Here is a 144,179-nt window from a genome sequence, read left to right as displayed (position 1 = left end):
ACGACAAGGGGACTGGAGAATGGGGTAGTGTATGGAGCTATTTTGGAAGACGATAAGGCACCACTGGAAGGGATCAAAGCAAAGTGGGAGGAAGAGTTGGGAGAGGTTATAGAGGAGGGGGTCTAGTGTGAGGTGCTCCGGAGAGTGAATGCCTCCACCTCATGTGCGAGGTTGGGGCTGATACAGCTGAAGGTCGTATACAGAGCGCACCTCACGAGGGCGAGGATGAGCTGATTCTTTGAAGGAGTAAAAGATGTGTGTGAGCGTTGCTGGGGGGCGGGGGGGGGGGGGGGGGGGGGGGGGGGGGGGGGGGCGCTAATCACGTTCATATGTTTTGGTCCTGTCCAAAGCTAGAGGATTACTGGAAGGAGGTTTTTAGCGTAATTTCCAAGGTGGTGCACGTGAAACTGGACCCGGGTCCCCGGGAGGCCATATTCGGGGTGTCGGACCAGCCAGTGTTGGAAATGGGTGCAGAGGCAGATATCATAGCCTTCGCCTCATTGATCGTCCGGAGGCGGATCCTGCTGGGATGAAGAGCAGCCTCTCCACCCTGTGCCCTGGCGTGGCGGGGGACCTGTTGGAATACTTAACCCTTGATAAGGTTAAGTTTGAACTGAGGGGAAGGACGGAGAGGTTCTACAAGTCATGGGCATTATTTCAAGAACTGGATAACATTGAACATTCGTTGAGGGGGGGGGGATGGGTGGGAGGGCTGGGGGGAGGGGTCTGTGGATAGGGTGATTATGGGTAATCCCTGATACCTTTTTTGCCATTTGTTTTTGTAAACATGCGGGCGAATGTTTGGGGTTTGGTGGGAGGGTGGGATTGTTGTTATTGATATGGGGATTGACATATCTCTTGCTGATTATTGTTTATTGTTGGTGGGCGTAAATTCGGGAGAAAATGTGAAAAAGGAGGAGAATAAAAATATTTTTTTAAATGAAAAAATTTTGTGGAAATTGGTCGTAAGTAATGATATCACAGCACGAGGAATGATAAAACATTTTCTCTCATATCATTACTTGCAATTCTATGGCATTAACAACAGCAATAAGAAATTATTGAGATTGCTATGGGCCAGGGCTTGGAAACTCCAAACTAAATTATGATGTCCACCTACAACCTTTATGTTGAATTTGGTGAGGATGAGCACATGAGCTTTCCCTTCAGGTGTTATTCAACAGAATCCCTCGAGACTTTAATCAAAACAAGCTTTATTCTAAGAACTTAGTTAACATTTATATAAACACACAGCAAGAATTTTTATCAATTACAAACATCAAAACAAGCTTTATTCTAAGAACTTAGTTAACAATTATATAAACACACAGCAAGAATTTTTATCAATTACAAACATAAAGACACCGCACAGCAACAGTAATCTATGTAGAACACTTAGTTAAGCCTGGCTTTCCCTGAGATTCTTACCCCGTCTCACCAGCAGGTTTAAACCCTTTCGGAAAGCAAACTATATCTTTTAAGTCATCAAAGCAGGTAGCTATAATCATTGTGTTTTTTTTACTGGGGCAGATATTTTAAATGAAAATAGAGAGAAACAGGCCAAATCACTTATTTTCGCTGTCTATAGTCCACATCAGCCAAAACTGAAAGCAAAAGTAAAGCAGCTCACAACCCAGCTCTACCCAGACAATGGCATCACTGAAGCCATGTGATAAGACAAAAACCTTTCTTAAAGGACACTCCCATGACAAGATTTGCAGGTAATGTTGTAGATATCTTCTCTGATTACTCCTAGAATTATGGAATAATACAGATGGACATCACCTTTAACAGAATTGCAGAAATATGATTGCGCCATACAGATGCTACTCATTCCAGTACAGCTTATAAAGCATTTATTGGACCAAAATACAATTATTAATATATTCTAAGTTGTGCCTTTACTATAACAATTACTTGTCAAAAACCTATCGGGTGAAATTTTCTGCCTTGTGCCATCGGTGACAGGGGCCAGGATTCTCCCCTACCCAGCGGGGTGGGGGGTCCCGGCATGATGGAGTGGCGTGAATCACTCCGGCGTCGGGCCGCCCCAAAGGTGCGGAAGTCACCGCACCTTTAGGGGCCAAGCCCTAACATTGAGGGGCTAGGCCCACGTCGGAGTGGTTGGCTCTCTGCCGGCTGGCGTGGAAGGCCTTTGGCGCCACGCCAGCCGGGGCCGAAGGGACTTCGCCGGCTGGCAGAAGTCCGCGCAAGCGCCAGAGGTTCAGCAGCTGCTGGAATCATCCCCGTGCATGCGCAGGGTAGGGGGTCACTTCCGCCACCGCCATGGTGAAGACTATGGCGAAGGCGAAAGGAAAAGAGTGCCCCCACGGCACAGGCTCGCCCGCCGATCGGTAGGCCCCGATCACGGGCCAAGCCACCGTGGGGGCACCCCCCGGGGTCAGATCGCCCCGCGCCCCCCCAGGACCCCGGAGCCCGCCTGCTCCCGCCGGTAAGGTAGGTAGTTTGATCCACGCTGGCGGGAGAGGCCAACCAGCGTGGAGCGATTCCCGCCCCCGGCACATTTCTGGTGCCGGAGAATTCAGGATACGGCGGGGGCGGGATTGACGCCGGCCCCCGGCGATTCTCCAATCTGGCGGGGGGTCGGAGAATCCCGCCCAGGGTTACCGATGAAGCAGAGAATCCAGCCTTGTGAAGAAAGCGGGAACACCAGCGTGTACTAATTGTTTCCGATGCTCCCCCCCCCCTCCCCCCCAAGCTGGTGGAGGGATCGAGGTTTGCACCCCACGCCAGCTCCTGGATACTTCAAACAGAGTTAAGTGATGTTAATTTCTAGCTAACCACTAATAATCACTCAACCGTGATGGAGGTGATTGGAAAGCACTAATTCTGTCTGAAGAGGTTCAGGAGCTGTCAATCAAAGCTTGATGTTTATAAACATTGTAGTTAGAGCACTTCAGAGTTACTCAACAGTGAAGGAAGTTGAATGGAACAATACTGACAGCTGGGGTGTGTGGAAGCTGTCAATCACAGCCTAGTAAAATAAGAACCAAAAAAAATGAATTAATGGCTTGCAGATCTTAGGGGGGGTTTGAACACACCTGACCAGGAATTGACAGGTGCTGCTTCCTGTGTCTGTGCCAGCAGGTGTGTTGCCCAGGTGAGTATTAAGGGAGTAAATGTTTCACTGCCTCTGTGTGGACTGCTCTCTAGCTTCTGTGGGAAACTTCTTGACATGGGGACCTTTTCCGGGCGCTTCCTGACAGAGGTCTCTTTTCTGTGGGGCTTTGTGTCATGGTTCTCTCTTCAGGAGTGGCTTCCTGATGAGGGTCTTTTTTTGGGGAGCTTCCTGACAGGGGTCTTCTGTTGGGGGGGATTCCTGACAGGGGTTTCTCTTCTGTGGGGGTTGTCTTCTTATTTAAGGGGCCTCTGGGGGGTCTCTTTATTTCATAGTCTCTATTAGTGTCACAAGTAGGCTTACATTAACACTGCAATGAAGTTGTTATGAAAAGCCCCTAGTCGCCATATTCTGGTGCCTGTTCAGGTACACGGAGGGAGAATTCAGAATGTCCAAATTACCTTATAGTACATCTTCCGGGACTTGTGAGAGGAAACCAGAGCACCCGCAGGAAACCCACGCAGACACAGGGAGAATGTGTAGACTCCGCACAGACAGTGACCTAAGTCGGGAATCGAACCTGGGACGTTGGCGCTGTGAAGCAACAGTGATAACCACTGTGCTACTGGGGGGGGGGGGGGGGTGGCTCCTTATTTAGAGAGTCTCGTGGTATATTTATTTAGGGGATCATGGGGGGAGCTGAATTCCACTATCGGGGTGCTGAATTGAAATGCGGGATCCCTGCTGTGAAAGGCATGATCCCTGCTGTGGGATCTCGCTATTGGGCTACCTGCTCAAAATGGAGGCCCGATATGGGATTCCCTTGGGAATCCATCGCAAACCTCGGCATGCGTAAATTTGCATGGTGAAGGGTTGGAAATCGCTTCCTGAGTGCATCAGCTGCAAACAGCTCCGGCGGGAGAACATACCCAAATGGAGAATTTTACGCTTTAGCTATTTGGTCATACTGCCCCTCAATACATTTTGGGTTGTGGATTGAAAGGTTCCAGTTTAGATGTAGGGTGGGATTCACCGTTGGCTGACGGCAAAATCACGAATCGCGATTAGGTGAATAGCCTCCGATGCCAAAATCGCGTTAGGTGGCGGTTTGACGCCATATCGGGGTCCTCTATTTGAATTCACTTCAGGAAGGAGCAGTGCTCTGAAAGCTAGTGATTTGAAACAGACCTGTTGGACTTTAACCTGGTGTTGTGAGACGTCTTACTAGATTATACATAGCATTACCCCAGGAGCCTCTTTACTAATGTGCCCAACTGAGGTGATAGTCTCTGGGATGGTGGAGGGTTTAGGAGACAGCTGTGATGGAAAGTCAGTGTCATCCTCTGTCCCACGCTCTGGGGTGGCCTGTGTCTTGGGCGGAGGGCTGGTGTTCGGACTGCTCTCCCCGTCAGTGCTTGGGGGGCACTGGCTCTGGCACTGGCTGGGGGTGGGAGGCTCTGGATGGACCTGACCCATCTCCGGCAGGACCTGCATGACATAAGATGACATGTAGGATTATACAGCGGACCGGGTGTAGGGGAGTGGGGGTGTTAGGGGGGGTGTGTGGGGGTGAGGGGTGCGTGGGGGTGAGGGGTGCGGGGATGAGGGGTGTGGGGGTGAGGGGGGGGAGGTTGAGGGAGGGGGTCTCAACACACGTGACATGGGGAGCCGCAACTTAGGAGGGCCTCACTTGCTCGCCCATGACCTCCCTTTCCTCTGGGCCACCGGCCACGTTCAGGGCCCTCTGCTCAGGCACGGTGAGGGGCCGCAGGGACCAACCAGTAAGGCATGAGTGTCGGCTGTCAAACAGGCCGAGGAGGAGATGTGAAGGAGGGGCTGCATCAGGGCACGTGCATGCTGTCAACGCCTGTCCTTTGAGGAGTTGCTGGACCACCTGTGCCACTGAAGACTTCAGCTAAACAATGAGACCATGCACCACTTGTGCCATATGGTGGCATACCTGGCACTCCAGGAGTTTATTTGAGGACACCTGCTCTCAAGGTGATGGTGGCCCTGAACTTTTTTGTCTCTCGATCATTCCAGGGCTCGAATAGGGACCTGTGTGGGATTTTGCAAACATCTGCACAAAGGTACATTGTGCTATGACGAGTGCCCTATGCATCTGGGCATCGGACTATATCACCTTTAACTTGGACCAGGTCTACCAGGATGCCTGGGCAGCAGGATTTGCTAGCATTCCCCAGGTGCAGGGGGTGATTGATGGAATGCATGTCCCCCTCCAAGCATCGGTTCATCGGGGGGTGCCTCTCATCAATAGGAAGGGTTTCCACTCTCTGAATGTGGAGTTGCTTTGTGATCACCAGCTGTACATCATGTATCTTTATGCCCAATACCCAGGCAGCATGTACAACACATAATTCCGTGTGCATTCATCCATTCCTGGCACCTTCAAGGGGCTCCCTGTCGTAAGGGATTGGCCCCTGGAAGACAAGGGTTATCCGCTAAAATCATGGCTGATGACAATTGCGCGGAGGCCCCTGACCGATGCAAAGACCCGTAATAATGATGTTCATCCAGCAACCAGGGGTATCATTGAGCGGTGCATCAGTGTCCTCAAGGTGTGCTTCCGATGACTGGAGCACTCTGGTGGGACTTTCCAATATAACCCCAGGAAGGTCTTGGGCATCGTGTTGGCCTGCTGAATCATACCGAACATAGTGAAGCAGAGGGGAGACTTGCTGGAGGAGGAAGAACACCAGGCCTGTTGAGGAGGATGAGGAGGGTGTCCAGGAAGAACCGAGAGTAGAGCCTGAGCTGGCAGGCCAGGCCTCCCAACGTGTGATCCAGGGCCCCTGCACATGGGAGAACCTCATCACCTCCTGATTTGTCAACTAAGAGGCCTGGCCACTAGCAGATCTGCCACCCTGCCCCACCTCTCCATTCCTCAAGACCTCAACATGAAATCCCCATCCTCATAACAGTTGACCCCTTCTCTCTCCCTCAGTCCTTCACTCTACACTCCTTCTCCCTCAGTCCTCCACTGCCCCTTCCCCCCCATGCTTTGCACTCCTTCCCACTACCAGAGCTCCCCTTCCCCCCTCTGTGGTTCCTACCAGCATCACTACAGCGTGTTGGCCCTGGGTTCACAGTATCAACGGATCTCATCAACGGGACGGAGGATGACGATGATTCGCTGTGAGATGAGCTCTGGTACTCCTCATTGTTTGACAAAGTCTGATTCCTGCCTTTTGGATCACATTCCATTGTCCACCCCAGTGATCCCTGCATGAGTGCTGGCAAATTCACCTCATGGGCCCTTGTATCCATGGGCGGTGGGGTTGGGGGGGGGGGGGGGGGGGGGGGCAGTGGGTTTGCGGGATATGGTGAACGGTTACGATTCACTCACTGGATAAGCTATCATATAACGCGTGCTCACACTTCTGGCCCCATGCCCTGCCATCTCATTGAGGGTGACCCCAGAAGGAAAGTTTTTGTGTTATGGGTGTCCTGCCCCACATCCATCTGCCAGCCAACCCCTCCCCCCGACACCGCTCCTACACCTCAGCATACTAACGCACCTTCTAGCTGTAACCTCAGACAACACGTGAAGTGGAGGCGGCCTGCTGCATGCCTCATCCTTTGACCTGTGATGTCATTGACAGCTGTCCTCTGGAGGGCCAATCAGCCCTTCTTCCCAATTTTGGGGTGCCATTTTTTCAGGGTGCCCCGATCCCAGCATTTACAGACAGGCAACCCCCTCCCTCCCACAACAGAAATTGTGACCTCCCCACTGATAAGGCTACATAACCTGATAACCCCCAACCATCTGCAAAGAGGAGGATCCTCCACACCACAACTAAAATAACTGGTCACCACCAGTGCCCCCCCCCCCCCCCCCCCCCCCCCCCCCCCCCAACCACCGAGCATGAGGGTGACCTGACCCTGTCCCTCAGGCTCCCAACACCACCCTTCCCTCCGCCCTTCAGACCCACCCCTTGGGCAGTTGCAACATGCACTGTCCTGGGACCCTGGCATTGACACCCTGGCAGTGATACCTGTCTTGCCACACTGGACACTAGTCAAGGAGATAGGTCCAGTGCACCCCTGCCACTGGAGCTGCTAGGCTGCAGAGGGAGGGGCCCCCAAGGGTCCTGGGGGGTTGGGTGGGCTCAGGCTGGGGCAAAGGGTTGACCTACTCTCGTGAAAATGACTTCTCCTGTCAGTTAAAGGGGTCTTCTCACACCTGCTGCTTCTGAGAGAGAAAGGGGAAATCCCTTCCCTAGAAAGGAGTGTTGCAATGAAACCTTCCAGGTGCCAGGGAGTATGCAGATTAAGGTGACCAGGCCTGTTCAAACTTTTCACAGCACACAGAAAAGAATGAAGATTTTGTTCAGGGAACAACGTGAAATCACCATGCCAGGAGTGATCTTCTGGCTTCTCAGGGCTAGAAGGGGCAGTCGAGCCACGAGCCTGGCATCAAGGGCCCGGCAGAGTCCTGAGGTCAACCCTTTGCCCCCAGCCCTAGTCCACCCAAACCCCAGAATCCTTGGGGGACTCTCTGTAGCCTGGCAGTGGCAGAGGGATACATGGGTACCTTCTTGGCTCGCCCTTGGGCTCCAATGTACTAGGTCCAAACTTGCCACCTGCAGCAAAGCCCGCCCAGTGTAGTTCCCACTTGAAGAGGGGAGTATTGCGGGAGGGCTTTGAATCAGGCTTCAAGCCCACTAATGACAACTAAAAAAGATTTTTGCAGAACAACCAGGTTGCTACCCACTCTGGGAGGGAGGCTTGTTATAGCTGGCTGGGCGGGACCGGAGAATCGTGACGGGTCTAACCTCTGGTGCAAATCCCGATTTTGGGCCAACGTGCTATTCTTCTCCCATTTGCAAATCCTAATTTTAGCGGGCAGATGCGGAAATCCCGGCCATTTATGTTTCCTACATTACTGCAGTGATTTCAAAAATACCTCACTGGCTAGAAAACTTTGAACATCCTGAGCCCATTATGAATTCCACTAAAAAAAAACAAGTCCTTTCTTTATCTTATTTATTCTGTCAACAAATACAATCCCACAATAGTTTCTTTTTTAAATATTTCTTTATTCTCCTTTTTCACATTTTCTCCCAAATGTACACCCACGAACAATAGACAATAACCAGTACAAAATATGTCAATCCCCATATCAATAACAACGATCCCATCCTCCCACCAAACCCCAAACATTCGCCCGCGTGTTCACATAAACAAATGACAAAAAGGAATCAGGGATTACCCATAGCCACCATTAACACACACCGCCCCCCCCCCCCCAACCTTCCCACCCATCCCCCCAAACTAATGTTCAATGTTCTCTAGTTCTTGAAAGTGCATAATGAATAATGCCCATGAATTGTAGAACCCCTACATCCTTCCCCTCAGTTGAAACGTAACCATCTCAAGAGTCATGTATTCCAACAGGTCCCCCCGCCACGCCAGGGCACAGGGTGGAGAGGCTGCTCTCCAACCCATCAGGATCCGCCTTCGGGCGATCAACGAGGTGAAGGCTACAACATCTGCCTCTACACCCATTTCCAACCCTGGCTGGTCCGACACCCCGAATATGACCTCCCGGCGGCCCAGGTCCAGTTTCACGTGCACCACTTTAGAAATTACCCTAAAAACCTCCTTCCAGTAATCCTCTAGCTTTGGACAGGACCAAAACATATGAACGCGAATAGCGCCCCCCCCCCCCCCCCCCCCCCCCCCCCCCCCGCAACGTTGACACACATCGGGCGCAATTCTCCCAACGGGTGACAAAATGCAGACGCCGGAGTGAAAACCAGAGCATTTCACTCTGGCGTCAGAGGCCGCTCCGCGCCCCCTATTCTCCCACCCCTAGGGGGCTAGGAGCGGCGCCGCATCAATGTCGCGTGCCGGGCCTTGGCGCCCCATCAAAGCGGCGCCGCGTAAATGGCATGGCCGGCGGCGCTTAAATGACGTCACCCGCGCATGCGCAGGTTGGCTGACGCGAAACCACGCATGTGCGGTTGGCGTCCTCCCTGCGGGCGCCCTGCAAGACATGTCGGAGTGATCTTGCGGGGCGGCGGAAGAAAAGAATGCGTCTTTTAGAGACACCGGGCGCGATTCTCCCAAACGGGAGAAATCGTAAAGCTGGCGTCAAACCCGGGCGGGTTTTTCGCCAGCGCGCCCCTTCCCGACCGGGAACCGATTCTGGTCCCCGGTCGGGGCTAGCAGCCCGCGCCGTAGGCTCCGGCATGACGGGCTTAACGAATATCGTTAAGCCCGCTTGCCGGAGTTAGCGCCGGCTGACGCGTCATATGACGTCAGCGCGCATGCGCGGATTGGAAGACTCCAACCCGCGCATGCGCGGATGACGTCATCGCGTATTTGCGCGAAACCCGCGCATGCGCGGGCCGGGTTGCCCCTCAGCCGCCCCGCGAATGGATACTGCGGGGCGGCGGAAGGAGAAAGAGTGCGCGGGCATCGGGCCCGCTGCCCGCGATCGGTGCCCACCGATCGCGGGCCCATGGCACCCTTGGCACGGCCGTGGTACTGCCGTGCCAATCGGTGCCATGGTTATGAAAAGCGAGTTTGTGACGCCGTTTTTACGAACGGCCAGACCAGGTGTGTTTGCCGTTCGTTAAAACGGCGTAAAGGGCTGGGACTTCGGCCCATCGAACAGCTGTGAATCGCTGCCGGCCGTAAAAAAACGGCGGCAGCGATTCGGGTCGGGAGTTGGGCGGGGGGTGGGGGAGAATAGCGGGAGGGCGGGAAAAATGTCGGGAAGGCCCTCCCGCTATTCTCCGACCCGTCGTGGGGGTCGGAGAATTTCGCCCACCATCTTTTAGGGCATTGATCGCGGGCCAGACCCCCACTGAGCACCCCGCTGGTGCTCGATCCCCCCCCCCCCCCCCCCCCCCCCCCCACAGGCTGCACACGCAGCATTCACACGTTGTTCATGCCGGCAGCGACCAAGTTTGGTTGGCGCCGGCGTGAATCGGTCGGATTGGGCAGGCCGCTCGGTCCATCCAGGCCAGAGAATCGCTGCTCGACCGTTAGAAACGGCGAGCGGCGATTCTCCGAGCAGCCTGTCGTAAAACTCGGCACGCCGTTTTGGGGGGGGGTGGGAGAATCGCGTGCGGTTGCCAGGACGGCGTGGCGGGAATTGCCCGGCACTCCCGCGATTCTCCCACCCCGGCGTGGGGGTCGGAGAATCGCGCCCATCTTCTACTCCTTCAAAGAATTGGCTCATCCTCGCCCTCGTGAGGTGCGCTCTGTATACCACCTTCAGCTATATCAGCCCCAAACTCGCGCACGAGGTGGAGGCATTCACTCTCCAGAGCACCTCACACCAGAACCCCTCCACCATATCCTCTCCCAACTCTTCCTCCAACTTTGCTATGATCCCTTCCAGTAGTGCCTTCTCATCTTCCAAAATAGCCCCATAAACCACTGACACTACCCCCTTCTCCAGTCCCCCTGTCGTCAGCACCTCCTCCAGCAATGTGGAGGCCGGCTCCACGGGGAAGCTCTATATCTCCTTTCTGGCAAAATCTCAAACCTGCATGTATCTAAACATTTCCCCCTGCTCCAGCCCATACTTCGCTTCCAGCTCCTTCATTCCTTCAAACCGACCCCGAAGAAACAAATCTTTTAGTGTCTTAATCCCCTTTTCCTCCCATTTCCGAAAATTTCCATCCCACCTCACTGGCTCAAATCTGTGGTTCCCCCGAATCGGCATTTCTCTTGACCCTGCCCCCAACCCGAAGTGTTGGCGAAACTGCCCCACAATAATTTCTAATTTCCTGTTCTGTTTTTGAATCTTTCCACTCAGAAACAAAATACGTCTCTGATTCCCTGCAACCATTACAAAGCTTAGAATAACATTGCTGTCTCCAGCTTCTTAGTCTAATTCTCTTTTTAGCAATTTAATCTCTTGGCTATAGGATGCTAATTATAATGTGCAGAGGAAATGTCAATTTTCATTGCTCCCTTTTGTTTAATAATTAGAAATCTTGAATTATGTCCTTGGATGAAGGGATTTGTTATTAATTCATTTGTAAGTCATTTCAATGTAATTGTTTTTAGTCTATGAATTAAGATATGTAATTATAATTTTCTATGGCCTATTTGAAATTGTTTTTTAAAAAAAGTGACACAGACAAAAACATTAACATCATAAACAGTACGACATGTTTGCAATTTTAATGTTAATTTAAAAATCTGTTTTATACTGTGTGAGAAAATTTAATCACGGGGGTACAGTTAATTAATAAAGAATTGAGTGACTATCTCTTTTCATGAAGTTACATAAATTACGTAAAGATTATTAAATGGGGCAATAGCTGAGATATTCCCTGTTATGCTTTGGTTCAACTTGTTTAAGACCAGAGGGGCAAAACCCATGAAAGGCTGCACTGTCTGGACTTAGTGGCTATTGGACCCTAAGAATTGAAGTTCAAAATGTAGGTCAGCTCTGAAAGTAGGTCTGGGTTTTGCTACTCTGGTCATTAACCAAGTTGAACCCAATACATAACAGTGAATACCTCTGCATCGGCCCCATTTAAGTGTGTATAGATGCCGCGGTTTAGTCAGGGATAATAAAATGAAAAGCACCATTCATTGAGCGTTCTGATGTGTGTCTGTTATTTGAGCAATGAAATGCTATAATTGAGCAAGATAAGAAAACGTGCACTAGGGAAGTGGATTCTTTGTTTCCATGGCCGTGATTGAAGTATTATTTTCAGCATAAGATTTGCAATGAACAATATTATTGCTGGCTAATTCATGCCTGACCAGAAGAGTAAAGTACAAGTGGATCACACACAGGGCAAAGTTCTTTATTACCCTCATATCAACGGGGGCACAACCTAAAAACAAGGCGGTCTGCACATTACACATATTATCAAGCACAATCCTATCCTTTACAATAGTTCTGTGCCTGCATTTCTTTTTAACAATGATGTACCAAGGGAATACATGCAGTATGTAATTAATGTTCTCTTAGGTTTCGCTAATACATTTTCACTGGTAACCCAAATTGCTCATTTAAAAGAAAAATAACTTAATTGTCATGGACACACATTGTTCTGTTGCAAAACCCCTGCAACATTTAATGGGTTAACCCTCAGAAATATGCCAAGAAAACTTGATTAAAGGATGTGTAATCTCTATAAATTGGAAATCAGGAGCACCAGGTGAAATTATTGAAAGCAATTTCCTTCAGTGCTTCTCACACATTAGGGTAACCAACAGTTCAAAGATATTCAAATTATAACAGCAAGGAGGAAGATGGATGTGAATGCATTGTAACCAATTTACATATGGAAATTACCATGCATAATTGAAGTGTTATGATAGCACAGCAGCTGCATGAATATGTATTTCTGTTTGGACCACTGCCTCCAAACAGTGATACACCAGCAGTGCTAAGCGTCGTCTTTTTGAACTGGATACTGAATCTACATATGATGAAAGCTAAAAAGCAGTCTCTAAAAAGCCTCAATTAGTCTTCCATTTCCCAGATGGAAACAATTTAACAATATAGTTTCACAAACGATATCAATCGAGGCATGTTTACTGCAGCCAGAGATTTGCCTTCATTTTCAAAGATGTAATATTCAGCAAAGAAGCAAGGCTAGTGAATGAAAACAAAATCCATCATGAGCAGTGGTCCAAACCACCACATGAAAGCAAATTTTATTGAATGCTATTGGCTGGAATTCTCCAAGCCCGCACCGGGTCGGAGAATCGACTGTGGGGGCGAGAATCCCGCCACCAATTCTCTGGCGACTGGAGAATCGGCGCCAATCGTGCCCGCGCGGCCACCGCGGTGCCGGTCGGGGGCTGTTGAAAATGGCCCCAGCAGTGATTCTCCGCGTTCGACGGGCCGAGTGTCTGCCAAGTTCCTCCTGCCTGGTTTACATATAGCGCCACCCGGCGGGACCTCGCCGTTCTCGCGCTGTTCTGGCTGCGGGGTCCGTCCTGGTTGGGGGGGGCGGATCCGACTCCAGGGGGGGGTCCTCCACGGTGGCCAGGCCTGCGATCAGGAGCTACCAATCGGTGGGCGCGCTCATTCCGGGGAGGACGGTTCCTCCGTGCTGGGCTCTTGCAGGGCTCCGCCATTTCGCCCGGGGGCCAGTGCGGAGATGGCACGCTGGCGCAGAGACGGCTGTGGCACGCATGCACGGACCCGTGCAGGGCCGGTTTTTGACACCAGAGCAGAGCACAGCACTCTGGCCATTCTAGCTCCCAAAGAGGAGGAGAATTACTGGGCCTGGAGGCCCGTTGACGCCGGGGTTGCTCGCGCCGGTTTTGACGCCGGCATCAACACTTGACGGCAATATCGGTGAATCCCAGCCATTGTTTTTAAGTTGTTACTATAAGGTCTAGTTTCAAATTGATATTTAAAAAAAAGAAGAAATTACTTTAAATTACTTGTTCTTTAGTCATGTTGATTTTTAAAATATTTGGAAAACTGTTGGTTTAATTTTTGCAATTTTTAAATAAATTTGAAAATAGAGGGGCTATTTCACATCAATATCTTCCAGTTTCCCAACCCTAACCACCTGCTCTTCGCAATTCTCTACACCTAGGGGTTGCACAGTGGTTAGCACTGCTGCCCACATGGCAGGGACCCGGGTTCAATTTCGGCCTCGGGTGACTGTCTATGTGGGGTTTGCACATTCTCTCCGTGTCTGCGGGGGTTTCCTCAGGGTGCTGTAGTTTCCTCCCACAGTCCTAAGCTATCCAGGTTAATTGGGTTGCCTGTGCTAAATTGCCCCTAAGTGTCCAAAGTTTGGTGGAGTTCCAGGGATAGGTCAGGGATTGGGCTTGTTTAGGGTGGTCTTTTGGATGGTCGGTGCAGACTTGATAGGCCAACTGGCTCCTTCTGCAATGTAGGGATTCCAAGCCAGGAGGGTCTGAGGGCTCTCAGCTTCTTTCTTGAGCAGAGGCCAGAACAAGCCCCATCCATCACCACTCTCCTCCGCCGAGGTGAAGTCGTTCTCTCACTCAACAATTTCTCCTTTAACTTGTCTTACTTCCTGCAAATAAAAGGTGTGGTTACGGGTACCCACTTGGGCCCTAGTTATGCCTGTCCTTTTGCAGGGTATGTGGAACATTGCTTGCTTAAGTCCTACTCAGGCCCTCTCCCTCCACTCTTTCTCTGTTACATTGATTATATCAGTGCCGCTTCATATTCTCACCTAGACCTGGAGAAAAAATATAAATTATATTTCCAAATTCCACCCTTCTCTTATCTTCACGTGGTCCATATGCCATACTTCCCTTCACATCTTTGACTTCTCTGTCTCCATTTCTGGCTATAGACAGTACATCGATATTCATCACAAGCCCACCGACTCCGGCAGCTACCTCGACTGCAGCTCCTCACACCCTGCTTCCTGGAAGGATTCCACAATATTCTCCTAGATTTTCTATTTCCGTTGCATCTGTTCTGATGATGTCACCTTCGTCGAAAACAGTATTTCTGACAGGTCTGCCTGTTTCCTCAATCGAGATTTCCACCCCCGGCCACTGTGGTTGAGAGGGCACTCAACCTTTTCCGACCCATCTCCCGTACATCTTCCTTCACCAGTTCTCCTACCTCCCAGAACCATGAACCCTCTTTTCATTCCACCAGCCCCTGCATTCAAATGATCATTCTGCCATTCCACCAACTCCAGCATAATGCCACCACTGAACACATCATCCCCTCATTCCCCCTATCAGCATTCTGCAGGGACCATTTGTTCTGTGACATCCTGGTCCACTCCTCCATCATCCCCAACTCTTTATCCCATTCCCACAGCACCTTCCCATGCAATCGCAAAAAGTGTAATTACCTGCCCCTTTACAGCCTCCCTCCTCACTGTCCAGGATTCCAAACACTCCTTTCAAGTGAAGCAGTGTTTTCCTTGCATCTCCTTCAATTTGGCCTATTGGCCCAATGCGGCCCCCTCTACACGGGAAATTAAACACAGACTGGGTGACTTGCAGAGCACCTTCGCTCAGTCTATAAGCATGACCAACCCTCCTGTTGTTTGCCATTTCAGCTCACCATCTTGCTGTCATGTTCGCGTGTCTATCCTTCGCCTGTTGCAATGCTCCAGTGAAGCCCAACTCGAACTGGAGGAAAAACGTTGTATCTTCCGATTAAGCATGTTATAGCCTTATGGACTCAATATTGAGTCGAACAACTTCAGGTGAGAAACATTCCGCTTCATTTTCACCCTCTTTTTTGTTTCCTTGGTTTATCCAACAACCTCTCCCCCACAGGACCATCTGTCACTTATTCTTCATTTCTACTTTTACTGAGCCAGACCCTTGTATACCAATTGACATATTCTGCTATATTACCTTTATTCCACTATCAGCATTTATTTAGTCCTTAATGCTCCCTTCCAACACTTTGGGCGCGATTCTCCCAGAGGGGGAGAAATCGTAAGGCTGGCGTCAAATCCGGGCGGGTTTGACGCCAGCCCCCACCCCTCCCCGACCGGGAACCGATTCTGGTCCCCGGTCGGGGCTAGCATGCCGCCGCCGTAAACTCCGGCATCGCGGGCTTAACGAATTTCGTTAAGCCCGCTTGCCAGAGTTTGCGCCGGCTGACGCGTCATATGACGTCAGCCGCGCATGCGCGGATTGGAAGACTCCAACGCGCGCATGAGCGGATGACGTCATCGCGCATTTGCGCGAAACCCGCGCATGCGCGGGCCGGGATGCCCCTCAGCCGCCCCGCGAAGTGATACAGCGGGGCGGCGGAGGGACAAAGAGTGCGCGGGGTAAGTACCCGCTGCCCGCGATCGGTGGGCACCGATCGCGGGCCCATGGCACCCTTGGCACGGCCGTGGTACTGCCGTGCCAATCGGTGCCATGGTTTTAAAAATCGGGACTTTACGGCCGTTTTTACGAACGGCCAGACCAGGTGTGTTTGCCGTTCGTAAAAACAGCCGTAAAGGGCTGGGAACTCGGCCCATCGGACAGCTGAGAATTGCTGCTGGCCGTAAAAAAACGGCGGCAGCAATTCGTATCGGGAGTCGGGCGTGGGGGGAGGGGGGGGGAGAATAGCGGGAGGGCGTCGGACGAGCGTGGCCGTAAAATTTTACGAGCCACGCTATTCTCCGCACCGTCGTGAGTGCGGAGAATTGCGCCCCACGTGTTGCGCCCATGACATGTCTGCCAATCTCTCCTTAACTCTGACCTATCCCTGGCCTTCTCTTCTGCCCTTCTCCAACTATATAAGCCATTACATTTCTATTCCTCCTCAATTCTGAAGAAGAGACATACGGACTTAAAACATAAACTCTGTTTCTGTCTCTGCCAGGCCTGCTATGTTCATTCAGCATTTTCTGTTTTTATTTCAGATTTCCAGAATTCACGGTACATTGCTTTTATTATTGTCATAACCCTCACGAGGACCACATGGAAACCACTGTTGAACTCCCTGTGGGACTGGTGGAGTGCGAGCTTTCCAGGTAGGGGGCAGAGGCTGGAGCAAATTAAAGACTACACAGTCCAAGGATGTGCAGGTGAGGTGGATTAGCCATGGGAACAAGGAAATGGCTGAGGAACTAAATTTGTTCTTTGCTTCTGTCTTCACAAAGGAAGACATGAATAATGTAGCGGAAGTTCTGAGAAACATAGGTTTTAGTGAGGAGCTGAAGCAAATTGGTATTAGTAAAGAAATAGTTTTGGGGAAATTGATGGGATTGATGGCAGACAAATCTCCAGGGTTTGGTAATCTTCATCCCAGAGGACTTCAGGAAGTGGCCCTAGATTTAATAAATCCATTGGTGGTCATTTCCCAAATTCTTTGAACTCTGGAATGATTCGTCCAGATTGGAGCATAGCGAATGTAACCCCACTATTCAAAAAGGGAATAGAGAGAAAACAGGGAACTATAGTCCAGTGAGCGTAACGTCGATAGTAGGGAGGTTGATTGGAGTCCATTATCAAGGATTTCATAGCACAGCATTTGGAAAGCAGTGGTGCAATCAGACAAAGTCAGCATGGATTTATAAAAGGAAAATCATGCTCGACAAATCTACTGAAATTCTTTGAAGATGTAACAGGTAGAGTTGACCAGGGAGAACCGGTGGATATGGTTTATTTAGACTTTCAGAAGGCTTTCAACAAAGTCTCACATAGTAGATTACTATGTAAAGTTAAAGTGCATGGGATTGTGGGTAGTGTCTTGAGATGGAGAGAAAGATGATTATCTGACAAGAAGTTGGAATAAATGGGTCTTTTTCTGACTGGCAGGCAGTGACTAGTGGGGTACTGCAGGGATCTATGTGAGGACCACAACTGTTCACATTATATAGTAATGATTTGGACAAGGGAACTAAATGTATTGTCTCCAAATTTGCAGATGATACAAAGTTGGATGGAAGGGTGACCTGTGAGGAGGATGCAAAGATGCTTGAGTGGGATTTGAAGAGGCTGAGTGAGTGGGAAGATCCACAGCAGATGCAGAATAATGTGGATAAATGTGAGGTTATCAGTTTCAGTAGCAAAAATAGGAAGGCAGATTATTATTTGAATGGGTGTAAATTGAGAGAACTGAATATTCAACGAGACCTTGGTGTCCTCGTGCATCAGTCGCTGAAAGTAAGCGTGCAGGTACAGCAGGCAAATGGGATGTTGGCTTCATAGTGAGGAGATTTGAGTATAGGAATAGAGATATTTTATTGCAATTGTATAGGGCACCTGGAGTATTGTGTGCCGTTTTGGTGGCCTTATCTGAGGAAGAATGTTTTGCTATGGAGGGAGTCTAGCGAAGGTTTACCAGGCTGATTCCTGGGATAGCGCGACTGTCATATGAGGAGAGACTTAGTCAGTTAGGATTATATTAATTGGAGTTTAGAAGAGTGAAAGGGAATCTCATCGTAATTTACAAAATTCTAACAGGATGAGACAAGGTAGATTCAGAAAGAATGTTCCCGATGGTGGGGGAATCCAGAACTAGGAGTCATAGTTTGAGGATAAGGGGTCAACCTTTTAGGACTGAGGTGAGGAGAACTTTCTTCACGCAGAGAGTGGTGAATCTGTGGAATTTGTTACCACAGAAAGCAGTTGAGGCCAAAATGTTGTGTAATTTCATGAAGGAATTAGAGGGGTCAAGAGATATGGGGGGAAGGCGGGATCAGGGTATTGAACTTGATAATCAGCCATGATCATAATGAATGGCAAAGCAGGCTTGAAGGGCCGGATGGCCTGCTCTTGCTTCTATTTTTCGGTTTCTATGTTAACAGGCAGACAGTGCAGGGATCCCTCGTGGCCGTTCCCCTTCAAAACAAGTATACCGTTTTGGATGCTGTTGGGGGGGATGACCTACCGGGGGAAGGCCCCAGCGGCCAGGTCTCTGGCACTGAGTCTGGCTCTGGGGATCAGAAGGGAAGGGGGGAGCATAGAAAAGCAATAGTAATAGGAGATTCAATGGTTAGGGGAATAGATAGGAGATTCTGTGGTCGGGAGCGAGACTCCCGAAAGGTATGTTGCCTCCCGGGTGCCAGGGCCAGGGATGTCTCTGATCGTGTCTTCAGGATCCTGAAGGGGGAGGGTGAGCAGCCAGAAGTCGTGGTGCACATTGGTACCAACGATGTAGGTAGGAAAAAGGGTGTGGAGGTAATAAACAAGTTTAGGGAGTTAGGCTGGAAGTTAAAGGCCAGGACAGACAGAGTTGTCATCTCTGGTTTGTTGCCGGTGCCACGTGATAGCGAGGCTAGGAATAGGGAGAGAGTGCAGTTGAACACGTGGCTGCAGGAATGGTGTAGGAGGGAGGGCTTCAGGTATTTGGATAATTGGAGCGCATTCTGGGGAAGGTGGGACCTGTACAAGCAGGACGGGTTGCATCTGAACCAGAGGGGCACCAATATCCTGGGGGGGGGGGAGGTTTTCTAGTACTCTTCGGGAGGGTTTAAACTAATTTGGCAGGGGAATGGGAACCGGATCTGTAGTCCAGCAACTAAGGTAGACAATAGTCAGGACGCCAAAGCACGTAGTGATGCAGTGGGGAAGGTAACAATGACAAAGGAGAGTACTTGCAGGCAAGGAGATGGGTTGAAGTGTGTATACTTTAATGCAAGAAGCATCAGGAATAAGGTGGGTGAACTTAAGGCATGGATCTGTACTTGGGACTACGATGTGGTGGCCATCACGGAAACTTGGATAGAAGAGGGGCAGAAATGGTTGTTAGAGGTCCCTGGTTATAGATGTTTCAACAAGATTAGGGAGGATGGTAAAAGAGGTGGGGGGGTGGCATTGTTAATTAGAGATAGTATAACAGCTGCAGAAAGGCAGTTCGAGGGGGATCTGCCTACTGAGGTAATATGGGTTGAAGTTAGAAATAGGAAAGGAGCAGTCACCTTGTTGGGAGTTTTCTATAGGCCCCCCAATAGCAGCAGAGATGTGGAGGAACAGATTGGGAAACAGATTTTGGAAAGGTGCAGTAGTCACAGGGTAGTAGTCATGGGCGACTTCAACTTCCCAAACATTGAGTGGAAACTCTTTAGATCAAATAGTTTGGATGGGGTAGTGTTTGTGCAGTGTGTCCAGGAAGCTTTTCTAACACAGTATGTTGATTGTCCGACCAGAGGGGAGGCCATATTGGATTTAGTACTTGGTAATGAACCAGGGCTGGTGATAGATTTGTTAGTGGGGGAGCATTTTGGAGGTAGTAACCACAATTCTGTGACTTTCACTTTAGTAATGGAGAGGGATAGGTGCGAGCAACCGGGCAAGGTTTATAATTGGGGGAAGGGTAAATACAATGCTGTCAGACAAGAATTGAAGTGCAGAAGTTGGGAACATAGGCTGTCAGGGAAGGACACAAGTGAAATGTGGAACTTGTTCAAGGAACAGGTACTGTGTGTCTTTGATATGTATGTCCCTGTCAGGCAGGGAAGAGATGGTCGAGTGAGGGAACCATGGTTGACAAGAGAGGTTGAATGTCTTGTTAAGAGGAAGAAGGAGACTTATGTAAGGCTGAAGAAACAAGGTTCAGACAGGGCGCTGGAGGGATACAAGATAGCCAGGAGGGAACTGAAGAAAGGGATTAGGAGAGCTAAGAGAGGGCATGAAAAATCTTTGGCGGGTAGGATCAAGGAAAACCCCAAGGCCTTTTACACATATGTGAGAAATATGAGAATGACTAGAGCGAGGGTAGGTCCGATTAAGCACAGTAGCGGGAGATTGTGTATTGAGTCTGAAGAGATAGGAGAGGTCTTGAACAAGTATTTTTCTTCAGTATTTACAAACGAGAGGGGCCATATTGTTGGAGAGGACAGCGTGAAGCAGACTGATAAGCTTGAGGAGATACTTGTCAGGAAGGAAGATGTGTTGCGCGTTTTGAAAAACTTGAGGATAGACAAGTCCCCCGGGCCTGACGGGATATATCCAAGGATTCTATGGGAAGCAAGAAATGAAATTGCAGAGCCGTTGGCAATGATCTTTTCGTCCTCGCTGTCAACAGGGGTGGTACCAGAGGATTGGAGAGTGGCGAATGTCGTGCCCCTGTTCAAAAAAGGGAATAGGGATAACCCTGGGAATTACAGGCCAGTTAGTCTTACTTCAGTGGTAGGCAAAGTAATGGAAAGGGTACTGAGGGATAGGATTTCTGAGCATCTGGAAAGGCATTGCTTGATTAGGGATAGTCAGCACGGATTTGTGAGGGGTAGGTCTTGCCTTACAAGTCTTATTGAATTCTTTGAGGAGGTGACCAAGCATGTGGATGAAGGTAAAGCAGTGGATGTAGTGTACATGGATTTTAGTAAGGCATTTGATAAGGTTCCCCATGGTAGGCTTATGCAGAAAGTAAGGAGGCATGGGATAGTGGGAAATTTGGCCAGTTGGATAACAAACTGGCTAACCGATAGAAGACAGAGAGTGGTGGTGGATGGCAAATATTCAGCCTGGAGCCCAGTTATCAGTGGCGTACCGCAGGGATCAGTTCTGGGTCCTCTGCTGTTTGTGATTTTCATTAACGACTTGGATGAGGGAGTTGAAGGGTGGGTCAGTAAATTTGCAGATGATACGAAGATTGGTGGAGTTGTGGATAGTGAGGAGGGTTGTTGTCGGCTTCAAAGAGACATAGATAGAATGCAGAGCTGGGCTGAGAAGTGGCAGATGGAGTTTAACCCTGACAAGTGTGAGGTTGTCCATTTTGGAAGGACAAATCTGAATGCGGAATACAGGGTTAATGGTAGGGTTCTTGGCAATGTGGAGGAGCAGAGAGATCTTGGGGTCTATGTTCATAGTTCTTTGAAAGTTGCCACTCAAGTGGATAGAGCTGTGAAGAAGGCCTATGTTGTGCTAGCGTTCATTAGTAGAGGGATTGAATTTAAGAGCCGTGAGGTGATGATGCAGCTGTACAAAACCTTGGTCAGGCCACATTTGGAGTACTGTGTGCAGTTCTGGTCACCTCATTTTAGGAAGGATGTGGAAGCTTTGGAAAAGGTGCAAAGGAGATTTACCAGGATGTTGCCTGGAATGGAGAGTAGGTCATACGAGGAAAGGTTGAGGGTGCTAGGCCTTTTCTCATTAGAACGGAGAAGGATGAGGGGCGACTTGATAGAGGTTTATAAGATGATCAGGGGAATAGATAGAGTAGACAGTCAGAGACTTTTTCCCCGGGTGGAACATACCATTACAAGGGGACATAAATTTGAGATAAATGGTGGAAGATATAGAGGGGATGTCAGAGGTAGGTTCTTTACCCAGAGAGTAGTGGGGGCATGGAATGCACTGCCTGTGGTAGTAGTTGAGTCGGAAAAGTTAGGGACCTTCAAGCGGCTATTGGATAGGTACTTGGATTAGGGTAGAATAATGGAGTGTAGGTTAACTTCTTAAGGGCAGCACGGTAGCATTGTGGATAGCACAATTGCTTCACAGCTCCAGGGTCCCAAGTTCGATTTCGACTTGGGTCACTGTCTGTGTGGAGTCTGCACATCCTCCCCGTGACTGCGTGGGTTCCCTCCGGGTACTGCGGTTTCCTCCCACAGTCCAAAGATGTGCAGGTTGGGTGGATTGGCCATGAAAAATTGTCCAAAATTCTATGATTAACCTAGGACAAAAGTTCGGCGCAACATCGTGGGCCGAAGGGCCTGTTCTGTGCTGTATTTCTCTATAAATATCCCCGTTGGGTGAGGTTCCAGGAATAGGGCAGGGGACTGGACCTGTGGTGTTCTTTCAAAGAGTCGGTGCAGATTTAATGGGCCAAATGGCCTCCTATGCACTGTAGGGATTCTATGATGATTCTATGAAAAGTCGGCCCAAGAAGGGCCTGGTATAGTTAGCTCTCCCAGCAAGAACTGGATTGGGAGAGAATTACTGCCGAAAGGACTTTGCCGGCCGGCATAAGTCCGCGCAGGCACCGGAGCGTCAGCAGCTGGCCCGCGATTGTTGGGCCTCGATCTTGGGCCAGGCCACCATGGGGGCACCCCCCAGGGTCAGATCACCCGCGCCCCCCCCCCCCCCCCCCCCCCAGGACCCCGGCGCCCGCCCGCGGCACCAATCCCGCCGGTCAGGTAGGTGTTTTGATTCCCGCCGACGGGAGAGGCTTGTCAGCGGCGGGACTTCGGCCCATCGCGGGCCGGAGAATCGACGCAGGGGCCCGCCGACCGGCGCGGTGCGATTCCCGCCCCCGCCAAATCTCAGGTGGCGGAGAGTTCGGGACACGGCGGGGTCGGGATTGACGTCGACCCTGGCCGATTCTCCGACCCGGCGGGGTGTTGGAGAATCCCGCCCACTATCTTACATGGTTGTTTTGAGAATGGAGCAAGAAAGATTGCTTTAGGAAATGGAGAGATTATGGCACAACTTTCTTTATGCCTTCCTCAAAGAGGTGTTTCCACAAATAGAAGTTACTATCCTGCCGCTCCCATAACATTGTGAGAGCCTTGACAAGGAGTTTCAACTGGCTGTCAAACGCGCAAAGAAAGCATATTTAGAATGATCCCAGACCTATCCTTATTCAGCTGCATATAATATACATGCTCTTTCAATAGGGGTTGTGTGTTCTTATCATATCAGTATTATGGCTACAGTATTGACTGACTTGCGCTCCACCAGTCCTTAGACGTCATGATGGACTATAACACCCTCCCGTTCGTGGATGAGATCAGATCGCTGTATGGATTGAAAGTCAAGCCTGTTATCTTTCTGACACAAAAGCTGAGAGACAGGAGATATAAGAACATAAGAACTAGGAGCAGGAGTAGGCCATCTGGCCCCTCGAGCCTGCTCCGCCGTTCAATGAGATCATGGCTGATCTTTTGTGGACACAGCTCCACCTTCCGGCCCGAACACCATAACCCTTAATCACTTTATTCTTCAAAAAACTATCTATCTTTACCTTAAAAACATTTAATGAAGGAGCCTCAACTGCTTCTCTGGGCAAGGAATTCCATAGATTCACAACCCTTTGGGTGAAGACGTTCCTCCTAAACTCAGTCCTAAATCTACTTTCCCTTATTTTGAGCCTATGCCCCCTAGTTCTGCTTTCACCCACCTGTGGAAACAACCTGCCCGCATCTATCCTATCTATTCCCTTCATAATTTTATGTTTCTATAAGATCCCCCCGCATCCTTCTAAATTCCAACGAGTACAATCCCAGTCTACTCAACCTCTCCTCGTAATCCAACCCCTTCAGCTCTGGGATTGACCTAGTGAATCTCCTCTGCACACCCTCCAGTGCCAGTATGCCCTTTCTCAAGTAAGGAGACCAAAACTGAACACAATACTCCAGGTGTGGCCTCACTAACACCTTATACAATTGCAGCATAACCTCCCTAGTCTTAAACTCCATCCCTCTAGCAATGAAGGACAAAATTCCATTTGCCTTCTTAATCACCTGTTGCACCTGTAAACCAACTTTCTGTGACTCATGCACTAGCACCCCCAGGTCTCTCTGCACAGCAGTATGCTTTAATATTTTATAATTTAAATAATAATCCCGTTTGCTGTTATTCCTACCAAAATGGATAACCTCGCATTTGTCAACATTGTATTCCATCTGCCAGACCCTAGCCCATTGACTTAACCTATCCAAATCCCTCTGCAGACTTCCAGTATCCTCTGCACTTTTCGCTTTACCACTTATCTTAGTGTCATCTGCAAACTTGGACACATTGCATTTGGTCCCCAACTCCGAATCATCTATGTATCAACTCTGAAGTAATGAGCTAGATTTCATGTAGTTTTCTTGAATCAAAATTTATGGCTGCCATTAGTGTCACTAACTTTGTGGTATGGGGTGGACAATTTGATAATTTTGGATCTTAGGTTGTTCACATCTGAATACCCTGTCAGAAAATAGGCTCCCACCTCTTGTTAACAGGAAGCATTTCAAGTTGTGTCTGCAGTCCATTATGGAGCAGTGATACACCGGCGGCACAAGACTGTGTGAGAACCTATCGGATACATTCCCTTCCCACCCCAAGGTACACAGCTGCAAAGTGTACACACAACAGTACAATACTTCAATATCTATAAAATTTATTTAAATAATGAAATACCTTAAAATCTAAGTTTATTTATCTCTATGAATACAGATGAAATGCTAAGAACCAATATTTTAAGTAGCAAAACAAAGGGGTATTTTGGGGCTGACCACATTTAGACATAATTGTTGGCTAACTTCCACGGATTGCTGGCATCCAATCAATACGACAGAGATAGTTACATACGAAAGAAGGAGGCTTATTTAAATATGAAAAAGATGTTGAGCCCAATGTGAACATGAGGACCAAGCATCAATGAATCCTGCTGAAAGACAAATAGTACAGGGGCGGCACGTGGCGCAATGTTTAGCACTGAGGCTGCGGCACTGAGGACCCAGGTTAGAATACCGGCCCTGGATCATTGTCCGTGTGGAGTTTGCACATTCTCCCCGTATTTGCGTGGGTTTCACCACCACAACCCAAAGATGTGCTGGTTAGGTGGATTGGCCATGCTAAAAATTGGCTCTTAATTGGAAAAAAAAATTGGGTACCCTAAATTTATTAAAAAAAGAAAAATGGTCCAGAGTTCAAAGCCCCAAAAATCAAAACAGGACCAAGGTGAAAAACTCCATATTCCGCATCTGGAAATGAGGTTGAACCAGCTTCTGCCATATTATTCACCCATGGGCAAACCTCATACTTGAGCTGAACACTGCCAATTACATTTTTTATTCAAGTGCATCTCAAACCTCTAAAGTAAACAGAAAATAATAAATACAGCAGAATTGCGGGAAGGACTCTCGAGGATTATTTAGGTTTGGCGGAATGTTCTGAATGAGTTATACTGAATTAAACGCATTTAGTAAAGAGCATGCTTTAGCAACATGAACTTCGGTGTAGAAATATTTAGTAAAAATGTGCAAATTAATTCATCTTAAATTTTATATTTCTTGATCTTCCATATAAAAACCTATACCATCCACAGATGGATATTAAAGTTGTCCTGCCAATCTTTTTGGGGCTGGTTTAGCACACTGGGCTAAATCGCTGGCTTTTAAGGCAGGCCAGCAGCATGGTTCAATTCCCGTACCAGGCGCCGGAATGTGGCGACTAGGGGCTTTTCACAGTAACTTCATTGAAGCCTACACGTGACAATAAGCGATTTTCTTTTCATTTTATTTTTAATGTGTCACGCAGGGAGCAAATACCGGCCAACAATAGGCAAAGAAATCACTATTTATTTTCCAGAAAAATAAACCATGCAATAACAAAACAATTTTCAGCAAAGAAGTGAAAATTTATTATGAAATCTCAAGCTTGTAATACTGAATCATCTTACAATAGACCTTATTGTGCAAAATCACACATGAAACAAACTTTCTTTGAACTATATATAAATATCCCTTCAGGAGGCGACATCAGCAAGAGGCCAGGTGAATGGTGATTTGACACACACTGCTCGGATTGATTTTTTTAAAAACATCGAAGCACACAGGAACAACAACAATAACATCAATAACTGGGCCATAAGTAGACACAGATAATTGGAACCAGAAAAGTATTCAATGAAAATTAAATAAGAAATCTGATAGCAAAAGCTCAATTAGTCAACTGGGCATCTGTGAAGCACCAAGCCTAACCTATGACGTAACGTCCAAACAGTTTGCCTGCCAAAAAGTCAGAAAGAAAAAGATAAATTTGATTTGTCAAATTTGTGGGTTCTTTCTGGTTTGCAGTTGATACATTGGAAAGAAAAAGTTATGTTTCATTGGTTAATTTTCTATTAGTTTACTGTGCTTCATCTTGCTCATTTTGAGTCATTCACATTGAGAAAGGAAGTAACATGCATCTATCTAACGGGCATGATTTTCTGGCCCTTTCTGCGGGCAGGAAACTCTGAAACCTGCCAAAGGCAACCACGTGTGGCAGATTCCCCGGTGGCAGGGTAGGCAAGCTATATAAATCACCATAGACCCCAACAGGACCAGAAGATCCCACCAGTGGCCAATGGCTACTTGACTTTGCTGCCATAAAACACAGAAGTGTCAGAGATCCCAGCTCTGGGTCACTGTCCGTGTGGAGTTTGCACATTCTCCCCGTGTTTGTGGGGGTTTCGCCCCCCCCAACCCAAAGTGCCGGTTAGCTGGATTGGCCATGCTAAATTGCCCCTTAATTGGAAAAAATAAATTGGGTACTCTAAATTTAAAAAAAATAAATCCCAGCAAATGTCTTTCATCTTCCCGGTACAGGATAGTCCAGAGCACTGTTCAGCAAATGAAGTATAATCACAATTATAATAGGGATGAACACTGCAGTCAAATTGTGTACAGCAGGGGCAGCACGGTGGCGCAGTGAGTAGCACTGCTGCCTCAAGGCACCAAGGTCCCAGGTTCGATCACAGCTCTGGGTCACTGTCCGTTTGGAGTTTGCCCATTCTTCGTGGGTTTCGCCCCCCTACAACCTAAAAATGTGCAGGGTAGGAGGATTGGCCGCGCTGAATTGCCCCTCAATTTGAAAAAATGAATTGGGTACTCTAAATTTATGTTAAAAGAAATTGGGTACAGCAAGATCTCATAAATTGCAATAAGATGTGCAACCAAATAATCAGTTTTATTTGCTATAGGGAGTGATCTACCGGCTGTATCCTGCCGGAACCGGAGCACAGCACGGCCAATAGATCCAGGGAGAGGCCTCCCCTGGGTTTGCTGACATCCGTTACATCTCGTAAGATCTAACCAAATCGCACAAGACGGCGAATCTCACACGTCTAATTGAGTTTAAGAACTCAGTTGGCCATGTTTGTGCTGGATCGAACAGCCACCCAGCATCTATCGGCCATGCTGAGGAGGCCCCAGGCCAGGCGCCGTTCAGTTTCGGTCCCCACAAACAGGGTCCATGCCGAACAGTACCAGGATGTGGAGATGCCGGCGTTGGACTGGGGTGAGCACAGTAAGAAGTCTTACAACACCAGGTTAATGTCCAACAGGTTTGATTCAAACACAAGCTTTCGGAGCGCAGCTCCTTCCTCATGTGAATGGCGAGCAGTACCAGAGGAGGGGTTTTGCCAGCTGTGGCACAGTGGGCTAGCCCTGCTGCCTCAAGGCGCCAAGGTCCCAGGTTCGATCCCAGCTCTGGGTCACTGTCCGTTTGGAGTTTGCCCATTCTTCGTGGGTTTCGCCCCCCTACAACCTAAAAATGTGCAGGATAGGAGGATTGGCCGCGCTGAATTGCCCCTCAATTTGAAAAAATGAATTGGGTACTCTAAATTTATGTTATGATCGGTGGCCCTTGGGTGGTCAGCCTCTGTGCAGGGTGGCCCTTGGCATTGCTGGTGCCACTTAGGCACCTTGTCACTGCCTGCCTGGTACTGCCACCCTGGTAGTGCTAGGGTGCCCAGGTGGCATTGCCAGAGTGCCAGGCTGGCATTTTGCCCATGTCAGGATCAAACCTGGGGGGTGCCCAGCTCATGTGAGGTGAGGTGCGGGGGGCTGAATGACCCCCTTATAGGGAAGCTGGGGAGATCCGGAGGTTGCATCGGGGGATCGGGACGCCATTTAAAAATGGTGTCCCAATCTCTTCCTGTACGGAGAAGCTCTGCTTGCCGGTGCTTCTCAGTGCAGGAAATCATGCCGAGTGCGGCACTTGTAACTCCCCGCCCAGAAAATACTATTATTTTTTAGTTAAATCGCGCCCACAGTTGATTGAAGATAAATATTGGCCAGAATACCAAGTGCTTTCCTACTGCTCTTTAAGTTTTAAAAAAATATTCCATTCTTAACATTACAAAGCCAATGGAAAGTGGACAGGGCAAGCCCTTCATCCGTCTCCTTGCTTGCTCCAAAAACCAATTCAATTGAATACAATTCAAGGTCACCACAAGAGACATACAAGATCCAAGCTGACAAGAAAAGGCATTGCACCTCATTTTGAGCTTGATCGGAGCCTTGACCTAAGCAAAATGGCCAAGAAGCGATATGTATTGTCAGGGAAATGTTTACATCCGAAGGGCTATTGAAAGATTGCATCTCCAGTGTAGCCCTCCTTCAGCATAGCACTAAAGGGTCAGTCTAGATGATGTGCTCAAATCTCTGTAGTGAATTTTAAACCTCAAATCCCCCGACTTAGGTGAGATTGTTACCACCCAGTTGGAAGTATAAATATCTACAGGTATAAAATATCTAAATATAATAAAAAAGTGTTAGGTTTAAATATTATTTTGATTTGGTAATTTAACAAATGGCAAAGAACCAAGGAATTCAACATGACTAAACAAAGAACGATCCAAAATATTTTTTCACGTGTATGTGTACAATATTTCACATTCACACCAATTGATCTTTGGCTCTTCATAAAAGGGTAACTGGGGCACATGTTTACACATTTATGAAACATTAACTACATATAAACTGATAAACTGATGTGCACCATTTTCTCTTTCTCAATCCCATCTGTTTATTTTCTAAAGATAACTGGAAAATGCTGAGTGTATGTCAACAGGGAAATAGTTTATTTTTAAATTGGAAGGATATGAAATAAACTGGGAAACATATGAGGGGTAAACCAATAGAGACCACATCACAGGTTGACTTAGAGGATCAAGCACAAGGAGCTCAGATTTGATATGCTGGTATCACTTGCGCACAAATTAGGTGATGGGCAAAAAAACGGTTTGCTAACCAAGGACTGTGTCCAGGGAGTGATTGATGAGGATCAGACAGGCTTCGTCAAGGGCAGGCAACTGAACACAAATGTGAGCAGTACCGGGTTTCACTCTATGCAGACGACCTGCTCCTGTATATTTTGGACCCGCTAGAGGGGATGGGAGATGTCATGCAGATCTTAAGGGACTTCGGGAGTTTCTCGGGGTACAAGTTGAATGTGGGGAAAAGTGAGCTTTTTGTGATTCACGCTAGTGGTCAGAAGAGATTGGGATAACTCCCGCTCAAGATGGTGGAAAGGAGCTTTCGGTACCTGGGTATACAGGTGGCTAGGAATTGGGATGCCCTACACAGGCTCAATCTATCTCGGCTTGTAGAGCAGATGGAGGGAGACTTTAAAAGGTGGGATATGCTCCCGCTTTCCCTGGCGGGAAGGGTGCAGGCTGTGAAAATGATGGTCCTCCCCAGATTCCTGTTCATTTTCCAGTGCCATCCCATCTTCATCCTCAAATCCTTCTTCAAGCGGGTGAACAGGATTATCATGGGATTTGTGTGGGCAAACAAGACCCCACAAGTTAAAAGACTGTTTTTGGAGCGCAGTCGGGGAGGGGGAGGGTTGGCGCTACCGAATGTCTGTAGCTACTTCTGGGGGGCTAATGTAGCCATGATTAGGAAATGGGTAATGGAGGAGGGGTCGGCGTGGGGGCGGTGTCATGCAAAGGCACCAGCCTAGGGGCACTGGTAACAACACCGCTGCTGTTCTCGCCGGCACGATACACCACGAGCCCGGTGGTGACAGCGGCACACAGGGTCTGGGATCAGTGGAGAAGGCACAGGAAGGAGGAGGGCGGTCTCGTTTTGGACCCTGATACGGAATAATCATAGATTTGTCCCGGGCAAGATAGACGGAGGGTTTCAAAGTTGGTGCAGGGCAGGCATCAAAAGGATGGGGGACCTGTTCATAGATGGGACATTCCCTAGCTTGAAGGCGCTGGAGGAGAAATACAGTCCACCACCTGGAAATGCTTTCATTTCAAAAAACAGGTGGGGACATTTCCATTGCTAGCCCCTCACAGGATACAGGACAGGGTGGTCTCGGGCATCTGGGTAGAGGAGGGGAAGGTGTCGGAAATCTACCAAGATCTGCAGGAGGCGGAGGAAGCCCCAGTGGACGAACTGAAGGGCAAGTGGAAGGAGGAGCTGGGCAATGAGCTTGACGAGGGCCTGTGGGCTGATGCCCTTGGCAGGGTGAATTCCTCATCGTGTGCCAGGCTCAGCTTAATTCAGTTTAAGGTGGTACATCGGGCACACATGACGACGGCGAGAATGAGCAAGCTCTTTGGGGTTGAGGACAGATGTGGGAGATGTTCAGGAAGCCCAGCAAACCATGTCCATATGTTCTGGGCATGCCCGGCGCTTAAAAAATTCTGGCAGGGCTTTGCAAAGGCTATGTCTAAGGTCTTGGAAGCTCGGATAAAGCCGAGTCCGGAGATAACAATATTTGGGATGTCGGAAGATCCGGGAGTGCAGGAAGTGAAGGAGGCTGACGTCCTGGCCTTTGCCTCCCTGGTAGCCCGGAGACAGATCTTGTTAATGTGGAGAGACGTGAAACCCCGGAGTGTGGAGACCTGGGTTAGTGACATGGCTGGGTTTCTCAGTCTTGAGAGAATAAAGTTTGCCTTGAGATGGTCCTTGCTGGGGTTTGCCCGGCGTTGGCAACCGTTCCTCGACTTTCTAAGCCAGCGTTAAAATGTCAGCAATCCGGGCGGGCGATGGGTGTGAGGTGAGGAACTGCTCATTTAATATATATTCTCTTTGCGTATAATGAAAATAGCCACCCTGTTTTGTTAATTATTCTTTTTTTCCCCCACTGGTTATGTAAGAATTCTGCTTGAGAAAAACTTTAATAAAAACAAATTTTTTAAAAACGGTTTGCTTATATTTCTGTACGTAGATGCTGAATTTGTGATTTTGAGTATAACACGTTAAATAACTTGAGCTGTCAATTGGCAGCAACAGCACCAACTTAAATTTATATAGCACTGTTAATGAAATAAAATACCAAGGTAATTGACAGTAGCATTATAAAATAACATCGAGTCACATAAGATGATATTGGACCAGACTACTAGAAGCTTGGTCAAAGAGGTAGGTTTTAAGGAGTGTCTTAAAGGAGGAAAGCAAGGACAGAAGCAGAGACATATGGGAAGGGGATTCCAGAGCTTGGTGCCTTGGCATCTGAAAAGTTTAAAATGGGGGATGTTCAAGAGGTCAAAATTGGATGAGCACAGATTTCTGTGGGTTGCAGGGCTGGTAGAGATTGCAGATACAAGAAGGGGTGAGCCCATGGAGAGATCTATAAACAAGGTGTGAATTTTAAAATAAAGGACCCATTATAGATCAGCGAGCACAGGGGTGACAGGCAAACGTGACTTGGTGCAAGTAAGTAAATAACAGAAATTTATGGAAGGTATAATGAGAGAGATCAGCTAAGAGCTTCTTGTAACAATCAAATCATAAGGCAACAAAGACATGAATGAGGGTATCGACAACTATAAACTAAAGCAGAGCAATTTCACGATGTTATGGAGTGAAGATAGGCAGCTTAATTGATGCACAGAAACTCATCTGAATTTGCAAAGTCTGGTCTCGTCCCAGGCAGTTGCAAGGTAGAATGATATAGCCGGTAGCAAGTGTTTGAAGCAGGGACAAAAGAGAATTACTAGTTTTCCTCATTTTTGGACTAAATTTCTGCTTATCGAGTATTGAATGTCAGAGAAGCAGTCTGATAATTTTGCAACAATGGAGAAGTCAGGAGCGGTCGTGGTAAGCTACTGCTGGGTGCCGTCAGTGAATGTGAAAATTGGTGCTTTGTTTTCAGATGATGCTCTAAAGGGCAGGATGTACCTGAGAAATAGATGCGGGCCATGGATAGATCCTTGGGGAATGCCAGAATTTGCAGGGGAAAAAAAGTCTTGCACAAGTAATCATTGTAATGTAAGCAAATTCAGCAGGCAAATTGCACAGCAATGATAAATGATCAGCTAAACTGTTTATAAAGTATTAATTGAGAGGTCAATGAGCAGTTAAATTTGGCAGGGGGTGTCTGATTGATCACTTATTATACAACCCTCCTCAACTTCGAATGAACAGCAATGCCACTGGTTCTAAACCCCCAAAAGTTAAAAGTTCCCCCAATATTTTTTTTGAAGTGAACAAACTAATCAACCTAATCATCCCTACAGCCAGGAATTTACTCAAGTCTCCAGCAAGCAGCATTAATTTAATGTTTTGGTTGCAGCTAAGTAACAAGCAAGGAAATTGGACATCTTTCTAAATTTATGCTGCAAGGATCCAAGACACATTCTGGGCAGCACGGTAGCACAGTGATTAGCACTGTTCCTTCACAGTGCCAGAGTCCCAGGTTCGATTCCCGGGTTGGGTCACTGTCTGTGCGGAGTCTGCATGTTCTCCCAGTGTCTGCGTGGGTTTCCTCCGGGTGCTCCGGTTTCCTCCCACAAGTCCCGTAATACATGCTGTTAGGTGAATTGGACATTCTGAATTCTCCCTATGTGTACCCGAACAGGCGCCAGAATGTGGCGACGAGGTGCTTTTCATAGTAACTCCATTGAAGTGTTAATGTACTCCGGCTTGTGACAAAAAGATTATTATTATTATTATTATTAAGTGCTTTTTCCAGATTCAAATGTCATTTACTCATAAATGAAGTTGAACTTTTATATTGCTGAGTGCAGCAGATATATACTTTGGATTAGATGACACGTCTCAGAGGAAGTCAGTCCTTTCAACTTCCTGTATAGGACGAAGAGGTTTAGATTCCAGAAGCATCGACTTACTTCTTAAGTGGTGTCACATTGAACTGCGGCAGATTCGTTTGCCATCAATTTTTACAATAATCCACTAAGTAGTGGCTGTATGGAAAATAAATGTGCTTCTTTCTCCCAACAAATCCTCCCCAAAATTGATAAATATGGAGAAAGCTAATTCTAGTCACCTGCTATTCTACCAAGAGAATCTGATATAAAAATACATTGAGAACTTATAAACAGCATCCAAATTCATACATCAAATTATTGTTTTAAGCATATTTTTTTGGCAGCAGATTACAGAGGAGCTAATTCCTCAATAAGGCTGCCACTTCGTATTTATATAAATCAGTAAAATTGCCTTTACCTATAGTGAGAGTGAAGATCTCATGAGATGACCTCATGAAGCGGTGTTGTTTAATGTTGGTCAGAACTGTGGCACTTGGGGCAGCACGGTGGTGCAGTGGTTGGCACTGCTGCCTCACGGCACTAAGGTCCAATGTTCGATCCCGGCTCTGGGTCACTGTGTGGAGTTTGCACATTCTCCCCGTGTTTGTGTGGGTTTCAACCCCACAACCCAAAGATGTGCAGGTAGGCGAATTGGCCATGCTAAATTGCCCCTTAATTGGAAAAAATGAATTGGGTACTCTAAATTTAAAAAAAAAAGACCTGTGGCACTCCACTCCCCACTTCTATCCGGTCATTTACACATAACTAATGGTCATATTTTCATCTTAAATAAAAGTCGTAGTTGGGGAGAGCGACGCAAAGGAGATTTTCTTGAATTACAATGCAGGTTCTGCACTAAATAATAGATTGGAAGGTTGTATATTTTTCCATTGTTTGAAAATGCATCTTCATATTAGGCTAGGAGGCCATCATTTAGTCCACCAAGCCTGCTCCGTCATTCAATACAATCATGGCTGATTTGACACTTCACTGTCTTTTACCTATCTGCCCATAACCCTTAATTTGATCGTTAGTCAGAAATCTCTCAATCTCTCCCTTAAACATACCCAATGTCTGGGCTTCCACAAGCCCCTGAGGTAGAAAATTCCAAAGTTTCACAACCCACTACAGAAAGAAATTCCTCTTCATCACAGTCGTAAGTGGTTTAACTTTTACTGCGAAATTATGCCCCTGGTTCGAGATTCCCCAACCAAGGGAAGCATCTTACCTGCATCTACCCTTTCTATTCCTTTTAAGCATTTTGTAGGTTTCAATGCGATCACCTCTCATTGATCAAAATTCTCGAGAATACTGACCCAGTTTGCGCAATCTCTCTTCACAAGACAGTCCCGCTATCCCGAGAATGGGTCTGGTGAACGTCCACTGAAGGCTATTTGCCTTTTATAATGTAAACGTTTTTGCTCATTTTTAAAGTTTTACCACAAATAGTTGTATGCAATTTTAAGCTTTGTTCTTGTTTATAAATATATTGCTTTCTTAATTCCCTTGGTCTCACAGAGAGCCATTCTGGATCAGGAATAGAGTGGCACTTCTAACGGGCCAACAAAACTTTGCCAAGTTAGGAGCCGAAAAGAAAAGTAGCTCTAGCCCTCCAGTGTACACCAAGTGTAGATGAAACCGTGGCTACTTTTTGACATCAGCTGGAGTAATTACTCTCACAATTTTTGTTGTCAAGAGCTCAGTAGGGAAGGATTGCACCTTTAAAATAATTTTTTAAAAACAGTTAATAAAACAAAGACCGCCAATAAATCATTTCAAAAATTTTAGGTTTTATTTCCACCTTGGGTGCTATTGCCAGTAAAGTAAGTAAAGTAAAAAGCTGGAAACATTGGCTTCCACATAAGTAATGTATTTCATAGAATTTCACATCTGAAGGGTGAAAGAAAACATAAACACCCAAATCTGATTAATCATAGGTAAAATTGTTCCACTTCATTCACATGATTTTGTTCCTCTTCTGAAACATAATCGACTTATATTTTATTATCACTCAGTGAAAATCTTGATAACTGAAAGAAAGTCAGCAGCTCTAATTACTCAAACTTGATTCCTTGAGCTAGAGGAAGCTCCTTGCTGTAGTTGATGGTGCTATAGGAAGAGACAAACAAAGTGTTACTCGCAGTCAATGAAGCAATGATTACCTGGGGCCAAGAACCCCTCAGAAAAATCACAAGGATCCTCAAAGCTAAATTCAGAAGGGGCATTATGATTTAACTATATGACCATAGCAAACAAAGGTTCCCAAGCCCACAATTGGTCACATAGTTTCAGGGGAACCGTTCTGAAAGCAAGGGGCAAGGCGAGGAAGCAGGTCTCAATAAACTATCATAGCCGGGACAGGGACTGAACCCACCGTGTTGGAGTCATCTTCACCATACTCCAGCCATCTTGTCAATGGAGCTAACCAACCCCCACATGTAACAATGGCCAGTAGGAATGTTTATTTTTTTAAATAAATTTAGAGTACCCAATTATTTCTTTTTCCAATTTAGAGTGGCCAATCCACCTACCCTGCACATCTTTGGGTTGTGGGGGTGAGACCCACGCAGACACTGGGAGAATGTGCAAACTCCACATGGGCTGATCTGGGGCCGGGATCGAACCTGGGTAGAAATGTATTGATAAGCTTGAAATTAGTGGTTGATAGCATCAGATGAAGCCTTAGTGTACAGAAGCTGAAATGTTTGCACTAAAATCATCCCTAACGCAACACTAGAAAAAAAATAGTAACTGACGTAGTAGTAATTTTGGCACAAAGCTTTGTAGATTAATGGAATAATTGAAATTTGTAGCTTCTCCTTGCAATGAGGCCCTTCTGACCATTTGATTTATTGTGACAATAAAGCTACATTAATGGAGCTAAACTAATGCATGATAGAACTGCAAGGGTATTCAGGAGAATTCATTCAAAAAAATAGGCAACATTATAATACTTAAAAACACAAAGCGTTGGGAAGGTTGCATATTAATGAGCATCTTAAGTGACTTTAAATGATTAAAATTCCTTCCAATTTAAAATTCTGTAGGCTTAAGCTGAAATATATGTAGGTTTTACAGCTTAAAAATAATTTTGAGGGCAGCACGGTGGTGAGGTCCCAGGTTCGATCCCGGCTCTGGGTCACTGTCCATGTGGAGTTTGCACATTCTCCCCGTGTTTGCGTGGGTTTCACCCCACAACCCAAAAGATGTGCAGGCTAGGTGGATTGGCCACACTAAATTGCTGCTTAATTGGAAAAAATTAATTGGCTACTCTAAATTTATATTAAAAAACTAATTATGAAATAAGAATCTTGCAAAATTCCAAAGGAAGGTTATGGCAGTCTTCTGCTTATTACTATCAGGCTTTTAACTGTCGCATATACTATCCTGAAAGCAGTTTCTTTTGAAACCTGGCTATCTTTTAAAAATGTTTCCTTTAATTCAATAACAATAAGAAGTCTTACAACACTAGGTTAAAGTCCAACAGGTTAGTTTCGAATCACTAGCTTTCGGAGCACAGCTCCTTCCTCAGGTGACAATGTACAACTCAGTACAACTTCAGTAACGATGACATCCATATGAAATGAAAATCGCTTATTGTCACAAGTAGGCTTCAAATGAAGTTACTGTGAAAAGCCCCTAGTCGCCACATTCCGGCGCCTGTTCGGGGAGGCTGTTACGGGAATTGAACCGTGCTGCTGGCCTGCTTTCAAAGCCAGCAATTTAGCCCTGTGCTAAACAGCCCCTGAGTATATCAAAATCCCCATATCAAAATCATAATCCTGGAAATTCCACTCAGTAAAGTTTCCTAATTGTTTTGCTGACACCTACAGGCCAAATTTCTATCTGCATGTCCAATGCAACAACTTGCAGCGATAGTGTCTTTAATGTAGAAAAAACTCTAGCCACTTCACTTAGGCATGAAACAAAAAGCCTTCAAGAGGAGACCTGAAATGTGATCAAAACAATAAGTTTTAAGGAGGATCTCACAGCACAAGGAACCTGGGTTTGATTCTGGCCTTGGCTGACTATGTGGAAGCCTCCTCCTGACTGTGGGTTACCGCCAGATCTCTGGTTACCTCACACAGTCCAAAGATGTGCAGGTTAGGTAGGGTTACGAGGTTAGGGTGGGGCAGTGGACCTAGGTAGAGTGCACTTTCGGAGGGTCAGTACAGCCTCGATGGGCCGAATGGCCTCCTCTGCAATGTAGCATGGCCACCAATGGTGCCCCAAAAAAAATGTTGCATGGAAGTCTAAGGTGTAGAGTGTCTTGGTGGAGTATTTAGTGAAAGGTAAGAGGAGGTTAAAGAAAGGTGCTTCACAGCACCAGGGTCCCAGGTTTGGGTCACTGTCTGTGTGGAGTCTGCAGGTTCTCCCTGTGTCTGATTGCTTTTCATCCAGGTGCTCCGGTTTCCTCCCACAAGTCCTGAAAGACATGCTGTTAGGTGAATTGGACATTCTGAATTCTCCCTCAGTGTACCCGAACAAGCGCCTGAGTGTGGTGACTAGGGGATTTTCACAGTAACTTCACTGCAGTGTTAATGTAAGTCTACTTGTGACAATAATAATGATTATTATTAAATAGGAATGTGAAAAAGTTCATTAAGTAATTCAAACAAGAGGATGAAAATTTTTAATTGGCTTATGCTCCCCAGTGTAGTTCAGCAAGGACAGAGCAGGAGTCACTGGGTTTGGGATAGGATACAGGCAGCTGAGTTTTGGATGGGTTGAATTTGAGAATAAGAAGACAGCAAGGACAGTATTGGAAATAATTAATTAGGGATGTTAAAGCATTGGAGTGGATGAGCGGAGGTGGCCATTGTTTCAATGGTGGGAGTAGGTAGTCTTTGTAATGGAAAATATATAGGGTCTAGCAGAACAACAAGGCTGAGGCGAGGCTGAGAGGTGAGAACAGTTTGGAACTGGTAGCAAGAACTACAGTCAATATTTTCTATAAAAATTAACTGGAGAAAATTGTGGCTCGGTATTACCACAATTGCAGTGATGCTCAAGGCAAGTCCCTGCTTTTAAAAGGTGTCACAATAATTTATCACTGGTGTATAACTTTGTATGTTGCTAATGTCTGTGTGACTCAGACATATATTTTTAAGACTTCTGTTCCTCTTGCTGGAAGATTAAAGACAGCGCGGCTGGGAGGTGGAGGTGAGGTGACCCAGTGAGTGGACGTATAATAGGAGAAGGAAACTAGGACAGAGCAACAGGCTGGCAGGCTGTGGCAGGAAGTAAAGGTAGCAGGTGGACATGGCAATGTTGAACAAGATGTAGGAGAAATATTGAGGGATTGGTGTCTGGACATTCTGGGCTCTGGCACTGGCTATGCGAGTTTCTCTCTCTTCTTCCACTTTGACTCTGTACCCTGCACCATGCTGGGAAGCATTTAGGATGGCCAAACACCTAGAGGCATGGACTAGATGAGCACCTCCCAGTCTATAGTGATTTGGTCTCCATACTATAAATAGGACATAAAAGGACAGGAGAGAGTACAAAATTATTTAAGCAATAATGCAGAAATAAATGATTCCAGTTACTGGAAAAGATTGAACAGGTTTGGAATTAACACCAGCACAGACTAGCTAGACTGAATGGTATATTTATGTGTTGTATATTCTAGCCAAGTCTATATAGGTGAAGGGAAGCCTTATAGATCAGGGTAGGGCTCTGCTGACCTCAAGGTAAGCATAGTAAGAAGCCTTACAACACCAGGGTAAAGTCCAACAGGTTTGTTTCAAACACGAGCTTTCGGAGCACTGCTCCTTCCTTCACCTGAGGAAGGAGCAGTGCTCCAAAATCTAGTGATTTGAAACAAACCTGTTGGACTTTAACCTGGTGTTGTAAGACTTCTTACTGTGCTCACCCCAGTCCAACGCCGGCATCTCCACATCATGACCTCAAGGTAGAGCAACAGCACAGCTGCAGGGCTGGGGAGAGAGGTTTAGGCTTCCATTTTCTTTTTTAAAAACCCTAATTCTTGAAGTCGTGTGCAGTGTCTTAAGCACGGGGGAAGAGGCCCTGAAGAAAGCCCACATCAAGCAAAGTGACCAAAATATTTTCTCCATGATTATGCAATTTTATGGCAAGTGAAAGCATGTTTTGGAAATTATTTATATTTTAACATGTTGAATATGAATTGAATTAATTGTGTGCAGTCAAGAAGATGACGATAAAGAATGGTACCAAAATATGAATTTTGAATGATTTCATAGGTTTGCCTTGCTAAGTTGGTTTTTCGAGTGATTGTTTAAGATCAAATGCTTTTCAACCTCATCAGTAGTTTCAAATTTTCACTGGCAGCAAATCCAATCTCATGTTTGACTTGTATATTGCCAACCTGTTCGGAATGACTTGCTGCTGCTTTACAAAATATGCAATTGGAGGAGTCAAATGCTGCAAATATTTTGTACAATCTGACGAAATGTGGATAAAAATATATTGCTATCCTCGATACATATATGTTTTGAACATTGGGCACACCAAGCACAATATATGCAAGTTCAATAACATTTTAATTTAAGCGTGGCGAAGAAGAGGAAAATGCCAAAAGCCAACCTGATCTATAATTTAACTGAGAATGAACATAGGAACTGGAGTAGGCCATCTAGCTCCTCGAGCCTGTCCCACCATTCAATGAGATCATGGCTAATCTGTGGCCCATACTCCTTAATATCTTTACTCAACAAAAATCTATCCATCTCAGATTTAAAATGATTAACTGATCTAGCTTCAACTGCTGTTTGTGGGAGAGTGCCAAACCTCTAATACTCTGAGTGAAGAAGTGCTTCCTAACATCTCTCCTGAATGGTCTGGCCCTAATTTTTAGACTATGCCCCTTGTTTTAGAATCGCCAACCAATGGGAATAGTTTATCTTTAACTACCTGGTCCTTTCCTGTTAATATCTTGACAACATCAATTAGATCACCTTTAACCTTCTAAATTCTGGCGAAAATCTGTCCTCATAAGCCCCTCGAGTTCAGGTATAATTTCTGTAAACCTATGTTGCACTCCCTTCAATATATATAGAATTTACAGTGCAGAACGAGGCCATTCGGCCCATCGAGTCTGCACCGGCTCTTGGAAAGAGCACCCTACCCAAGGGCAACACCTCCACCCTATCCACATAACCCAGTAAACCCACCCAACACTAAGGGCAATTTTGGACACTAAGGGCAATATATCATGGCCAATCCACCTAACCTGCACATCTTTGGACTGTGGGAGGAAACCGGAGCACCCGGAGGAAACCCACGCACACACGGGGAGGATGTGCAGACTCCGCACAGACAGTGACCCAAGCCGGAATCGAACCTGGGACCCTGGAGCTGTGAAGCAATTGTGCTATCCACAATGGGTTCAATAACTATTCGCCTCTCACCGTCACACAAGATATATCTATATCACTTGAGGTTTACTTCATTATATAGTGCCACATTTTTCAGCAGCAGAATAATGTATTGGGCTTTACATGGCATTGTGGGTCTGTTCTGATAAAACACTGAATTATTCAGCCTGTGGTAAATGCCACAGGACATCAGCTAGGTTTTTCTAAAATTTCTAATTTAGAGAATACGGTTCAGATTTCTAGTCTCAACCATGTTTATAAATATGCCTAAAATCTGTGATTTAAAGCTCTTTAGCATTAAAAATGGATCTATTTTATCAGATGATATTCATTCCATGTAGGCCAGCATCCCATTTACGTACCATGTAGACCTCCTCATATAATGTTTCCAAGCATCACTGCCAGATTCTCTACCTCCTCCAGTATGTTTCTCTCCACCTAAAAACAATAGAGAAACATTCATTGGCTTATTAAATGAAAAGAAAATCCAGCTTCAGAGGCAGCAATGCCTTGCATCAGTCATTTTTGCTGGGACCAACTTCAACTTGATTACTTCATTACATGACACAGAATGAGAGCTTAACTGTAGCCTCCAAAAAAGGTGGGTTCAGTTTTACTAGAGCAGGACGAGTAAGCAATTTGTTCTGTGGGAGGAAATCGGAGCACTCGGCGGAAAACCACACAGACACGGGGAGAAAGTGCAAACTCCACGCAGGCATTCACCCGGGGCAAGAATTGAACTCGAGACCCTGCTGCTGTGAGGCAGCAGTGCTAACCACTGTTGCCACCATGCTGTCCCAATTCGTGTCACCGTAACGCCCCAGAAAATCCAACAGGTGAAAGGAGATGAAAAAGGCTGAATACATCAGTGAAATGCCTTTACAGCAGTGCGTGTGAGCTGGGAGGAGCAGGAGCATTTTCCCTGGCCCAACAAGCATACCCAATCCGCACTATTTACCAACACTCCTCTCCTCTCCAGCACCCATCCATCAACCTGTTACTGACACCCATCTTGGGTCTCTCCCTAACCCACACCATCTTCACACTCCAATCGGTTGTCACTAAACCTTCTATTTTGAGGGCACCCGATCCCAACTCCTCACATTATCTACCCCAACCTGCCTCTGGGCTGCATCCTCCTCTGGAGTTTTCCCCACCCAGAGAACCAAAATCAGCAAGTCAATCAGGCTGGTTTCTGGGCAGGGAGCCCGTTCAAAAAGACAACATTGCCATGCCATGGAGTTAAAACTCCAGGGCATTAGTGCTGATAACACCTCTCTCTTGCTCCAAAACCCTCTGTCCAACAAACATCAGGGCTAAGGATTCCAGAGGAACATCCTGGAAAAGTATATGGTGCTATCAGATCACCATCATTGCTTCTTTCTGCTGCTTATGCAGTAGATTAGAGATTTGCAGGCAGTGCCTGTGAAAATCAAGGTTTATGCTGGGAGGGTTTAAAAAACAGTTTTGGAAGTCATTTCTCTAAATGCTTGTGAATGACACAGCTCTTAACCTGCATAGAAATATTTAATACACTTTGATTCCATGCATCTGCTTTGTATCAGAAAAGTTTTCCTCTGGTTTCCTTAATGTTAGGATTTAATGGAAATCAGCATGGGCATGAACAATGTCTTAAGCAGGTTCAGGAATTTTTTAAAATGTATTTGTTCAGGGAATGTTGGTGTCGCTGGCTTGCCCATCCCGAATTGCCTTTGCGAAAGTGGTTGTGAGCTGCCTTCTTTTCTTGAACTGCTGCAGCCCAAGGTGCAGGTATATCCACAGTGCTGTTAAGGAGGGAGTTCCTGGATTTTGACCCAGTGACAGTGAAGGAACAGCGATATATTTCCAAATCAGGATGGTGTTTGGCATTGATTCAGGAACAGTCAAATTCTACCTCTGAAACAGTTTGCTGTTTTAAGTAACGTCTTAGTGAGTTCAATGAGAAAAATATTCAGTCCTCAGGAGCCGCATGCAGAACAAGAACTATCACTACTTTAAGGTGGCTTGATTTTTCAGAGCGGGTGTGTACGGTGGCACAGTGGTTAGCACTGCTGCCTCAGTGTCCGGGATCGATTCCAACCTTGGCTGACTGTCATTGTGGAGTTTTCACTCTCTCTCCCCCAGTGTCTGCGTGATTTCCTTCCAAAATCCAAAGATGTGCAGGTTGGGTGGATTGGCCATGCTAAATTGCTCTTTACTGTCCAAAGATAAGCAGGTTAGATGGGGTTACAGAGATAGGGTGAGAGGGTGGGGTGCTCTTTTGGCTGGTCGGTGCAGACTCGATGGGCTGCATGGCCTCCTTCTGCATGGTAGGGATTGTCTGTGTGTGGGGTGAAGAGTAACAAACACTGGACTAATCGGAGGGAGGACATGGAGAGAATGAGGAAAACAGAAAGCCATCCTCTCAAAAGTTTTGCGATTCACTTTGTAATTATGAAAAATAGTTTCCCTTTGTTTAATTAGAAACTGTAGAGTAGATTTCATGCAACTCAAATTTATTTCAGTTGAAAACAGCAGTGAAACTCTTACAAAAGGCAGGAAAGTGCTGCAAAGGAAGGCAAAATATTTGAAACATGTGAAGTGACGTGATAAGAGTAAAGTGATATGATAAAGTAAAGATCGATGGGGAGAGTGTATATGTTGTGATTCAAAAGATATAATAATTGTGTGTGATAAGCTGACTGAATCAGAGGATCTTTTCCTGGCTATCATGTTTTCATAAGTTGCCTATTAATAACTCAACTGTACATTTGTGCAGGTTCAGTGTGTTTGCCTCCATTCTAGTCATCATTCTAATGGAACCAAACTAATATGCACTTGACCTGCAGGTTATTAATTACACATTTTCCAGTACATTGCCTTTAAAAAATATTTGTTACATAAAGTATGATTTAAAAATCACTATTATTTAGGGTCCCATGATATCAAGTATTAAAATAAGTAAAATATAAGAAATCATTACCAAATGCTCCTCCAATTTCAGCACCACTGGTTGGAATGTTAACATTGACAATTCCGCAATCTGAACCTTTAGGCCTGAGCAAAAATAAAAGTTGGCAATTTAACAGGAAATGGCTCACGAGAAACAAATGACAAATTGAAGATTATACCGGAATGTTCTTTTAAATCCATTATTTTGCATACTTGCATACAAATCAATTCCAACTTTGTTTTACTATATTTTGCATCATGAGATACCAAATATAATTTAGTATTTATGAAAAGAAAGATGTGTTGGGAAGTTTTTTTTGTCTTGCACTCATTAGGACAAACACAAGAATGCCAAATTTCAAATGATCACAACAATTTATACCAGAGCAGAACCCAGTGTTCATTGGTCGGCAGTTGACTGATCAACCAAAGCATTAGCATGGAGAAATGAACAGGGAACTATAGGCACCCCATGCTTCTCGATAATTAAAAAAGCACGTCCAGTTTGAGCATAGAACAGGTCTCTGCGTATGAATGTATGTTGCTTCCAGTAAGTTTAAGTGAGCCACGATACAAGCTCAACTGATTACCTTAATTTGGCTGTTACTATAGCTACTAACGCACTCAATTGTTTAGCACATGCTGTCCAATTGTGGAATCACATCAAACTGATGTTTTGCAAGCGTGGGCAGGTTAAGTATAGTCTACTCTGACTTTTAAGGAACCAGAGGAACTGGTTTGATTTGATCAACCAATTGTTGGAACATATGTCCTTGATAGAAATTGGCTTTCTAGGTAGCTACAGATGATCTAGGTAAAATATTTAATTGAGAACTCATTAAGAGTAATTAACTAAAGCATATTAACCATGAGAGTGAGGAAAGCCGAATAGCTGGGAACATTTAGCAAATTGCTTGAGACTTCCTAGAGACTGAAGGAACAGTGACATCAGCTGGCTGAAAGGCCCCATTGTGTGAAAGAATGGGCAGTTCCGTTTCTATGGTCACAACCAGTCTAGGGTGATAAGTCCTAGCAAAGAATGTGTTTTTCTCAAGCGATGGTATGGGAAAATTTGTACCAATATATTTAAATATACATCTCTCTTAAATTGACGGACAGTTTGGCCGAATTGAGTGAATTATAAATTAGTTAAGCCAATCACAGCTGCAAAGGCGGCGAGACCTTAAGATAATAATCTCCTTAAGAATCACTTGACAGGATGGAAAAATCCATTCCGGAATCAATCTATCTCTTTCTGAAACCTATTTTCTTTGCTTGCTTTTGCTAAATCGCTATTTTTCTTTTGCTTAAATCACTCAGTCATTTTATACTGTGCATTATGATTTAAAGAATTACCACGATCTGTAATTGAATGAAAACTCAACTATCGTATTCGCTAAAGACAATCAATCTGACCTAATTTTGTATTAACAAATAAAGTTTACCAGTGGCACATGCTGACAAGTGATGTTCAACTGAACTTTGCCAGAAAGCACAGACTTGACCTCTGTTATTTAGGAACTAAGATGGGATAATGGATATTCAGGGTTCCAAATAGACACAGACTACATGCCTGGTATCACGCTGGCATTGAAATACATGCATATTTTTCTCAACTGTGTGGTAGGCAGAATGTCTTTTTGAACTGAATGACAGAATCCTATTAGTGGAAAATGCCACTCTTGTTATTACTACATTGCAGCAGCGTGGAAGCCTTGCTTAACCTTTCTATTCACATTTTTGACATACTGCACCTTTCCAATGTAACTGGAGGTAGACCAGGCACTCTACAGGTTCAAAAGTGGGAGCATTTGGCCCGTTTCCAAGTTTGTGCGACACACAATAAACAATGATCTAATCAGGTTGGCCATGTTCCTCCAGCTGTTCATTATAGGCAGAGTATAGACTGTACTCAACCAACTCACTCTTGTAAAATCTAAAACTTCTACTGTTAGAAGTGATTCAGTATTTGGGCAGCACTTGCTGAGTGCACTAATAATTACACTAACAGCCAATTTAAGATAATCAGTCACGTTCAGAACATGGCTCATTTATACTTGCTAGAAGCAATAAAAATGCTAGCATGTAAGGAGCCATTGTATGCAAACAAAAGGAATATGTTCAATTCTTGCGCATTTTTTATTACCTGGGAAGCATATGGAGCCTACTGTTGCCGTTGCTTTCTCCCTGGCAATGCCTCAGCCAGATTCCACTAGCCATCAAATCAGCAACCCTTTACTCCTCTAGTATAAATTGTGATTATTTGAAAATTGGCATTCTTGCATTTGTCCTGATGTGTGCAAGATGAAGCGTTTAGCAACATTCAAGTTCTTTACTACCAAGTGACGGTAAATATAATTTCAGACAAAATTTAATAATAAACAATTTGAAATCTAAAAAATAGCAAATTCATAGCTGGTCAGTCAGAGCATCTTACAAAGAACAAAGAAAAGTACAGCACAGGAACAGGCCCTTCGGCCCTCCAAGCCTGTGCCAACCATGCTGCCCGTCTAAACTAAAACCTTCTGCACTTCCTGGGTCTGTATCTCTCTATTCCCATCTTTTCATGTATTTGTCAAGATACCTCTTAAATGTCACTATCATCCCTGCTTCCACCACCTTCTCCAGCAGCAAGATCCAAGCACCCATTACCCTCTGTGTAAAAAAACTTGCCTCGTACATCTCCTCTAAACCTTGCCCCCTAGTAATTGACCAATCTACCCTGTGAAAAAGCTCTAACTATCCACTCTGTCTATGCCCCTCATAATTTTGTAGACCTCTATCAGGTCGCCCCTCAACCTCCGTCGTTCCAGTGAGAACAAACCGAGTTTATTCACCTCTCCTCATAGCTAATGCCCTCTATACCAGCCAACATCCTGGTAAATCTCTTCTGCACCCTCTCTAAAGCCTCCACATCCTTCTGGTAGTGTGGCGACCAGAACTGAACACTTTAATCCAAGTGTGGCCTAACTAAGGTTCTAGAACTAAGGTTCTTTATTTAGAACATAGAACGATACAGCGCAGTACAGGCCCTTCGGCCCACGATGTTGCACCGACATGGGAAGTCAGAAACTAAAGGCCATCTAACCTACACTATGCCATTATCATCCATATGCTTATCCAATAAACTTTTAAATGCCCTCAATGTTGGCGAGTTCACTACTGTTGCAGGTAGGGCATTCCACAGCCTCACCACTCTTTGCGTAAAAAACCTACTTCTGACATCTGTCCTATATCTATTACCCCTCAATTTAAGGCTATGTCCCCCTCGTGCTAGCCACCTCCATCCTCGGGAGAAGGCTCTCACTGTCCACCCTATCTAATCCTCTGATCATTTTGTATGCCTCTATTAAGTCACCTCTTAACCTTCTTCTCTCTAACGAAAACAACCTCAAGTCCATCAGCCTTTCCTCATAAGATTTTCCCTCCATACCAGGCAACATCCTGGTAAATCTCCTCTGCACCCGTTCCAAAGCTTCCACGTCCTTCCTATAATGAGGTGACCAGAACTGTACGCAATACTCCAATTTGTCAGAGGTTACAAGAGAAGTTACTGCGTCAAAAGAAAGGGCAATTTTAGATGACAACCAGTTCTGTCTTTTTATGTTCTGGTTTACATTTAGTAGTTACCACTCCACAAAAAGATGTATGATGTTGAAAACCATTATTTGGGTCGGGGGGGGAAGAGAGAATAATGAAAGCATTATCACTAGCTGGAGGGATCGGAACTAATGCTTCCTAACAGCTGTATTAGCTGGTACAGTCCTTGATACCTGCACACAAGTTATGTAAAACTATTTTCTCAGCAAATGAATTAAAAGAGGTTACCCCATCCAACGGAACATTCTGCCTACATCCTTGGTGAAGATGCTACTAGAGAGGCCCTGTTTGACCTCATTGTTCCACATAAATGCTTCTTCTTCAGTCTGTAAATATAATTCAATGTTAAAAGATGTAACGCAGTAATGAAGAGTCAGTAACAGAAATTAAACATTTATGCCAAACAGTTGTGTACTTCACATTAATATGGAATGGAGTGCAAGGCGTTTTCATGAGCCACTGCACCGTACCACAAGTTCCTGTGCAATTATAAAGACACTGACGAAAAACAATGGTAAATTTCCTCAATTGCAGACAGTCAGCATTTTACTTCAATACAGTGGCATTCACGATTAAATGGAAATAGTGCAAAATGTTCACACATCTGGTGCTCTGTCAGGGTGCATTTTCAACTGTATTACTCTTTTGATTATAAACTTGCTTTACCTTAAATTTAAGCACATACAGAATGGGAGCAAATGTCTCAGTATGAACAATGGCTGCATCGTGAGGAAGTCCAGTTACAACAGTTGGCTCCACATAATTTCCTGGACGATTAATCACCTACCACAAGACAATAGCAGACAATGTTAATAGATCTGTCAATATCCCTTCTCCCAATAACTATGCTTACATAAGGCTGCCTGGTGGGATAGAAGAGGCACTGCTGCTTCGCGGTGTCAAGGATCTGGGTTTGATTCCAGCCTTGGGTGACTGTGTGGAGTTTGTACATTCTCCCAGTATCTGCATGGGTTTCCTCCGGGTGCTCCGGTTTTCACCCAAAGTCCAAAGATGTGCAGGTTAGGTGGCCTGATCATGATAAATTGCCCCTGAATGTCTAAGGAAGTGCAGGTGGTGTTGCGGGGATGGGGTGAAGTGGGGGAGTGGCCCTGGGTATAGTGCTCCTTCGGAAGGCCTGCACAGGCTCGATGAGCTGAATGGTCTCTTTCTGCACTGTAGGGGTGCTTCTTTAAAAAATAAATAAATTTACAGTGCCCGATTTTTTGTTCCAATTAAGGGGCAATATAGCGTGATCAATCCACCTACCCTGCACATCTTTGGGTTGTGGGGGTGAGACAGGGAGAATGTGAAAACTCCACATGGACAGTGACCCAGGGCCAGGATCGAACCCAGGTCCTTGGCGCCGTGAGGCAGCAGTGCTAATCACTGCGCCACCGTGCCGCACATTACTGTAGAGATCCTATGAATAAAGATAAAGGAAACAAGAAAATACCAATTTCAATTCAAGCTTATGATATTCTTGCAGGAGTTTGTCAGTTCAGGCAAAATCAACTGGATAATAGTTAAATATCGAGAGCTAAGTCCCTACCAGCACAGATCTAGTAAACCACCTTAGTGAAGCAGTACTTACAACACCTGTAGACTCTCATGCTGGACTGGGATGCTCCACCCTTGTAACTAAGAGATGGCCCATGAACTGAGTGATAAGAGTACCATCAAACCAAAGTGATTGAAAAGCTGCTCTGGCACCTCTGTGATGTCAGTTAGACCTTTCTCAACAGACCAGGAAGTCATGCAGCCATCAATCTCCCTAATCGCTACAAATTCTTCATCCATTATAAGACTGTCTCTTTTCACTTCTGCATTATTGTTAATTTTCATCTCGTCTTAGTTCCTTGGCTGAAACGTTAAACTCACATCCAGACTCATTGTCCAATACTTTTCTTCCTCAGTACGCAGTCTATAAACCACTTGTCCAAATTGCAGCTGCCCACATTTGGTCACACGTAAGCTCCACTCTTCCATTAACTCTATTCCCAATGCAGTATATTTCATACCCTCATCTCCAAAGTCCTTCTTTGCCTCAGTCCACCCTACCCCTGCGGCATCCTACAGAGCTAAATCTTTCAGACTCACTTATCCCTCATTTCATCCCATTGTTTGTGGTAGAGCACTTACCTTTCCACCACAAGCCACAGTGCCGCCTTGCTGTTTGACCTGTTCCAGAGCATTCTTGTACATATCCACTGCCTGCTTAGTGTGAAGGGGGCCGTATAAAGTATTTGCTGAAATAGATACCATAATGTTTACCGACCTAGCACAGAATAGTCTAAAATCTGGAATATGGTATTTGAACAATTCTGTTTCAATCATCACAAGCTGACTCAATAAATCAGCAGCAATCAATCTACCATCCTGCTGCAGGTGAAAAGTCATTTTTATAGTTCAATTCAAATTTATAAAAATATTTAATGCCTAGTGCTGTAACATTTCAATATCTGTGCAGAGGGGCAATTGCAGAAACCAGTTTGGTAACCATTCTTATACTTTTTAAACTTGTAAGGAAAAGCGTAAAGCTAAGAAAAACAATACCAGGAGATCTCCCTTTGTATTGCCACTGCTTTTCTCTCTTGATGCACTAGTATCCCTTCAGGTTTTCACTATCCTCTATTTAGTACCACTAGACATGGCAAAGCAATTAGGGGATAGTAAAAGGCTATGAAAGGCGACAAAAGTGTCCTGTTTGGCATCCAAAAGGCTTCCTGCTTCTATCATTATCTCAGATAAAGTAAATTACTGAGGATGCTGGAATATGAAACAAAAAGAGAAAATGCTGGACAATCTCAGCAGGTCTGACAGCATCTGTGAAGAAAGAACGGATTTAACGTTTCGAATCTGGATGACTTTTCATCAAAACTAAAGAGAACTGGCAATAGGATGAGATTTCTACTGTAGTGGGCAGAGGGAGGAGCAGAAAGGGCTGAATAGAGGACAAGTGACAGGTCAAGGCTAGGGAAGAGATTGACAAATATATCACAGACAAAAAGACAAGGGGGATATAACTGGTGGTGATAATGACTAAGAAAGGTGATGATAGTGGCACATTAAGAGGACAGAATTTGTTAATGTGTCATTACCTCATTTAAAAAATAAATAAATATTTTTTTAACTCTCCTTTTTCACATTTTCTCCCAAATTTACACCCAACAATAAACAATAATCAGTAACAAATGTAATGTCAATCCCCATATCAATAACAACGATCCCATCCTCCCACCAAACCCAGACATTGGCCCACATGTTAACATAAACAAATGACAAAAAGGAATCAGGAATCACCCATAATCACCATTAACACATACAGTCCGCCTCCCCCCAACCCTCCCAGCCCCCAACTCCCCCTAATGTTCGATGTGATCCAATTCTCTAAAGTGCATTATTAACAACGCCCATGAATTGTAGAACCCCTCCATCCTTCCCCTCAGTCCAAATTTGACCTTTTCAAGCATTAAGAATTCCAGCAGGTTCCCCCACCACACCAGGGCAAAGGGTGGAGAGGTTGATCTCCACCCTAACAGAATCCGCCTTCGGGCGATCAACGAGGCGAAGGCTACAACATCTGCCTTCGCAGCCGTTTCCAACCCCGGCTGGTCCGACACCCCGAATATGGCCTCCCGAGGGCCCCGTGTCCAGTTTCATGTACAAGATTACCCTAAACACCTCCTTCCAGTAATCCTCCAGCTTTGGACAAGACCAAAACACATGAACACGATTTGCGGGACCTCCGTTCACACACATCTTCTACTCCCTCACAGAACCGGCTCATCCTCGCCCTTGTAAGGTGTGCTCTGTACACAACCTTCAGCTGTATCAGCCCCAAACTCGCATACGAGGTGGAGGCGTTCACCCTCCGGAGCACCTCACAGCAGAACCCCTCCTCCATATCCTCTCCCAACTCTTCCTCCCACTTTGCCTTGATCCCTTCTAGTGGCACCTTCTCCTCCTCCAAAATAGCCTCGTAAACCGCCGATACTACCCCCTTCTCCAGGCCCCCTGTTGGCAGCACCTCCTCCAGCAATGTGGAAGCTGGCTGTACTGGGAAGCTCTGTATCTCCTTTCTGGCAAAGTCTCGAACCTGCCTGTATCTAAATATTTCCCCCTGCTCCAGCCCATACTTCGCTCCTAGCTCCTTTAGTCCTGCAAACCGACCCCTAAGAGACAAATCTTTTAGTGTCTTAATCCCCCTCTCCTCCCACTTCTGAAAATTTCCATCCCACTTCCCTGGCTCAAATCTATGGTTCCCCCGAATCGGCATTTCCCTTGACCCTTCCCCCAAGCCGAAGTTTATTGAAACTGCCTCCAAATTCTCAATGAAGCTATTACAACCGGACTCCCCGAGTATATCCCCGGGGCCGTCTGGAGCAGCGCTGTCGCTCGTGCCTTCAATCCTGACCCGCTACACACACTCTCCTCCATTCTGACCCACTGGGAGTCAACCCCTCTGACCCAGCTCCACACCTTCTCCACATTCACCGGCCAGTAATAATACATCAGGTTCGGAAGACCCAAACCCCGGGCCTGCCTTCCTCTCTGTAGTAGCATCTTTTTAATTCTGGCCACATTCCCTCCCCATATGAACAAGGTAATCATACCTTTGGCAGGAAAATCGGTAGGCATTGAAAAATAAACAGGAATCGCAGCAACATGTTCATTTTAACCGCCTGTACCCAATCTGCCAATGACAAAGGGAGACCATCCCACCTTGCCAGATCAGCTTTCACTGTCCCCACCAAACTAGAAATGTTGTACCTACGGAGCCCCCCCCCACAATCTCTGGCAACCTGCACCTCAAGGTATCTAAAGTGAGTCTCTGCCTTACGGAATGGCAGCCCCCCCACCCCTGGCAGAGACACCACAAAATATTCACTCTTGCCTACATGTAATTTGTACCCTGAGAAAGACCCAAACACCCGAAGCAGCTCCAGTATTCCCCCTATTGACACAGGGAAATCGATGTTTGCCCCAAGGTTTGTGGTAACACCCCCTTCCCTATTGCCTCCTCAAACATCCCCACCATCAGCGGTACCAGCTTATTTTTGAATTTTTAATAATATTCCACCGGACCTATGCCACCTTTCCCGACTGCATCCCCCCAAGCGCATCATTTATCTCCTGCTCCATTATCGCCCCCTCTAATGTAGCCCTGTGCCCCTCCCTTAACTTCGGGTACTCCAGCCCATCTAGAAATTCCTGCATCTCCCGGCCTCCCGGCACTGACCTGTACAATCTCTCATAGAATTCGTTAAAGACCTTGTCAAACTGATCTGGAGCTACCACCAACTTCCCTGCCCTGTACTGCACCTGGGCGATTTCCCTTGCCGCAGCCTCTCTACGGAGCTGACCCGCCAACATATGGCCCACCATCTCTCCATGCTCAGAAAATGCACCCCTTGCTTGCCTCAATTGGCGTACCGCCTTCCTGATAGATAGTCGGTCAAAGCTCGCCTGGAGTTCCTTCCTCTTTTCCAACTGCGCTGGGTCTCTATCTTCTGCATACCTCCTGTCTACCTCTAGCACCTCATCTCTTTAGCACACTGGGCTAAAACGCTGGTTTTGAAAGCAGACCAAGCAGGCCAGCAGCACGGTTCGATTCCCGTAACAGCCTCCCCGAACAGGCACCCGGAATGTGGCGACTAGGGGCTTTTCACAGTAACTTCATTGAAGTCTACTCGTGACAATAAGCCATTTTCATTTCATTTCATTTCTTACCCTCTGACGTTCCAACCTCTCCTCTTTGTCTAGCCTAGCCTTGAACAAGATCACGTCACCCCTCACCACTGTCTTTAAAGCCTCCCAGACAACTGCCTTTGACACCTCACCCATGCAGTTGAAGCGTACATAGTCCTCGATTACTTTTTCAATTTTTGTCACAAAACTCTCGGTCCCCCAACAGTCCCACATCTAATTTCCACCCCGGCCTCTGTACTACCCCCTTCTCAATACCATATCCACCCAATGCGTGCATGAGCATGAACTGATATTGCAATTGCAGAGTACTTCCCCACCATGAAAAGGCCAATCCGCGAGTACACCTTATGGACCACTGAGAAAAATGAGTACTCCCACTCCCTCAAGTGCAGAAACCTCCAAGGGTCCACCCCTCCCATTTCCACCATTAGCCCAGCCAGTGCCTTCACACACCCAACCCCCCCCCCCCCCCCAACCCCGTGAAACTGGATTTTGGGGAGTTGCGTCAGAAGGGTGGGGTGTGGCAGTGTGAAAGCGCGGGCTTTCCTCTGGTTTCCCGCGCCGCGGGGCGGGGGGGCGGAGCTGGAGGTGGGGGCATGGCCTCTATTGGTTTTCTTTCCCGCGCTGAAGCGGTGCCAAGGAGGTGTGGCAAGAGGGGGATGACCCCATGCCGGGAGGGGATGGGTTTTGACGGGAGCTGCCGGGTCAGCAGAAGTCAGCTGACTCACGGACGTACCATGGAGGGTGCGTTGCGGCTAGGAGGGGTCCTAGCCTGGGGGGGGGGGGGGGGGGATACCGGGTTGCTGCTGGAATGGCCAGGAAGGAGCTGGTGTGGGCCGGGGGGGTAGAGGAGAGGCGTTATCGCCATGGGGAACGGGTCAGGCGGGGCGAGCTTGCCTGGGGCGAGCAGTCGATAAGCTTTGGCTAGCCGGCGGGGGAGAGGGGCGGGCTGCCCTCTGATCCGGCTGATTACCTGGAACGTGAGGGGGCTGAATGGGCCGGATAAGAGAATTAGGGTATTTTCTCATCTGAAGGGGCTGAAGGCGAACGTGGCTATGCTCCAGGAGACCCACTTGAAGGTGGCGGACCAGGTTCGGCTGAGGAAGGGGTGGGTGGGGCAGGTTTTTCACAGGATTGGACGCGAAGAACCGGGGGGTGGCGATTCTGGTGGGGAAGAGGGTGGCGTTCAAGGCGGCTGAGGTGGTGTCAGACAAGGAGGGCAGATATATTATGGTGAAGGGTAGGCTGCAGGGAGAGAAGGTGGTGCTGGTTAATGTATATGCCACAAATTGGGATGATGCTGGCTTCATGAGGCGCTTGTTGGGCTGCATTCCGGACCTGGAGGCAGGGGGCCTGATCATGGGGGGAGACTTTAACACAGTGCTGGATCCCCCACTGGACCGGTCCAGTTCAAAGACGGGTAGGAGACCGGCGGCAGCCAAAGTGCTGAGGCGGTTTATGGACCAGATGGGAGGGGTGGATCCCTGGAGGTTTGGGAGGCCGAGAGCGTGGGAGTATTCCTTTTTCTCCCATGTCCATAGGGTCTATTCCCGAATAGATTTTTTTGTCCTGAGCAGGGGATTGATCCCGAAGGTGCAGGATGCCGAGTATTCGGCCATAGCGATTTCAGACCATGCTCTGCACTGGGTTGATCTGGAGATGGGGGAGGCACGGGACCAGCGCCCGCTCTGGCACCTGGATGTGGGGATGCTGGCCGATGAGGAGGTGTGTAGGAGGGTCCGGGGATGTATTGAGGGGTATCTTGATACCAACGACATGGGGGAGGTCCGGGTGGGGATGGTCTGGGAGGCTCTGAAAGCAGTGATCCGGGGGGGAGCTGATCTCCATCCGGGCCCATAGGGAAAGGAGGGAGAGGAAGGAGAGGGAGAGACTGGTGGGGGAGCTCCTGGATGTGGACAGGAGATACGCGGAGGCACCGGAGGAGGGGTTGCTGGGGGAACGGCGCAGTTTGCAGGCCAAATTTGACTCGTTGACCACCAGAAAGGTGGAGACACAGTGGAGGAGGGTGCAGGGCACGGTATACGAGTATGGGGAGAAGGCGAGCAGGATGCTGGCGCATCAGCTCCGCAGGCGAGATGCGGCTAGGGAAATTGGTGGAGTGACGGATAGGGGTGGGAATGTAGTGCAGAAGGGGACAGAAGTAAATGGGGTCTTTAGGGACTTCTACGAGGAACTTTACCGGTCGGAACCTCCGATGGGGAGAGGGCGGATGGAGAGCTTCATGAACAGGCTATGTTTCCCAAGGGTTCAAGAGGAGCTGGTAGAGGGGCTGGGGGCGCCGATAGAGTTGGAGGAGCTAGTCAGGGGGTTTGGACAAATGCAGTCAGGTAAGGCGCCGGGGCCGGACGGGTTCCCGGTGGAATTTTATAAAAAGTATGCGGATCTGGTGGGCCCCCTGTTGGTGCGAGCCTTCAATGAGGCATGGGAGGGGGGGGCTTTGTCCCCGACGATGTCGCGGGCACTGATCTCTCTGATCCTGAAGCGGGATAAGGACCCCTTGCAGTGTGGATCATACAGGCCTATCTCGCTCCTCAATGTTGACGCTAAGTTGCTGGCGAAGATCCTGGCCACCAGGATAGAGGACTGTGTGCCAGGGGTGATACACGAGGATCAGACAGGATTTGTCAAGGGACGGCAGCTCAACACGAATGTGCGGAGACTGCTAAATGTTATTATGATGCCGGCAGTGGAGGGGGAGGCGGAGATAGTGGTGGCGCTGGATGCGGAGAAAGCGTTTGATAGAGTTGAGTGGGGGTGCCTGTGGGAGGTGCTGGAGCGGTTCGGATTCGGGGAGGGATTCATCAAATGGGTGAGGCTGCTCTACACGGCTCTGATGGCAAGTGTAGTTACCAATGGAAGGAGATCGGAGTACTTTAGGCTCTACCGTGGGACCAGGCAGGGGTGCCCCCTGTCCCCCTTGCTCTTTGCACTGGCGATTGAACCTCTGGCTATGGCGTTGAGGGAGTTAGGGAGATGGAGGGGCCTGGTGCGGGGTGGGGAGGAACATCGTGTATCGCTGTATGCGGACGACCTGCTGTTGTATGTGGCGGATCCAGAAGGGGGAATGCCGGGGGTGATGGAGCTGTTAGCGGAATTTGGGGGCTTCTCGGGCTATAAGTTAAATTTAGGCAAGAGCGAGGTATTTGTAGTACACCCGGGTGATCAGGAGGAGGGAATTGGGAGACTCCCATTTAAGAGGGCAGTGAAGAGTTTCAGATACCTGGGGGTGTAGGTGGCCAGGAGTCGGGGGACTCTCCATAAGCTTAATTTTACAAGGCTGGTGGAGCAGATGGAGGAGGAATTTAAAAGGTGGGACATGGTGCCACTATCGTTCGCGGGTAGAGTGCAGTCCGCCAAAATGACGGTTCTCCCGAGGTTCTTGTTCCTTTTTCAGTGTTTGCCCATCTTTATCCCTAGGGACATTTTTAGAAGGGTGACTAGCAGCATCATGAGCTTTGTTTGGGCGCATGGGACCCGGAGGGTGAAGAGGGTCTTCTTGGAGCGGGGTAGAGATAGGGGGGGGGGGGGGGGGGGGGCTGGCATTACCCAATCTCTCGGGGTATTATTGGGCGGCCAATGTGTCGATGGTGCGCAAGTGGGTAATGGAGGGGGAGGGGGCAGCATGGAAACGGATGGAGAGGGCGTCCTGTGGAAATACAAGCCTGGGGGCCCTGGTAACGGCGCCGTGGCCGCTCCCTCCTACGAGGTATACCACGAGTCTGGTGGTGGCGGCTACCCTCAAGATTTGGGGGCTGTGGAGGCGACATAGGGGAGAAGTGGGGGGCTCGATGGAGGCTCCGTTAAGGGGGAACCATAGGTTCATCCCGGGGAACATTGATGGGAGATTTCAGGGTTGGCACAGAGCGGGCATCAGACAGCTGAGGGACCTGTTTATTGATGGGAGGTTTGCGAGCCTAGGGGAGTTGGAGGAGAAATTTGGGCTCCCCCGGGAAACATGTTCAGGTATCTGCAGGTAAAGGCATTTGCTAGACGGCAGGTGGAGGGATTCCCTTCGCTTCCCGCGAGGGGGGTGAGTGACAGGGTGCTTTCGGGGGTCTGGGTCGGAGAGGGGAAGATATCTGATATCTACAAGGTTATGCAGGAGGCGGAGGAGGCGTCAGTAGAGGAGCTGAAAGCTAAGTGGGAGGGGGAACTGATCGAAGACGGGACATGGGCTGATGCCCTGGAGAGGGTTAATTCTTCCTCCTCGTGTGCGCGGCTTAGCCTCATCCAATTCAAGGTGCTGCACCGGGCCCACATGATTGGGACGAGGATGAGTAGGTTCTTTGGGGGTGAAGACAGGTGTGTCAGGTGCTCGGGGAGTCCAGCGAACCATGCCCATATGTTCTGGGCATGCCCGGCACTGGAGGAGTTCTGGAAGGGGGTGGCGAGGACGGTGTCAAGGGTGGTGGGATCCAGGGTCAAGCCAGGCTGGGGACTCGCGATTTTTGGGGTTGGGGTGGAGCCGGTAGTGCAGGAGGCGAAAGAGGCCGGTGTGCTGGCCTTTGCGTCCCTAGTAGCCCGGCGAAGGATCTTGCTACAATGGAAGGATGCGAGGGTCCCAAGCGTGGAGACCTGGATCAATGACATGGCGGGTTTCATTAAGCTAGAGAAGGTCAAATTCGCCCTGAGAGGGTCGGTACAAGGGTTCTTTAGGCGGTGGCAACCTTTCCTCGACTTTCTGGCTCAACGATAGGGTACGGGGACAGTAGCAGCAGCAACCCGGGGGGGAGGGGGGGGACAATGACTATGTTTGTTTATTTAATTTTAATTTATTTTTAAGTTTTTTTGTTGTTCATTGGGGTTGGGGCGGTGGGGGGATGTGATACATGCGTCGATAAGGTGTGGGGGGTGTTACAGTTATTATGGGTTATTTTGTTGCATTTCATGGTTTGTCGTTATATTTTATATTTTCTGTAAAAAAATTCCAATAAAATTTTTTTTTTTTTTTTTTTAAAAGGCTAGTGAGACGTGGTGGAGACTGGAGTTGGGTGATGCACGTGACCTCTGATGGGAGGACCAAATATCACAGGGATACCTGTAAAAGGAGTAATTGGAAGCAAGTATTGCTTCAGTTGTCTAATCTTAACTAAAGCATTACTGCATCATCATAACCAGAAATGGACACCATAAAATAAAACTGAAGAATTAAAAAATATTAATCATGAATTGTGGCTTTGATCACAGATTGGTAAAGGATGTGCCATGCCTTCTAACTGTTAATTGCGTACAGTGGACAAGCTAAACCCTTCTTCCAACCTCATTTGCAACTGGTGTTAAATCTTTTAACCGTGGCAGGAACATCGCTACATCGTTGGTCCTGCTCGCTTTAAAATTTAGCCCTGGTTTGAAATTTCTTGGCACAGTAGGCCCTAACCCAGCTCTCCATTTCAGGGTTTAAATTGGGCTGCTATTGGTCTTGCCTGCTTCAGCTACATTCCACTTCTGAATTTCTTGATTGGCCCACCTGCACTGAACTTTTAATCAAACTACTTCAAATCTACCTGCTTAAATGATTTTTCTGAACAGCTGAAGAGACAGTTCATAGTGCCGTATTAAATAAGTCCCATAATTCACTGTATATTTCAATCTAAAATTAAAAGGTCCAAAACTTACAGTCTAATGGATCTCCAATGCGGACCTGTTTGTAAGCTTTGACGAGTTTTTCCACCACTGAATCATGAATACTTTCATGCAGAAACTAAAAAAAAACACACAAAAAAGGAGGGACGGTAGGTATTGCTTCATGTTTTGTTAACTATTAGATTTTTTTTTTTTTAAAAAGCTCTATATGGTTGTAGGGTATTTTTGTTTAAACAAGTAAACCCGCTTTATAATTAGTTGGTCGTTTAGTCTACCATGTATTTATTCAGGAAAAAAAAACAGGGTACTAACTCACCAGACGCCTTGTTGTTGTGCACCTCTGCCCCGCAGTCCCCACAGCAGCAAACAGAACTGCTGGAATGATCATGTTTAAATCAGCATCATCGAACACTGCCAGGAATAAAATAGCACCAGTCAAATTCCACAAAGAGGTTCAGTCAGAGAATAATGAACTTGTTCCGAGATCTGCTCACAATCCACAGATTATTCATATATATCAACAAGGTTTTCCATCTGATGTTTCCAGCTAATACTACAGAAGACTGCCAGTCTTTCCAGACCTTTGTGGAAATCTAATTAAATGTTTTAAATTGCATCTTCAGCCGTAACATGATTCTGTTCTTATAGGAAATGACAATTGATGACATGGCAATTTAATAACTACACGCTGCCATTTTCATTTCAGCACGCCAAGGAATTACACAGAGGTTATATGGTAATTTTAAATTTAATCTAACGCACTTATTTATGTTTTGAAGGGACCTCCGGCAAAGGGGATTTGCGGAGCAGACGCATGAAAGGTGGCTCTCCTCCTAAGAACCCAAAATTAGGTTCTTTTATCCAAAATAGCCCACTAGGACAAGGAAAATGGCATCCCCTTACCTTATCCAACAGCATCACAAGATACGATGCCGAACAACAGGAACTCCATAGGCTGCAAAGGAACAAAAAGCGGCAGAAGAAGAGAGGTCATGACAGCAGACGCACGAGGCGAAGAAACGCCGGCCACACCAGAGCAAGAAGAACCAAGTCACACATGGGTGGATGGAGGAAGTTCCTCACACAGAAGCCAAGGGAGATCAGAGAAGAGATATAGATCGATATTAAAGCAGCGGTCACAGGGGCTCTCGCCATCAGGCAGGTGGCCCAGGACAAGGCAGAGAAAAAACTAGAGGCCCAGGGAAACACCTTCAAGGAACTGGAGAGAGCCTCAACAGATCAAAGTGATCGGATCATCGCCCTTGAGACAAAGATAGCAAGGTTGGTGGCGACGCTGGGAAGCCTAAAGAGGAAAGTAGAGGACCAGGAGAACAGATCATGGTGCCAAAATCCAAGAACAGTGGGCCTGCAAGTGGGAACTGAAGGTAGGAAGCCCACGGACTTTGTGGCCCAGATGCTGGGAAACCTGGTGGAAACGGACAACTTTCCCACTCCACCAGAGATAGACAGAGTCCACAGGTCACGATGGCCGAAACCCAAGGCTGGGAAGCAGTCGAGGGCAATCACTGCAAAATTGCACCTGTACCAGGACCGGGAAAGAATTCTGTTCTGGGTAAGGCAAACAAAGACATGCAACTGGGAAGGGCACCAGATCAGGATTTACCAAGACATGGCAGCACGGTGGTGCAGTGGTTATCACTGCTGCCTCACGGAGCCGAGATCCCAAGTTCGATCCCGGCCCTGGGTCACTGTCCGTGTGGAGTTTGCACATTCTCCCCGTGTTTGTGTGTGCTTCACCCCCACAACCCAAAGATGTGCAGGGTAGGTGGATTGGCCTCGTTAAATTGCCCGTTAATTGGAAAAATTTAATTGAGCACTCCAATTTATTTTAAAAAAGGATTTACCAGGATATTGGGGCAGACCTGGCCAAGCGCCAAGCAGAGTTCAACAGAGCCACGGCAGCTCTGTACAGAAGCACGGTGAAGTTTGGGATGCTGTAACCGGCCAAACCATGGGATACATTCCAGGGACCACTTTTTCACAGTCCATGCGGACCTGGAAAAATTTGTCCAAGAGAACGGGCTGGGAAGACAGCAAAAAAAAGGCAGCGGTGAAAAGATCACCCAAAAGGGACTGAAATGATCTGAGAGACACGTTGCGCGGGACTGCGCTGCCTCGCTCTGAACCTGGGAGCCAGAATGGAGGAAAGAAGAGGCAAGGGCAGCGGAGCGCAGGAGAGGGCTAGGAGGATGAAAAGCGGGCAAAGGGTAGGCTTAGAACTGACCACGGGGGGGGGGGGGGGCATCACCACACTAGTGGGAAAGCTAGCGCCAGGAGGTATGAGTGAGGGGGGTTTGTGCATCTCCCATAGCATGGCGACAAGGAACAAAATGGCACCGCAGACAGCCACTTTGGGCATCCCCAACAAAACAAAACAGGGGCTTACTCACGTGCCGTGTACACAGCACACTGTTTATAGCCATGTTGGGTAGCCCCTGGACAAAGAAACCTTGGAGCACAGAGGCCCCTGCCCCCATGGAGAGTACGGTGACTCTGACCATCCTGGATGGCCCCCTAACAAAGGGAAAACCCAGAATGCAGGGGCGTATCCGCAAGGCAAGTGTGTTTGATTCCTCAGGAATGGGGGGGGGGGTGGGGGTGGAAACAAAAACACCTCATCACAATAGTTACCTGGAACATCAGGGGACTTAATGGTCCCGTGGAAAGATCCAGAGCTTTTGTCCCCCTGAAAAGTATGAAAGCTGACAGTCTTCCTCCAAGAGACATACCTGGGGGAGAAGGACCAACTGTGGGTAAGACAGGGCTGGGTAGGTCAGACGTACAATTCATGCTACAGGATGAGAGCTAGGGGAGTCAGATGGACTTTGTTAAGGGTAGACAGTGAACATCGAACATAAGGCACCTGCTGAACATGATAATGTCCTCACCTAGGGAGAGAATACTGGAGGCGATCATCTCCCAGACTCAGAAAAGGCCTTTAACAGAGTCGAATGGAAGTACCTCAGAGGGCTCGGAGCAGGATTCATTGCCTGGGTGAAACTCCTGTACAGCGCTCCCACAGCGAGCGTGTGGACCAACACCACCAGCTCTACATGTTTTTAATAAAATAAATTTGGAAAAAAACACCACCAGCAAGAAATACTTTCAGCTACACAAGGGCACAAGGCAGGGATGCCTGCTGTCCCCACTCCCATTTGCCTTGGCGATCGAACCACTGGCGATTGCCCTCAAAACGGCAAAAAGTTGGAAGGGTATCCAGAGAGGGGAGAGAGAGCACCAAGTCATACTCTCTGTGGATGACCTGCTCCTCTACGTCTCAGACCCCTAAAGCTGCATGGAGAGGATCATGAAGCTCTCGTCTTCCCGAGCTACAAGACCAACCTGAACAAAAGTGAAATCTTCCCAGTGAATCCGCAAGAGGGGCTGAGCTATTTAAACAAGCATAAAACAAATTCCACTAGTGGAGATCCAAATTACCCATGACTGGACACGGATCCACATATAGAATCTCACAAGTCTGGTGGAGGAGGTAAAGAAGGACCTGCACACCCACTCTACCTGGCGGAGAGAGTGCAGACGATCAAGATGAATGTCCTGCTTAGGTTCCTCTTCCCGTTCAGATCTAGATTTGGATCCCCAAAGCCTTTAGATAAAATTACCATGGCATGTGTGTGTGTGGGTGGAGATGGCGAGAGATAGAGAGAGCATGCGAGCACTTCCGGTTGCGGTGATGCGGAGCTAAGCCGCACGTTCGGCGGCTCCTGCTATTTTCAGACTTTTGGGCTCTTTTTAGGGCCCGTAACAGCGCTGGATGGACTTTTCCCGGTGTAGGAAGACATCAGCTACGCTTCTCTGCCGGTGGATGGACTGGACCAGGAGCGGGGCGGTTAAAAAATCAGCACTAGAGCAGAGAAAGGTGCGAGAGAGGAAGACCAAGATGGCGGTGGGCGGGGAACCGGCAGCGTAGACGCAGTGGGCGCAGGACCAGCAGGAGTTGCTCCATCGCTGCTCAGGGAGCTGAAAACTGAGCTGCTGGAACCGCTAAAGGCCTCACTTGACAAGCTCGCGGCGACTCAGATGGCCATGGGGGCAGAAATCCGCGAGGTCCGGCAAAAGGCCTCGGAGAATGAGGAAAAAATCCTAGGCCTGGCGGTGAAGGTGGAGGCGCACGAGGCGCTCCACAAGAAATGGCAGGCGAGGCTTGAGGAAATGGAGACCGCTTGCGGCGGAAGAATTTGCGGATCCTGGGCCTCCCGGAGGAGCTGGAGGGGTCGGACCTGCGGGCCTACGTGGTCACAATTCTGAACTCGCTCATGGGAGCAGGGTCCTTCCAAGGGCCCTTGGAGCTGGAGGGGGCCCATTGAGTGTTGGTAAGAATATGAATACGGGGAGAAGGCGAGTCGGATGCTGGTGCACCAGCTCCGGAAGCGGGAGGCAGCGAGGGAGATAGGGGGAGTTAGGGATGGAGACGGGAGTCTGGTGCGGAGTACAAGGGGCATTAACGGAGTGTTTAGGACCTTCTATGAGGAGTTATACCGGTCAGTGCCCCCAGTAGAGGAGGGAGGAATGGACCGCTTTTTGGGCAAGCTGGAGTTCCCGAGAGTGGAGGAGAAGCAGGTGGAGGGTCTGGGGGTGCCAGTTGAGCTGGAGGAGCTGGTTAAGGCGATGGGAAGTATGCAGTCAGGGAAGGCACCGGAACCCGATGGGTTCCCGGATGAATTTTATAAGAAGTTTTCAGACCTGCTAGGCCCGCTGCTAGTGAGGACCTTGAATGAGGCAAGGGAGGGGGGGGGGCTTCGCCCCCGACGATGTCCAGGGTGTTAATCTCATTGATTCTGAAGCAGGATAACGACCCTCTTCAGTGTGGATCATATAGGCCGATTTCGCTCCTCAATGTGGATGCGAAACTGCTGGCCAAGATATTGGCCAGGAGGGTGGAGGATGTGGTACCGCAGGTTATTCACGAGGATCAAATGAGTTTTGTGAAGGGGAGGCAGTTGAGCGTTAATGTGCGGAGGGGTCTCAATGTCATAATGATGCCGGCGGTAGACGGGGAGGCGGAGATAGTGGCATCGATGGATGCGGAGAAGTCCTTTGACAAGGTGGAGTGGGGATATCTTTGGGAGGTTTTGAAGAGGTTTGGATTTAGTGAGGGAGTAATTAGGTGGGCGAGGCTGCTGTACGATGCCCCGGTGGCGAGTGTGGTGACGAATGGGAGGAGGTCGGAGAACTTTCGGTTGTACCGGGGAACGAGGCAGGGGTGCCCCCTGTCTCCCCTGCTGTTTGCATTGGCGATCGAACCCCTGGCCATGGCGCTGAGGGAATCGAGGAACTGGAGGGGGATAGTGCGGGGGGGGGGGGGGGGGGGGGGGGTATTGGCTGTCGTTGTACTCGGACGATTTATTGTTGTACGTGGCAGACCTGACGGTGGGGATACCGGAGGTGATGAGGATTCTTGGGAAGTTTGAGGACTTCACCGGGTATAAGCTCAACGTGGAGAAGAGTGAGCTGTTCGTGGTGCATTCGGGGGACCAGGAGAGAGAGATAGGGGAGCTTCCACTGTAAAGGGCAGAGAGGAGCTTCAGATAGCTGGGGATCCAGATAGCCAGGAGCTAGGGGGCCCTACATAGGCTCAACTTTACGAAGCAGATGGAGGAGGAGTTTAGGAGGTGGGATGTGTCGCCACTCTCCCTAGCGGGCAGGGTCCAGTCGGTCAAAATGACGGTGCTCCCAAGGTTTCTGTTCCTATTCTAGTGTCTACCCATCATGATCCCGAAGGCTTTTTGCAGGAGGGTCAGTAGGAGTATTACAGGGTTTGTGTGGTCGCAGAACACCCCGAGGGTGAGGAGGATATTCCTGGAGCCGGGTAAGGAAGTGGGCAGGTTGGCGCAGCCCAACCTGTGTGGATACTACTGGACTGCGAACGTGGCAATGATACGTAGGTGGGTGATGGAGGGGGAGGGGGCGGCATGGAAGAGGATGGAGGCGGCATCCTGTGTGGGGATGAGCTTAGAGGCGCTGCTGACGGCGCTGTTGCTGCTCCCCCCAGCAAGGTATTCTACGAGTCCGGTAGTGGTGGCTACCCTCAAAATCTGGGGGCAGTGGAGGCGGTATAGGGGGGAGGTGAAGGCTTCAGTTTGGTCCCCGATACAGGGGAACCACGGGTTTGTGCCAGGGAGGATGGACGGAGGGTTTTTGAGCTGGCACAGGGAAGGTATCAGGCGGATGGGAGACCTCTTTCTCAATGAGAAGTTTGCGACCTTAGAGGAGTTGGAGAGGAGGTGGGGTCTCCCCCCCAGGGAATACCTTCAGGTATATGCAGATTAGGGCGTTTGTTAGGCGGCAGGTGGCGGAGTTTCCACTGTTGCCGCCAAGGGGGATTCAGGACAGGGTGCTCTCGGGGACGTGGGTCGGTGAGGGAAGGATCTCGGCAATCTACCAAGTGATGCAGGAGGGGGAGGAGGCCTCAATGGAAGAGCTGAAAGAGAAGTGGGAGGAGGAGCTGGGAGGGGAGATCGATGAGGGGACGTGGGCGGATGCTTTGGGGAGGGTGAATTCCTCCTCCTCTTGCGCGCGGCTTAGTTTAATCCAACTAAAGGTGCTGCATAGGGCGCATATGACCGGGGCAAGGCTGAGCCGGTTCTTTGGGGGAAGAGGACAGGTGTGGCAGGTGTTCAGGGAGCCCAGCAAACCACACCCACATGTTCTGGGCATGTCCTGCGTTGGAGGGGTGTTGCGGGGACCTTGTCAAGGGTGGTTGGCTCCAGGGTGGAGCCGGGCTGGGGGTTCGCAATTTTCGGGGTAGCATCGGAGCCGGGAGTGCAGGAGGCGAAAGAGGCCGGTATTCTGGCCTTTGCGTCCCTGGTAGCCCGGCGCAGGATTCTTTTACAGTGGAAGGATGCGAAGCCCCCAAGCGCGGAATCCTGGATCAACGACATGGCTGGTTCATCAAACTGGAGTGGGTGTTGGTTAAAATTTGAATTAAAATTATTTTTTAAAAAAAGAGAGAGCATGCGAGAGTGAGAAAAAAGAACCCAAATGTCCCCAAAAAGGCCCTACCAAAACCTGCAATACTACCACTGGGCAGCCACAGCGGAAGAAAAAAGGGATGGGTAAACGAGCCAGAAACAGGATAGGCAAGGATGGAGCAGAGTTCCTGCACAGTGACGTCCCTTCCAGGTCCTTGCCACAGCTATACTCCTATTCTCATCACCTAAGCACTCTACAAGCCCAGTGGTAATCGCCACACTCCGGACATGCAATCAGCTACGGCAACACTTTGGCCTGTTCGAAATGTCCACCATGGTCCCCATCTGTAACAACCACAGGTTCGTGCCAACCACAATGGACGCCACCTTTAAGAGGTGCAGACAGGACGGAGGACACAGATAGTTAGGAACTTCTCCACGAACGACAAACTAAAGGAGTTGATGGAAAGGTTGCCAAAAGTGAAGGAACTACGACATTTACAAATCAAAAACCTCTTTAGCAAGGAGACAATATCATACCTACGGAAAACGAGGCACTCAACGATAGAGGAACTGTTGGACGCAGTTGCGGCTATTAGAAGAGGCACATTCCCCACTGGACACAAGGAAAATGGGAGGAAGAACTAGGGATAGAATAGGGTGGGGCGAGGCACTGAACAGGACAAACTCCACCTCCACAGGTGCAAGGCTAAGTCAAATGCAGCTGAAGGCGGTGCACAGAACACACCTAACCAGAACCTGATTGAGCAGGTTCTTCTCGGAGGTGGAAGACAAATGAGAATGGTGCCAAGAGGCCCGGCCAACCCCACCCACATTTCCTGGGCATGCCCCAGACTTGTCGGCAACAAGTGCTGGTATTGCCAGCAACACTCATCTAACAAAAGAATAGAAAGCATAATAAATTGCATGCATTACATTTCAACAGATATAGCAGAAAAGCCTACAACATGTTAAAAATAAGAAATACCCGATTTGTCCTGTGATTGAACTGGGAATTCAACTCTAGCTACTACAAAATAAACAAGATTCAAGGAATGATCAGGTCTGCAGTACTTAGTCATCGCCAGAAGGTGGCGCGAGTACTCTTTGAAATTCCATTAAAGTATGAAATTGGAATCCATTACTCAAAGCATCAATAATTGATTGCCTTGACATTCCACTCAAGATTCCTGCCGCTGGTCTCCTGCCATAACTTCAGCAGGAACTGCTAGATTCCCCGAAAGAACTGATCGACTCCAGCTTTATCAGGTCTCAAGTTTCCACATTGCTTTGCAGGGGCAAACCTCCAGCCATGGCTGAAGTTAAGTGTGTCCCTGGGAGCACAGGAGGAAAAGAAAGTGCAGGAGTAAACAAATGCAGTGTGGTCTAAATTAGGTTTACAATGCACGTATGTGAACAGACAAAGCATGGTAAATAGGGTTGGTGAGCTGCAGTCACAGATAAATTCATACAAATGTGATTTTTCAGCTATAATGGAGACTTAGCTTAAAAATGAGACGGACCAAATAGTAAATACTCCTGGATACAAGGTGTTCTGGAAAGATGCGGAAGAAAAGAAATGAGGAAAGATGGCAATATTGATTAAGAAGAATATTACACCGTTGGAGAGAGGGGATGTCCTAGGAGAAGTGATGGACAGAATTTATTTGGTGAGGGATAAGAAACAATAGACATGAAAAACAAACGTTATACTAACTGACATATTTTATAGACCACTAATTAGTGAGAGATATAGAGGAGAATATTTGCAGGGAAATTTCAGAAGTGCAAAAACTATAGGAAAACGTGAATGGATGAACGCAAATTATCATAATTAACACTATTGCTATCCCAGTATAAAGGGCAGAGAAGAGAAAGATTTTAAAAATATGTTCTGGGGAATTTTCTTACAAGTTAATGAGGAAGGACGCATTATTGGATATTGTGCTGGGAAATTAGGTGGATCAAGTGGATTCCATGTCAGTAGGGAAACATTTTGCGAACGGCAATCATAGTACCAGTTCTAGGGCAGCACGGTAGCACAAATGAATAGCACTGTGGCTTCACAGCGCCAGGGTCCCAGGTTCGATTTCCCGCTGGGTTACTGTCTGTGCGGAGTCTGCACGTTCTCCCCGTGGGTTTCCTCCAGGTGCTCCAGTTTCCTCCCACAGTCCAAAGATGTGTAGGTTAGGTGGATTGGTCATGCTAAAATTGCCCTTAGTGTCCAAAAAGGTTGGGAGGGGTTTTTGGGTTACGGGGATGGGGTGGAAGTGAGGGCTTAAATGGGTCAGTGCAGACTCGATGGGCCGAATAGCCTCCTTCTACACTGTATGTTCTATGTTCTACCAGAAGGTTTAGATAGACAAGAAACAGTCTAGAGTCAAAATCACCTAGTTTGAGGGCCGATTTCAGTGGGGCAAGAATCAAGTTAGTTTAAGATTAATAGTCACTTATACAAGTGTAGATTAAGGAGAACTTTCACAAATTTCTTAAAAGCAAATCATGTTTAATTAATTTGATTGAGTTTTCTGATCAGATAACAGAGTTAACAAGGATAATACAGGTGATATAGTGTACATGGATTTCCTAAAGGCATTTGGTGAATAGTGGAAGCTAATTCACCACCAAAGTGGAAGCACAAGGAGTAAAAGATGCAATGGCAGCAAGAATTCAAAGTCGACTGCGTGATAGCAGTTGTGGTTAATATTTTCTTTTAATGGGCAGCACGGTGTCGCAGTGGTTAGCACTGTAACCTCACGTAGCTGAGGACCCGGGTTCGATCCTGGCCTCGGGTCACTGTCCGTGTAGAGTTTGCACATTCACCCAGTGTCTGTGTGGGTCTCACCCCCACAACCCAAAGATGTGCAGGGTAGGTGGATTGGCCACACTAAATTGCCTCATAATTAATTTTTTTTAAAAAGAGAATTGGGTAGTTTAATTTTTTTTAAATCTTCTTTTTGGATTAAAAGAATGTTATATGGTGTGATTCCCCCAGGAGTCGTCACTGGGGCCACTGTTTTCCTTGATCCATATTAATGACCTAAATTTGGATGTGCAAGTTTCAAAACTTGCAGATGCTATGCTATGTTTGGGGCCAGGCTGAGAAAGAAGACAGGAATAAACCCTCAGGAGCTAAAGTATACTCATCTTCAAATTCAAGATAAAATGTGACCTGTTTTGAAACCTGCCTGGGTGGTTTAAGTGTTAGAGATCAAAGGAAAGCTTAGTTTGTTCTAATGGGAAGAAGGTACAAGGCATTTATGCTTGGGAATAATGGCAGCATTAACTGTCTCCAAAACTGTCCCAGACAAGTGTTGAGAATGTCCAGTTTTAAAGAGGTATGCTTTAAATTATTCATTTAGTTCCAAGAGGAGAGTTCAGCTCCCAAGGAAAGCTAACTAGCCTTTCCATCTAGATACAAGGCCCATCTGATTAATGTTACGATGGTGAAGGAGGCAGAGGAAGCTATAGTAAAGCAAAAACAGAAAATGCAGGAGAAACTCAGCAGATCTGGCAGCATCTGTAAAGAGAGATACAGAGTAAACATTTTGAGTCCATATGCCTTCTTCAGAGCACTATCGTCAGCTATTGTAAAGATCAGGTTACAGTCTTTCCTAGAATGTCACTGCATATCACAGACAGTGTTTTTGAGTTTGCCTGGAGGGAGGGAGCAACTCGAGACCAACAAAGACTCATTGATTCAGCACGCAGGAATGAAAGTGGAAGCTCATGCTTGGATTGAGAGAACCAATCTGTGGTGAGTTAGAGAGGCTGGAAGAGTCACGCAACCTAGGCAAGAGGGAGAGGCTCTGGGAAAACAAAACCAGTTCTAAGATTACAAGTTACCAGACTGAGAAAATAAGACAGGAATAAACCCTCAGGAGCCAAGAATCACTTTGGATTGATTTTGGGAAAGTTGAATGTCTATGTAAAGAACAATGTAAAATATATTTTTTAAGTCGGTTTTATCCAGTTGGGCTAGCTATAAAAAGGTGGATATTCTGTTTTATGAATTAAACATACAAGTTCCTTGTGAAGTCAATGTTTACTAAATAGCGTTTTTATTATTTGTTAAGTAAATATCTTGGAAACTTTAAATCCTGACCTTTCATTCTTTCAGTTATTAATTGGAAGTTCAAAGTTCTTTTTAAAAAGTATCTGCGCAGATCATAAGTAATAACAAACTTGGATATTTGGATTCAGTTTTAGCTGGATTAGCAGTTGAAGATCGGAAGCCCAGGGGTTAATATCTCAGCTCTGCCTGAAGAAAAGCTGGGCTGGATAAGGAGGCTGCAAAGACTTCCCAAAGAACCAGATAAAGACCAGACAACCAGGGAATTGGAACAGAAAGAATGTCTGAGGAAGATGCAAGTTAAGGGAACAGAGACCAAGAAGTTGAACAAGGTACTGTTCAGGACAATGCAAGGGAAAAGCAAAGTGTTCTGAATTTAATTGCAGTAACCAGATTTAAAGTGGAAAGCATCTTCAAGGGTAAATCCAAGTTTTTGGTGCCATCTTAATACAGTCTGGGAAGTGAAGAGTTTGTGTAACAGTCAAGACAAAAGTAATCCTGAAGGGAGAGGTATAAAACCTGGAAGCAAATCGTTGATCAAAGCAGCTGAGGGAAAGCATTGCTTAAAAGATCATTTGAAAGTATGCCTTTTTGAAAGCAGAATTTGAAATCACTTGTGTGAAAGTCAGAGTTCAGTGAGACAAGGTGATTCACGGTATAAGAATCATCTGAGGGGGTGTTTGGGAAGAAATCCACAGAAATTCACTTGGGTTCAGAGTGGAGTGCATCTGACCTCAGCCAGCCTGTTGTGTTCAAATGAACTGTGTATAAGTGAAACTATTATAGCCTACAATATACTTTGTAACCAGTGTTAACTTTAAAATATATGAGTATGTGAAGAGGGGGAGTAAAGGGGAAATGTGTCAACCGTTTCATATTCAATAAATGTGCTTTTTCTTGTTAAAACCAGCAGTCCTATGACTATTTCCTCCATGTTTTCTCAAAAACACGTAGAAGTAAAAGTTACAGGGTGGGATTCTCCGTCGGCAAGATCGGAAAAGGCGCATGGGCAGAGAATCAGTCTTGACGCTAAAATCATGGCGGCGCACGGTTCACACCAATTTGCCAATCTCTGGGACCTCGACAGCAGCACCAATGCATCCTACTCCACATGTAAAGTAAACGTCATTTGCATTTTAGCAGGCCTGGCCCGGTATTTGCCAATGCATCCATGATGTTCTGCCTCCACCGGAGGGAATTCCTTTTTTTAAAAATTATAAATTTAGCGTACCGTTGTGATTCCCTTTTTCACCAAACTCCAGCTGCAATCTGATGCAACAAGGCAGCACTCGGTGTAGAAACTTATGGTTTATTGAAACAATACTATTGTGTCTCAAACTCCAGTCCACAGTCTGTATAGTTATTGACGCAATATTATTTCTAATTTTACTTCAAGGTGAGGAAGAAAATGCTCCTGAATGACTATCCTAGATCTGTGTATGTGTTTGTCTCTTTGCCTTAGACAGAACACATTCCTCCAATCGGAAAGTTTTGTGTACAAAGATTACACTTGATTAGGTAGTGGTATTGTCACTGGACTCGCAATCCAGAGTAATCCTCTAGGTACCTGGGTTCAAATCCTATCAGCAGATGGTTACATTTGAATTCAATAAAACAAATATGGAATTAAAGAGTCTAATGGTGACCACGAAACTATTGTGGTAAAAACCCATCTGGTTCACTTAATGTCCTTTAGAGGATCCTCATGAATCCTGCTCCACAACAATGTGGTTATATGAAATTAAATGAAAAGAAAATTGCTTATTGTCACAAGTAGGCTTCAAATGAAGTTACTGTGAAAAGCCCCTAGTCGCCACATTCCGGCACCTGTTCGGGGAGGCTGGTACGGGAATTGAACACGCGCTGCTGGCCTTGTTCTGCTTTTATCTTAAACTCCCTCTGGGTCCATCGACACCCGCATCCCCATGAAGAAAATTAAAACATTACCAATGATAGCATTGTTGCCGCCAAGCTCCAGAAGCATTCGCCCTAGAGGTGGAAAGATAAAAAAAAAAACTCATTCTAATTCAATTTCACAATAGGTTGTCAGGTGCAGCCAAACAATTTCTTTTTAACATGACTATTTTCGTTCGGAAAACATACAAGTTTCACAGCTGCGTACATCACAAGCACTTACCAAATCGCTCTTGAACCACTAATGATACTTGTTTGCCCACATTTGTGCTTCCAGTGAAAGACAGGAGGTTTATCCGCTCATCTTTGCTCATTGCAGATCTGAAAACAATTGAAAACAGATTTAGAATGTCAACTGTCTGGAAAATTCAAACATAATCAGAGATGTTTGTCCAGCTGGCTCACAGCAACTTCAATCGATTATTTGCTTCAAAGTCACAATAACTGAAATACCCACACCTGGAGAACTGGCAGAATTCCCAGTTTGTCCCTGGTGGCTGACAGTGACCCTAGCTTGGTCCCACTTGTTGGGCGGGGCCAAGAGTAGTGGTTATGACTGACAAGAGGGGAGGGGTTGAGAGCCCCCCTCCCCCCAGTCCGGGTGACGTACAACAAGCGAGGGTTGAGGGGACCGGTGAAGCGAGCGAGAGTTTTCTCGCATTTGAAGGGATTGAAAGCCGACGAGGTGCTGTTGCAAAAGACTCATCTGAGGGTGAAGGGTTTGATAGGAATGGGGGAGTCGCTGTCAGTGGTGTGGGAAGCATTGAAAGCAGTAGTGGGGGGGGGAGGGGAGGTTATATAGTTTTATGGTTCAGGTGGACAGGGAGGCAAGAGAGGAGCGGCAACAGTTGGTAGGAGAGATTTTGGAGGTGGATGGAAGATGTGCAGAGGACCCCACATCTTCGGGTGAGGAGGAAGCAGCTGCAGGCGAGGTTTGACCATCTGTCTACGGGAAAGGTGATTGGGCAATTAAGGCGGGCGAAGGGGGTTGGATCAGAGTATGGGGAAAAGGTCAACCACTTGTTGGCAGGTGGCAGAGAGATTGTTCGGGTCCGGGACAGGGGAGTTTGGGGCAGCGCCGGAGCAAGTGAATAAAGTTTTTGAAGAGTTTTATAAGAATCTGTATAAATTGAAGTCTCCGGAAGATCAGTCAGACATGAGGGAGTTTCTGGGAGGTTGGAGTGTCCTTAAGTGGGAGGAGGAGTAAGGGCAGAGTTGGAGGAGCTTGTGGGGATGGTGGAAGTGCGGGACGCAACAGGGAAGATGCAGACGGGTAAGGCACCGGGACCGGATGGTTTCCCAGTGGAGTTTTAGAAGTTCTTGGATAAGTTGGTGCCGCTGCTGGTGGAGATGTTTGAGGACGTGGAAACAAAGGGGGCACTGCCAGAGACTATGGGACAGGCATCCATTTCTCTGCTGCTGAAAAAGGACAAGGACCCAGTAGAACGTGGGCCATACAGGCCAATTTCGTTATTGAATGTGGAAGCCAAAATTCTGGCAACAGTATAGGCGCTCAGATTGGAGGAGTGCCTCTCGAAGGTGATTGGGGAAGAGCAGACAGTTGTCGCCAAATGTGCAGCGTCTGTTGAATGTGGTGCTTTCTCTGGCAGAAGGGAAGGAGTTGGAGATGGAGGTGGCGCTGGATGCAGAGAAGGGTTTGATCATGTGTAGTGGAGCTATTTGTTTGCAGTGTTGGAGAGGTTTGGGAAGTTTATGGCTTGGGTGAAACTGTTGTACAAGGATCCAATGGCGAGTGTGTGTCCAAACAAGATGAATTCAGGGTACTTCTTTCTGCACAGGGAAATTAGGCAGGGGTGTCCCATGTACCCCCTTCTGTTCGAGCTGCTGATAGAGCCCTTGATCATTGCGCTGTGGTGCTCGGGTAAATGGAGGGGGACCTGGAGTATAGGGTGTCTCTGCATGCTAATGATCTGCTGTTGTACATTTCCAATACAGGTTCGTCAGTTCAGGATATAACGGGACTGCTCAAGAGATTTGGGGCTTTATTAGGCTACAAGTTAAATTCGGGAAAAAGTGAGTGTTTTGTGGTATCTCCTCGTTTGGGGTGGGGGGGGGGGGGGGGGGGGGGGAGAGGGGGGTCCCATTTCGGGTGGCACCAACCTACTTTAGGTACCTGGGGCGCAAGTGGCTCGGGATTGGGCTCAGCTCTTAAGTTGAACTTTACTAGTTTGGTGGGCAGGAAGGGGGATTGCCGAGGTGGGATAGCCTTCCCCCATCGTTGGCAGGCGTTGTGCAGGGGGGTAAGACGAACATTTTGCGGCAGTCTTTATTCTTGTTTCAGTACCTGCCGGTCTTTTTGCCGAAAACATTTATTAGCGCGACAGTTGGGGAACCTGGCCCATCTGAACTTGTTATACTATTTCTGAGTGGTGACCGCTGAGAAGGTGCAGGGCATGAATAGAGAGAATGAGGCTTTGTGGGTAAAGATGGATGCAAGTTTTTGTAAAGGATTGGGGTTGCAGTTGTTGGCAACGGTGCCACTTCCATTTGTCCCAGGAAGGTATTCGGGAGTCTGGTTGTAGTGGCTTTACTGTAATACGGAAGCAGTTTCTGCAGCACTGGGGATGAATTCGAAGTTGATGTTGATTTGAGGGAACCATGGGTTTGAGGTTGGGAGGATAGATGTGAGGTTTCGGGGATGGGTGGTGGTGGTGGAAGGATGGTTTGTGAATCTGGAGGAGTTGGGGGTGAAGTTCGGGGCGCCGCGTGGGGAGGGTTTCAGGTACATGCATTTCAGATACACACGATTTTGTGAAGGTCTGTCCAACCTTTCATTGCTGGAGGGGGTGTTGTCGGTGGTGGGGTTGGAGGGGTGTTATTTCAGCAATGTATGGGAGGATTTTGGAGGGGTATAGGTTGCCTTTGCAGTGGGTTATGGCCAAGTGGGAAGAGGAGCTGGGGATGGCACTGGAGGAGTGAGATGCTGCGGAGAGTGAATGCCTCAATCTCACGTGCGAGGCTAGGGTTGATGTAGCTAAAGGTAGTGCACACAGCGCACCTGACGAAGGTGAGGATGAGCCAGTTGTTTGAGGGGGTGGAGAATATTTGTGTGCAATGTGGGAGGGGCCCAGCCAATCACATGCATATGTTCTGCCTGAAGTGGGAGTAGTTTTGGGGTCGTTCTTCACCACCATAACGGCAATCTTGCATGTTGACTTAGAGCCCAGTCCACTGGGGGCAATATTTGGGGTATCATACTTGCTGGAGTTGCAGATGGGTGCAGTGGCCGATGTTTTAGCCTTCACCACGCTGATCACGCATAGGCGAGTCCTGTTGGGGTGGAGGTCAGCTTCTCCACCCTGTGCTTCAGTGTGGCTGGGAGATCTAATAGAATTCTTGTATTTGGAGAAAGTGAAATTTGCTCTGAGGGGGAATGAGTGAAGAGTTCCTCAAATGATGGGGTTTGTTTGTATTGAATTTTGGGGAGCTGGCATTTTGTTTTGGGTTGGTTTATTTTGTAACAGTTGGGTGCGTTATACATTTAATTATTAAAATGTTAAAATTTGAATTAAAATATATATATATTTTTTAAAAGTGAGGTTAATAATGACACTGCCTCATTGCAAAATACTTGATCGAAACTAGCTTTGTCCCTATTTGGTTACCCTCTTGCAAGAGAATTGTAACATAACTAATAGGAGCAGGGGTAAGCCATAGTTGTCAGAAGACAAAAGTTCTTTGAATTTACCCCCCCCCCCCTCCCCCAACCCCCATTCAATATCATGGCTGATCTTCTGCCTCAACCCCAGTTTCCCAGCTTCTCCCCATGTCCGTTGATTCCTTAAGAGATGGAAAATCTAGAGAACTCAGCCTTAAATAAAATCAGTGAAGTGGCAACTGTTTGCTGAGGATTGAAGTGTTCAGTTCCACTTGCAACTTCCCATGTGCAGCAACACTGGAGAACATTCAAGCTTGGGATGATAAAGGTGAGTAACACTTGTGTGTGCCACCAATCACCACTGCTATTATGAAAGTGTCTAACCACCAACCTCAGATATTCAGCATTACCATAATCAAATCCCCAACCATCAACATGCTATTGGTTACTATTGATCAGAAACATACTGGACTAGTCATATAAACACTATGGTTACAAGAGGTCAGCAGCTGAGCATTCTATGTTGAGCAACTTCACTTTCTGCCAGTGAAAAGCCATTCTTTCATCTCCAACACGCAAGTCAAGAGTGCAGTGGAATAAATGCTGTTCATTTGTCTGGATGAACACACTTCCAACAATGCTCATGAAGCTCAACATGATCTGTGGCAAAGTAGCTCCCTTTATTTGGCACACCATTCGCAGGCTTAAACAGTCACTCCCTCCATCACCAGTGCTGCCATGTGCACTACAGTAACTTACTAATGTTCCTTTAGCAGCACCTTCTACATCCATGATCACAACAGCAGCAGGTGCAGAAGAACACCATCATTTTGAAGTATCCCTACAAGTCAGACACACCATTCAGACCAGGACATATATCCCCATTACTTCATTGTCACTGGATCAAAGTTCTGGAACTACGTCCCTAACAGCACTGTGTGTGCACCCAAAAATGCCAGTCTACAGCATTTTAAAGGTTGTGCCTCGAAAGTTAGGAACTGCATCTTGTAGATGGTACACACAGCTGCCGCTGTTCAATGGTGGAGGAATTGAATGTTTGTGGAAGAATCAATCAAGTGGGCTGCTTTGTCCCGAATGGTGTCGAGCTTCTTGAATGTTGTTGGAGCTGCGCTCATCCAGGGAAGTGGAGAGTATTCCACTACACTCCTGACATGTGTCTTGGTGAACAGGCTTTGGAGAGTCATAGGCTGAATTACTCGCCGCAAGATTCCTAACCTCTGAACTGGTCTTGTATCCACAATATTTATATGTCCAGTCCAGTTCAGTTTCAGGTTGTTGGTAAACCCCAGAATGTTGAATCAGGCTACAGCAGTTCAAGCAAAGCGGCTCCCCAACATCTTCTCAATTAGGGATAGGTAATAAATGCTGGCTGAGTCAACCATGCCCACAATCCATGAATGAATAAGTTAACTTTTTTTAAATGTATTAACAGTGGGGGTTCCAGGAACACGCTCTTCCACAATATATTGAAATTGTACAATCAAAATGATAACTCCTGGTTAACTTTACTTTTTTTTTGATATCATAGAAGACAGATTTTTCTTGAAAATGAAGCATTTTTGTCAATCCATGTGATTATTTACAATACACATAGGGCAGCATGGTGACGCAATGGTTAGCACTGCTGCCTACGGCGTTGAGGACCCGGGTTCGATCCCGGTCCTGGGTCACTGTCCATGTGGTGTTTGCACATTCTCCCTGTGTTTGGGTGGGTTTCACTCCCACAACCAAACGATGTGCAGGGTAGGTGAATTGGCCACACTAAATTGCTCCTTAATTGGGAAAAAAATAATAATTCAGTACTCAAAATTTTTTTTTTCTAAATGCAATGAATTTCCAGTCAGACACTTGGGATTAAAAACAGAAGAAATTTTACTGCAAGAGTTCAATCACTCATCCATGATATTTCACGAAATTGCACGTGGCCAATTGCAGCAAATATATTGAATTTTTTTTTTTCTCTAGTATTATTGCACTGGTAAATAAAACGATGATTAATAAACACAGACATTTGAAGAGCATGAATATTAACAGGTATTAGTTTGTTTTAATTATTCTTCATTCACTTACCCAACATCAGCACCACCACATGCAAGGGAACAAATGGCTCCGGGTAATTTGTTATCTTCTAAAACCTGGGCAACAATTCTGCAAAGGGAGAAAGTAAATTATGATTTGAAAGTTAGACAAGGCTAAAAACAAAAAGCCATGATTTCAGGATTAAAAGCACCAATAAATATCAAATTTACTTTGTGCACTTTACAGGAATTTTATTTTAAAATATTAGAATAGTCCTTTAAAAACCAAATACACAAAACACCCAATGTTACACTTGACCACCAAGTATTTAAATATGCTTTTGGTAATTGGGTCAAAAGGGGAATTCTGTGATTCTCTGCCCGATCGTGTTTCACGATTTTGGCTTCACTGGACAGGGAATCCCACCCACTATCTTTACCACATGCTAATGAAGAGATGCTGGCAGAAATTAATCAGAACAATGTATGACTTGGGTTAGTGCAAGATATTAGACGGAGTACCTCAACCAGTGGGATAAGTTTTGATGTAGAGGGAGCTTATAAGGACTGGATTTTTCCCAGACAAACCAAATGCTGGGTAGAGATGTTGGCAGGCAGAACAATCTCCCAACCATTTCCCTCCTCCAGTTGACAGGTTACCTCTAGGCATTGCATTTTTTTGCAACTTAAATTGAAATTTAAACTGAAGTTTTAAACTTGAATAATCGCTATGTCAATTAGCTATTGTATGTCAGTCCACTGCCAGCAGATCAGTGGCCAAGTGTCAGACACTGTATGACTGGTGCTAACAAATGTTTGAAAGATGAAACTCATAAGAATAGAACAGAATGAACTGGAAATGGAGTGAAGCTTCTCTAGTGAATGGGCAAATTCAAGAAAGCTAGTTGAGAGATTTGTTTTTCTCCCCCCATTCTCCTTAAGCTTTTTGAACAGATACTCAAACAAACTCAAAGCTAATTTAAAATTACACAAAGATGAAATAATCTGTACAACGTAGAAGTTATGAGAAATTTTCATTCTAGTCCAGGTTCTAGAGGATTCCAACTGTAACTTGAAGTCTATACGCCGAAGGATGAAGTGCTGATCCTGAGTGAGCAACTAGCAATGCTTCAAAGTATAAGAAAAAGATTTGTTTTATAGATGAGACATTACAGAAGGCCAGACTGCCATTCAGAATAAGACAAGAGACCGGGGCGCGATTCTCCCAACGGGAGACTAAGTGCTGACGCCGGAGTGAAAACCGGAGTGTTTCACTCGGCATCGGAGGCTACTCCTCACTCCCTATTCTCCTACCTGCAGGGGGCTAGGAGCAGCGCCGCATCAATTTCGCGCGTCGGGCCTTGGCGCCAGCGTCAAAGCTGCGCCGCCTAATTGACGCGGCCGGTGGCGCCTAAATGACGTCACCCACGCACGCGCAGGTTGGCCGGCGCCAACCCGCGCATGCGCGGTTGCCGTACTCCCCGCGGGCATCCCGCAAGACATGGAGCATTGATCTTGCGGGTCGGCGGAGGGAAAATAGTGCGTCGTTTAGAGACGCCGGCCCGCCGATCGGTGGGCACCGATCGCGGGCCAGAACCCTACTGAGCACCACCCTGGTGCTCGATCCTCCCCTCCCCCCCCCCCCCCCCCCCCCCCACAGGCTGCACATGCAGCATTCTCGCGCTGTTCACGCCTGCAGCGACCAGGTGTGGTTGCGCCGGCGTGAACCAGTCGGATTGGGCAGGCTGCTCGGCCCATCCGGGCCGGAGAATCGCCGCTCAACCATTAGAAACAGCGAGCGAGGGCAGCACGGTGGCCTAGTGGTTAGCACAACCGCCTCACGGCGCTGAGGTCCCAGGTTCGATCCCGGCTCTGGGTCACTGTCTGTGTGGAGTTTGCACATTCTCCCCGTGTCTGCGTGGGTTTCGCCCCCACAACCCAAAAATGTGCAGAGTAGGTGGATTGGCCACTCTAAATTGCCCCTTAATAGAAAAAATAATTGGGTAATCTAAATTTAAAAAAAAAAAAGAAACAGCGAGCGGCGATTCTCCAAGCGGCCTGTTTTGGCGGGGGGAGGTGGGGGAAAGAGAGAGAGAGAGAGAGAGAGAATCGCGTGCGGGTGCCAGGGCGGCTATCGCCCGGCACTCCTGTGATTCTCCCACCCAGCGTGGGGGTCGGAGAATCGCGCCCCAGGTACATAGGAGGAGGACGGGTCGATTAGAAATCGGGTCAGAAACCATGCTCTGATACTGGGGCAGGAGCCATCACGCACCATCTCATACCCCGGCATGGAGCAAAGAAAGGGAAAGCAGTATACAATTTGTGGCATTAACTGGTTTGATTATTCTATCCACGGCTTGAATTCTCTGCAAATTTGACTGTTCATCATGTTGAATCATCATTTGAATCGAATCATCATGGTGCTTCGTGGGTGCACGGAACCCACATCTCAGATTGACACAATGCTAGAAGGAAAAATTGTTGTTACCTCTATGATAATCAATAATATATGCAGCAGAAAACCAGAGTGTTCATGCTATACAGAGGGAAGGACCTACAGTCAGTATTTTCTGAAATACTGGGTTGAATTCTCCATTTGAGAGACTAAGTGCTGACGCCGGGACTGAATCGGCAGCATTCTAAGTTCACGAAGGTGGTGCAGGTCCCGGAGCAATTCAGATCCCGTTAATACACTAGCACCGGCGCCATGTGGTACCCATGCAATCCCAATGCATGCCGTCCCTCATCCTAGCCAAGAAGATGACACTGGTTGCACTGGAGCCCACCCATCCCATTGATGAGTCAGCTGGGGCAGAGTGTACCTAGGGGATGTTGTCTGGGGGAGCACCATACATCCCATGACGCTAAGTGCACACTAGGCAGTCAGCAGCGTGTGCAGCCGGATGGCTGCTTGGTAGGCTGCGGCAATGGTGGTCCGTGCCCGTCCACCCGGCCCCACAGCCCACCTCCTGGCCACCCCACACTACTCCACTCCACCCCATCCCTGGCAGATGCTCCCGGCCAGCAGCACAACTGTCAGCACACTATAGCGATGTTGGTCACTTTTCGTTCTCCCTCTCTCCCCCTCAGCAATCACAGCACCCGTTTCCCAAATTTAAATACCACAAGTGAACCTCGTTATCGATAATTCCTCCTGGCAGAGGCGGAACAAAGCTGGAGGCCTAGAGAATACCAGGTCGGGCCTATTAATGATATGCTAATGGCGTTGACTGTACAATCTGCATGGCCACACCGGCATACAGCACAGAACGCATTCAAGCCGCTGTCGACGGACCGGAGTATTCCATTTGGTTCAGTGCCTGGCGCTAGCCTCAATTTTCGGCTGACACGCGATTCTCTGCCCGATCGTGTTTCACGATTTTGGCTTCACTGGACAGGGAATCCCACCCACTATCTTTACCACATGCTAATGAAGAGATGCTGGCAGAAATTAATCAGAACAATGTATGACTTGGGTTAGTGCAAGATATTAGACGGAGTACCTCAACCAGTGGGATAAGTTTCGATGTAGAGGGAGCTTATAAGGACTGGATTTTTCCCAGACAAACCAAATGCTGGGTAGAGATGTTGGCAGGCAGAACAATCTCCCAACCATTTCCCTCCTCCAGTTGACAGGTTACCTCTAGGCATTCTCATTTTTGTTAGTCGTCACTTAAATAGAACATATTATCTAGAAAAAGGGCCAAGTCCACACATTGCACAAGAAAATAATTTACCAGTTCAGGTAGTAGTAACCTATTCTTGCTGGAAAACAGTAAAGCATTAATTGTCAGTAGAAAAAAGTACTTACTGTGTAACTGCTACACTAGTCAGAGGAGTCGTAGGAGCTCCTTTCCTGGGAACATAAAGTACATAGAATCACAAATTAATGAACCACAAGGAGGCCATTCAGGCTGCTATCACTTCCATGCCTAATCCCATTTTCCAGATCTTGATCTGTAGACTTGAAGGTTATGCATTTCAATATACAAGCACTTTAAGTGGGATGAGGGTTTCTACTTCCACCACCCTGTCAGACAGCGGGTTCCAGCCTACCACTACCCTCTGGACAAATAAATTTCTCCCAATTTCCCTCAAATCCTCTCAGTCTTTCCGCTTCAAAGAAAACAATCAAAGCTTATCCAATCTTTCCCGACAGCTAAACTTCTTCATTCCTGGCAACAACCTCATTAATCTGTATCCTATTTCCTATAACACTGTGACCAGTATTCTAGCTGTGGCCTAACTAGTTTTTTGCAGTTTTTAAATGTTTGTGAGCAATAATCTCTGCTTTCTAATTTTCTTATGACTGTTGGGTCATTAATAATAGAAGTGAAGTAAAAGAGTGTAACGGAGGCTAGAAAAGTAATATTTGTATAACTGTGACAAAAGATCACACAATGTCAAGTGTGCATATTGAAGCTGAATGCCAATACAGGGACAAAACTATAATTTCTTTAGAGATCAACATCTAGATCTAGCAAGGGACATTATAATCTTGTGAACAAGAATAAAGCAAAGGAGAGCATTTGAGTTATATATGCAAAGGAGCTGGTAAAAAAGTGGTATTTTTGTGTAATCTGCAAACTTGGCAATAGTGCATTCACTTCCCTCATCCAAGTCATTAACATATATTGTTGGTGGACCTCCGGTGGTGGCCGTATAAGAGGTCGCACAGAAGGTGGATCCTGCTTGAGGACTGGATTTTTGGCCCTTTTTGCCTATTTAATGGCTGCTGTGCAGGTGAAAAAGTGATATAGCAGAAGAATTAGATTCCTCCTCTGGCGTGAGATATCTAAAAGTTATTCAATGAGGAGTGTGTCGAGTAAAGGCCTCTCTTCAGATTCAGAGGACACATGTGGCGAAGGAGGGGAAAATGTGGCAGAGGGACCCGTCATCGCCTGCTCAGTGGACGACTGAGAAATTGGTAAAGTTCCTCATGATAGAATATAGAAAGCAAAAGCAGGCGGTCGCGGACGATCTGGAAAAAGTGATTGAACCAATTCGGGCAGTTCTGGAAAGGGTGCAATAGTGGTTCGAGGCGCAGAATTCGTCAATCCAGAAGGTGGAGATGGTCTCCGATCATGAGGATCGGATTGCCTCCTTGAAGGCAAAGGTGATGATGATGGCGAGGGGCAAGAAATTATGAAGGCCAAGGTTGATGTCTATCGCCCCAAACCACAAAATCCTTTAATTGTGTGCTTGATCCCTGACTGGATCATGCCCAAATCCCTTACGACAACCGGGTTGGCGAGGGAGCTGCTTGGGTTCATGGAGCAGGTAGGGGTGCGATCCGTGGAGATTCTCTGAGGGAGAAGGAGGTCTCCTTTTCTCACACGTGCACCAGGTTTACTCCCACATTGACTTTTTCATAGTAGGCAAGGCATTGCTCCCTGGGGTGATAAGGTCGGAAAACTCGGCAATTGTCATATCCGACCACACTCAGTTCTATGTGGATTTGGGTTTGGAGAGGGGTTGCGTCCAACACATCTGTGGAGGTCGAATGTGGCATTGTTGGCGGGTAGGGGGCATATGAGAGGAAAGCCGCTGTTATAAGAGCTTAGGTGGAGTTTAATAGGAGTGAGAAGGTTTCACCCTCCACTTTCTGGAAGACATTGGAGGCGGTGATCAGGGGGGAGCTTATCTTGATTTAGGTACATAAAAGGTAAGGCGCAATGGATGGAGAGACAGGGACAGAGGCTATTCTGGCAGTGGACCGGCAATACTCGGCTATCCGAAGGAGGGATTGTTGATGGAGAGGAAGAAACTCCAGATGGAGTTCCAATTGGTATCGACGGGGAAAGCAGTTGATCAGCTGTGTCATGTAGGAGGGGCGTTCTATGAGCATGGGGAGAAGTCCAGTAAGTTATTGGCTCACCAGACAGCATGCGGCCTCTAGGGAGATATTGCAAATTAAGGGCACAGGGAGGTGGAGTGGTTTCTGATCCAAGAAGGATAAATGGGGTGTTTGAGACCTTTTACCTTGTACAGGTCGGAGCCCGGGGAGGAGGTTCTGATATGATACAATTCCAGTAGTGCAAAAGGAGAAAGTGCAGGGGCTGGAGGCTCCGTTTGGGCTGGAGGAAATTAGGAGCTGTAGTGGAGCTATGCAGTCTGCTGAGGCTCCAGGCCTGGACAGATTCCCAATGGAATTTTAATATGACAGAGCTCGGACCACATCTACTAGGGATGTTCAACGGTTAGTTGCGCCAGGGGTGCTGCTGATCACATTGGCACAGGCTTCTGTCTCTCTGATCCTGAAGAAGGATAAGGATGCAGAGGTGTGGGTCATATCGGTCCATATAATCTATTGAATGCCAATGCAAATTATTGGCCAAGGTGCTGGCAATTCGCTTGGAAGAATGCTTGCCAGGGGTAGTGCTGAGAACCAGGCGGGGTTCGTGAAGGGCTGACAATTATCAGCCAATATAATGAGACTTTTGAATGTGGCTATGTCGCCCCTGTCAGGTTCGGAGTTGGAGGTAATAATCTCAATGGACGCAGAGAAAGTGTTTGAACGGGTAGCATGCGAGTACCCAGAGATACTGGGGCAGTTTGGATTTGGACCTAGGTTCATTTTTTGGTACAGAACTGAAGAGTTTTGTGGTCTGGAGCAATTTGCCAAGCCTTGCCAACTATGAAAAAGTCGGTGTGGGAGTAAACCTGGTTGTATAATGCCCCCTCGGCAAGTATTGGTACCAACGCGTTAAGCTGGGGCACTTTCGATTGTATAGGGGAGAATGTCAGGGCTGTCCACTTTTCCCGTTACTTTTTGCGTTGGCAATTGAACCGCTGGCTATTGCACCAAGGCTGTCAACAGAGTGGAAGTGTATAGAGAGGGAAGATATGGAGCATCGAGTGTCCCTAAACTTAGATGACTTGCTATTGTATGTAACAGACCCTTTCTCCAGTGTAGGAAAGACTATGGAGTTGTTATGGCGGCATGGTACCACAGTGGTTAGCACTGTTACTTCACAGTGCCAGGGTCCCAGGTTCAATTCCTGTTTTGGGTCACTACCTGTGTGGAGTCTGCACGTTCTCCTTGTGTCTGTGTGGGTTTCCTCCGGGTCTCCGGTTTCCTCCCTAGTGTACCGAAAGACGTGCCGTTAGGTAATTTGTGTGGTGATATTGGAGGATTCGGCAAGCGCCAGAGTCGCCTCAACAACTTGGGTAGGGGATGTATTGGAATATTTACAACTGGAAAGAATTAAATAAGCTATTAGGGGATTGGAGGAGGGGTTCTATTCGAGGTGGAGGCCGTTTATTTCCTTCAAGAATTGGGAGTCGTCAGCAAATGGGGGTGGGGGGGCGGTTGGTGGTTTATTTGTTTATTATGAAAACTGTATAATGTTGAATGAGTGTTGTGTATATTGTAAAATGGAAAATATCCTGAATGAAAATATTTTTAAAAATCAATATATATTGTGATAAATGTGGCCCCAGCACAAATCCCTCTGCTATTCCACTAGTTACAGGTTGCCATCCTGGAAATGCTCCTTTCAACCCAACTATCTGTCTATCAGGTAGCCAATCATCTATCCATGCTAATACATTACTCCTAACACCTTGGGCTCTTCAATGTATTAAGTAGCCTTTTGTGTGGTACCTTATTAAATGCCTTTTGGAAATCCAAGTATATTACATCTACTGGTTCCCCATCATCTACCTGCTTGTTACCACCTCAAAAAAAATCTAATAAATCTGGAAGGTACGATTTCCCCTGACCTATGCAAATGATCTCAGAGATCAGGCTTTACTGTGGACTTCAATTTTACTCCACCATCAAACAGACTGTACAGAGCCCTTACAGTCAGAAAAAAGAAGGAAGGGGGAAAACCATTAGACAATGAGCCAATCACTCTTGGCTGCATTGAAAACTTCAAGACTCTGCCCCACATACTCCTGTATGCTTCATCCGATGCCTGTGTCTATGTATTTACATTGTGTATTTAGGTATGCCTTATGTTTTTTTTAATGTATGGGATGACCAGTCTGAACTGTACGCAGAACAATACTTTTCACTGTACCTTGGTACACGTGACAATAAACAAATCCAAATCCACAAAACTATCCTCTCTCAAGCAAACTTCCAGAAACCAAGTTATGCATCCAAACATACATTCACATAATTAGAACAAATGCATTAGTGCAAAAAGCAAAATTACTATAGCTCGGACCACCTACCTGCAAAAATAACTCACCAAAGGCAACAGTTCCCACAGACAAGTGCAAGAGCATTATTCCACCCATAAACAGCAACTGGAAAGTTAAATGCAGTGATGATTCCTACTAGACCAAGCGGATTCCATTGTTCAATTAGAGCATGTCCAGGACCTTGGAAAGATTTTGTGGAAGGCAAATGTCAACTAAATACATTCTCAATTTTCTTTCACAAACTGCAAGTAGTAAATACACAGGGATAGAATATAGAGATTTCCCCAATTCCTGGGATTACATCATTTCTCTGGGATTGCCACTGATCTTCCACTTAGGTTACGGTGGGAGGGTGGGAGATTGGGAGAAACTGCGTGAAAATCCCACCCCATGGGCATTATTCACCCAGAGTTAGGTTATGTACACAAGAAGCTGAGGAAGTGTCAGTTTTTCTGACACTTTCTTATATCGAATGGCAGACTAGTTGCTGTCGTAACTATCCAACGTGGTGTACATTCCACACCAACTATTTAAATCTATTGCACCGTGAATTTTCTTCCTCTGACGCGAACAACTCCATATTAGTTATTTTCTGTACAAGACTGCTGATAAAATGCTGGATTAAACTAGGATTCGGAGATGTGTTTTATAAAAATCAAAACAATTAAATGTGTTTCTGGAGAGCTATTGGGTCGAGGGATAGTAGGTGAAATTGCAGAGCTCTGAAAAAGGAAAAGGTTTGAAGTATAGTATTTTCCTTATTCTAAATCAAAAATCAAGTAAGAAGTCTTACAACACCAGGTTAAAACCCAACAGATTTGCTCTGAAAGCTAGTGATTCCAAACAAACTTGTTGGAGTTTAACCTGGTGTTGTAAGACTACTTACTGTGCCCACCCTAGTCCAACGCCAGTATCTCCCCATCATAAAAAAAGACAACCGGAAGTGGTGCCACAGTGGTCAGCAGCAACCCAGGTTCAATTCTGGTCTTGGGTGATGTCAGTATGGTGTTTGCAGTTTCTCCCAGTGTCTGCAGGGTTTCCTCCGGGTGCTCCGGTTTACTCCCACAGTGCAAAGATGTGCAGCATAGGTGGATTGGTCATGTTAAAATTGTCCCTTAGTGTCCAAAGATGTGTAGGTTAGGCAGGGTTACTGCGATAGGTTGGGGGAGGCCTAGGTAAGGGCTGTTTAAGAGAGTTGGTGCAGACTCAATGGGCAAAATGGCCTCCTTCTGCACTATAGGGATTCTATGAGTCGCCAGAGTACAATGTAAATGGAATACTACCACTACCAAATATCTGAACTTGCTTTTAATAGCAGCAGCAAATTAATGTGGAAAGAGGTTTCATCCAAGAGCTGACAGCATGAGAAATACATTTCTGTGGACTACAGTCACACAGAAAAGTAACTAGTAATTTTAGCTGCTCCAATGAAAGGTTATCGACCCAAAATATTAACTGTTTCTCTCCACAGATGTCACTGACCTTCTGAGTATTTCCCCGAGTTTGCTAAATCTAACTACCCACCATAAGTTTGACATTCACATTTGTTTGAAGGAACTGCTGATAATAGCATCAGTGGGGAATTTTTAAGGCACTTAAAACACAGAATGGTTACAAATGTACAATATATTACTATCAGTCATTTCAGTCTTAATTAATCAAGTGAAAACAATTTTGCATGTGTAGATACTGTTACTTTATTTTTATACATCACTCTCTAGATATGAAGATCATCATAAAAACATTTGCATTAGGTGCAGGCACTGTCAAAGTTGGCAACGCCTCCACCAAATTCAGTCCAATTTTGCAATTGTTACCTGAAAATCATGCTGGATACTTAAGATCAAACATTTTGTGCCCTTGGATAACTAATCAGACAAAGGAATGGCTGTAGAAATAGGCTTTCACAATGACCCAGTAATCAGAATCATTAAGATTGGCTGACATCAAACATACAGAATCTACCATAGAATAGAAACTGAAGGAGAGAGAGATAATACTCCAGTCTTTACTGTTTGCCAGAGATTGTTATTTCTCTTGCATAGTTTCCTCTGTAATCACAACTGCAGCTTCCAGACCATTGTATTTACCATATTCAAAAAAAGCAGGATAATAATACAGAATGTACTAATAGCAGCGACAGAAGTCAGAATATGTTGCTTTACTTACGTTCAGATGGAAGCACAGGCCCTCCAAGCATTCGAGACAGTCCAACTGCAAAGTCACAGACATCAATATATTCCTGAACTTCTCCTACACCTTCAACTGAAATTTTCCCCATCTCCAAAGAAACCTTAAAAGTAAACACAACAAAAAAAAAATTAGAAATTTGAATACAGAAGGGGCAAACTTGAAAATAGAGTTTACTTTTCGAGTACGTATGACTTCTTCAGAGCTAAAGAGAAGTGGAACGTGTTGGATTATGAGAGGGGATGAGTGGAGGGGAGACCTTAGTTAAGGAAAAAGGCAGCCATGACAGAAGCAGCACCATTTTCGAAGATGGCATCATCAGTACAGATGCAACTTAGGCAAAAAAACTGGGAGAACGGGATGGAGTCCTTATAGGAAGCTGGATGTCAGGATCTGTAGCCGAGGTAGCTGTGGGAGTCGGTGGGCTTCTAATGACTATTGGTGGTCAGTCAATCACTGGGAATGGACAAAGAGGTCCAGGAAGGGATGGAGGTGTCAGAGTTTGACTGTGTGAAGCTGAGAGAGGGGTGGAAATTGGAATTAAAAGTCAATTTTTCCAGGTCCCTGCGAGAGTATGAAGCAGCACCAATATAATCATCAGTGTAACAGAAAAAGAGTTGCCGGAGCGGAGTGGAAGTAGGAGTGGAAGTAGGAGTAGGAGTGTGCACATAACCCAGAAAAGACAGGAATAATTGGGGCCCACGCAGGTAACCATAGAAACACCTTTTATTTGCAGGGACTCAAACAAGTTAAGGGAGAAATTGTTGAGTGAGAAAGCAAGTTCCGCCAGGCGGAGGAGAGTGGTAGTGGACGAGGATTGTTGAAGCCTGTGCTCAAGGAAGAAGCGGAGAGCCCTCAAGTTCTCCTAGTGGGATTGGAGGTGAAGAGTGATTAGATATCCATAGTGAAGAGGCAGCGGTTAAGGCCTCGGATGTCTGGGGGCAGTATAGTGAGAGGCTTGGTAATTTCTAGATCAATGATTTGCATCTATTGTATATCTGAGAAAATATCACATGACATCACATTTCCAATCTCAGAAATGAACAACGAACCCAGGCATTTATGAACAATAAAGCTAATAAAAATAAATTTTCAGTCTGTTTGATCAGAGAATCCAACGGTCTCATCAGCTTTTAATTACCTTGGGAATTTGTCTTTGATCCTGTAACAAACTCCATTCCATAGTCACTGCTTTTATCCTTCTTCCTGGCACAATCTCAGGCTGTTCACATCCTCAGAATCCTATTTAGCCTGGAACTGTACTCCAACCCTTTTTTTCGTACACGAACCCTGTATCCTCCCCTTTCTCAAGACTTATCTTCTTCTGCTCCAACCAGATCACCTCCTTCCACTGCCACCTCAGCCCATCTTCTGTTAAAGCCTTCATGTTCGTTTGTGCCATCTCCAGACTTGATTATTCCAAGTTCTCAGGCCAATCTCCCGTTTTCCTTAAACAGAAGCTCGACCAAACTTTCTAGCCTATCTAAATTTGCACCAAGTTTCTTTAACCTTTCATCCATGTTAGCCGACCTACATTCGTTCCCAGTCAACCACCTCAAACTTAAAATTCTCACCCTTGTACTCAAAATTTCTTGACAGCCTCACCCTATCCTACCTCTAACCTCCCTCCAGCCCTAAAGCCCACCCAAAACTCGGCATTCATTCAATTCTGGACGATGGTCCATGATGCATTCATGCATCACTAACTTCTTTCACCCTATCTTCGGTGGCTATGACTTCAGCTATCTAGGCTCAAAAAGCTCTGGAATTCCCTCACTTAACCTCTTTGCCTCTTTCAAACCTCTCTCTTTGGTCAAACTTTGATCACCTGTGCTCCTTTCATTTATGCCTTTTTACTGATTATGAGCCCATGATGTATTTTGGAAAGTATTAATACAGGAAAGGAGCTATATAAATACAAACTGTTAAGACACAGAAATTACAAATTATGGCCTCAAAGGAATATACCAGATGCACATCCTGAACTATAATAGCAAACTAGCATTCACAACAAAATGCTTTTGCCCTAATAAAGCAGTACATCCTGACTTATGAGAAACACCAAAGAACAGCCACAGCTCTGGGGGTCAAGCTGCATTTTCCTATAATTGTGTCTTTGCCACTGGACCCGTTACTAATAAAATTTCAAAAATATGTTTCTCGGACTAACAACAGGCCAAACTAAATCACAACTGTTATCGTAGCTTAGCAAGTTGATTTCCTGCAAAGTTTAACGAGATAGACAGGATGGGGTCCATTTTCAATTCGCATCTAATCTCTTTCAAGATTCACTTATAATGGTTGTGTGGGGCAAGGTCATGTGGGGCAAGGTATCTGTGGAGTCAAATCCCAGCTCAACATTTTGAGCGGAGAAAGGATGTACGAAAATTGAACAGAGACCAAAAAAAAACAAAAATTTAATACACTCCATCACCCAAACTACTCCAAAACCAAATACAAAAAAATTCTGAAAATACTCAGCATGTCTGCCAGCTTCCACTTAACAAGTAACAGAGTTGACTGTTTCTCTCTCTCCACAGTTGCTAGCAGACCTGAATATGTCCAAGATTTTTGACTTTTATTACTCTTGGTATAAAACAGGATAACCATCAGTTGTTGCAAGGGAAGAAAAAGAGAAAATGATGGGACAACTTGACAAAGAGTCATCGGACTCAAAACGTTAGCTCTTTTCTCTCCCTACAGATGCTGCCAGACCTGCTGAGTTTTTCCAGCATTTTCTCTTTCGTTTCAGATTCCAGCTTCCGCAGTAATTTGCTTTTATCCAGTTGTTGCAAGGGCCCTGGGTTCAAATCCGGCCTCAGGTGACTTTCTGTGTGGAGTTTGCACTTTCTCCCCGTGTCTGCGTGGGTTTCCTCTGGGTGCCCTGGTTCCCTTCCACAGTTCAAAGATGTGCCGGTTAGGTGAATTGGCCACGCCAAATTGCCCCTTAGTGTCCAAAAAGGTTAGGTGGGGTTACTGGGTTACAGGGATAGGATGGAAGCATGGGCTTAAGTGGGGTGCTCTTTCCAAGGGCCAGTGCAGACTCGATAGGCCAAATGGCCTTCTTCTGCACTGTAAATTCCATCATTCTAGATTAAATTAATGACCAGTGAGAAACCCGTCTTTCCACATGCAGCTTCTGTTCAGGAGGTTATGGGTGAGGATTATGTATGTACAAACACACAATAGCAACTCTAAAATAGTGACAAAGTCAATGAGTCTAGGAAGTCCACTCTGACCTAAACAATTCACACATGTGATCCATGGTGTTGTTCATGGGGAGCGACAGATTGAGAGACCGGTTATGATGTTTATGTGGTAATCTGCTTCATCATAGTAGTTGTACCTACTTATAAGCTCCACAGTAAGAGGGTAGTTGCAAATTAAAAGCTCAATGCCAATGATTGGCTTTCTTTAAAAAGGAGGTTGGTCTGCATCAAGATTTAGCAGTGTGATATTTGGAGTACATTCATATACAATCCAGGGCATAGCTCATGGGAAAAGGAAGTTTTGCTGCTACTGGGTGATAGAAGAAAGTTTGCATGAGGTCCTACCTCCACTGCCAAAGTCGTAGAAATGTTTAGAAATGCTAAAACTGCCCCTTAGTGTCCAAAGATGTGTAGGTTAGGTTGGGTTACTCGGATAGGGCGGGAGTGTGCCTAGGTTGGGTATTCTTTCAGAGGATTGATGCAGACTCGATGGGCCGAATGGCCTCCTTCTGCACAGTGGGGATTCTATGGGACTTTAGTAAAGCAATTAGAATGTCCAGAGATCCTTACGATTTTTCAGCTCCACTGCAACTGAAATTCTGGAGAACTATCACTTCTCCAAGCCTTCCAGCATTTTACTGTTACAGCAGGAGATACCAAATTAAAATGTTATCCAAATATCTCGAGCAATAGTTATGTTACTAAAGGCTTTGCTCAACAAGCATGTTTAACTCTGGGATATTACTCTGAACTCCAACTTGAAATGAATATTAGAACAGTTGTTCCAGAAAGTTTATATTTGTTTGCTAATTTTTTGAGCTCGGAGCTAAACATAAAGAAAAATTTAGCATATACATTGCATTTCAAAATATTGAGATAAACAATATTGTATTTAAAGTGCAAAATTTAATTTGCAAAATGTGTAACATGCTGTATTTGTTAACTGGCACCATGAGTGCATTGAGTGTCATCTGCATTGGTTTTGAATTTTTAAAAAGTGCAGTTAATTTCATTGCTCCTAAATATGGGGTTTCATTCACAGTCATTTAACAGGAAACTACCAACGCATAGGGTTTGAAGAAAGTACCTGCCTTTCTATCAGATAAAATTATAGACGCAATTGCATGCTGAGATTTCTAGCCTGCTACCTCTGAATCTCTTCGACAGACAGCAATGGACAGCTTGATGAACTAAACCTTTTAGTTCCTGCTATTGTATGCACAAGTTTAATAATTTTGTTTTACATTTTCTAGTTTTGTTTGCATCATTAGTATTTTTTTTATTCGTTCATGGGACGTGGGCATCGCAGGCTGTGCCAGCATTTACTGCCCATGTCTAATCGCCCTTGAGGACGCAGTTAAGAGTCAACCACATTGCTGTGGGTCTGGAGTCACGTGTAGTCCAGACCAGGTAAGGACAGCAGATTTCCTTCCCTAAAGGACATTAGTAAATCAGATGAGTTTTTACGACAATCAACATGGTCATCATTAGATTTTTAGTTTCAGATTTTTTATTTACTGAATTCAAATTTCACCATCTGCAGTGGAACCTAGAGCACTACACTGGGCTGCTGGTTTACTCGTCCAGCGACAATACCACTATGTCACTGCCTCCCCAGAATATGTGACACCTACTTTCCTGTAATAAATCCTCAATTTAGTGTAGAAATAAAGATGACAGCTGAAACAGAAAGACAGAGAAGGCTTGGGCTGAAGCTGCAGCAGGAGACAGCATGGCGGAGGACCGGACCTCTGGTTTGCCGACCCAGTGGTCAACGGAGCAGCTGATGCAAGTTATTCAGGAAGGCTTTGCCAAGCAGGAACGGGACTGCTTGGATCCAACAAAAGAGATGATTGAGCGGCTGGAGCTTAGATTGGACGCCCAAGATCGGGCGATCCAGAAGGTGGAGAAGGCGTTGGCTGAGCAGGAGGAACATCAAACTGTGGTGGAGTTGGAGGTGGGGATGCTGAGAGACCAGCAGAAGAAACTCCTGGAGAAGGTGGAGGACCTAGAGAACAGGTCCCGCCGGCAGCACTTGAGAATCGTTGGGCTCCCGGAGGGGTCCGAAGGAGCGGACACTGGGGCATACATCGCAGATATGTTTGAGAAGCTGTTAGGGAATGGGGCATTCTGCCGATCCTTGGAGGTGGACAGGGCTCACACAGCACTTGGAGGAAGCCGCGAAAGAGGGAACAACAGGTGGGAGACTATCCGGCGGCAGGGATACCAAACTAGGCGGGCTAGCTCACAGAAGTGCAGTTGGGGGTGTGTATATGTTTGGCTTATCAAAAGGGTTGGGTTACAGAGAGTTGTTACGGGACGGGGGGGGGGGGGGGGGGGGGGGGGGGAGGAGGAGGGGGGGGGGGGGGCAATGAGCCCCCCAACTAGGCTGCTCACCTACGGTGTTCAAGGGTTAAATGGGCTGGTCAAGAAGGCACTTCTATTTGCGCATCTTAGGAGACTAAAGGCGGATGTGGTAATGTTGCAGGAGACACACCTTACAATAACTGACCAGATTAGATTGAGGAAAGGCTGGGTCAGTCAGGTCTTTCACTTGGGACTGGAGTCAAAGACTAGAGGGGTCGTGATCCTGATCAATAAGCAGGTGGTGTTTGAGGCGGGTAGAATAGTCTCGGATGTGGGAGGTCGGTACATTATGGTCAGTGGGAAACTGGAGGGGGTGCAGGTGGTGTTAGTAAATGTGTATGCGCCAAATTGGGATGATGTGGAGTTTATAAAGAGGATGCTGGGGAAGATACCAGACCTGGACTCGCACAGGTTGGTCATGGGAGGGGACTTCAACACAGTTATTGACCCTGGCTTGGACCGGTCAAGCTCGAAAACGGGCAGGGTGCCAGGGTGCCAAGGAGATACTACAGATCCACAGGAGGTATGTGGAGACCCCAGAGGCAGAGATTAAGGGAACGGCGGAGGCTACAGGTGAAGTTCGGCTTGTTAACCACAGGGAGGGCTGCTGAGAAAAACGAGGGGGTACGATCTATGAGCATGGAGAGGAGAGTGCTTGCACAGCAGCTTAGAAAGGGAGGCAGCCAGGGAGATAGGGAAAGTAAATGACGGAGATGGGAACCTGGTTGGAGATTCAGCAGAGGTGAATAAGGCGTTTAGGGATTTCTACAGTAGGCTATATAGGTCGGAACCCCCTACGGGGCCGGAGGGGATGAGGCACTTCTTGGGGGGGCTGAATTTCCCAAAGGTGCACGGGAAGCTGGTAGAAGGGCTGAGGGCCCCGATCGGGTTGGAAGAGATAGTGGAGGGTCTGAAGGCCATGCAGGCGGGTAAAGCTCAGGGGCTGGACGGGTACCCAGTGGAGTTTTAGAAACATTCTCTGGGATATTGGGGCCGGTGTTGATGAGGATGTTCAATGAGGTAAGAGAGAGGGGTGCTGACCCCGACGATGTCACAGGCCACGATTGCGCTGATTCTGAAACGGGACAAGAACCCGGAGCTGTGTGGGTCCTACAGGCCGATATCCCTGTTGAATGTTGAAGCCAAACTGCTGGCCAAAATGTTGTCCTCCAGGACTGAGGATTGTGTTCCGGACGTTATTGGGGAGGACCAGGCAGGGTTTGTTAAGGGTAGGCAGTTGGTGGCCAATGTAAGAAGGCTGTTAAATGTGAGCAGGATGCCCCCAGAAGGTGGAGGTAGTGATCGCAATGGATGCAGAAAAGGCTTTTGATCGGGATTATCTGTGGGAGATACTGGGGCGGTTCAGATTTGGGTGGGGCTTTATTGACTGGGTCAGGTTGCTGTATCAGGCTCCTGTGGCAAGTGTACGGAAGAATAGGACAACATCGGACTATTTTAGACTGCACCGGGGGACGAGACACAGATGCCCCCTCTCCCCACTGTTGCTCGCACTAGCTATAGAGCCGTTGGTAATTGCTCCGAGAGCCTCAAGGGGGGGGGGGGGGGGGGGGGGGGGCACAGAGTCTCGCTCTATGCAGATGACCTGCTTCTGTACGTATCGGAACCATTAGAGGGGATGGAAGAAATCATGAGGATTCTCGGGGAATTTGGCCGGTTTTCAGGGTACAAGCTAAATATGGGGAAAAGTGAGATGTTTGCAATCCAGGCGAGGGGACAGGAGAGACGATTGGGGGAGCTGACGTTTAGATTAGTAGAGGGGAGCTTTAGGTACCTAGGCATTCAAGTGGCGCGGGAACGGGACCAGCTGCATAAATTAAATCTGGCCCGGCTAGTAGACCAAAGGAATGAAATTAAATGAAAATGAAAATCACTTAAATAGTCACAAGTAGGCTTCAAATTAAGTTACTGTGAAAAGCCCCTTGTCGCCACATTCTGGCCGCCTATTCAGGGACGATTTTCGGAGATGGGACGCGTTCCCTTTGTCATTAGCTAGGAGGGTACAGACGGTGAAGATGACGGTCCTCCCGAGATTCCTGTTCGTGTTTCAATGTCTCCCCATCTTTATTCCGTGGTCCTTTTTTAAATGGGTCAACAAAGTATCTCTGGCTTTGTTTGGGCGGGCAAGACCCCGACATGTAGGAGCAGAGCGAGCCTCGGTCTGGTCCCCAATCTATAATAATCACCGATTTGCCTTGGGAAGTATGGATGGGGGGGGGGTTGGTTCCAGATATGGTGGAAAGCAGGGATTGAGAGGCTGGGGGATATATTTATCGAGGGGAGCTTTCAGAGTATGAGGGCGCTGGAGGAGAAGTTTGGGTTGGCGAGGGGAAACAAATTCAGGTATCTGGAGGCGCAGGACTTACTACGTAAACAGGTGTCAACCTTCCCGCTCCTACCACTAAGGGGGATTCAAGACAGGGTAGTTTTCAGAAGGGTGGGAGACGGGAGCGTCTCGGACATTTACAAGGAACTTATGGGGTCAGAGGAGATGCAGACCAAGGAGCTGAAGCGCAAGTGGGAGGAGGAGCTGGGAGGAGAGATACAGGATGGTCTATGGGCAGCCACGTTGAGTAGAGTCAACCTGTGCCAGGCTCAGCCTGATACAATTTAAGGTCCTTCATCGGGCTCACATGACAGTGGCCCGGATGAGCAGATTCTTTGGGGTGGAAGACAGGTGCTCAAAATGTGCGGGCGGACCAGCAACCCATGTCCACATGTTCTGGGCATGTCCAAAGCTTAGGGGATTTTGGCAGGGGTTTGCAGATGTCATGTCCACGGTGTTAAAAACAAGGGTGGCGCTGAGTCCAGAGGTGGCGATTGTCGGAACACCCGGGAATCCAGGAAGAGAAAGAGGCAGACGTTCTGGCCTTTGCTTCCCTGGTAGCCCGGAGACGGATACTATTAGCTTGGAGGGACTCAAAGCCCCCGAAGTCGGAGATCTGGCTAACGGACATGGCTAGCTTTCTCTGTTTGGAGAAAATCAAGTTCGCCTTGAGAGGGTCAATATTAGGGTTCACCAGGAGGTGGCAACCGCTCGTCGACTTCTTCACGGAAAATTAAGAGTCAGAAGGGGGTGGGGGGTTAGTTTAGCTTAGAGTAGGGGGTTAATAAAGGTGGGACCTGTAAGGAAGGGAGATGGCTTTTGCACAATGTTTATAGTTTCATGTACATTGTTTATTGTGTTGTTGTTATATTACCAAAAATACCTCAATAAAATGTTTATTAAAAAAAAAGTTTAATAATAAGGAAAACAATACAGGATATTACATTAAACATGAAAATCTCTAGTAAAAATACATACCAGGTTGCCCAGCACTTTCAGTTTCTTTCTCAAAGCATCTCCAATTTGCCTCACTATTTCTCCTCTTTTTGGTGCTGGAATCTGGACAAGATAAAAAGGAAGCTTTTTCATCCTCTATCCATTAGGCTTGCGCTTCAAATATTAAAGAGAGATTGGTTAACTGAATAAAAATGTTTAAAGAGGTCAGTTATAAAGACTGTAGCAAAGCAGTGCTAAAAACAAATATTCACCACATGCAATAGAATAGATGGAAGGAGGACAGATTTTGTATTCAGCATTACTTGAAATATCAACTTGGTTTCTGATTATCTTTCCAATGACTTTCAAGTTGCTAATGCAAAATATATTGAAAGAAAACGTTTGAATACGGTTGCAAAATTCTTGCTTGGACCATTCTTAGCAGATAAAGCCAATTCCCCCTCATCACCCCACAACTTTTCATTGTTATTTAAAATGTTTCCACATCAAGCAATGCTGCTCTAATACAATTAGAGTTGGTTAAATCAGGAACTACATGGGCAGCACGGTGGCACAGTGGTTAACATTGCTGCCTACAGCGCTAAGGACCCAGGTTCGAATCCCGGCCCTGGGTCACTGTCCATCAGGAGTTTGCACATTCTCCCCCTGACTGCGTGGGTTTCACCCCCAAAACCCAAAAGATGTGCAGGATAGGTGGATTGGCCAGGCTAAATTGCCCCTTAATTGGAAAAAATATTTGGGTACTCTGAATTTATTTTTTAAAAATATCAGGAACTACAACTATTGAAAACAATAGCGGGACTACTAGTGTGTTGCAACAGTTCGGAACACTATCGTTCGTGAAGAGCCTTGTCCCCAGATGAACTATTTTGAGACAACGGGCAGCACGGTAGCATTGTGGATAGCACAGTTGCTTCACAGCTCCATGGTCCCAGGTTCGATTCCGGCTTGGGTCACTGTCTGTGCGGAGTCTGCACATCCTCCCCGTGTGTGCGTGGGTTTCCTCCGGGTGCTCTGGTTTCCTCCCACAGTCCAAAGATGTGCAGGTTAGGTGGATTGGCCATGATAAATCGTCCTTAGTGTCCAAAACTGCCCTTAGTGCTGGGTGGGGTTACTGGGTTATGGAGATAGGGTGGAGGTGTTGACCTTGGGTAGGGTGCTCTTTTCAAGAACCGGTGCAAACTCGATGGGCCGAATGGCCTCCTTCTGCAAATTCTATGAAAACATCTAATATGCTCGATCATTTATTCTACAACCCTTGACTAAATCTCAGGAGAATTGACACTTTCCCTGCAATTACCCATCTAAAATCTTGGTCATCATAATCCAGTTCGTCATTAGTATTAAATCACCATTAAATTGACAAACTCACTTCCAGGTTGATGATAAGAGGTAGAATATTTTACATTAACCCAATACACATGCTTTGCAGTTAAAGGTGTAGCCACCTGGGGTGGCCACGTCCCGATTCCAAAATGGACATTCGCAAAGAGTACAGGGAAAAATGGACAGCACTAGAAAAATGAAATTAAAATGAAATGAAATGAATGAGAAATGAAATGAAAATCGCTTATTGTCACGAGTAGGATTCAATGAAGTTACTGTGAAAAGTCCCTAGTCGCCACATACCGGCGCCTGTCCGGGGAGACAGGTACGGGAATCGAACCTTGCTGCTGGCCTTCTTTGTCTGCTTTAAAAGCCAGCGATTTAGCTGAGAGAGCTAAACCAGCCCCTAGTGAGCTAAACCAGCCCCTGGTTGAAAAACAAGCAGGTACAAGGTTTCCTGTGGATTGGAACCTGCAGAGTCCAGACAGAACTGATACTACAAGCCATTAGCATAGTAATGAGCTATCTCCGGGGTCAAAAGAGAAACATTTAAACAATCGGTACCAGGGCAGACTCCCCGGCGCCAGTGGAGACTAAAACAAAGGCAGGCCAACGGTTACCTAGGGCCCGCCCAGCGATCTGGGAACGACCCCGTCATTGGAGAGAATCGATGCAAACGATTGGGACATGGTCCAATTAATTGGGACCAAGTCCAGGGTCCGCCCAGAAGGGCGCAAAACCCTTTGGGCTATAAAGCAGAGTCACCAAGGTCAGTTCGCTCTCTTGGAAGAACTCTTAAGAACTCTTGAACTTCACCTTGGCATTTGGCTCTCAGCGACGAGAGGCCCGCCAAGCACCAGCCAAGTAAGTCTACGGTCAACGCACGCTACGAGATAGGCGCTCCTAGCAACTATTCTATACCAGTTCGAAGGCAGCAGTATCAGAACTGGACAACGGACATTGTTCCTCTGACTGAGTGGGCGCCCAAAGCTAAGTATAGGCTTTTAGTAGTAGCTGTAGTTTAGTGAGTAGAGTTTGTGCATGAGTAATAATTGACTGTGCGTGTAAATAAATGTGCATTGATTTCAAACTTACTAACTGGTGTATCGAGTCATTGATCAATATTCGGTTTTGAACTTTCTGGTGGTATCAAAAGATACCTGGCGACTCTTGAGCAAAGGTAATTAAAACAGAGCAAATTAAGGAAAGCATAACGAGCAACAAAGGTTAAAAGAGTAACTATGTGGATTTTGAATATTGAACTGGAGCCCTGTCCATTAGTTGCCATATTTGGGATGTTGGACTCGCCAAGGCTGCAGGCAGGTGCGGATGTTGTGGCCTTTGCCATGTTGATTACCCAGAGGCGGGTTCTGCATCTCCACCCAGTTCCTCAGTACGGTTAGGAGACTTGATGGAGTTTTTGTACCAAGAGAGGGTCAAGTACACCATGAGGGGTTCGGTCGAGGTATTCCAGTGGAAATGGCAGCCTTTCATAGTTTATTTTGAGGAACTGATCACCGTCAGGTGTTGGCAGGGTGTGCGTGTGTGAGTTAATATTACTTTTAAACTATGGCCCAGATTTTTGCCATGACAGTGAGGCTCTTGTCGTAGTGAAAATCCCAGATTGTGAGAGAATTCAAAGTCACACTCCCAAACCGGGTATTTCCCATTTCCATGGGTTGAGGCTGGAATGTGACCAGGAATTGCACATGTGCGATTCATAGAGGCAACTGGCTATTTAAATAACCCGCTGTCTCCACTGACCTTCGGGTTTTGCACCCTAGCTGTGGAGGTGTGAGTTGCAGGCCAGGTCAGCGGAGGTCTCTTTTCTGTGCTTTTGCTTTGTATAGCCAGGGTACCCCCTTGGATGGAGGGGTGCCCCTACACAGTTATATTGAGGCTTTCATTTAGTGCCACACAATTGCCAGGAACTTAACTCCCACTGTCCTCACATGACCCACTGCAGCGGGAGTGTGGGCTGGTCGGCCAGGACAATTTTTCATTGCCCCCATTGACTCTTGCACCAGGTGCAAGAGAGAAATTAGTGCTTCAAAATGGTGCATGGTTCATTCGTTTGAGAAAGCCTAGGAGGATGGGCATGTACCCGCTCATATAGATGCAGCAGGACAGAGAAGCTTCAGCCCGGAGTGAGGGCCGAGGGTCAATGATCAGGAGGAAGAGGCAACAGCATGGACACCAGGAAGGAGGATACGAGGGGACAACTGGGTTCTACCCAGTAGGGAGGGTGTAAAGAGTAAGGACACCATCACTCAGCATGTTGGAAAACCAGTGCCGGAGAAGGCAAATTTTGAACCATGATGTTGTGAGACATTTGTCAGATGAAAAAGCAACAAATGGAGCCACCATCCACCAACCCCCAAGGCCTGCCAGTTGCTGTTAATGTAACTGTGTCATTAAAGTTCTGTGCCTCAAGCTCTTTCCAGAGTTGGTACATCACAGTCAGTGGCACACAGATGCATTAATGTCCAGTTTGCGCATGTGGGGGAACAAGGTTAGCTTTCCCCATGGATCGAGTCTGAAGTTGTGGGCATCCTTCAGGGGTAAGGCATCATTGCCTGCACTCACATTGCAATAAAGACCCAAACTTAGTATGCGGACACCTTCGCAAACCACAAGTCATTTCATTATCAACGTGCAGGTGGTTTCTGACCAGAATACGGTGAATGCAACGTTCCTGGCCAGCGACCACAACTCCTTCATACTGAGAAATTTGCAAGTTTCCAATCTATTTCATCCACTCATGCAGATTTGGTGATGTCTTCTGGGGGGGGACAAGGGCTACCCCCCTAAGAACATAGTGAATAGGCACCCGCAATTGGAGGCAGAGTGAAACTACAAAGCAGCCATGCCGTCACCAGCAGCAACATTGAGCAGGCCATTGACATTCTAAAACTAACGTTTTAAATAGATTTGGATCCCTCGATCACTCAGGTGGAGCTATCCTATATGACCCAGCAAGGGTTTTAATTATAGCTGTTGTATGCTGCATGCTGCACAACATTGCACAGTGGAAGGGACTCCAACATGATGATAATAAGGCCATGGGCAGAGCTCCAAAAATTAGTTCATGACAGACCTTTACAACTAGACATGAGCAGATCTCATTTATAGAATTCAAATTCCAGCTCCAATATGAATTGCACTAGAGATCGTGGTGCACTAGTCAACCTTTGAAACCTCCAAAACACCTTCCAAAACGGGGTAGACTTGTACGCCAAGTATGAAATGTGAACCACTGGTGGGAGTATGGATGGTCACCAAATTGAAACTTTCATTTCTACAGTGAATGATTGAGGCCCACTGCTAACACAAATATAGCATTATTTCTGCCACCAGATAATATGGGGTTGTCTTACGTTTGGATTGACTTACACACCACGATCTATGGTATTTGGATCTTGTCAAAAGGTCCAATTGTTCAGTGCTATTTTAGCATGAACTCATTTGAAAGCAACCACAAGTTCGGCATTTAAGCATAGAATTAGCTGATAGAATCCTAAATACTTCAAATGACTTGTTTAAGAAAAAAGATCGAACAATTCACTGAAACATAAAACAGGAATGAAAAGGACTGGTTTAGCTCACTGGGCTAAATCGCTGGCTTTTAAAGCAGACCAAGCAGGCCAGCAGCATGGTTCGATTCCCATAACAGCCTCCCCGGACAGGCGCCGGAATGTGGCGACTAGGGGCTTTTCACAATAACTTAATTGAAGCCTACTCGTGACAATAAGCGATTTCATTTTTTTTTCCCAAAAGGACAGGCAATAGAATCACGGTCAGCTAATTTCCTCCTGAAAGTATTACTTCTCTGCATGGTTTCTTCCAGTATCAAAACAAACAATCATTCTTGTGCTTTCATGTGAAACCATGTGTGTTAACATAGAGTCTTAAGTTTAGTTTTGACCTCACTCAAATCACATTGTACTGGAGTCTAACGTAGGATTATTCATTGCTAGCTAGTCAGACTAACCTGCCAACATTGTTACCTTAATATATCAACTGCAGAAATCAAACAAGTCAGCTTCCCAAAAAATCTTTCACAAAAATTGCAGTCACCCGACCAGACGGTCCAAAGTTCATTCAGCAACGTGCTTTATGTTAGCTGAGCTTATCCAGAGTTAGCAGTAGAGATGCTACAATTGTGTTTGGTAAACCCTGTACCAAGGTTGGGAAATAAATATGCCAATCAAGCCTGAAAGAAAGTGGAAAAAAATGGCCCACTATTGGCCGTTTGGAACCAGGCTAGATTAACATTTAGGCAGCTCGAGCTCCAGGACATTTCAGGAAGGAAGCTCAAGAATCAGCCTGCAAACCACAAATCTTTTAAAAGTAACTGACATTCAACAAATAACAGTATTATGGGGGCAATCGAATAGTTTCGACATGCCTGATGCGGTGACATGGCAAAGTCATTAAATCTCACGAGATTTGCGATGCTCGGAACGCCTCGTGATCTCCTATATATGTTCTACGTTCTATGTTCTCACTGGGCGAAATCCAGATCTACAGTTTTAATGAGCCATTAAGCCCATTTAACTATGTTGGTGCCCAATTTCCCCGAGGCCCAGGAACAGACGGAGACCTCGCCATGGTGCTGGTCAGCACTGGTCCATGCAGACGTGGGCCAGGCATAACTGCACCGGGGGGGTGGGGGGGCGGGGCGGTCTCATAAGCCATTGGAGACCCCAACGTGGTCAGGGACAGGGGAGGGTGGCACTCCGGCTCTCCCTCTGACATCTGGGCACCTTGGCAGTGACACCTTTGCACTGCCGAGGTGCCTGTGTGGCATTGCAAGGATGGCAGGGAACTGCCAGAGTGTCTGGATGGCAGTGTCAGGGTGCCTTGGTGCCACTGCCAAGGCCTGAGGGGTAGCCATGCCCATGATGGGGGGGGGGGGGGGGGGGGGGGGGGGGGGGGGGGGGGTGAATGAGTGGATTTGATAGGGCCTCCTGAGTTTGGGGGTGATGGGTCAGGGCCCTGAAAAGAGATTGGGGGGGTGTTGACAAATGGCGGCCCGATCTCCGAGGAGCCTGCCTTGCCGGCGACGTCAGTTCACCACCACTGAAACAATATCTAAGTGTGGGCTAGACAGAGGAGAAACTCCCCAAGGCCCCCAAAAATGCCCAAGTGTGGGTAAATACCATTGTGGATCTCACCGAAAGCTGGCAAGAAACACCCCGCCAAATCTGCCCAAAATGACACTTGGAATGTTTCTGTTTAATTGCACCCTATGTATTCAGACGTGGATTATGTCCTCTTTATAAACTAACAAACTTTATAAATTGAGGTGAACTTTTACAACAATGTAGAAAATTAGGTATGTTATTTAAATAAATACTAATCATTATTTTTGGGTAGTTAACAAATCAGGATGGCACAAAAACAAGTTGAACTTGTAGTGAACCATTCACTGAAAATCTCAAATGGATTTCAGAGAAAAAAAATATGACTGGCCATGGGATCAACATCAACTGAGCTATCTGGGGCAGCAAAATGGTGCAGTAGTTAGCACTGCTGCCTCACGGCAGGTTCCAGGTTCGAACCCAACCCCGTGTCAGTGTGTTGATTGCGCATTCTTCCTGTGCCTGCATGGGTCTTACCCCCACAACCCAAAAAGATGTGCAGGGTAGGTGAATTGGCCACAGTAAATGTGGGGCTGGTTTAGCACAGGGCTAAATCGCTGGCTTTGAAAGCAGACCAAGGTAGGCCAGCAGCACGGTTCAATTCCTGTACCAGCCTCCCCGAACAAGCGCTGGAATGTGGCAACTAGGGGCTTTTCACGGTAAAGTATTTGAAGCCTACGTGTGACAATAAACGATTTTCATTTCATTTTTTAATTTCATAAATTGCCCCTTAATTGAGAAAAAAGAATTGGGCACTCTAAATTTTCTTAAAAATCAAGTGAGGTATCTGCTAAATAGTCTAAAATATCAATTTGAAGGAGATAAGGAGACAAATACAGTGGTAGAAGGGTTTACGGCAAGTGTTCTAGAAAGCAAGGCTGAGGTGACTGAAGGCTCTGCTAGTATATGGAGTGAAGAGCGGGATTGGAAAGGAGGCAGAAATGTAAATTCAAAAAGGAGGGGGAAGTTAGAGATAGGATGGGATAAGACCCCAAACAGATTTGTAAAGAAAAGATAGGGATTTGACATTCATTAATTAGGGATCAGGTACGGGATTCTCCGACACCCCCACTGGGTCGGAGAATCGCTGGGGGCAGCCGAATTTTCCGGCGCCGGTTTTTTGGCGGGGATCACGTCGCGCCGGTCGGGGCCCATTGGCAGTGGCCACCCCCACCCCGGCGATTCTCCAGGCCCCAATGGGCCGAGCGGCAGCTCGTTTTCGGTCAGTCCCGCTGCCGTGGATTAGACAAAGTGGCCTGGCCCGCGATTGGGGCCCACCAATCTGCGGGCGGGCCTGTGCCATGGGGGCACTCTTTCCCTCCGCGCCAGCCTCTGTAAAGCTCCGCCATGGCCAGCACGGAGAAGAATCCCCCCGCGCATGCGCAGGGATCATGCCAGCGGTTCTGCAAATGTGCCAGAACACGCTGGCACTCCCACCATGCGCCAAATCGTGCTGGCCGGTGAGACCCTTCGACATTGGCGTGGCGCCAATGACTCCAGCGCTGGCCTGGCCCCCGTGCGGAGGATTCCACAACTTCCGCACGGCCCGACGCCGGAGTGGATCACGCCACTGTTTGGCGCCGGTACGGCCCGCCCGCCAGTTAGGGGAGAATTCCCGCCCAGGTGATACTCCAATGGGGCCTAATTCTGGAAAGAGTGGATGCAGTACAGTTTTGGATGAATTGGAGGAAGAACTTAAGATACCAATGAGGAAAATGTTGCATAATTCAAAGCTAGAGGTGGTCCCACTAAATTACAGATCTACAGATCCCAGGATGTTGACAGTCAGTGCCTCTGATAATCCTGGTGCTTCTGAAGGAAGTCACAGACACTGCTTTCTACCCCATACTTATGAAATATTTTTTGGAAATAAAAGTTTAGAAGACTTACATCAGCCCAAATTTTCCATGCTTCTTTTGCCTTTTGTACCGTCTCTTCATATTCTTCCAAAGTGGCCTGAAAAATAACAAAGTTAAAAAGTCAGAAACAAATTTACATCACCAAGTCTGACAATGCCTCTGAACACTATGTTTTATTTGGTTTTGCAATTTTATTTTTTTTATAAATTTAGAGTACCCAATTATTTTTCCAATTAAGGGGCAATTTAGCGTGGCCAATCCACCTATCCTGCACATCTTTGGGTTGTGGGGGTGAAACCCACACAGACATGGGGAGAATGTGCAAACTCCACACGGACAGTGACCCAGGGCCGGGATTCGAACCCGGGTCCTCAGCGCCGTAGGCAGCAATGCTAACTACTGTACCACCGTGCTGCCCCTCTGAACACTATGTTAATAATTTAGTAGCATCATCAAGTTTCCAGTCTGAATATTTAAAAAAATAATCACCTGTCTTACTCTGGCTATCGGTTCATTGTTTGCAGGGCAGTATGAGGTGACCACCTATACAGAGAAAGCAGAACGTAATAGTTTGATCAGTACAGTCTTTGATAATCAAAATCATTTCATCAGAGTACGCCTTTAATGTAGTATGTAATCACTCCTAAAAAAAAATCAGAGAAAGAGATGCTGAGAAATAATAAAAGTTAGCAGAGTGGTTTTGAGGAAGTTTTCAAAAAGGAATACAGCAAGATTAAGGGAGAGCTTCAGATGGAGAAAGAATTGTGAATAGAAAATACACTTCCAATTTTGAATTCTGCAACATCTTCGTCAATAGAATCTCAAGGTCCATCCTCCAATCTAGACCCTAAGTAATGAATGAGAAATGCCCATTTTATTTTAAACAAATCCCCATCACTGTAACCTCCTCCTCTTCTTTGGACATCCCACACCTCACTTTATCATACACATAGTAAGGAGTCTTACAACACAGGTTGAAATCCAACAACCTGGTGTTGTAAAACTCCTTACTGTGCCCACCCCAGTCCAACAGGGCATCTCCACATCATATATACATGGATGGGGGAGTTTGCACATCAACAGGCTTTGGAAGTCAATGCTTAGGTCAGCATTAATTGCCCTTGAACTGAATGGACATTTCAGAATAGTCAAGAGTCAACTACATGGCTGTGGGTCTGGAGTCACATGCAGGCCAGACAAAACAATAGATCCCTAAAGGACATGGGTGAACCAGATGGGTTTTTAATGGTTTCACTAAACTTTTAATTCCAGATTTTTATTGAATTCGAATTCCACCCTTTACCAGAGTGAGATTCAAACTCAGATTCCCAGAGCATTACCCTAGGTTTCTGGATTATTAGTCCAGTAACAATACCATTACACCACTGTCTCCCCGACATGGTAATTTCCTGTGTTCTCTGTACCAGTACAAAAAAGGTCTCTCTGAATAACAACATTTAGAGTTTGATTCTTTTTTTAAAAATATATTCTGCATTTCTATTCTTCCTAATAAAATGAATAATCTCACACTTCCCTGCATTATACTTGATCTGCCACCTTATTGCATATCTACTTAACCTGCCTATCTTTCTTTGCAGCCTCTTTGAGTCCTGCTCAGAGCGGACATTCCCACCTAGCTTTGTATTATCAGCAAAATTGTGTACCTTACTGCCTCTTCATTTAAATTATCATATTTAAATAGATTGTAAGCAGCCAATGCTCCAGCACAGATCTTGCAGCCGCCCCACTCATTAGACTGCCAACTTAAAAATGCCTCACTTATTCCTACTGTCTGCTTCCTATCCTTTAACTAAATCTTCATTCATGCTCATATATTAACATGCAATGTTCTTACCTTCTGTTCTAATCTTTTGTGTGCCATCTTAAAGTACGCTTTTTAAGAAATCGAAGCATGCTACATTTACTGATCCCGCTTTATGTATGCCACTAGTTACATTCTCAAAAAACTCTAAATGAGCGCCAAAGTTTCATAAAACCATAGTGACTTCTGACTATACACCCACTTCTTTTTTAAATCACTATGAAGACGTAATAATAGATTTCAGAATTTCTCAGATGACTGATGTCCGGATTTTTGGAAAATCATAACGAATGTATTCACTATCTCGGAAACTATGTTTTGTTTACAATGCTGAAAATAGGTCAACGTGCCATTTTCTCAAATTCCGTAACAATTTCTCCTGTGTTTGTCTCTATGGGACCAATATTTACTTTAGCAAGGAGAAGGGAGTTCACAATAGCCATTTAAATGTTTCTATGAGTCCATAATTTAACTATTCTGCGGGATTCACGTCAGCGGGATCTTCCGCTTTGCCGGCAGCACACCCACGGGTTTAACCAAGGGCATAGGATGACCACAACGGGATACCCCATTGGCCGGCTGCCAGAACGGAAGATCCTGTTGCCGGCGGGGGCACACCTCGCCGGAAAACAGGGCTGGCGGGATAGAGAACCCCACCCATTAGCTTTCAATTCCAATTAAATTCTTAACAATAGTGAAGCTCAGAGTGTGTCTGGGATAAATTAAGAAATAATCTGTGATATTGACGTAGCACGAGTGATTAGCACTGTGGCTTCACAGCGCCAGGGTCGCTGGTTCGATTCCCTGCTGGGTCACTGTCTGTGCGGAGTCTGCACATTCTCCCCGTGTCTGCGTGGGTTTCCTCCGGGTGCTCCGGTTATCCTCCCACAGGGGGGTTAGGGGGATTTGCCATGATAAATTGCCCTTAGTGACCAAAAAAGGGTTAGATGGGGTTATTGGGATAGAGTGGAAGTGAGGGCTTAAGTGGGTCGGTGCAGATTCAATGGGCCGAATGGCCTCCTTCTGCACTGTATGTTCTATATTATGCTAGAATACAGGTAACCAACTATGGGATCTATAAGCAATATTGAGAGGTTGGCAGAACTAGTGTGGTAATTCTGGAGAATTTTAACTATTGTAGGGGAGATAGGGATATAAGTTAGTGATCAATACAAGAGTGTTTGTAAATTGCATTCACAATGGTTTCCTTCATCACATGACTAACAAGACAGAATGTACTTTTGAATTTTCAATAAGCCAAATAAGCAAATAAATTGAAATGTAAAATTCACTTTGAAAAATGCTATTACTTATAAGTGCACACTGAAAATCATTGGCTTTCTACATTTTTTTTGCAAACGAGGGGCAGGATTCTCCCATCCCGTGGCAGACTGTCCACGCCATCATAAACGCCGTCATGGTTTACAACGGCGTGAACGGACTGCTGCCAGGAGTAATTGTGGCCCCTACAGGAGGCCAGCACGGCACTGGAGCAGTTTGCGCCGTTCCAGCTGCCAATCCCAGCGTGAACTGTGCGCCGCGGGATCTGCGCATGCGCAGTGATGCCGGTGCAAACGCGCGCCTGAACGGTGGACTCCTTCAATGTGCCGGCCCCGACGCAACATGGCGCAGGACTATAAGGGCCGGCGCATAGGAAAGTGGCAGGGGGGACAGAGAAGCCGTAAGGGCTCAGCATTTTAACTGCGACCACTCGGCCCGGGATGCGATAAAGCAGCCCGCAACCGGCACCGCGCCAAAGACGGCGGCACCAATGGCTCCGATTCTCCGCTTTGCAGAGAATCGCAGGCCGGCATCAGGGCGGCGTGGCCCGGTTGCGGGGATTCTCTGGCCCGGCCCAGGGCTGGGGGAATCCTGCCCAGGATTCGAGGACATTACAGACTTGTTCAAGAAAGGGGGATGTTTTTTGAGGAAATTATAGAACTGTTCATCTGAACTGTTGTGGGAAGACTTCAAAAATTCTTAATAGATTTAATTAGTGAACGTTTGGAGAGGCAGGAACTAATCAGGGACTAAGTGAGGCTAAGTGGTACTCAACTAAACTGAATTGATTTTTATTTCAGGAAATCAACTGTAGGCATAACCGTCTTCCGGTTGCGGCTATGCGGAGCTAAGCCGCACGTTCGGCAGCTCCCGCTACTAAAGGGCTTTCAGGCCTATTTGAGGGCCCCAAACGGCGCTGTTTCGACAAATCCCGGTGGGGGAAGGTGTTTGGAGGAGCATTCCCCGAAACTTATGGTGCTCACCCGGAGTGGGGCAAAGGAAAAGGCTGCAGCAGCTCCCCAAGAAAAGCGGGGGAAGAAGGACAAAATGGCGGCCGGCGGAACACCAGAGGACTGGTGGAAGTGGGCGCAGGAGCAGCAAGCGGCTCTTCAGCGCTGTTTTGCGGAGCTGAAGGCTGAGTTGCTGCACTCCCTGAATGCGACTACCAACAGGCTGCTTGAGACCCAGGCGGCCCAGGAGGTGGCCATTCGGGAGTTGCAGCGGGTTGCTGCTGGAATGGCCAGGAAGGAGCTGGTGTGGGCCGGGGGGGGGGGGGGGGGGGTAGAGGAGAGGCATCATCACATGGGGAACGGGTCAGGCGGGGCGCGCTGGCCTGGGGCGAGCAGTCGATGAGCTATGGCTAGCCGGCGGGGGAGGGGGGCTGGTTGCCCTCTGATCCGGCTGATCACCTGGAACGTGAGGGGGCTGAATGGGCCGGTTAAGAGAACTAGGGTATTTTCTCATCTGAAGGCGGACGTGGCTATGCTCCAGGAGACCCACTTGAAGGTGGCGGACCAGGTTCATCTGAGGAAGGGATGGGTGGGGCAGGTTTTTCACTCAGGATTAGACGCGAAGAACCGGGGGGTGGCGATTCTGGTGGGGAAGAGGGTGGCGTTCGAGACATCTGAGGTGGTGTCAGACAAGGAGGGCAGATATATCATGGTGAAGGGTAGGCTGCAGGGAGAGAAGGTGGTGCTGGTTAATGTATATGCCCCGAATTGGGACGATGCTGGCTTCATGAGGCGCATGTTGGGCCACATTCCGGACCTGGAGGCAGGGGGCCTGATCATGGGGGGAGACTTTAACACAGTGCTTGATCCCCCACTGGACCGGTCCAGTTCAAGGATGGGTAGGAGACCGGCGGCGGCCAAAGTGCTGAGGGGGTTTATGGACCAGATGGGAGGGGTAGATCCCTGGAGGTTTGGAAGGCCGAGGGCGCGGGAGTATTCCTTTTTCTCTCATGTCCATAGGGTTTATTCCCGAATAGATTTTTTCATCCTGAGCAGGGAATTGATCCCGAAGGTGCAGGATGCAGAGTATTCGGCCATAGCAATTTCAGACCATGCTCCGCACTGGGTTGATCTGGAGATGGGGGAGGCACGGGACCAGCGCCTGCTCTGGCGTCTGGATGTGGGGCTGCTGGCTGATGAGGAGGTGTGTAGGAGGGTCTGGGGAAGTATTGAGGGGTATCTTGATACCAACGACACGGGGGAGGTTCGGGTGGGGATGGTCTGGGAGGCTCTGAAAGCAGTGATCCGGGGGGAGCTGATTTCCATTCGGGCCCGGAGGGAGAGGAGGGAGAGGGAGAGACTGGTGGGGGAGCTCCTGGATGTGGATGGAGGTACGCGGAGGAACCGGAGGAGGGGTTGCTGGGGGAACGGTGTAGCTTGCAGGCCAAGTTCGACTTGTTGACCACCAGAAAGGCGGAGACACAGTGGAGGAGGGCGCAGGGCGCGGTATATGAGTATGGGGAGAAGGCGAGCAGGATGTTGGCGCATCAGCTCCGTAAGCGAGATGCGGCTAGGGAAATTGGTGGAGTGATGGATAAGGGTGGGAATGTGGTGCAGAAGGGAGCAGAGGTAAATGGGGTCTTTAGGGACTTCTACGAGGAACTTTACCGGTCGGAGCCACCGATATTTGGGGGGGGGGGGGGGGGGGGGGGGGGGGGGGGGGGGGGAATGGAGAGCTTCATGAACAGGCTATGTTTCCTAAGGTTCACGAGGAGCTGGTGGAGGGGCTGGGGGCGCCGATAGAGTTGGAGGAGCTAGTCAGGGGGATTGGTCAAATGCAGTCAGGTAAGGCGCGGGGGCCAGATAGGTTCCCGGTGGAATTTTATAAAAAGTATGCGGATCTGGTGGGCCCCCTGTTGGTGCGAGCCTTCAATGAGGCATGGGAGGGGGGGGCTTTGTCCCCGACGATGTCGCGGGCACTGATCTCTCTGATCCTGAAGCGGGATAAGGACCCCTTGCAGTGTGGATCGTACAGGCCTATCTCGCTCCTCAATGTTGACGCTAAGTTGCTGGCGAAGGTCCTGGCCACCAGGATAGAGGACTGCATGCCAGGGGTGATACATGAGGATCAGACAGGATTTGTCAAGGGACGGCAGCTCAACACGAATGTGCGGAGATTGCTAAATGTTATTATGATGCCGGCGGTGAAGGGAGAGGCGGAGATAGTTGTGGCGCTGGATGCAGAGAAAGCGTTTGATAGAGTTGAGTGGGGGTACCTGTGGGAGGTGCTGGAGCAGTTTGGAATCGGGGAGGGGTTAATCAAATGGGTCAGGTTGCTCTACGTGGCTCCGATGGCGAGTGTAGTTACCAATGGAAGGAGATCGGAGTACTTCAGGCTTTACCGTGGGACCAGGCAGGGGTGCCCCCTGTCCCCCTTGCTCTTTGCGCTGGCGATTGAACCTCTGGCTATGGCGTTGAGGGAGTAAGGGAGGTGGAGGGGTCTGGTGCGGGGTGGGGAGGAACATTGGGTATCGCTGTATGCGGACGACCTGCTGTTGTATGTGGCAGACCCAGAAGGGGGAATGCCGGGGGTGATGGAGCTGTTGGCGGAGTTTGGGAGCTTCTCGGGTTATAAGTTAAATTTAGGCAAGAGTGAGGTATTATTTGTAGTACACCCGGGTGATCAGGAGGAGGGAATTGAGAGGCTCCTGTTTAAGAGGGCAGTGAAGAGTTTCAGATTCCTGGGGGTGCAGGTGGCCAGGAGTTGGGGGACTCTCCATAAGCTTAATTTTACCAGGTTGGTGGAGCAGATGGAGGAGGAATTTAAAAGGTGGGACATGGTGCCGCTATCGCTGGCGGGTAGAATGCAGTCCGTCAAAATGACGGTTCTCCCGAGGTTCTTGTTCCTCTTTCAGTGTTTGCCCATCTTTATCCCTAGGGCCTTTTTTAGGAGGGTGACTAGCAGCATCATGAGCTTTGTTTGGGCGCACGGGACCCAGAGGGTGAAGAGGGTCTTCTTGGAGGGGGGTAGAGATGGTGGGGGGCTGGCGTTACCCAATCTCTCGCGGTATTATTGGGCGGCCAGTGTGTCGATGGTGCGCAAGTGGGTGATGGAGGGGGAGGGGGCAGCATGGAAACGGATGGAGGGCGTCCTGTAGAGATACAAGCCTGGGGGCCCTGGTAACGGCGCCGTGGCCACTCCCTCCTACGAGGTATACCACGAGTCCGGTGGTGGTGGCTACCCTCAAGATTTGGGGGCAGTGGAGGCGACATAGGGAAGAAGTGGGGGGCTCGATGGAGGCTCCGTTAAGGGGGAACCATCGGTTCGTCCCGGGGAACATTGATGGGGGGTTCCAGGGTTGGCACAGAGTGGGCATCAGACAGCAGAGAGACCTGTTCATTGATGGAAGGTTTGCGAGCCTGGGGGAGTTGGAGGAGAAATTTGGGCTCCCCCCGGGAAACATGTTCAGGTATCTGCAGGTAAAGGCGTTTGCTTGGCGGCAGGTGGAGGGATTCCCTTCGCTTCCCGCGAGGGGGGTGAGTGACAGGGTGCTTTCGAGGGTCTGGGTTGGGGAGGGGAAGATATCTGATATCTACAAGGTTATGCAGGAGGCGGAGGAGGCGTGAGTAGAGGAGCTGAAAGCTAAGCGGGAGGGGGAACTGGGGGAACAGATCGAAGACGGGACATGGGCTGATGCCCTGGAGAGGGTTAATTCTTCCTCCTCATGTGCTCGGCTTAGCCTCATCCAATTCAAGGTGCTGCACCGGGCCCACATGTCAGGATCTAGGATAAGTAAGTTCTTTGGGGGCGAAGACAGGTGTGTCAGGTGTTTGGGGAGTCCAGCGAACCATGCCCATATGTTCTGGGCATGCCCGGCACTGGAGGAGTTCTGGAAGGGGGTGGCGAGGACAGTGTCGAGGGTAGTAGGATCCAGGATTTTTGGGGTTGGGGTGGAGCCGGGAGTGCAGGAGGCAAAAGAGGCCGGTGTGCTGGCCTTTGCGTCCCTAGTAGCCCGGCGGAGGATCTTGCTGCAGTGGAAGGATGCAAGACCCCTAAGCGTGGAGGCCTGGATCAACAACATGGCGGGTTTTATTAAGCTAGAGAAGGACAAATTCGCCCTGAGGGGATCGGTACAAGGGTTCTTTAGGCGATGGCAACCTTTCCTCGACTTTCTGGCTCAACGATAGGGTACGGGGTCAGCAGCAGCAGCAACCCGGGGGGGAGGGGGAGACGATGACTATGTTTGTTTATTTAATTTTAATTTATTTTTAAGTTTTCTTGTTGTTTACTGGGTTTGGGGGGGGTGGGATACATGCGTTGATACGGTCTTGGGGGTGTTACAGTTATTATGGGGTTATATTGTTGCTTTTCATTGTTTGTTGTTATATTTTCTGTAAAAAATTCCAATAAAAAATTATTTTTAAAAAAAACTAAGCATAAAGAGAATCTGGTGGATGCTATATATACACGGATTTTTAAGAAGTATTTGTTGAACTGTCGCAAAGAAACCTATGATAAATATTAAGATATGTAATACTGTGGGGAATGCATGGAGAGACAGCAGAAAATAAAGAGAGATAAACATATGTTTATCAGATTGGAGGGATATGAATAATGTCATGTCATAGGCAATACAGACTATAATTTACCATGTTCTTCATCTACATACATAATTAATATGGATGTACAAGAGGAATTACATATCAATCTACGGAAACAGAATTAGGAGGCACAGTTATAGACTAATAGAGCCTGAAGGCCACAGATTAACTGAGTTTGCAGAGAAGTGGCAGTAATAAGAAATAAAGAAGTAAAGTATTTTGGAACTCCAGGTTTTTTCATTTATCTTACATTTAAAAGTTTAATTCCCAAAACTGGAAGACATATGCCGTAAATATACAATCATAAAATTAGATATCCAGGACACTATTTACAGAAAGCAGCTATTCAAATCATATCTGCACCAGGAACAGTGAGCTATTCAAATCATATCTGCACCAGTGAAAACTGCTCATGAAATGATTGAATTGTAATATGCAAAGTAATAAGTGAGGCATGAAGGAGTTTTTTGAGGAATTAGGAGCAGAAGTAGGCATTTCATCTCTTCGAGCCTGCGCCGCTATTCAATCAGATCCTGGCTGATCACTTCCTGGTCTCAAATCCACCTCCCTGCCTGTTCCCCATGTCCATTTAACCTATTTTTTAAAAAATCAGTATATCTATCTCCTTCTTGATATCATTTAATGATTTAGATTCAACTGCACTACGGGCAACACAAATTCACCACCATCATCTCACTTTTAAATCTACCACATCTCAACCTATATCTGTGACCTCTCGTTTAGGATTGTCCCGCAAGGGGGAACATCTGATTTACGCTTACTTTATCTATCCCTCTTATTATTTTATATACCTCGATCAGATCCCCTCAAGTCTTCTAAACTCCAGCAAGTATAAGCCCAAACTGTTCAATCTCTCCTCATACTTCAACCCTTTAATCCCCAGAATCAATCTGATGACCTCCTCTGAACTCCCTCTAATGCCACCATATCCTTCCTCAAATAAAGAGACCAAAACTGGTCACAATACTCCAGATGTGGTGTCACCAACACCCTATACAATTTCAGAAACACTTCTCTACTTTTATACTCCAGTCCTTTTGCTAAAATTCCATTTACCTTTTTTTATTACATGCTGTACCTGCACACCAACTTTCTGTGATTCATGAACAGACACCCAGACGTATTTTGAATCTGCTTTCCATTTAGATAATAATTTGCCTTTCTATTTTTTTCAGCCAAAATTAATAACTTCACACATCCACATTAAACTCCATCTGCCAAAGAGCCATTCTCCTAGCTTATCTGCATCCATCTGTAAACTCTATCTCCTCTTCACTGCCTGCTTTTCCACCTATTTTAGTATCATCCACAAATTTTGATTATGATACACCCTGTTCCTGCTTGCAGATCATTTATATAGATTGTAAACAGTCAAAGTCTGATCCCCTGCGGCACCCCATTCGTTACCATTCGCCAGCTAGAGGACCCATTTATCCCAACCCTCTTCCTAATGTCAGTCAGCCAATCCTCAATCCAATCTAGTACTCTACCACCAATCCCCTGCGATCTCACCTTCTAGATCAGTCTTTTGAAGTGAAAGTGAAAATCATGTATTGTCACAAGTAGGCTTCAAATGAAGTTACTGTGAAAAGCCCCTAGTTGCCACATTCTGGCACCTGTTCAGGAAGGCTGTTACAGCTTGTGCAGCACCTTGTCAAACGCCTTCTGGATGTCTAGATATTCCACATCCATAGGCTCCTCATTATCAACCTTGCTGGGTACGTCCTCAAAGAACTCAGGCAGCTAGCTATTTGCTAACGAAATCCAAAGGTAATCTCACTGCCTGCTTGCTCTCTCTTTATAGCACTGTGCCTTTGACTTCAAATATTTATCCAAATGTTTCCTTAAAAGATGCAATGGTTTCTGCCTCGATCACCTTCTGTGGCACAATGTGGTGAATGCCCCAAAAATCTGCCTAACAAAAATGTCTTCTAATCTCTCTCCTCACCCTCTAATAATATTAAATTTCATGCCACGCCACTGACTCCCAAACCAGAGGAATCTCTTTTCCTGTCAATTCTATAGAAGCCCATTATAATTTAAAATACAAATGTTTAAAAAATCTTTGCCTTTCAGTGGAAATGATCCCACTCTCGAGTCGCAGCTATAGTTCCCAACCCTATGGTATATGATCAAATCCTGTTGTGGAACTTGGAAGTAACAATTGTCCATTGTAGGAGGGTGCTACCAACTGAGCCAATCTGGCACAAACTGTTACTGGTGATCAAATATTTGAAAGCGGTAGATTAGGCAGCTCTGGTGCACGCATTAGGGTTAGCCAATCTCAGGGCTGTTTTGGAATCTTAGAGAATTAAAAGTTTAATTTCCTAGGCTGTAATGAAAGCAACTCAGAAGATAAATCAAAGAGGTACTTTAAAGCAGATTTCTCAGTTTCTTTGAACCTTACTTGTTGCAAAAGGTATTGGATGAGACACCTCCACGAATACATCTCCAAGAGTTGGCAGCCTGACCAGGCTTGACAGGTAATTTCCTTACTGTTGGACTGTCTAAAGCCATAAACTAATGGCTTAAAACTCCTCGCATTCGGTTACATGAGCACAAACCGATACTCCAGTTTACTTCACACCCCTCAAATGTAACAGCAATGCAAACACTTTACACGCCATTAATCTGCTCTAATGCCTTTTGGGTGACGTAAAAATGTAGGCAAAAGCAGAGTTAAAGTGAAACGCTAAACCTGATGAGGAAGGATTGACGCATTAAAATATCCAAAAAGATTGTTGCGAAAAGCTACTTCGTAACAAAAGAGAAACGATTTCTTTTTAAATCCTGCTTGCATTAATCAGTCACGGACGGACACAGGATGAGTCATTGGCACCAAGTCCCAGCTTCTTACTAATAATAGCTGGCGAGCTGGCTGCCCGTGTGCTGGCTCTGACAGTCAGAACTCTCCCTGTTCTCCTCACCTCTCCTCGCCCGCCCCAGCTCCCGTTGAACACGCCATGGTTGTCCTCCTTCAGTCCCAACTCTTTAAGCCAGGCGTAACCGGGCTGCTGGATGAGAAGCGTCGACATGGCTGCAGAGAATCTCAGTCTGCAGGAAAGCTCCCGTCCTCTCAGCAAAGGCCTCGCGAGGTAAAGCGTTACTCGTTGCATTCTACAACAGGGAAACGCAAATCAATAAAAATTAAGCCCTGCGCAGTTGGAGCAGCAGAGGCTGCAGCTGTGATTGGCAGGAACGGGTGCAGCCCCTGTACTGGAACAGGCGCATTGCAAAGAGCAGGGAAGCACTACAGAACGGAACAGGCACACAACTTGGTTAACACTTCCACAGGAACCGAGCGACCGCTGTATCCTGAAAATAAAACCCCAACCAATACAAAATAATGGCGAAACCGGCTATAGTACATGGAACATACAGTGCAGAAGAAGGCCATTCGGCCCATCGAATCTGCACCGACCCACATAAACCCTCACTTCCACCCTATCCCCATAACCCAATAACTCCTAACCTTTTTGGTCACTAAGGGCAATTTATCATGGCTAATCCACCTAACCTGCACATCTTTGGACTATGGGAGGAAACCAGAGTACCCAGAGGAAACCCACACAGAGAGGACATGCAGACTCCGTACAGACAGTGACCCAGCAGGGAATCAAACCTGGGGCCCTAATGCTGTGAAGCCACAGTGCTATCCAATTGTGGTACCTTGCTGCCCTTTGTTCCCTTTGTTTCCAAATGTTCAATCTACGCATTTATGTATCTACTTTTAATGTTGCAAAACGTTCCAAGGTGCTTCACAGGAGAATTAACAGTTGACACTAAGCTGCACATGGAAAATATTAACAGAGTCCAAAAGCGTGGTCAAATAGGAATTCTTAAGGTGACACTAAGCTGAACATGGAAGATATTAACAGAGTCCAAAAGCTTGGTCAAAAAGGAATTCTTCGGGACTATTAAAGGAAGATGGACAGGTTTATATAAGGAATTCCTGAGTTTAGGGTAGTTGCCAATCACAGGTACAAAAGGCCAGAATTAAAGGAATATGGGTTTGTAGATAACGTTCCTCTTCAATGTACGACTTTAAGATGTCCCTTTAAGATTGTTGCGCAGTTGCAATTTAACATTTCCATAAATGCCAATGGTAACATTGGTTGTGTGCAGCCTTTGTTTCGCTGCCCAGGATGTTTCAAATTGCTGCTCGATCACATGGGTGTGCTGAATTTAGGCTGAGTATCAGTCATCACAAAATCACAGAACTGTGACTGCACAGAAAGAAGCCATTCAGCCCATTGTGTCTGCACCTGCTCGCCAAATGCCAGCCTCCTGCCTTTTCCCCATACTCTTGCACATTGTCTTTATTTCAGATAATCACCTAATGCCCCTTTGAAGGCTTTGATTCAACCTACCTCCACCACACTTCCAGACAGTGCATTCCAGACCCAAACTACTTGCTGTGAAAAATATTTTTTTCACACCACATTTGCTTCTTTTACAAATCACTTTAAATCTGTGCACTCATGTTCTTGATCCTTTTACAAGCAGGGACAGTTTCTCATTGTAGGCAGCGCAGAAGCACAGTTGCATCACAGCTACAGGGTCCCAGGTTTGAATGCCGGCTTGGGTCACTGTCTGTGCAGAGTCTGCACGTTCTCCTCGTGTCTGCGTGGGTTTCCTCCGGGTGCTCTGGTTTCCTCCCACAGTCCAAAGATGTGCAGGTTAGGTGGATTGGCCATGATAAATCGCCCTTAGTGTCCAAAAAGGTTGGGGTGTGGTTACTGAGTTACAGGGTTACAGGGAAAGGGTGGAGGTGTGGGGTCTTTCCAAGGGTCGGTGCAGACCCGATGCGCCGAATGGCCTCCTTCTGCACTGCAAATTCTATGATTCTACGATAAGGGTGGCACAGTGGTTAGCACTGCTGCCTCTCAGCATCAGAGACCTTGGTTAATTCCGATCTCAGGTTACTCTCTGTGTAGCATTTGCACATTCTCTCTGTATCTGGGTGGGGTTTCCTCCAGGTGCTCCGATTTCCTCCCACCGTCTAAAGATGTACATTGGCTATGCTAAATTGCCCCTAAGTGTTCAAACAGTGGGTGGGGTCACAGGGATAGGGTGGGGGACTGGGCCTAGGTATGGTCAAATGGCCTCCTGTACTGTAGGGATTCTATTAACTATCTGCTCTATCCAGCCCCCTCATGATTTGGAACATATCTATCAAATTTCCTCTTAGCCTTCTTCTCTGCAAGGAGTCTTAACCTCTCCAAACATTTTCTCATCCCTGGAACCATTCTTGTAAACCTCATTTGCACTCTCTCCAATGTGTGCATATCCTTTCTATATTGTGGCACCCAGAACTGTACACCATGGGACAGCACGGTGGTGCAGTGGTTAGCACTGCTGCCTCACGGCGCCAAGGTCCCAGGTTCGATCCTAGCTCTGGATCACTGTCTGTGTGGAGTTTGCACATTCTCCCCGTGTTTGCGTGGGTTTCACTCCCACAATCCAAAGATGTGCCGGATAGGTGGATTAGCCACGCTAAATTGCCCCTTTCCTAGAAAAAATGAATTATTTTTTAAAGAGGACTATATACAACACTCCAGCTGAGGTCTAACTAGTGTCGGTATAAGTTCAACATAGCCTCCTTGCTCTTGTACTCTGCACCCCTATTAATCAAGCCTACAATACACTATGCTTTATAAACTACTCGCTCCACCTGTCCTGCTACCTTCAATGATATCTGCACATGTAAACCAAGGTGTAAGGTCTCCTGCACCCCCTTAATAATTGTACCCCTATTTTATATTGGCTGCAGGAGGTTACAGATAGGGTGTGAGAAGGCCAAGGTGAGACTTAAGCACAAGGATGGTAATTTTAAAGTTGAGGCATCACTGGACTGGGAGGCAATGTAGGCTAATGAGCTCATGGGTGAAGGGTGAACAGGACTTGGTGAAAGCTAGGATACTGCAAAAAAACTTTGATAAAGTGAGATTTACAAAGTCTTGAAGGTGAAAGCTGTTATGCACCTGGAAATACTTTTTTGCTGGTTCTGCGTCACAGGAAGTGTAGTGACGTCAGCAAAGATTGTTGGGGCTTGGAGCAGATCATCATCTTGATTGTATGAGCAACACTCCTAACAAACCTCTTGTCATGTTTAAAATAACCCAGAGTGCATGCATCCCCGTACCTTTTCTCTTTGCTGCAACAAAGAAATGTAACAGAAGTCCACCCAGGGGAGCATCGGAATAGTTGAGCATGGAGGTAGGAAATTCATTTTTAAAACCTTTTTTATTCAAATTTTCACAAAATATCAATAACAGAAAATACAAAGAACAGAAAGAACAACCCCTCCCGTATACAAAAAATAAGAAATAAATTAACGCCCGACATTAGCAAAAAACAAATATACACGTCCCTTTAGCCCAAAACCCCCCCCCCCCCCCCCCCCCCCCCCCCCGGGTTGCTGCTGCTGCCGGCCTTATTTCTACCGTTCTGCCAGGAAATCCAGGAATGGTTGCCACCTCCTGAAGAACCCCTGCACTGATCCCCTTAGGGCAAATTTCACCCTCTCCAATTTAATAAACCCCGCCATATCGTTGATCCAGGCTTCCACGCTTAGGGGTCTCGCATCCTTCCACTGAAGAAGAATCCTCCGCCGGGCTACTAGGGACGCAAAGGCCAGAATGCCGGCCTCTTTCGCCTCCGGCACTCCCGGCTCCTCGCAAACCCCAAATATTGCGAGCCCCCAGCCCGGTTTGACCCTGGATCCTACCACCCTCGACACCGTCCTTGCTACGCCCTTCCAAAATTCCCCCAGCGCTGGGCATGCCCAGAACATATGGGCATGGTTTGCTGGGCTCCCTGAGCACCTAATACACCTGTCCTCGCTCCAAAAGAACCGGCTCATCCTTGTCCCGGTCATGTGAGCCCTATGCAGCACCTTAAACTGTATGAGGCTAAGCCTCGCACAAGAAGAGGAGTTCACCCTTCCTAGGGCGTCCGCCCACATCCCCTCCTCAATCTCCTCACCCAGCTCCTTCTCCCATTTACCCTTCAGCTCCTCCACCGAGGCCTCGTCTACCTCTTGCATCACTTGGTACGTTGCCGAGATCCTCCCCTCTCCAACCCACACCCCCGAGAGCACCCTGTCCTGGACCCCACGCGGCGACAACAGAGGGAACTCCGCCACCTGCTGCCTGACAAACGCCCTTACCTGCATGTACCTAAAGGTGTTCCCCGGGGGAGCCCGAACTTCCCTTCCAGCTCACCCAGGCTCGCAAACTTCCTGTCTACAAACAGGTCCCTCAACCTCCTAACACCTGCCCTGTGCCAACTCAGAAACCCGCCATCAATTCTCCCCGGGACAAACCGGTGGTTCCCCCGTATCGGGGACCCCATCGAGGCCCCCACCTCCCCCCTGTGCCGTCTCCATTGCCCCCAAACATTGAGGGTAGCCAGCCCCCCCTATCCCTGCCCCGCTCCAAGAACACCCTTCTCACCCTCGGGGTCCCGTGCGCCCACACAAACCCCGTAATGCTCCTGTTAACCCGCCTGAAAAAGGCCTTCGGGATAAGGATGGGGAGGCACTGGAACAGGAACAGAAATCTCGGGAGCATCGTCATCTTGACTGACGGCACCCTACCCGCCAGAGACAGCGGTAACATGTCCCATCTCTGCTCCACCAACCTTGTAAGGTTTTTTTTTAAATATAAATTTAGATTACCCAATTAATTTTTTCCAATTAGGGGGCAATTTAGTGTGGCCAATCCACCTACACTGCACATTTTTGGGTTGTGGGGGCGAAACCCACGCAGACAAGGGGAGAATGTGCAAACTCCACACAGACATTGACCCAGAGACGGGATTCGAACCTGGGACCTCAGCGCCGTGAGGCAGCTGTGCTAGCCACTAGGCCACCCTGGCCTTGTAAGGTTAAGCTTATGCAAGTCCCCCCAGCTCCTGGCCACCTGGACCCCCAAGTACCTGAAGCTCCTCTCCGCCCTTTTTAGTGGGAGCCTACCAATCCCCCCTCCTGGTCCCTGGGTGTACAACGAACAGCTCACTCTTCCCCAAGTTGAGGTTGTACCCCGTGAAACCCCAAATTCCCGGAGAATCCTCATCACCTCCGCATTCCCCCCACCGGGTCCGCCACACACAGCAATAGGTCATCCGCATAGAGCGACACTCAGTGCTCCTCACCACCCCGTACCAGCCCCCTCCAGTTCCTCGACTTCCTCAGCGCCATGGCCAGGGGTTCAATTGCCAGCGCAAAAAGCAGGGGGGACAAGGGACGCCCCTGACTCGTCCCTCGGTATAGTCGAAAATACTTCGACCTCCTCTTATTCGTGGCCACACTCACCATCGAGACCTCATATAACAGCCTCACCCACCTGACAAACCCCTCCCCAAACCCAAACCTTTCCAGCACCTCCCACAAGTACCCCCACTCAACCCTATCAAAGGCCTTCTCCGCGTCCAATGCCACCACAATCTCCGCCTCCCCTTCTACCGCCGGCATCATTATAACATTCAAGAGCCTCCGTATGTTAGTGTTCAGCTGCCTCCCCTTCACAAACCCCGTTTGATCCTCGTGGATAACTGCGGCACACAGTCCTCTATCCTCGTGGCTAAAATCTTCGCCAACAGCTTGGCGTCTACATTTAAGAGTGAGATCGGCTTGTATGACCCACACTGCAGGGGATCCTTGTCCCACTTAAGGATCAAGGAAATCAGCGCCCGAGACATCGTCGGAGGCAGAGCCCCCCCTTCCCTTGCCTCATTGAAGGTCCTAACCAACAGGGGGCCCAACAGGTCTGCATACATCTTATAGAATTCGACCGGGAACCCATCCGGCCCCGGCGCCTTCCCCGACTGCATGCTCCCTATCCCTTTGACCAGCTCCTCCAACTCAACCGGTGCCCCCAGTCCCTCCACCTGTCCCTCCTCCACCCTCGGGAATCTCAGCCGGTCCAAAAAGCGCCCCATCCCCCCCTCCTCCGCTGGGGGTTCAGACCGATACAGTTCCTCATAAAAGTCCCTGAAGACCCCATTAATGTCTAACCCTCTGCGCACCACATTTTCTCCCCTATCCTTAACTCCACCAATCTCTCTGGCCGCATCCCGCTTTCCGAGCTGGTGCGCCAGCATCCTGCTCGCCTTCTCCCCCATATTCATACACCGCTCCCTGTGCCTTCCTCCACTGAGCTTCCACCTTTCTGGTGGTTAGCAAGTCAAACTCAGCCTGGAGACTACGCCACTCCCTCAGCAATCCCTCCTCCGGAGCCTCCACGTTCTCCTGTCCACCCTCACCATCTCCCCCACCAGTCTCTCCCTCTCTCTCTGCTCTCTCCTCTCCCTGTGGGCTCGAATGGAGATCAGCTCCCCCCTAACCACCGCCTTCAGCGCCTCCCAGACCGTCCCCACTCGGACCTCCCCATTGTCATTGGTCTCCAGATACCTCTCGATACATCCTCAAACCCGTCCCCCCCACCTCCTCGTCCGCCAGCAGCCCCACCTCCAAGCGCCAAAGCGGGCACTGGTCTCTCTCCTCCCCCAGCTCAAGGTCCACCCAGTGCGGGGCATGGTCAGAAATGGCTATCGCCGAATACTCAGCATCCTCCACCCTCGCAATCAGCGCCCTACTCATAATGAAAAAATCAATCCGGGAATAGGCCTTATGCACATGGGAGAAGTATGAAAATTCCCTGGCCCTCGGCCTCGCAAACCTCCATGGATCCACCCCTTCAGGTGCGCAAACACGCGGGCCCGTTTGACCGGCCCATTCAGTCCCCTCACATTCCAGGTTATCAGCTACCTGCCCCCCTCCCCCGTCGACTAGCCATTATCCTTCCTCAGTCCACCACGTGCCCTCGCCCCCCGCTGAGCCCGTTCCCCACGGCGGCAGACCCCCATCCCGACCCCCTCTACATGCTCCAGCTCCTTCTCGGCCATTCCAGCAGCAACCCGGTACCCCCCCCCAATCCCCCCCCCCCCCCCCAAGCCTCCCCACCCCCCCTCCAAGCTAGGGCCCCCCCTAGCTGCGTAACCCCTTCCATTGTACTTCCGTAAGTCAGCCGACTCCTGCTGACACCGGCTGCTCCCGCCACCCCAATGACCTTCCCCAGTGCAACACAACCACCGCCCCCCCCCCCCCCCGCCCACTGCTCCTCCAGCGCGGGAGAGACCCGCCCCCCCCCCCCCCCCCCCGACCCAACACGTGGGAAAAGACGGGCACATGACCCAACAGGACCGCGAACCACTCCCAAACACTCAACCAGTGAAAAAAAAACAGACGTGACAAAACGCCCAAGTAAACAGATAACAGTCCCAAAAAAGCAGAACAGCAAAAAGACATCATCAAATAGAACCGATAAAAGCGAAAGGATACCAAGGAGGACAAAGCCTCCCGGCTGTGTACACCGTTCCCCAGCCCCCAGTCCTCAGTTCAAGTCCAGCTTCTCTGCCTGGACGAAAGCCCAGGCCTCCTCCAGAGAGTCAAAGTAGAGCTGGCAGTCTTTATAAGTGACCCAGAGGCGTGCCGGCTGTAACAGGCCAAACTTAACCCTCTTCTTGTGGAGCACTGCCTTCGTCCGATTAAAACCCTTCTCTTTGCCACCTCCGCACTCTAGTCCTCGTAGATCCTGACCTCCGCATTCTCCCACTTACTACTCCTCTACTTCTTCGCCCATCTCAGCACACACTCATGGTCGACAAAGCGGTGAAAACGGACCAGCACCGCCCGAGGCGGCTCGTTTGGCTTGGGTTTCCTCAGCAGCACCCGATGGGCACCCTCCAGCTCCAAGGGTCCCTGGAACGACCCCGCACCCATTAGCGAGTTCAGCATCATAGTCTCATAGGCCCCCAAATCCGAACCTATCAGCCCCTCTGGGAGGCTTAGAATCCGCAGGTTCTTCCGAAGGGCGCGGTTCTCCATCTCCTCCATCCTCTCTGACCACTTCTTGTGGAGCACCTCGTGCGACTCCACCTTCACCGCCAGGCCCAGGAGTTTGACCTCGGTCTCCGAGGCCTTTTGCCGAAGCTCTCGGATCTCTGCACCCTGAGCCGTCTGGGTCGCCATGAGCTTGTCCAGGGAGGCCTTAAGCAGTTCCAGGATCTCTGCCTTCAGCTCCCTGAAGGAGCGCTGAAGCTGCTCCTGCTGCTCCCGCGCCCACTGCTGCCACGCTGCTGATTCCCCACCCGCCGCCATCTTGCCTTTCCTGCCTCGCACCTTTCTCTGCTCCAAAGCCAATTTTTTGACCGTTCCACTCCTGGTCCAGGCCATCCACTGGCGGAGAATTTTAGAGGAAGTGTTCCCACACGGGGAAAAGTCCAACCAGTACCTCTGCGGGACCTTAAAAGAGCCCAAAAGACTGAAAATAGCGGGAGCTACCGAACGTGCGGCTTAGCTCCGGATCACCGCAACCGGAAGTCTTCATTTTTAAAACCTGAACAGAATCTATGGCTAAAGAAAGAAAATAAAAGATGCCCTTCGGCCCACTGTGTATAGTGTTTTTGTGATTTATTATGAAGCATTTGGGGATATTTTAAGAATTTAAAACAATATAAATGCAAGATTTCTTTATATATTTCTACACCATTGATATAAATTCAGTGGCTCATTTATCAAATGACAATGGGCAAGATGGCCCCTTTCTGTGTTGTAAACTTCCTTTGATTCTCTAAGATAAGCCGCTTGTTGAATGGGCCTCAACTAATTATAATTTATATCAATGACTTGGATGAAGGGACCGAATTTATGACAGTTCAATTTACTGATGACACCATGATAGATAGAAAAGTAATTTGTCAAGAAGAGACTACAAAGGGATGTAGGTAGGTTTATTGAGTAGGCAAAACTTTGGCAGGTGGAGTATAATGTGAGAAAATGTGAACTTGTCCACTTTGGCAGGAAGAATAGAAAAGCAGTATACTGTTTAAGTGGGGAGGGATTGCAGAACTCAGTGGTACAGAGGGATCTGCGCATTCTGGTTCATGAATTACAAAATGTTAGGATAAAGGTAGAGCAAGTGATCAGGAAGACTGTGGCAACACGGCGGCACAGTGGTCAGCACAATTGCTTCACAGCTCCAGGGTCCCAGGTTCGATTCCCAACTTGGGTCACTGTCTGTGCGGAGTCTGCAAGTTCTTCCCGTGTGTGCATGGTTTCCTCCGAGTGCTCTGGTTTTCTCACACAGTCCAAAGATGTGCAGGTTAGGTGATAAATTGCCTTTAGTGTCCAAAATTGCCCTTAGCGTTGGCTGGGTTTACTGGGTTATGGAGATAGGGTGGAGGTGTGGGCTTGGGTAGGGTGCTCTTTCCAAGAGCCGGTGCAGACCCGATGGGCCGAATGGCCTCCTTCTGCACTGTAAATTCTATGAAATCTATGAAGACAAAGGGCAGCACGGTAGCATGGTGGTCAGCATAAATGCTTCACAGCTCCAGGGTCCCAGGTTCGGTTCCCGGCTGGGTCACTGTCTGTGCGGAGTCTGCACGTCCTCCCCGTGTGTGCGTGGGTTTCCTCCGGGTGCTCCGGTTTCCTCCCACAGTCCAAAGATGTGCAGGTTAGGTGGATTGGCCATGATAAATTGCCCTTAGTGTCCTAAAAAGTAAGGTTAAGGGGGGTTGTTTGGGTTACGGGTATAGGGTGGATACGTGGGTTTGAGTAGGGTGATCATTGTTCGGCACAACATCGAGGGCTGAAGGGCCTGTTCTGTGCTGTACTGTTCTATGTTCTATGAATGTTGACATTAATTGCAAAGGGAATGAAAAATAAAAGTGGGGCTGTTTTACTGCTGCTGTACAAGGTCTTGGTTAGACCACATTTGGAATACTAAGTACATATTTGGTCTACTTATTTGAACAAGGATATTGTGTTAGAAGCAGTTCAAAGAAAGTTCATCAACTCATTCCTGGGATGAAGGGTTTATTTTAGTAGGAACAATCATATAGGTTTGGCCTATACCCGCTGGAGATTAGAAGAATGTGAGGTGTTCTTACCGGGAAATATAAGATTCTGAGGAAGATACTTAAGAGGTTGGATACCAGGAGGATGACTCCTCTTGTGGGGGAGACCAACACTAGGGAACATTGTTTAATAGTAAGAGATCTCTTGAAGATGGGGATGAGGAAGATTTTCTTTTCTCTCAGAATTTTCTTCCCCAGACAGTAGTGGAGGCTGGATCATTTCATTTATTTAAGGATAGGTTAGAGTTTTAATTGACAATGGAGCTAAGGGTTATGGGGGATAAAGGAAAGTTGAGTTGAGACGACTGTCAAATCAGCCATGGTCTTATCAAATAGTGAAGTAGACTAGATGGGTCAAATGCGCTACTCCTGCTTCCAAGTGCAATGTTCTGTCTACAAAATTGCAGTATCTTTCATATTTTCGCCAGGAATATTTATGGGAACATCACTAGCTAAAAGTTTCCCTTCAAGCCACACACCATCCTGACTTGGCATTTCTTCACTGTCACTGGATCAGTCAATATGCCAGAAGAAGGTACTGCCAGTGCACGTTACTGAATTTTTAAAGACATGCAATATCATAATATCTGCCAAACAACATTTCTCACACTGAAAAATGTATTTTCCAAATGTGGAATTGCATTCCTTCAGAATGTAAATATTGTTCGAAAATTTAAAAGAATAAAACAATTTGTTTGACTTCCTTTTTGTCTTTTTCTCTCCTAATCCCATCTGCTTTCCCCACTTTTTATTGAACTCTCTTTGTGTATGGTTTTAAATTTAATTAAATCTGATTTATATTTCCTGTTTTAGATTTTGCTTGCATCAATGAGGATTCTTTAAACTGATTGGTTAAAAAGTGATGAGATTGCTTTCGCTGCTTACACATGCAACAGGCATTCACACCACATGCCTGTTGAGAGCACGGTGCTTGGTAAAGTATCCAATGACAGCAAATCTCCATCCAAAAACAAGTGAAAAGTCTGTGGGCAGTTGTATGTGGAATTAATAATTAACTGGTCTTTGTTACTGACTGCAAAAATCTAAGCCATTAAATTTTACCTGCAACTGCTTGTCCTTTTGTAGTCTTTTTAAATCCCTGACTTTTATTCCCGATTAAACTTCCTTCCCTCCCACATTGATACATTCAGTGAAGTGACCACTTTGCATTAAAATTATAATCCATTGAATCCAATTAGAAACAATAGGAATCCCCTCACCTTTCTGAGGCAAATATTTCAGCACTCAATTCAATTCTCTCCTGCAATTTTATAACATCATTTAATAGTTTGAATTGTTAATATTTCATTTGGTACAAATTGGAGAATTTAACAGCAGAATTCATTCTACATAGAAAATAATGTAATAATATTGAACTGAACAGAAATTATGTTGGTGACTTTGTAAGCTCAGGAAATTGAAGTTGTTCAGACAATAGATAACACATCCACAGTAATTTCCAACTGCCTCAGCATCTTATGATAGTCATCATATTTACACACTGTCTTGTTTGTTTACTTCGCTTTTTGAAATAAGATTGCTTGCCACAATTGGATATATTTTTTAAAATTAATTTACAGAATGTGGGATTTGCTGCTTGGGCCAGCATTTATTGCCCATCCCTAGTTGCCCTTCAAAATGTGGTGGTGAGTTACCTTTTTGAACTGCTACAATCCTTGAGATGTAGGTACACCCACTGTCTGGTGGGGAGAGGGTTCCATGATTTTGGCCCGGCGACAGTGAAGGTGTGGTGATACATTTCCAAGTCAAGGTGAGTGACTTGGAGGGGAACCTCTAGGTGATGGGATTCCCAGGTATCTACTGCTCTTGTCCTTCTTGATGGTAGTGGTTGTGAGTTTGGAAGGTGCTGTCTAAGGAACCTTGGTGAATTACTGCAATGCATCTTGTAGATGGTACACACAGCTACCACTGTTCATTGGTGGTGGATGGTTTGAATGTTTGTAGTAGGAGGAGCAATCAAGCGGGCTGCTTTGCCCTGGATGGTGTCGAGCTTCTTGAGTGTTGTTGGAAATGCATTCATTCAGGCAAGTGGAAAGAATATCCATTACACTCCTGATTTGTGCCTTGTAGATGGTGTACAGGATTTCAGGGGTTATGAGATGAGTTGCTCACCATAGGATTCCTTGCCTTGTAAAAAAAATTTAGTACCCAATTGTTTTTTTTTCTAATTACGGGGCAATTTAGCGTGGCCAATCCACCTAACCTGCACATCTTTGTGTTGTGGGGGTGAAACTCACACAGATACAGGGAAAATGTGCAAACTCCACTGGTAGCCCCCAGGATGTTGATTGTGGTGGATTCAGCAATAGTAATACCTTTGAATGTCAAGAGGTGGTGGTTAGATCACTGCCTGGCACTTGTGTGGCGCAAATGTAACTTGCCACATGTCAGCCCAAGCCTGGATATTTTCCAGGTCTTGTTGTATTTGGACATGGACTGTTTCATCATCTGAGTGTCAGGAATGGTGCTGGACATAGTGCAGTCATCCGCAAACATCCCCACTTCTGACCTTACGATGGAAGGGAGGTTATTGATGAACGAGCTGAGGACGGTTGAGCCGAGGGCACAATCCTGAGGAACCCCTGCAGTGATGTTCTGGAGCTGAGAAAATTGACCTCCAACCACCACAACCATTTTCCTTTGTGCCATGTATGACTCCAACCAGCGGAGGTCTTTCCCTCTGATTCCGATTGACTCCAGTTTAGCTAGAGCTCTTTGATGCTATATGTAGTCAAATGTTGCCTTGATGTCAAGGGCAGTCAGTCTCACTTCACCTCTAGCATTCAGCTCTTTTGTCCATGTTTGAACCAAGGCTGTAATGAGTCAGGATCTGAGTGATCCTGGCAGAACCTAAACTGAGCATTCGTGAGCAGGTTATTGGTGAGTAAATGCCACTTGATAGCACTGTTAGTGACTCCTTCCATCACTTTGCTGATGATGGAGAGTAGACTGATAGGGCGATAATTGACTGGGTTGGATTTGTCCAGTTTCTTGTGTACAGTACACACCTGGGCAATTTACCACATTGCCGGGTAGATGCCAGTGTTATAGCTGTACTGGAACAGCTTGGCTAGGGGTGGGGAAAATTCTGGAAAACAAGTCTTCAGTACTATTGCTGGAATATCGTTGTGGCCAATCGCCTTTGCAGTATCCAGTGCCTTCAGCCATTTCTTGATGTCATATGGAGTGTATTGTCTTGGCTGAAGACTGACATCCGTGATGCTGGGGACCTCCGGAGGAGGCTGAGATGGATCATCCACTTGGCACTTGTAGCTGAAGACTGTTGTGAATGCTTCAGCCTTGTCTTTTGCACATTTGCTTTGGGCTCCCCCATCACTGAGGATGGAGATATTTGTGGAGTCTCCTCCTCCAGTGAGCTGTTTAATTGTCCACCACCATTCAAGCTGGATGTGGCAAGACTGCAGAGTTTAGATCTGATGCGTTTGTTGTGGAATTGCTTAGCACTTTCATTGCTAACTGTGGTAAAGCTAATAATGTGAATTATTTGCTTATGTCTGCACTTCTGAGTCTGGCCATTGATTTGATGATTGAAATGTAAAACAATTTCAAGGAGCAATCCTCCTTCACTGGAAGGACAGAAAACTGTAGATCAAATTAAACCTAATTTTGTCAATAAATGCATAATTGTTTTGTTGAATTACTGTTAATAGAAAGCACTGAAACTTTTCAATGTACCTGCAAAAGACAAAAACTCTTCATACTTTCGTTGTCTTTCTGTTGCATACAATTCCCAATTTTAATTCGGTTTCAGATTGCTCAATTCCTGGGGATTTTTTTTTTTTACTTTTTAAAAATAAATTTAGAGTACCCAATTCATTTTTTCCAATTATGGGGCAATTTAGCGTGGCCAATCCACCTACCCTGCACATCTTTTTGGGTTGTGGGGGCGAAACCCACGCAAACATGGGGAGAAAGTGCAAACTCCACATGGACAGTGACCCAGAGCCGGGATCAAACCTGGGACCTCGGCGCTGTGAGACAGCAGTGCTACTCACTGTGAATTCCTGGGGATTTTAAAGGAACAGGTCTATTGACACAGTTGACTCCCACCTGATTGCTTGAGACTGCAGAACATATGAAAACAAACATGATTGAGAGCATGGTGCAGATAAAAATAGCAAATATAGAGAAATCATGAGTTAATGAAAGATGGATTTGTTAAAGGTGTGTCATGTTTGTAAATTTAACAGAATTTTGATAAATGTAACATTTGTACATTTGTACATCTCCTCTGCACACCCTCCAACGCCAGTACATCCTTTCTCAGGTAAGGAGGCCAAAACTGAACACAATACACCAGGTGTGGTCTCACTAATACCTTATACAGTTGTAGCATAACCTCCCTAGTCTTAAACTCCATCCCTCGAGCAATAAAGCACAAAACTCCATTTGCCTTCTTAATCACCTGTTGCACCTGTAAACCAACTTTTTGCAACTCATGCACTAGGACATCCAGGTCCCTCTGCACAGCAGCATGTTTTAATACTTTATCATTTAAATAATAATCCTTTTTGACACGCTAAGTTGCTCCTTAATTGGGGGAAGAAAATCGGATACTCTAAATTTATTTTTAAAAATTAAATGGTGCTGGATTTGCCGGTTTCGCGATTGATATTCAGGATGCTGACAATCTACAGCTACATATACATACTGCACTCCCCACACACACCATCCCAGACAACAAGGTGGCAGCAAGGAGAGTGGCACCCCGTTTCATGAACGCCGAGCTGGAGACACTCCTGGACGTGGTGAAGGAGAGGCAGTTGACCCTGTTCCCTGACCAGCGAAGGAGGCTGCCAACTGCCTCCATTCATCATGCCTGGGCACAGGTGGCTGAGGCGGTGAGCGCCGTAAACAACACCGTCCGGACTGGCCTGCACTGCCTGAAAAACTGCATGACCTCCTCAGTGTGAATAGGCAAAACTGGCCATGGCAGTAACCCACATCCCACACCCATAACCCTACCTTCTCCACAACCCGAAAGGCAGCCGAACTCACACCCTGCACCACATGCCGGTTCCTATACCAGCCGCCAACGGCTGGGTGCCCTGGGCACTGAGGCCACCAGCTACCCACCACCTGAGCTGTATGCGTCGGTCTGTCTAACACTGTTATTTTCTGTTTCCCTCCCCTTAAGGTGAAAGTCACTCATAACCGCTGGAGTGGGAGAAAGCTGGGACCACCGGACCGGCTGCCCTTGACCATGGCAGAGCAGAGGGCCCTGGATGTGGTCGGCAGCCCGGAGGAAAGGGAACTTGCCGGGGTGGAGTTCAGCCACGGGCGAGGAGGTGAGATCCTGCTGAGTAGCGGTTTCCCATGACACATGTGTCAACCACTCTCCCGACACCACCCTCACCCCCCCCTCACACCACACACCCCTACCCACACCACCCTCACCACCTCCTCCCCTCCACCCGCACACCACCCTCACACCACCCCCACCCTGCCCCGCACCACCTTCATCCCCCCCACCCTCACACCCCCCCACCCCCCCACCCACCCCCCCACCCACCCCCCCCTCACACCACACACCCCCACCCACACCCCACACCACCCTCACCACCTCCTCTCCTCCCCTCCACCCGCACACCACCCTCACACCACCCCCACCCATGCCCCACACCACCTTCATCTCCCCCCCCCCCCCCCCCCCCCCCCCCAACGTCGGCCCGCAGTTTAATCATGCATCTTGTCTTGTGTCTTGCAGAACCTGCTGGAGTTGGGGCAGGTCCATCGGTGTCCCCCACCCCCAGCCAGTGCCCCCCGTGTGAGTCAAGGGCAGACGATGAGAGCAGCTTGGATGGCAGCCCTCGACCCGAGACTCAGGACACTCTGGAGCTCAAGTTTGAGGAAGGCACTGATTTCGTGTCACAGCTGTCTCCAACAGCCTTCACCATCCCTGAGACACTCACCCCGTTTGGGCACTTTAGTGAAGAGGCTCCTGGGACACTATCTGGTGTGCACCACACAGCTGCTCCGGATAATATCAGGTGGAGGCTGGAAGTCCCGAGGGGATGGACGGTTGGAGGGCAGGCCGACCCCACGATCTCAGGATTCAGCTGCCGTCCAGAGGTGTTTCTGGCTTCTGGAACGGACAGTCCCATCGATTGTGGCAATTCAGTCGCAGAGCCAGGGACTAAATGAGAGGTTGTCGGCGAGCAACCAGCACCTGCAGGAGCAGGTGGATGAATCCAACCGTGTGCAGGAGCAGAAGGTAGTGCGGACCATGCGTGCCACCCAGGCCAATACCGCACAGGATGCGTCTGCGGTGGAGGCATTGAGGGTGACGGTTTGGCTGTGGATGGGCTCATGCTGTTGACTCCTGCAGGGGAGATGCCGGAACACCGCAGCACGTCGGACTACCCCTTCCTGTCCCTGGTGCATTCGATGGGAAGCTGGCAGAACAACACCTGGCACACCTGAGCAGCAGCCGGGCCCATCCAGGCCTGGTCGCCCCAGAAGATGGCCACCCAGATTGCATGGTAGGAATCACAGGAGGCCGCTTCCATCCCTGCTGTCGGACCTAGCGGCCTACGTGGTGACTATGCTAAACTCGCTGATGGGGGCTGGGTCCTTCCAGGGGCCCCTGGAGTTAGAGGGGGCCCACAGATTTCTGGCTGGGAGGCCCAAGCCGAACGAGCCGCCGCAGGCGGTCCTGGTGAGGTTTCATCGGTTCGTGGATCGTGAGTGTGAGCTCCGGTGGGCCAAGAAGAAGCAGAGCAGCAAGTGGGAGAACACGGAGGTGCGGATCTTCCAGGACTGGAGTGTGGAGGTGGCGAGGCGGAGGGCTGGGTTTAACTGGACGAAGGCGGTGCTCCACAGACGGAGGGTGAAGTTCGGCATGTTGCAGCTGGCGCGTCTGTGGGTCACTTATAAGGATCGGCACCATTATTTTGAGTCCCCTGAGGAGGCGTGGGTCTTTGTGCAGGCCGAGAAATTGGACTCAAACTGAGGGTCCAGGATGGGGGATGCTGTATAATACTGTATTTGTATTTGCTTGGTTTAGTGTAAGATGTGGGTTGGCCTTAGGGTGGGTGGGGTGATGTCGTACTGTTTTTATGCAGGGGTCGGGTGGACGGGTTCGGGCAGAGGGGTAAACGGGGAGTTGGGGGAGCTGGTGGGGGGGACTGACAATGGGAGTAGCCCTGGAGGAGGCGGGGCCGGGCAGGGCGAAAGTACGGGCTTTCTGCGGGGTTCCTGCGCTGTGAGGGGGGTGGGGTGGGGGAGGAGGCCACATTGACAGGCACAATGGAGGAGGGGCAGTCCCACGTGGGGAGGAGTCGAAGGTAGGGCGGGAGTCGCCGGGGTCAGCAGAAGTTAGCTGGCTCACGGGAGTGTTATGGAGGGAGGGGCGCGGTTAGGAGGGGTCCTAGCCTTGGGGGCGGGGGGTGGGGGGGGGGGGGGGTACTGGGTTGCTGCTGAAACGGTCAGGAAGGAGCTGGAGGACGCAGGGGGTGCTGGAGGGGGGGAGTTACCGCCGTGGGAAACTGGCAGAGCGGGGGACGCTGGCCGGGGGTGGGCAAGGGATGGGTTATGGCTAGTCAGCAGGGGAGGGGGGCGGGGAGCCCTCTGATCCGGCTGATAACCTGGAATGTGAGGGGGCTGAATGGGCCGGTCAAACGGGCCCGGGTATTTGCGCAGCTGAAGGGGCTGAAGGCGGATGTGGCCATGCTCCAGGAGACACATCTGAGAGTTGTCGACCAGGTTCGGCTGAGGAAGGGATGGGTGGGCCAAGTATTTAACTCAGGGCTGGATGAGAAGACTAGGGGGGTGGCGATCCTGGTGGGGAAGAAGGTGTCATTTAAGGCGTTAAATGTGGTGGCTGACAGTGGCGGGAGATATGTGATGGTGAGTGGCAAGCTGCAGGGGGAGCGGGTGGTGCTGGTGAATGTTTATGCCCCAAATTGGAACGATGCGGGGTTCATGAGGCGTATGTTGGGCCGCATTCCAGACCTGGAGGTGGGGGGCCTGATCATGGGGGGGGGACTTCAACACAGTACTGGATCCCCCATTGGATCGATCCAAGTCCCGCATGGGTAGGAGGCCGGCGGCGGCCAAGGTGCTGAGGGGAATCATGGACCAGATGGGGGGCTGGGTGGATCCCTGGAGGTTTGCGAGGCCAAGGGCCAGGGAATACTCGTTTTTCTCCCATGTACATAAGGCCTACTCGAGGATTGATTTTCTTGTCCTGAGTAGGGGGTTGGTTTCGAGGGTGGAGGATGTGGAATACTCCGCCATTGCCATTTCAGATCATGCCCCGCACTGGATGGACCTCGGGCTGGGGGAAGAGAGGGACCAACGTCCGCTCTGGCGCATGGAGGTGGGGTTGCTGGCAGATGAGGAGGTGGCCGAGAGGGTTCGGGGGTGTATCGAGAGGTACCTTGAGGCCAATGATAACGGGGAGGTCGAGTGGGGATGGTTTGGGAGGCATTGAAGGCGGTGATGAGAGGGGAATTGATCTCCGTCCGAACCCATAGGGAGAGGGGGGAGCAGAGGGAGAGGGAGAGACTGATAGGGGAGATGGTGCGGGTGGATAGGAGATATGCGGAGGCCCCAGAGGAGGGATTGCTGGGGGAGAGGCGTAGCCTTCAGGCCAGATTCGACCTATTGACCACCAGAAAGGCGGAAGCTCAGTGGAGGAAAGCACAGCGGGCGGTGTATGAATACGGGGAGAAGGCGAGCAAGATGCTGGCGCACCAGCTCCGGAAGCGAGATGCGGCCAGGGAGATTGGGGGAGTGACGGATAGGGCTGGGAAGGTGGTGCGGAGGGGAGTAGATGTTAATGGGGTCTTCAGAGACTTCTATGGGGAACTTTACCGGTCGGAGCCCCCGGTGGAGGGGGGTGGAATGGGGCGCTTCTTGGACAGGCTGCGATTCCCGAGGGTGGAGGAGGAGCAGGTGGAGGGACTCCGAGGACGAGAAGAGTGTTCCTGGAACGAGGCAGGGATAGGGGGGGCTGGCGTTGCCCAACATCTGTGGGTACTATTGGGCTGCCAACGCAGCGATGGTGCGTAAGTGGGTAATGGACGAGGAAGGGGCAGCATGGAAGAGGATGGAGGCGGCGTCTTGTGTGGGCACGAACCTGGAGGCGCTGGTAACGGCGCCGTTGCCGCTCCCTCCAATGAGGTATAACACGAGCCCGGTGGTGGCGGCTACCCTCAAAATTTGGGGGCAATGGAGACGGCACAGGGGAGAAGTGGGGGGCTCGATGGAGGCCCCGATACGGGGGAACCATCTGTTCGTCCCAGGGAGCATTGATGGCGGATTTCAGGGCTGGCACAGGGCAGGGGTTAGGAGGTTGAGGGACCTGTTTGTGGAGGGGAGGTTCGTGAGCTTGGGGGAGTTAGAGGGGAAGTTTGGGCCCTCCCCGGGGAACATGTTTAGGTACATGCAGGTGAGGGCGTTTGCCAGGTGGCAGATGGAGGGGTTCCTCCTGCTGCCCCCACGAGGGGTGCGGGATCGGTTGCTCTCAGGGGTATGGGTTGGAGGAGGGAGGATTTCGGACATATACCGGGTGATGCAGGAGGTAGACGAGGCCTCGGTGGAGAAACTGAAGGGGAAATGGGAAGAGGAGCTGGGTGAGGAGATTGAGGAGGGGATGTGGGCGGATGCCCTGGAGAGAGTGAATTCCTCCTCTTCCTGTGCGAGGCTTAGCCTCATACAGTTCAAGGTGCTGCATAGGGCCCACATGACTGGGACGAGGATGAGTAGGTTTTACGGGGGCGAAGACAGTGTGCTAGGTGCTCGGAGAGCCCAGCGAACCAAGCCCATATGTTTTGGGCATGCCCAGCGCTGGGGGAGTTTTGGAAGGGGGTAGCAAGGACGGTGTTGAGGGTGGTGGGATCCAGGGTCAAGCCAGGCTGGGGACTCGCAATTTTTGGGGTTGCAGTGGAGCCGGGAGTGCAGGAGGCGAAGGAGGCCGGTGTTCTGGCCTTTGCGTCCCTAGTAGCCGGGCGGAGGATCTTGCTCCAATGGAAGGATGCGAGGCCCCCAAGCGTGGAGGCCTGGATCAATGATATGGCGGGGTTCATCAAATTGGAGAAGGTGAAATTTTCCCTGAGGGAATGAGTACAAGAGTTTTTCAGGCGGTGGCAACCCTTCCTGGACTTCCTGGCGGAACGGTAGGGAATTAGGCCGACAGCAGCAGCAGCCCGGGGGGAGGTTGGGATCGGGGGGGGGGGGGGGGGGGGGGGGGGGAGACTGCGTACATGGGTTTGCGGGATGTGGCGGGTGTTATCTCTTTCCCTTTTGTTGTTTGGGTGTTCTTTTGTTTTTCTCTTTTGTTTGTAGTTGCTTTCGAAGTTGGGTGGGTATTGTTTTTGGGGTGTTACCGCGGTTGTTTTGTTAATAGAGATGAGATGTTTATATTTTGTAAAATTTCAATAAAAATTATTTTTAAAAAAATAAATAAAGGACGAACCCCGGTCACTGTGCACGTAGCTGGGGAAACCGAACAGGGTGAAGACACTATTCAGGGCCCTAATGACTGTGTGGGAGGTCATATCAGGGCATGGAATGGCAAAAGGGAATCGGGAGAACTCGTCGATGATGTTGAGGAAATAAATGTTCTTGTTAGTGGAGGGGAGTGGCCCTTTGAAATCGATCGCAAGGCGTTCAAAGGGCCTAGAAGCCTTGACCAGGTGGGCCCTGTTTGGTCTATAGAAGTGCGGTTTGCACTCGCACAGATCGGGCAGTCCCTGGTGACCGCTTTTACCTCCTCGTTGGAGAAAGGCAGGTTTCGGGCTCTGATGTAGTGGGCGAGCCTGGTGACCCCTGGATGGCAGAGGTCAACGTGGATGGCTTTCAGACGGCTTATCTGCGCGCTGGCACATGTCCTGCGGGATAGGGCATCCGAGGGCTCGTTGAGCTTCCCTGGTCGATATTTAATATCGTAACTATAGGTGGAGAGTTCGGTCCTCCACCGAAGGATTTTATCATTTTTTATTTTGCCCCTTTGCGAGTTGTCAAACATAAAGGTAACCGATCGTTGGTCGGTGATGAGGGTGAACCTCCTACCTGCAAGGTAGTGCCTCCAGTGACGAACAGCCTCCACGATGGCTTGTGCTTCCTTCTCGACTGAGGAGTGTCGGAGTTCTGAAGTGGATAGGGTACGGGAGAAAAATGCAACGGGCCTCCCTGCCTGATTTAAAGTGGCTGCTAGTGCTACCTCTGAGGCATCGCTCTCAACCTGAAAGGGAATGGATTCATCCACCGCCCGCATGGCTGCTTTGGCGATGTCCTCCTTGATGCAGCTGAAGGCCTGGCGCGCCTCAGCAGACAGGGGAAATCGTGTGGCCTTAAAGAGTGGCCGGGCTTTGTCCGCATATTGAGGGACCCACTGGGCGTAGTATGAAAAGAACCCCAAGCACCATTTGAGTGCCTTGGGGCAATGAGGGTCCGGGTCTGGGCCCAGGACTCCGTTCTCCACGACGTAGCCGAGGATGGCCAGTCTGTTTGTGCGGAAAACGCATTTCTCCTTGTTATAAGTGAGGTTTAATTTCTGTGCCGTCTGGAGAAAACGTTGGAGGTTGGCGTCGTGGTCCTGCTGGTCATATCCGCAGATGGTAACATTGTCCCGATACGGAAACATGGCCCGCAGCCCGTACTGGTCTACCATCCGGTCCATTGCTCGTTGGAACACCGAAACCCCGTTAGTGACGCCGAAGTTGAGCCCGGAGGAAATGGAAGAGGCGGCCATCGGCCTTGAACGCCGTGTAGTGGCGGTCCTCCGGGCGGATTGGGAGCTGGTGGTATGCAGACTTCAGATCCACCATGGAAAATAGCCGATATTGGGCGATCTGGTTAACCATGTCTGCAATTCTGGGGAGGGGATACGCGTCTAGGAGCGTAAAGCGATTTATGGTCTGGCTATAGTCGACGACCATGCAAAAGTTTTCCCCGGTCTTGACGACCACCACCTGAGCTCTCCAGGGACTATTACTGGCCTCTATGATCCCCTCACTGAGCAGCTGTCGGACCTCCGATCGGATAAAGACCCTATCCTGTAGGCTGTATCGCCTGCTGCGAGTAGCTACTGGCTTGCAATCTGGAGTGAGATTGGCGAAGAGAGGAGGGGGGGGGGGGCGATGCGCAGCGTGGCTAGGCTGCAGATAGTGAGTGGGGTGAGGGGCCCGACGAAGCTGAGGGTGAGGCTCTTGAGGTTGCACTGAAAATCCAGGCCTAATAAGAGTGGCGCGCAGAGGTTGGGCAGGACATAAAGTTCAATTTTCGAATAACTAGCGCCTCGATTTGTGAGCGTAGCAACGGTGCGTCCTTGGATTTGGACTGAGTGGGAGCCCGAAGCGAGGGCGATAGTTTGTCTCACCGGAAAAATAGAAAGCGAACAGCGTCTTACCAGCTCTGGATGTATAAAGCTCTCGGTGCTCCCGGAGTCAAAGAGGCATGGCGTGCTGTACCCGTTGATCTGGACCTCCGCCATCGAACTTCGTAGGTGCTTGGGGCGGGATTGATCCAGGGTGACTGCGCTGAGTTGCGGGTAGTCGGCGGCTCGATCAGCTGTGCTGGAGTGGCCCCGTGATGACTGCCCTCTGAGTTCGTAGTCGTCGAGGTGAGTTTCAGAGTTTGAAGGGGCTGGATCCCAAGATGGCCGCCCCCATGAGTCGCACATGGCCGGCCGCATGGAGGAGGATTGCCAAGATGGCCGCCCCATGAGTCGCACATGTCGGGTGGGGGCGGAGTCGGCATACAGGCTGTAGCATTTCGGGGCCTGCAGGCCTGTGAATTCAGGGAACGAGTGCTTTGAGCCGTGGGAGGGTTAGAGGCTGGGGCGGAACAAGTACTTTGAGCCGTGGGAGAGTTAGAGGCTGGGGCTTTCTTCGCCAGACACACTCTGGCAGTGTCCCTTTCGCCCGCAGCTGCTCAAGGTCGCGTTACGGGCCGGGCAGTGCTGCCGCGGGTGCTGGCTTTGGCCACAGAAATGGCTGGCTGGAGCAGCCAAGTAGTTGGCTGGGGCAGCAGAGTAACTGGCTGGGGCAGCAGAGTAACTGGCTTTGGCAGCGCGGTAGCTGGGGGGCCGTGCGGCACAGGCTTGGGGGGACTGTTGGTCGGGGGTCCACGATGAGATCGCGGGTCCGTGGGAAACTAAGTGAGGCTGCGGAAGGAAACTTCCATAGTGGTAGCAGCCTCCACAGTAGTGTCTAAGTCCTGGGCCCCCTTTTCTAGCAGTCTTTGGCGCACATAGTTAGACCTAAGGCCCGCCACGAAAACATTCCGCACAGCATGCTCCCTATGTTCAGCCGCGGTAACGGCTTGATAATTACAGTCATTGGAAAGATTGTTTAATTCCCTTACAAACTCGGCTTGCATGTCTGTAGGCCGCTGACGGCGCGTCGTAAATACGTGGCATACATAAACCTCGTTAATGGGCCTAACGTACAGTTTGTCCAATATTGTCAGTGCTGCGGTGTAAGAACCGGCCGGATTCAGCTCTGTGGCGATTCTGTGGCTTACCCTCGCGTGCAGTAGGCTGGGGTTTGTTCCTCCGTTGTTCCGGCGGTGCTGGCTTCTGTCAGGTAGGCTTTAAAACATCTCAGCCAGTGGGAAAAAATTTCCTTAGCCTCTGCATCCTGTGGGTCGAGTTCTAGGCGTCCGGGCTTGAGGGCTGCTTCCATGATTTCTTCGACTGTTTCTTGATTATATTAAATTGTTGGAACCAACAATTCTACGGACACGTGCTTGTAGGATTAGAATAGCGGTTTTAATATACTCACAACAGAGCCAGCCTGTTAGCCATTGAACTTTCGGTGAACTGGCCGGCTGACCATGTGGCACTTATCTTTATACAGCAGCTCCAGGGGGAGGAGTCCTGGGCTGAGCCAAGGGAGAAGCCCAGTACAATTCTCGAGCATTCCCAGAGATACTCCCCCTGGTGGTCAGGTACATAGAACATAGAACATAGAACGATACAGCGCAGTACAGGCCCTTCGGCCCACGATGTTGCACCAACATGGGAAGTCAAAAACTAAAGGCCATCTAACCTACACTATGCCATTATCATCCATATGCTTATCCAATAAACTTTTAAATGCCCTCAATGTTGGCGAGTTCACTACTGTTGCAGGTAGGGCATTCCACGGCCTCACCATTCTTTGCATAAAAAACCTACCTCTGACGTCTGTCCTATATCTATTACCCCTCAATTTAAGGCTATGTCCCCTCGTGCTAGCCACCTCCATCCGCGGGAGATGGCTCTCACTGTCCACCCTATCTAACCCTCTGATCATTTTGTATGCCTCTATTAAGTCACCTCTTAACCTTCGTCTCTCTAACGAGAACAACCTCAAGTCCATCAGCCTTTCCTCATAAGATTTTCCCTCCATACCAGGCAACATCCTAGTAAATCTCCTCTGCACCCGTTCCAAAGCTTCCACGTCCTTCCTATAATGAGGCGACCAGAACTGTACGCAATACTCCAAATGCGGCCATACCAGAGTTTTGTACAGCTGCAACATGACTTCATGGCTCCGGAACTCAATCCATAGGCCTTCTTCACAACCCTATCAACCTGGGTGGCAACTTTCAGGGATCTATGTACATGGACACCGAGATCCCTCTGCTCATCCCAAGAATTTTACCATTAGCCAAATATTCCGCATTCCTGTTTTTCTTTCCAAAGTGAATCACCTCACACATCTCTACATTAAACTCCATTTGGCACCTCTCAGCCCAGCTCTGCAGCTTATCTATGTCCCTCTGTAACCTGCAACATCCTTTCACACTGTCTACAACTCCACCGACTTTAGTGTCGTCTGCAAATTTCCTCACCCAACCTTCTGTGCCCTCTAGGTCATTTATAAAAATGACAAACAGCAACAGCCCCTGAACAGATCCTTGTGGTACGCCACTCGTAACTGAACTCCATTCTGAACATTTGCCATCAACCACCACCCTCTGTCTTCTTTCAACTAGCCAATTTCTGATCCACATCTCTAAATCACCCTCAATCCCCAGCCTCCGTATTTTCTGCAATAGCCGACCATGGGGAACCTTATCAAACGCTTTACTGAAATTCATATACGCCACATCAACTGCTCTACCCTTGTCTACCTGTTCAGTCACCTTCTCAAAGAACTCGATAAGGTTTGTGAGGCATGACCTACCCTTCACAAAACCATGCTGACCATCCCTAATCATATTATTCCTATCTAGATGATTATAAATCGTATCTCTTATAATCCTCTCCAAGACTTTACCCACAACAGACGTGAGGCTCACCGGCCTATAGTTACCGTGGTTATCTCTACTCCCCTTCTTGAACAAAGGGACCACATTTGCTACCCTCCAGTCCTCTGGCACTATTCCTGTAGCCAATGATGACATATAAATCAAAGCCAAAGGCTCAGCAATCTCTTCCCTGGCTTCCCAGAGAATCCTAGGATAAATCCCATCAGGCCCTGGGGACTTATCTATTTTCAGCTTGTCCAGAATTGCCAACACTTCTTCCCTACGCACCTCAATGCCATCTATTCTAATAGCCTGGGTCTCAGCATTCTCCTCCACAACATTATCTTTTTCCTGAGTGAATATTGACGGAAAGTATTCATTTAGTATCTCGCTTATCTCCTCAGCTGCCACACACAACTTCCCACCACTGTCCTTGACTGGCCCTACTCTTACCCTAGTCATTCTTTTATTCTTGTCATAACTATAGAAAGCTTTTGGGTTTTCCTTGATCCTACCTGCCAAAGACTTCTCATGTCCCCTCCTTGCTCGTCTTAGCTCTCTCTTTAGATCCTTCCTCGCTTCCTTGTAACTATCAAGCGCCCCAACTGAAACTTCACGCCTCATCTTCACATAGGCCTCCTTCTTCCTCTTAACAAGAGATTCCACTTCTTTGGTAAACCACGGTTCCCTTGCTCTACCCCTTCCTCCCTGCCTGACTGGTACGTACTTATCAAGAACACGCAATAGCTGTTCCTTGAACAAGCTCCACATATCCAGTGTGCCCAACCCTTGCAGTCTACTTCGCCAACCTACACATCCTAAGTCATGTCTAATGGCATCATAATTGCCCTTCCCCCAGCTATAACTCTTGCCCTGCGGGGTATACGTATCCCTTTCCATCTCTAACGTAAAGGTCACCGAATTGTGGTCACTGTTTCCAAAGTGCTCACCTACCTCCAGATCTAACACCTGGCCTGGTTCATTACCCAAAACCAAATCCAATGTGGCCTTGCCTCTTGTTGGCCTGTCAACATATTGTGTCAGGAAACCCTCCTGCACACATTGTACAAAGAACGACCCATCTAATGTACTCGAACTATATCTTTTCCAGTCAATATTTGGAAAGTTAAAGTCTCCCATAACAACTACCCTGTTACTTTCGCTCTTTTCCAGAATCATCTTCGCCATCCTTTCCTCTACATCCCTAGAACTATTAGGTGGCCTATAGAAAACTCCCAACAGGGTGACCTCTCCTTTCCTGTTTCTAACCTCAGCCCATACTACCTCGGAAGAGTCTCCATCTAGCATCCTTTCCGCCACCATAATACTGTCCTTGACTAGCAGCGCCACACTTCGCCCCCTTCTCTGAGCTTACTAAAACACCTAAACCCCGGAACCTGCAACAACCATTCCTGTCCCTGCTCTGTACATGTCACTGAAATGGCCACAACATCGAAGTCCCAGGTACCAACCCATGCTGCCAGTTCCCCTACCTTATTTCGTAGACTCCTGGCATTGAAGTAGACACTTCAAACCACCTACCTGAACACTGGCACCCTCCTGCGAAGTCAAATCTGTGCTCCTGACCTCTATACTCTCAATCTCCCGTACCCCAAAACTACAATCCAGGTTCCCATGCCCCTGCTGAATTAGTTTAAACCTCCCCAAAGAGCACTAACAAATCTCCCCCCCAGGATATTGGTGCCCCTCAGGTTCAGATGTAGACCATCCTGTCTATAGAGGATCCTGTCTATACCTTCCCCAGAAAGAGCACCAGTTATTCAGAAATCTGAATCCCTCCCGCCTGCACCATCCCTGTAGCCACGTGTTTAATTGCTCTCGTGGCACGGGCAACAACCCAAAGATAACAACTCTGTTTGTTCTCGCTCTGAGCTTCCATCCTAGCTCCCTAAAGGCCTGCCTGACATCCTTGTCCCCTTTCCTACCTATGTTGTTAGTGCCAATGTGGACTATGACTTGGGGTTGCTCCCCCTCCCCCTTAAGGACCTGGAAAACACGATCCGAGACATCACGTACCCTTGCATCTGGGAGGCAACATACCAAACGTGAGTCTCTCTCGCTCCCACAAAATCTCCTATCTGTGCCCCTGACTATTGAGTCCCCAATTACTAATGTTCTACTCCTTTCCCCCCTTCCCTTCTGAGCAACAGGGACAGACTCCATGCCAGAGGCCCGTACCCCATGGCTTACCCCTGGTAAGTCCCCCCCCCACAAGTATCCAAAACGGTATACTTGTTACTCAGGGGAACGACCGCAGGGGTCCCTGCACTGACTGCTTCTTCCCAGTCCCTCTTACAGTTACCCATCTATCTCCAGTCTTTGTTGTAACTACTTCCCTGAAGCTCCTATCTATGACCCCCTCTGCCTCCCGAATGATCCGAAGTTCATCTAACTCAAGCTCCAGGTCCCTAACACGGTTTTTGAGGAGCTGGAGTTGGGTGCACTTCCCACCGATGAAATCAGCAGGGACACTGATGGCGTCCCTCACCTCAAACATTCTGCAGGAGGAGCATTGTACTGCCTTCCCTGACATCACCTCTAGATTTTAAAAAAAACAAGAAAAATAAAAGAAAAAGAAAGGAAGAGCTTACCTGATATTCCCTCAAACCCTGCTCCCGCTGAAAGGTGAGCAAATTTAAAGGCACTCACTCACCTTCACGACAAGCCCCTGCTCCCACTTCCCATCAACAATGTGTTTTTTTTGGTTAGAGGAGGAGGTAGAATGGGAAACACTGACGAAGTGTTTCGGGTTTAACTGTCATTTGACAACAGCCCCTCCACAAACCACCTTCAAATTAGGCTGCCCGCACTGCACGTATGCAAATTTCCCCAGAACAGCTGATCAGTAGCTCTGCTCTGCTGCCCTCTGCTGGATGCTTGCCTATACTCAAACTCCTCGGGTCTTCTTCGCAGGTACACCTTCAAATTAGGCTGACCGCACTGAACGTATGCAAATTTCCCCAGAACAGCTGATCAGTAGTTCTGCTCTGCCGCCCTCTGCTGGATGCTTGCCTATACTCAAACTCCTCGGGTCTTCTTTGCAGGTACACCTTCAAATTAGGCTGACCGCAC

General features: G+C 47.8%; 1 protein-coding gene across 1 annotated transcript; it reads right to left on the bottom strand.

Moving 5' to 3' along the window:
• Window positions 1–34,688: 34,688 nt before the first annotated feature.
• On the bottom strand, window positions 34,689–116,115 carry aldh7a1 (aldehyde dehydrogenase 7 family, member A1). Its single transcript, XM_038804980.1, has 18 exons — window positions 115,868–116,115; window positions 104,754–104,807; window positions 104,296–104,361; window positions 95,957–96,037; window positions 87,038–87,161; window positions 84,916–85,048; window positions 80,526–80,570; window positions 76,767–76,844; window positions 71,280–71,377; window positions 71,090–71,131; window positions 58,437–58,531; window positions 58,154–58,238; window positions 48,947–49,053; window positions 47,474–47,590; window positions 47,036–47,133; window positions 43,239–43,312; window positions 40,639–40,714; window positions 34,689–35,027 (listed from the first exon to the last, which is right to left on the bottom strand). The coding sequence occupies exons 1-18, from the start codon at window positions 116,054–116,056 to the stop codon at window positions 34,973–34,975; spliced, it is 1,617 nt and encodes a 538-aa protein (XP_038660908.1). The 5' UTR covers window positions 116,057–116,115; the 3' UTR covers window positions 34,689–34,972.
• Window positions 116,116–144,179: the final 28,064 nt, after the last annotated feature.

The sequence above is a fragment of the Scyliorhinus canicula genome, chromosome 8 (assembly GCF_902713615.1).
Source record: "Scyliorhinus canicula chromosome 8, sScyCan1.1, whole genome shotgun sequence".
In the NCBI taxonomy this organism is placed as follows: Eukaryota; Metazoa; Chordata; class Chondrichthyes; order Carcharhiniformes; family Scyliorhinidae; genus Scyliorhinus; species Scyliorhinus canicula.
Note: the sequence above shows the minus strand (reverse complement) of the source record. Positions and strands in the feature narration are given on the sequence as shown.

Bases quoted from the DNA above. Each gene is read 5' to 3' on its own strand.
- aldh7a1 (XM_038804980.1), bottom strand. From the start codon at position 116,056: ATGCAACGAGTAACGCTTTACCTCGCGAGGCCTTTGCTGAGAGGACGG. The intron at 47,591-48,946 runs GTAAGTGCTCTA...GTCTTGTGGTAG, and splicing joins CTGTGGCTTGTGGTGGAAAG to GTGATTAATCGTCCAGGAAA. The intron at 40,715-43,238 runs GTAATGATTTCT...TATTGTTTTTAG, and splicing joins TGAAATTGGAGGAGCATTTG to GTGGAGAGAAACATACTGGA.